The sequence below is a fragment of the Clarias gariepinus genome, chromosome 11 (assembly GCF_024256425.1).
Source record: "Clarias gariepinus isolate MV-2021 ecotype Netherlands chromosome 11, CGAR_prim_01v2, whole genome shotgun sequence".
Classification (NCBI taxonomy): Eukaryota; Metazoa; Chordata; class Actinopteri; order Siluriformes; family Clariidae; genus Clarias; species Clarias gariepinus.
In genome coordinates this window covers 1,095,946-1,237,670 of record NC_071110.1, presented here as the reverse complement: position 1 = coordinate 1,237,670, position 141,725 = coordinate 1,095,946, and the positions used below count along the sequence as shown (strand labels likewise).

At 41.2% G+C, this 141,725-nt stretch overlaps 10 protein-coding genes and 2 pseudogenes across 17 annotated transcripts in view; 6 read left to right on the top strand and 6 right to left on the bottom strand.

The window, feature by feature from the left end:
- ndc1 (NDC1 transmembrane nucleoporin) overlaps window positions 1–2,238 on the bottom strand; it is a 12,296-nt gene extending 10,058 nt beyond the window's left edge. For both annotated transcript variants that reach the window (XM_053506765.1, XM_053506766.1), the window contains exons 1-4: window positions 2,104–2,238; window positions 1,448–1,568; window positions 1,192–1,293; window positions 922–1,096 (exon numbers count right to left, since the gene is read on the bottom strand). In XM_053506765.1, the coding sequence (XP_053362740.1) occupies window positions 922–1,096; window positions 1,192–1,293; window positions 1,448–1,568; window positions 2,104–2,142 (437 nt within the window). In that variant the 5' untranslated portion in view covers window positions 2,143–2,238. The remainder of the gene's footprint in view (window positions 1–921; window positions 1,097–1,191; window positions 1,294–1,447; window positions 1,569–2,103) is intronic.
- A 903-nt stretch (window positions 2,239–3,141) lies between these two features.
- zgc:113691 (uncharacterized protein LOC503529 homolog) lies at window positions 3,142–4,114 on the bottom strand. Its single transcript, XM_053507952.1, has one exon. The coding sequence runs from the start codon at window positions 4,011–4,013 to the stop codon at window positions 3,318–3,320; it is 696 nt and encodes a 231-aa protein (XP_053363927.1). The 5' UTR covers window positions 4,014–4,114; the 3' UTR covers window positions 3,142–3,317.
- A 1,140-nt stretch (window positions 4,115–5,254) lies between these two features.
- Window positions 5,255–10,152, bottom strand: yipf1 (Yip1 domain family, member 1). 3 transcript variants are annotated; one of them, XM_053508026.1, is made up of 10 exons: window positions 10,007–10,152; window positions 9,856–9,898; window positions 8,638–8,786; window positions 8,474–8,554; window positions 8,196–8,283; window positions 7,913–8,029; window positions 7,594–7,760; window positions 7,205–7,387; window positions 6,537–6,643; window positions 5,255–5,848 (listed from the first exon to the last, which is right to left on the bottom strand). In XM_053508026.1, the coding sequence occupies exons 2-9, from the start codon at window positions 9,887–9,889 to the stop codon at window positions 6,557–6,559; spliced, it is 906 nt and encodes a 301-aa protein (XP_053364001.1). In that variant the 5' UTR covers window positions 9,890–9,898; window positions 10,007–10,152; the 3' UTR covers window positions 5,255–5,848; window positions 6,537–6,556. The 3 variants fall into 3 exon arrangements, with proteins under 3 accessions (XP_053364001.1, XP_053363999.1, XP_053364000.1); XM_053508024.1 differs by having other exon boundaries at window positions 6,540–6,643; XM_053508025.1 differs by having other exon boundaries at window positions 6,540–6,643; window positions 10,026–10,148.
- Window positions 10,153–10,377: 225 nt separating this feature from the next.
- Window positions 10,378–16,300, top strand: lrrc42 (leucine rich repeat containing 42). Its single transcript, XM_053507490.1, has 7 exons — window positions 10,378–11,264; window positions 11,375–11,506; window positions 11,610–11,728; window positions 12,285–12,370; window positions 12,882–12,995; window positions 14,169–14,247; window positions 15,939–16,300. Exons 1-7 carry the CDS (start codon window positions 10,801–10,803, stop codon window positions 16,214–16,216), a joined length of 1,272 nt encoding a protein of 423 aa, XP_053363465.1. The 5' UTR covers window positions 10,378–10,800; the 3' UTR covers window positions 16,217–16,300.
- Window positions 16,301–37,007: 20,707 nt separating this feature from the next.
- Window positions 37,008–46,183, bottom strand: LOC128532976 (zinc finger protein 883-like). Of its 3 annotated transcripts, none has more exons than XM_053507140.1 (9): window positions 46,011–46,183; window positions 44,175–44,255; window positions 40,374–40,500; window positions 40,166–40,270; window positions 39,969–40,070; window positions 39,122–39,393; window positions 38,748–38,815; window positions 38,408–38,601; window positions 37,008–38,303 (listed from the first exon to the last, which is right to left on the bottom strand). In XM_053507140.1, exons 2-9 carry the CDS (start codon window positions 44,244–44,246, stop codon window positions 37,048–37,050), a joined length of 2,196 nt encoding a protein of 731 aa, XP_053363115.1. In that variant the 5' UTR covers window positions 44,247–44,255; window positions 46,011–46,183; the 3' UTR covers window positions 37,008–37,047. The 3 variants fall into 3 exon arrangements, with proteins under 3 accessions (XP_053363115.1, XP_053363116.1, XP_053363117.1); XM_053507141.1 differs by lacking the exon at window positions 46,011–46,183 and adding an exon at window positions 44,803–45,688; XM_053507142.1 differs by lacking the exons at window positions 40,166–40,270; window positions 40,374–40,500; window positions 44,175–44,255; window positions 46,011–46,183 and having other exon boundaries at window positions 39,911–39,978.
- A 17,184-nt stretch (window positions 46,184–63,367) lies between these two features.
- Window positions 63,368–76,417, bottom strand: LOC128532975 (zinc finger protein ZFP2-like). 3 transcript variants are annotated; one of them, XM_053507138.1, is made up of 9 exons: window positions 76,253–76,417; window positions 72,695–72,776; window positions 71,890–72,001; window positions 71,671–71,781; window positions 71,488–71,589; window positions 71,040–71,311; window positions 70,452–70,519; window positions 70,119–70,306; window positions 63,368–65,911 (listed from the first exon to the last, which is right to left on the bottom strand). In XM_053507138.1, exons 2-9 carry the CDS (start codon window positions 72,764–72,766, stop codon window positions 64,656–64,658), a joined length of 2,181 nt encoding a protein of 726 aa, XP_053363113.1. In that variant the 5' UTR covers window positions 72,767–72,776; window positions 76,253–76,417; the 3' UTR covers window positions 63,368–64,655. The 3 variants fall into 3 exon arrangements, with proteins under 3 accessions (XP_053363113.1, XP_053363112.1, XP_053363114.1); XM_053507139.1 differs by lacking the exon at window positions 76,253–76,417 and adding an exon at window positions 69,783–69,845 and having other exon boundaries at window positions 65,836–65,911; window positions 72,695–73,014; XM_053507137.1 differs by lacking the exon at window positions 76,253–76,417 and having other exon boundaries at window positions 72,695–73,014.
- A 239-nt stretch (window positions 76,418–76,656) lies between these two features.
- On the bottom strand, window positions 76,657–83,778 carry slc19a3a (solute carrier family 19 member 3a). The gene is made up of 6 exons (XM_053507661.1): window positions 83,629–83,778; window positions 81,520–82,168; window positions 81,235–81,444; window positions 80,921–81,113; window positions 80,142–80,283; window positions 76,657–77,890 (listed from the first exon to the last, which is right to left on the bottom strand). Exons 1-6 carry the CDS (start codon window positions 83,773–83,775, stop codon window positions 77,735–77,737), a joined length of 1,497 nt encoding a protein of 498 aa, XP_053363636.1. The 5' UTR covers window positions 83,776–83,778; the 3' UTR covers window positions 76,657–77,734.
- Window positions 83,779–85,471: 1,693 nt separating this feature from the next.
- On the top strand, window positions 85,472–87,282 carry LOC128533000 (zona pellucida sperm-binding protein 4-like; annotated as a pseudogene).
- A 10,014-nt stretch (window positions 87,283–97,296) lies between these two features.
- On the top strand, window positions 97,297–99,113 carry LOC128533005 (zona pellucida sperm-binding protein 4-like; annotated as a pseudogene).
- Window positions 99,114–112,721: 13,608 nt separating this feature from the next.
- On the top strand, window positions 112,722–114,542 carry LOC128533007 (zona pellucida sperm-binding protein 4-like). Its single transcript, XM_053507181.1, has 8 exons — window positions 112,722–113,013; window positions 113,091–113,278; window positions 113,354–113,451; window positions 113,519–113,676; window positions 113,757–113,949; window positions 114,028–114,172; window positions 114,247–114,322; window positions 114,407–114,542. The coding sequence occupies exons 1-8, from the start codon at window positions 112,740–112,742 to the stop codon at window positions 114,502–114,504; spliced, it is 1,230 nt and encodes a 409-aa protein (XP_053363156.1). The 5' UTR covers window positions 112,722–112,739; the 3' UTR covers window positions 114,505–114,542.
- Window positions 114,543–122,388: 7,846 nt separating this feature from the next.
- Window positions 122,389–124,201, top strand: LOC128533001 (zona pellucida sperm-binding protein 4-like). Its single transcript, XM_053507176.1, has 8 exons — window positions 122,389–122,684; window positions 122,762–122,949; window positions 123,022–123,119; window positions 123,186–123,343; window positions 123,424–123,616; window positions 123,695–123,839; window positions 123,914–123,989; window positions 124,066–124,201. Exons 1-8 carry the CDS (start codon window positions 122,411–122,413, stop codon window positions 124,161–124,163), a joined length of 1,230 nt encoding a protein of 409 aa, XP_053363151.1. The 5' UTR covers window positions 122,389–122,410; the 3' UTR covers window positions 124,164–124,201.
- A 13,922-nt stretch (window positions 124,202–138,123) lies between these two features.
- LOC128533003 (zona pellucida sperm-binding protein 4-like) lies at window positions 138,124–139,930 on the top strand. Its single transcript, XM_053507178.1, has 8 exons — window positions 138,124–138,415; window positions 138,488–138,675; window positions 138,750–138,847; window positions 138,915–139,072; window positions 139,153–139,345; window positions 139,424–139,568; window positions 139,643–139,718; window positions 139,795–139,930. The coding sequence occupies exons 1-8, from the start codon at window positions 138,142–138,144 to the stop codon at window positions 139,890–139,892; spliced, it is 1,230 nt and encodes a 409-aa protein (XP_053363153.1). The 5' UTR covers window positions 138,124–138,141; the 3' UTR covers window positions 139,893–139,930.
- Window positions 139,931–141,725: the final 1,795 nt, after the last annotated feature.

Here is a 141,725-nt window from a genome sequence, read left to right as displayed (position 1 = left end):
AAAAAGTTTTGACCCCCTCATTCCTTCATATTTTGAATCCCGAATGGACAGACTTTCTTGTATCTTTAATGAGGACTTGAACAGTTCTCGCTTTCTGAAGGACTTTTTCAGTTTCAGAGGAACTTTTTGTTTCATTCTAGCATAAAAAAATCATTTAGGTTAAAGCATGAACCATGAAACCAACAGATGATGAGACCGGTGGTTAGTATACGGCTTACGCTGAAAGGTTGGTACTGAAATGAGGTCGCTGCTGTTACATGATAGTTACATAAACTATTAGTTTTTAAATGGTATCTTTAGGCACTTTGCAGCCTGTTCGCAGTAACACATTTGTTCCTGTTGTTTTTTACTGAATCTAAATCATTTAATTTATTTAAACTGAAGGAAGGTGAGAGGGTCGAGACGTTTGCACAGGACTATTTGTGTATGAAAAACTTTACAGACTAAAACATCTGTACATGGTCTGATTAATAATAATAAGAAGAAGCAGAAAAGGATAAAAAATATATCTCTTCATTAATTTCATAATTAATTTTCCGTAAATGCATAAAAAAACATCTATAAATTCTGTACATGCTTCTCTTTTTGGTATAAAAAATAATAAATTGTATAAAACTTAAAATAATTATTAGTTTAGCAATTTACTTGATATTTTTTACATATGATGCTCATTTAATAAAAAAAATAAAATAAAAAATCAAGTATCACCACACTGACTCCAAATTATTATTATTATTACAAGTTTGCATTTAAGGTTGTAAAATGTTGCAGTTCCTCTATGGTCCTAAACTAAACACACTGGCAGACAGCACAGCGGATTTTTTGCCAAGTTTGACACAAACTGAGATTTAAAACAGTTAAGAAACAGTAATAAATCGAAGGTGTGTGTGTGTGTGTGTGGCTGTGAGAGAGAGAGATCACCTCTCGCTGTGTACACAGGGAGAGTGGAGCATCTGATAGCGTCCGCCGGCCATGACGCACACACACCACATGAGCAGCATGCCGGCTGAGCAGTGCACCAGAGAGTGAAGACAGCGGCGAGGGTGGAGCACTTCAGCCAGGAGCGCGACCCGAGAGCACGGGATGGAGGGAACGACTGGGGAACAAGAAACAAACACGATCAACCTGGGCACTTCCTATGTGTGATGATAATATTTATGATGATGATGATGATGATGATGGAGTTCTGACCCGTGTAATACTGCAGGTTGAAGAAGGCGAGAAAAATAACAGCTGCACAGAGGAGGAAGACAGAGAAAACCATACTCGCCTCTGTGAGCAAACCCAGACATCCTGAGAGAGAGAGAGAGAGAGAGAGAGAGAGATGAATAAAACATGAGAAACAAATAGAAAAATCTCAGATAAAAAAAGTCTAATATTGTATCAGGAGGTGACTGGTGATCCTCAGTCCTAGTGTGTGCGTGTGTGTGCGTGTGTGTGTGTGTACCTGAGAGCCAGTGTGTGGGATGAAACACACTGAATCTGATGAATAAGATGAGCAGACAGATGATGGGAGGCAGCAGCAGCACTGACCAAACTATACTCGCTACAGCTCTCCATTTCAACACCTGAAACACAAACACACACAGACACACACACACACACACACCTTTTATGGTGTTATCTGTACATTTAAAACATTTTTACGGTTTATACTACTACTACTAATAATTATTATTATTATTATAATTATAACACTTGAAGTCTTTTTCTGCTTTCTAAGGCATGTTCTCATAATGACAGCAGAATACAAAATTCTTTTTCACTCAGTCTCACACACACACACACACACACACACACACACTTTAACCTAACATCACTAAACACTTTTTAAAACACAGAACTTCTAGCAATAATCATTACAATAGTAGATATTAATCTGTTTACTTCAGTACATATTCCAGCTTTAAGAACCTGACATACTTTAAACGATGAGATTTTTGTAATTATGTGATATTTACTAAGTTAATGTTTTATTATTAATATTATTATGATTATTATTATGATTAATGATGATGGTTATTCTTCTATTTCCATAATTTTCCTCTTATTTACAACATGAATTGACCTGAATCTCAGCTAAACCTCTGGAAAAATCCTTACCTTCCGTATAAACCAGCAGCTCTGACGAAAGGAAAACATTTTAAGCGATAATTATATAAAAAATAAACTTTGTGCCTTAAAGAACTTCACATTTCCACACTGAGTTTTCAGAATCGCGAGCGTGATTGTGCGACATTCCGCGCCACTCATTCGAAGGCCCCCGTGAGGACCCCGGGGAGGGGGGGGGGGAGGGAGGGGTGGCTACAGAGAGCGCCTGAGCAAAAAAAAAAAAAAAAAAAAAAAAATCCTTAAATTACATTTTATTTAATTCAATTTAAAAGGGCTCTTTTGCACCTTTTATTGACCCGAATTTATTGTAATGCTGATGACTATTTTTTATATTTTATTTATATATATATTACATTTATAAATTATTAGTATAAAAACAAAACAAGCAAAAACAATTAATCAAAAAAAGAAAACAAACTAACAAAAAAATCAACCAACCAATTAATAAAACAAACAAATAATAAGTCAATCAACCAATAAATCAACCAATCAAGTAATGTATCAATTAAACAACCAATCATCAAACAAATATCCAATTAACCAATCAATAAATCAAACAAATCAATCCATCAACCCACTAATCAATTAAAAAAAACAATCAATAAAGCAATCAATCAGTCAGTCAATTAACCAACCAATCAATCAATCAATCAATCAATCAATCAACCAATGTATCAATCAAACAAACAACCAAACAATTAATCAACCAATCAATAAAGCAATCAAATAATTAATCAAACAGTCAATCAAACAACCAATCATCAAACAAATATCCAATTAACCAATCAATAAATCAAACAAATCAATCCATCAACCCATTAATCAATAAAAAAAATCAACCAATCAATAATGCAAACGATCAGTCAATCAATCAATCAAACTAATAATCAATTAACTGACCAATAAATCAAACAATTAAACAGATAGTTAATCAATCAAACAATCAATTAAACAAACAAAAAAACTGTTCATGTCATACATACTGTACACATTCATCTGCGTGTTTTTTATGAGTAAAAATTACAAAGTAAAATGTTGCTAATGTTAATAAATGACGGTAAACTTCCACTTCCATATTCAAGTAAAATAAATGTAGACATATCCACATATATAGAAGGTCAGAGACAGTAAGTGGAGGTATATTTCCTTTGCATTTGGGACAAGTCAAAGTATTTGGAAGTAAAATGTGTCTCTTTATTGCGGTCTTATTTCAAATAGCCGCCGCCGGTGGGTAGTGTGATGTTTCTTCTGTCTAAGTTCCTGTTTTTCTCAGGTTCCCATCTCTGTCTGGTTTCAAAGGCGTTTGCGGGGAGGATCTGCGTGGAGCTGATGGACATGTCTGTCTGGACAACTTTATGATCCCGCGGTTTCTGCGCGGTTCTCTGATTGATGGCGGGCAACACGAAGGGCTCGCGCTGAGCTTTTTTATCCTCCCAGAGCTTCAGCAGGCGTCGCTGGTTGTTGGTCATGTCCTTGAGGTTGAGCTGAAGCGACTGAACTTTTTCCTCCAGCAGAGTTTTAGAGGTGACGGCGTTGGCCAGCTCGGATGACAGTTCATCAATGGTCAGGTTCAACTTTCCAGCCTTTTCCACCAGCGCGTTGCACTCTCGCTCCTTCTCCTGCAGGTCGTTGATGATATCCTTAGTGGTTTTGCCTTGAAAGTTTGGGCTTGACTCCAGGCCGAGCTCGGTCCTCAGCGTTTTTAGGTGCCTCTTCAGCTCTTTGTTCTCTGACATCAGGGTTTTGAGTTTCTGTTTGACAGTCTCGGTCGACTTCGTCCTCAATTCGTATTGTCTCAGTTTCTCCTTCAGGGCATTCTCGCGCTGAAGGGCCTCGTCTCGTTCCGAGCGGTATTGCTCCACAAGCTTTTGTGCGTCATGTCCAGATACCTTTCTAGCCATCGTCACCACCTTCCTGTTTAAAAACACAAGAGCAAATTCATGACCTCTGCTCCTGACCTTGCCGTCCAAATTACGTATCAAGTCATTTCTTTTAATTTCAGCTCAAGAATCTGCAACCTTGATAATCCAGTCCCAAAAGATGAAGTGTTTCACAAGTCCACGGTAAAACTGCGAGAAGCTGAAGCTCAGAGTTCCAGAGCAGCTGGAGTGTAACTTTAGGCCCAGTTTAGAATATCCATTAATTAGGACACGCCTCGAGCAGACACTGTTTCAAGTGACACTATTTTTCTGCTTTGTGGTAATTAGGAAACTTTTTGTGGTCCGGCGTCTTCATTACTCGTGTTCTCCTGCCAGTGAAGAGGAACAGGAAGGAATGTGATGAGCCATAAATACATAATTTATCATTTAACACTTAAAAAAACAACTTTACAGTGACGGTGACGCCAACAATACACATGGTTTTTACTCATTAAGGTTTAGTTTGAAATCAAGCACTTTGTTTTTTTTTGGTTAAAGTTTAGTTTGATTTTTTTTTTTTTAGTTTAATGTCAGTTTCATTTCAGTTTACATCCAGTCCAAGTTAAATTTCAAGTTCTTTTGAACCATTTAAGTGTAAAGATTCCAGACTTTAGGCAGTTGTTGACTGTAAAGGGTTTTCTTTTAAGTATTAAACGCAGTAATTACGGTAGTAATTATGTTAGTTTGTTCCATTATTTATGAACTACTAAAATGTGTGTGTGTATGAATATGGCTGTAGTTCCTGAATGGTTAAAGCCAAACTTTTTTTTAAGCCCTTAAATTAAAGTTTAAATATTTACATTATACACAAATATTGTGTTGGTATTTTATTTATTGATTGAGGTGTGAAGACTTAAACATGCGCCGCTGTGGCTTAGTGGTTAGCACTGTCGCCTTGCACCTCCAGGGTCTGGGTTTGATTCCTGTCTCTGTGTGCATGGAGTTTGCATGTTTGCCCCATGATTGGTGGGTTTCCTCCTGGTTCTCTGGACCAGTCCAAGGGCATGCAGATGACATGCTAACTGGTGTTCCCCCCAAAAATTTCCTGTGGTGTGTGTGTGTGTGTGTGTGTGTGTGTGTGTGCTCCCTGAGATGGACTGGCAGCCTGTCCAGAGTGTCCCCTGCCTTGTGCCCTAAGTCTCCTGGGATGGGCTCCAGACCCCCCGCGACCCTAAATACAGTATAAAGTGGTATAGACAGTGAGGGAGGGAGTGAGTAAAGACTTAAACCAAGCAATGAATCATTTTATTTTCATATACAAAGTGTTCATTAGAAAGCAGACGACAGGTCTGTACAACATTCCAGTGTTTACAGGGAGAAAGTCATATTTAAGGCACAGATTATCAATCGCTAATGTTTCTAACTGGTGGAAAGTAAGTGTGATGAAAAAGAGTTATTAAACATTAAATATGTAGTAAGAAGTTTGGCCTTCAGACACAGCAACATGCCATATACAGTATACTTAATAATAATAATAATAATATCCTCGTTATCCCCAGTTAGCCCCAAAATAGCTAAAATATAGCAGTAATCTGCTTTGAGAAACACAATTTCATTCTAATATATACATTTTTAACATAAACATTCAAACATTGATCTTTAGATCAGCTCTGTAATGATCTATAAACACCCCAGGAGCATTGAACATTTAATGTAAAAGATTAAAACAAATCCCTCAGACATTCTTTAGGAACATTTAAGTCAGAAACCACACACCCCCTACACACACACTCCTGATCTCGTGTCTTTCTGATGATCTGCGACCTCGTCTGTGTGAAACTCGATTCTGGACAACGAGGCAACAAGAGAACCTGCAACTGAAGAAGAATAAAGAACACGAGCTTCAGCAAGGAGAGAAGGTGTACAACAATTCTAAAACCAAGAGCGGACATGATCGGCGCTCCCGAGAGCATGTGTGTGTGTGTGTGTGTGTGTGTGTAACATGTTTATCAGATGAAGAACAACGAGCTTAGTATCAGTTAATTTATTTAAATATAATAATATAATTTATTTAAATATAATTAATTAAGTATAAATATAATCTCTTCAGCTGAAAACAAACAGCTCATCATTCACATCCTGAATCTCGCAATTTATCAGCGTTATGGATGTGACGTTAAACAGACGGACCTTTATGATGAAGCTCTACAGGTTAACTACAATCTCTGGCAGTTTTAAAGACAACTCAGTGAGCATTAAACTTGTGCCAAAAAGTGTGTTTAGTCAATTTAGGAGAACCGTCCAAAGCTGAAAAAGCTGAGGGCCAGTCTGACATTTGGAAATCACATGTGGCTGAGAAACCTTCAATCACAAATCTGATCAACACACAAGACACTTAGAGAGTACTTCTCTATAACATATTTACTTTTTTAACATAAATGGATAAAGCCTATGTTCATGTTTTTATAGCAGCGCAGGATACCAATCCATCCACATACACGTGATGCGTAAAGCAACAACAACAAAAAAAAGAAGTAAGGTCAAGGTTCCTGGGCTGGAACTCACAACCTGCACGCTTAACGACATCAGTGTGCCTTTGTGGTGATTAAACCGTCCCTGTTCTGCAGCAGGTCCTCAACATTCACACTTTCGTACGTGCTGAAGAAATACGCCTGGAGGAGAAAAGAGAGAGAGAGAGAGAGAGAGAGAGAGAGAGAGGTTTATGTCACATTATAAAGAGTATTTATCCTTACAGCTGTGCGTAGGAGATAATGAGAGAACCCTAACAAGTAAATAAATAATAATACTTATACTAATAATAATAATTAAATACTCTAATAAGAGTAAAAAACAAGTTAATGAACAAAACAAGACAGAGCTCATCAAAACTTAATAAGACGAGAAAACAAGCTAATGAACAATTACTGTATGAGATACTGAGAGAAAAACAAGACAACAAGCGCAAGACAGTGAAATAGTGAGAAGAGATAACGAGAAGTGTGTGAGGTAATGACAAATCAAGGTTTAAAATGAGATAATGAAATGATAGCAAGAAGGTCAAATTAACAAAATAGATAGATTGAGACAATGAAATAATGAGACATGAAAACAAAATGAGATAATAAGAAAAGAAAAGGGCTTTTCTGCCTACACGGTAGAGTACAGACCCTGCCACTGTTTCCACTTTGTGTGTGTGTGTGTGTGTGTGCTAAATGTGAGGCGTGAGATTGGACCTTGCAGCCAACGGCGAGTAAGACGTGCAGTATGACGACGGAGGAGAGGACGGCGAGGACGACACGCGGCCGATCGTCTCTCATCACCGGCCAGAACGTCAGCACCAGAACCGAGCCGGACAGACACAGAGCCACCATGATGGAGCTCCACCGGAGAACCTCACTCGGTATCACCCACAGCACCTACACACACACACACACACACACACAGCGGTTAAGACACTAATACATAAAACAACAACAGCTAAATTATTCTCTCATTTTAGAATATTATAAACACATTATATACAGTTACAATAATGGGAAGAAGCAGCAGAAGAAAAAAAAACTGAAAAAGAAAAGGAGAAGAAAAGGAACAGTAGAAGAAGAAGAAGCAGAGGTGTTCTGACCACAGCAGGAATGTAGACGGAGAGCGAGTAGCCGTAGACGCAGACGATCTCCAGGAAGGAGTAGGACAGCATGCTGGAGATCTTCCTGCTCCTCCAGGATAAAAAGCCCCACAGGGCCAGAGGAACCAGCCAGGCGTAGCTGTAGATCGCTGTAGCGGCCATCGTTACTGACAACACACAAGACACACACACACACACACACACACACACAGACCAATCACATAAGATCTTATTATTGTATATTATTATAGCTCTAATAGCAGGAATTAATTTGTGTTTCCATCATCCTCATCCTCATGGGCGTGGTCCTGACTCTCACCTTTCCTGAACTCGGGGACGTACTTGTAGCGCGGCTGGCCGCGGTGCACGAGGAAGCTCGACATGTTGCCACTCACTCCGATGGCGAACACCAACGTGGCGCAGATCCAAAACGGTCCTGTGGAGGAATCGGTTCAAGTCAGAACTCTAGCACAGTCAGAATACACACCATGCCAAAAGTATGTGCACCTCCGTGGGCCTGGGACAGAGAGAAAGCTAGAAAGACAGAGGGAGACAGAAAGAGACAGAAAGAGACAGAGAGACACAGAGACAGAGAGACAGACCGTAGAGGTCGGGGTTGTTCCTGATGTGAAGGCGAACAAAGTTTTTTCCGCGCCACGGCAGCACAGAGCTGATGATTCTGTCAATCACCTGCAAATAAATACACAAATGTGTAAATTAGAAAATATATATAAAGTGTAAATTTGTTTAATGGACATTATCTGAGATTTGCAGACACACATCCTCTCTGTCCACCTCAGATGGTAAAAACACAGCGACTACATTTTATTTTGTAAACACTGAAGACGTTTCTGTAGTGTCCGTCTGTCTGTGCTCGTACCTGATACGTGTCCACGTCAAACAATGTCTGATAAAACTCCAGAGTCCAGAAAGCAGCATTTTTCCTCTCACTGCTGAGAAGCTGAAAACAAACATCAGAGTGTGAGGGACAGACGTCTACAGAGACACCCCGGCCGGAGTCCTGCTGCACTACCACCTTCTGACCTCAGTCTGGTCGTCAGCGTCCAGCAGCTCGTCCTCGGAGCCCTGTGCACGCCGCTGCATGTGAGATTTCCCCGAGCGCTCATCATCCATATGCACCACGGTGGCGCCGTCGCTCCTGTCTGCTCCGCCCACGTCTTCGTCACCGAAGTCTGCAAGCAGGAAGACTCTGCACTAATCACACACACACTTACACACAGTCTGTTACTATGCACTCGCTCACTCATGACATCATCACTCATTCAGCCTGCAGGTAATGTTATTAAAACCAGGGTTGCCAAGTTTCAGCAAACGTCCTGAAACTATAATTTAAGAAAATGTAGACATTTCTTTTTTTTTTCTGCTCAGTGTCTGAGTGGGACACAAACCTCTCACATGCATTTCTGGGGTACAAATCTCATCCACATTATAATCCCCCATAATCCCCTCTTTATAATACAAGGTGGTATCAAAAAGTTTCAAATTTGCTACTGATGAGATGACAGACTTTGACGTGAAGTTCCTTCTGCTTCTGGGTCAGCAGCGACACGGTGCATGTTCACATCACACGTGAGGATCGCCTGGACTGTTCCGTATGACACACCGACCACGGCAGCAATGTTGTGGGTTTTTCTCCGACGATCATCATGCACAAGCTGCTGAATGGTTTCGACATTTTTGGTACGGTGAAGGTCTTTCTGATCTCTCATCGTCACCCAGTTATGTTCCTCCGCTCTTGAAGCGCGCGTGCTGTTTACAAAACCTCAATCGACTCATTGCAGCATCGCCGTAAACTCCTCTGTGACAGATTTTCCCAGTTTCATGCAAATTTTCATGTTCTTTGTTCTAACTTGCCGTCCATGATGAAATGGCAGAATATCTCCAGTGGCTCAGCTCCCGATGTACACAGGACACAGATGTCTTTTGGCACACTGACTGACGACGATCCGTGCTCCCTCTCACTGTTTGCGTGCAGCCTTATATACCTTATTCTACAAATTATTCTGTACATCAACACACACTCTTGTCTGCACTTACACTTTACAATTTTTGTGCAAAAATGATTACTTTACTATTAATTCAGAGCTTTTGCATCAAAACAAGTCTTGGAGTCTTAGTTTTATTTAAACATTCCTTATCTGGCAACCCGATCATTAACAGTGCACTCGTAGGTAATTAATATTTTAAAACGTTTAAAAACGGATGAAGCTGTAAATCATGACTAATGGAGAATTAACTAACCTTGGAACTGCAAATTGAAGTCTGTATTGGACATCTTCAGTGTCTAAAAGTGATTAAAACAAATACAAAACTCAGGTGATGACGTCATTGCAACGTTTCATCACTATTATTGTTTATTTTGTGGATCAAATTAAATGTACATATTATTTACCTATTCTGTCAAGACTTACTCTTGTTTAATCTCCAGATTTTATGTTTAAATCCTTTGTAGAACTCTTGCTTTAGGAAAATAAAAACACTGTTTTCAACGGAACATCCGGAACTTACTTCCGCATTCAGGTGACGTATGACGGATCCCGGAAGTGCACATTTTTAAACGAGAACAAAGTATTTATTAAATGGGTTAGGACGCTGATTTATAATTATAAACCTCAGCATAATTAGTAATGTATTATATACTGTTTTTGCTATGTGTATCTGTTTAAAAAACTGCAGCAATATTCTAAAATCAATGTTTTACGTTTGTCGCGTTGTAAAGGAAAACTACATTTCCCATAAGCCACCTGTTGAAAACGTGGTAAATGTGCGCCTGTTCACGTGGAATAGCCGTGGTGTACTTTTATTCTGAAAATATATTCAAGCGTAGCTGTTTTGTGATTAAATGTTTATGTTCCGGATATGATAAGTGTTCCGTTAGAGTGTAAGGATAGAAAGACTTTCCGCTATGGATTAAATTATTTACATTTAACGTCAAAACTTTGGACTGAAGCCCAAATCTTCCGGATGTTTGGAGTGTTCCAGTAACATTTGTTCCCTGGAAACGACTAAAGGAAACTATTTGGTTCCGTCTGATTTTGATAAACGATTAAATTATATTGTTAAAAGCTTAATTTTGCTAACTTTACAGGTCTTTATTTAGATTCTCATACATTCTCATGCTTTTTACAAGAGTTTAATTTAATTGTTTAATAATGTCATAATAATTAGAGGCATTGCGAATAAATCATGATGTATTCAAGCGGGTCAAATGAGCACAACTTCGAAAGCGTGTACGTTCGTGAAAAAGGAGAACTCCACTTCGTAAACACCTCAGGAAACGTGCCTCTCTACTCCAGGCCAAAATCTTATAAATTGTTCGATAGAGATTTTTCAGTCAGGCTCTGCATTGACGGTTTCCCACCTGCCGAAGGTAAAAGGAGAAATGATCACTTCGTCTTCACCTACAACAGCGAAGGAAGTCTGCGCTACACGGCCAAGTCGCTGCTCGATATATCGTTACTGTTTATCGCCGATAATATCGAGCATGTCGATTCGCTGATCGGTTTTCCAGAGCAAATGGCAGATAAGCTGTTCACAGCAGCGGAGGCTAAGCAGAAGTTTGCAGAGCCGTCTACCTCTGTGAGGGGGTTACGGGTCTTTAGTGAGGCCTATGGAGAACTTGTGTTAAAGTCGCTGTGTTTAAGAGACAGGTCTGAATAACAACTAACAAAATGAAAAGAAAAACTAAACATGACCAGAAGTTCAGCTCATTTTCACATTGTTAACTCAGTATTGTTATTGTTTTTGTTTGTTTTTTCAGGTGTCTCTTGCTTTCAGAAAGAATGGAAGAGATTCAAGTTTTTCATTGTTTGCAAACCCTTGACCTCCACGGATGCAGGTTAGGTGACAGCCATGACGTTTTCAGTCACCTCACATCGCAGGCCTGTGCCAGGTCAGTGTGGCTATGAACACTGAATATTTCATACATCTATAAATCTAAAAGAATGTATGAATGATTATCCGTCTTGTATATTGTTGTTTTTTTCTGACCGAAGGCTGGTAAAGCTGTTCTTGGGAGCAAACTGTCTGTCAGATAAAGGTGTGCAGAGACTGACGGCGCCGATCAGAGTGATGAAACGAGGCCTGGAGAACCTGCGACACCTCGACCTGTCGAGTACGCTCAGCTCTCACACGGATACGCTTTTCTTAAAATGCAAACAAACAATGTGGTAACAGAGAGCTGGCGGAGTCATAATGTCTCCGTTTTTTGTGCAAACGTAAAAAAAAAAAAAAAAAAGAGGATATGTTCAAATTGGCTGGAGATGTTTGTGGAGAAATCTGTAAAAAAAAAAAAGGAAATAACAAAATATTTTAGTAGAGAACAGTGATGAATGAAACATCACGCATCCACGCTTGAACGTAAGAACTCTAGATATAGATAAATAGAATACTTTATTAATCTCAAAGGGAAACGATGATTTATACAACAATGTTTAAATTCAATTCAGTTTAATTTATATACAGTAGTGCTCTTAACAGTGGTTGTCGTTGCAAAGCAGCTGTGTAGAATTAAAAAAAAAAAAAACAGGGAACCCATCCTCATCTGGGTGATAACAGATAGCAGGGATTGATCTGCACTCATACTGTGTGTTAAGAGGCTGGAAGTTCAGTATAAGAGGAGAGGAAGCGTTTAAAAGCACTCGCACTGATCTCTTTTTCTCCTTCAACAGGTAACCCACTGACGGAGAGGGGACTCGGATATTTAACATGTTTTCAAAAACTGTGTAAGCTAAACATCTCCGAGACCGACGTCACGGTGAGCGCTCTCTCTCTTTATCTCTCTCTCTCAGACTGCAGAAAGTCACGCTAGTCTCATTCCATGCTAACTTTTAAAGACTGGAACGCAGGACTGTGTAACCTGTAGTCAGCTTCAGTGCAAAAAACATTCTTATTATAAGATAATTATAAATCTCAGACGCTTTTACACATTTTCTCATTTAGAAGTATTTGCGAAGACTTTGCCTATTAAAAAAATTCCAGTCCTTTTTTTTACATGTTTAAAAACCAATTGTTGTAAAATTCCCAATTGTTTTAACAAATAAATGATTTCATCATTGTTTAAACATTTAGTCATTAAATAGGCATCTTCAATTAAAAACAAACACATAAAACATAAAAGTCTTTAAACGCTGTATAAGGGAATAATATTAACTGATATTAGTTTGTGTCCTCAGTATTTAAACCTGTTGAAGTTTATAACTATATATTTATTTGAAACATACTGTGATTTTGCCTGGAATATAACATTAATAATATTCCTCTTTCAGGTGGACACACGGCTAAAGAGTTTCTTTAGGAATAAGATGTCGATGGTCTTATCAATGTCACCGCTGCAGACTTTCACACACTCGGGGTGTAAAACCGAGGGCTGGGCCGAAGAGGTAACGCAGCAATCAATCCAGGACGTCTTTAAACACTGGGGAGGAGAACTGGGGTGAAGAACCTTTGATTAGAATGAATTCCAGCGAGTAACTCGGGTTGATGAATGAAAGCACACAGAACTGCGCAGTTACAGAGACAGGAGACAAGTAACACTGAACTAACACACCACACCTTCTGCTTTAAAACAAGATCTAGGTCGAAACACAAAATTTACCCTCAGACATGTTTTTATCCACCTGTGACCTTGTTCTAAAACTAGATCAGATTTGCTGAAAAACTGCAGCTCTGGCAACGCTGGTTAATCAGGACATCTGTGATGTTTGTACTTGACCAATCGATGGTATGCGTTATGCTTAAGCCCTGCCCAAATATCTGGGTTTAGTTTGGGAAGAAGCAAGTACTGAAATAGCAACAATGTAGAACAGTGTTTCCCATGTGTTTTTTGTGTGCCCTCTGGGAAGTCATGAAGGTACTTCAGGCAAATGTTTAAAAATGATTACTACTTGGTGTACCTGTGACTTCGTTCACATGGAATTTAAACATACTCATACACTCACTCACTTACTCACTCACTCATCACCTATACCGCTTTATCCTGTATTCTAATTTAAAAAATGTACAGCTCATCTGTTGAATTTTGTGGTGAAGTAATGAGTTTTTTAAACGTTGATTTTTTTTTTTTGATATAAGGGCGTTTTACATTTAAATTTGAAAGTACCATATCTTTTTTTTTCCATGAGCCAATTGCGATGAAACAAAGCCTAAATGTCACCACAAGATAAGCCAAATACACATGTGAAAACCTGATTAAAACTTTCATTAGTTTTTAATTGATGCATGCACAAACAAATAGACAGACAAACATTCCCCCCAAAAAACACCTTGATATGTTCTATTACTCATCTCATGTCCCCAAAAAAAAATTTTCCGCAAAATATCTTCATGTACAGACAGACAAACTTTACAGTTTTATTATATGTATAGAAGATTAATTAAAATTTTGTAATTAGTTTAAAATTACTATAAAATATTTAGAATATAATATTAACATTTACCACCTGAAATAAATGCTAGAATGTATATTAAAAGAGTGACCGTCTTATTCTGCTTCTTAAAATCAAACGGTGACTTTTTGTCTCCTTCTAACCAGTTTTTATTGATTTGTTGCGCAGGTGATAAACCAGTGGGAAACAAAAGCTGCAGAATTACCCTTGAAAAGTTCAAAGCCAAGGACAAATGCTCTGCAGTTCTGTGAGTCGAACCTGTTTAATTTATATATACTTTGTATGTACAGTATATGTATGTACAGTGTGTGTGTATATACAGTATATACTCTATATATCTTTCTCTTAATCTATCTCTCTTTTTTATTTTTTTTATACTACATTATAGTCCCATCATGCTAAAAAAAAAAAAATCACATTTACTTTTTAAACAAGATAATGACGCACATGCTAATGTCTATTAATCTCATACTAAATGTCTAAAATTCATTTTGGAGATGCTAACGTAGCTAACAAAATGAACAGAAATCTGACACAAAAATATTTTTTTTAAGATGACATAATGAGGCAGAATGTAGTTGAAGTTTATTTAAAACCTAAAGGTCCTGTAACGGTTATGTGGTTAATTTAGCTGCTGTAATGTAACGGATATAGACTTGTGTAAAAAGGCATCATACAACAGTTAGTTCTGACCAAGTAACCTGATTGGACAAGAGGCGTTATACGAGTGCTAATAACAGACAGTAACAGCACTGTGAGGTGTAACTCTATGTATGAGTGGGCGTGTCCCAGGTGTTGTCCAGTGATTAATGACACTAACTGTGTGTCTCAGCGTGGGTGAGAGTAGGTCTGTACGGTCCGCAGTACTGAGGAGAGAGCAGCTGTCTGACTAAACCCACATTCACACCCAGTCACAGAAGCACTTTCAGTGAGAACACACATCTGATAACGTTATGTCGTCTTAAACAACACGCCGTCTCTCCACTAATCACTTCTAAGTCGTTCTGAATCGCCCCTGAACCGTTCGTGTCGTTCTGTTCACGGCTAACGCTTAACTACAAAGCTAACTAGCGTCTAACACATGGCTGAATCCCAAATCCCTCCCTAACTCCTGATTAAGGGCACTACATGGTATGTGGAACAAGGGAGTGTACACTGTACATATCCATTTAACGCTATTTGGGATTCAACCTCGGAACCTGGAAGTTAACAGAGCTGATATTCTAAAGTGGAATAAGTAAAAATATAAAGTAAATCGGATAAGTTTTTCAGGACTGTCCACCACCTCCATGGGTTATTCTCCTCATCTTTTGGCTACAGAGTACTGCTAAGAATTTAACAGGAGGTGATAGTAGTGTTAATTACACTAACTGTCGCTTGTAACTGCTCCACCAGTCACAGTTACAGTGGAACCTTGGATTAAGAGCATAATTCATTTTGGAAGTGGGCTCGTATTCCAAAACACTCGTAAACCAAATTTAATTTTCCCATAAGAAATAATAGAAACTTAAATTATTCGTTCCACAGCCCCCAAAAAAAAAAATAAAAAATAAACCGTGCAAACCGTGTTACTTGCAATCCAAGGTTTCACTGTAGATACAAGATAGTTAATTACAAAATAGCTGGTTAAAAGAAAAAAAACAAAGTGTTTTATCAACCGATCATCAACAGATACACGTAAAGCCGTGCTGTTGTACTGTGTGTTGTACTAAATTGCTGTGGTGCAAGACGAATAAAAGCGATGAAAAACAGCCATGCTTTTACTGAAGTAATAGAAACCTGTTCCCTAGCTTCATCACACAGTGTGTTTAACTATTTATTTTATTTCTGCTCTCACACACTCTGTATAGAATGCACATACACATTTATGCTTTATGTACAGTACATATTTGATGCATAAGGATGGATCTGATCGTTTTAATTTTGCTCTCACACTAGACGGAAGGGAGAAGTTTGTGCGAGAGAACTTGTACTCCGCGCAGAAGGATTTGCAACCTGATGAAAAGACTTGCATCATTCACTTTCACAAGCTGGACCTTTACACACTGTCTCAACACAATGCAGATACACACACAAACACAAACACATCGTCTGGAAAGAAGAGGAAGTTTTCAACAGAAAAGGAGGAACGTGTGAACACACCCCCGGCAGCCAAACGCTCCGCATCTCTGCCTCCTTTATCAGCTGAGGACCTGGAGCTTCTCAATAGTTACTGAACTCTGTGTGTGTGTGCTTCATGTGAAATGGACTTTTTATAAGATTTATAACAATCATAAATAAATGTTATAACTATAACAAACGTTTTGATGTTCGCAGTATATCCTGTTAGTGAGGTCACATTGTTCCATTTTCTTCACTTTATTCAATTCAATTTTTAAATTCATTTTTTTTTTTTTTTTTTTTTTTTTAACAATTGTCATTGTTGCAAAGCAGCTTTACACAATCAAAATAATTATTTAAGTTTCTACGGAATGTGAGTATGCATGAATCAAAATGGTCAGTTTGTCCCTGGTGAGCAAGCCAAGGGCGACAGAGGCAAGGAAAAACTCCCTGAGATGGTAATAGATAGAAACCTTGAGAGGAATTAGACTCAACAGGGAACCCATCCTCATTCGGGTAAAACAGAAAGCAGGAATTGATCTGCATTCATACTGTGTTTTAGGCGGTTAGCCAGTTCAGTTATAACAGTTGATGTTAGTTGATTTTAATATGGAGTCCAGGAAGTTATTGGAGACCTGGGTAGACTTGTAGGAAATTCCAGTCCTCAACTATCGAGTAACTGCAGCCAAGTCAAGTCCTCAGAGAAACAGCTGTCAACACCAGTCGAGGCCAGAACTGTCTTCATGGTAGAGTGAAACCATCCCCATACACATTCCAAGAGATGACGAGATCCCCAATCAAAAGCGGGGCATCAGGATGGGTCAGACAGGTCTGGAGGGCAGAGGAAGTCTGGATCACTGGCAGCTCAGGAACGACATGTGTAGCTCGACAAAGAGAGGGAAGAGAGAGAGGGGGACAGAACAGGAGAGGGGAGAGCAGAAGAGGAGAGATAACAGGTATGGTAGCAGTCACATAATGTATAATGTGAATGTATATTTAGTGTAGAGTGCAAGCAGAGACTCTGGCAGGACGAACTATAACAGCATAACTAAAAGGGAGAGCCAGAAGGAAACACAGACATGAGGGCTCCCTGAGATGTAAAGCAACCAATCACCTCACCGTCAACAAGCCTGAGGGATCAATGAGAGTGGGGAGGACAGCATCTAAACATTCCAGTTCACCATAATACTCTATGTCCATGAGTCCCCCAGATCTGCTCCTTTACCCAAGACAAATCTATTTATAAAAATGCTAGATTAAATAAATAGGTTTTTAGCCTAGACTGATACACTGAGACTGTGTCTGAGTACCGAACAGTATTTGGAAGGCTATTCAATAACTTTGGGGCTATCGAAGTAGGCGTGGTGGATCGTAAAACGCAGTTTACTCAGATACTGCGGCGTGAGACCATTTAATGCTTTATATGTCAAGAGTAGTATTTTAAAATCAATGCGAAATTTCACAGGGAGACAATGAAGTGAAGATAAGGTAGGTGTGATGCGCTCGCATCTTCTGGTTTTAGTGAGGACTCTCGCTGCTGCATTCTGGACTAGCTGAAGCTTGTTAATGCATCTAGTTGAACAACCAGACAGGAAGGCGTTACAATAGTCCAACCTAGAGGTGATAAAAGCATGAACTAGTTTTATTGCATTGTTTAGCAACAATTTATTTCTTATCTTAGCAATATTTTTGAGGTGAAAGAATGCTATCCTGGTAATATTATCTACATGAGCTTCAAATGAAAGACTGGAATCTATAATCACACCGAGGTCTTTTACTGTTGCACTTGATGGAACAGAAAGGCCATTTAAAGTTACAGTGTGATCTAAAATTCTTACTTCTAGTTGTATGCAGACCTATGACTAGAACTATCTAATCAGGACTAAGGCAGAAGGAAGTTAATTAGAATCCAATCTCTTATGTCCTGCACACATTGCTCAACTTTAGTAAGCTGTTTTTTCTTATTTGGTTTTGCTGAGACATATAAATGTGTGTTGTCAGCATAACAGTGAAAACTAATACCAGAGGAACATGCCCAGAGGAAGCATATAAAGGGAAAAAGGCACTGGGCCTAAAACTAAACCCTGTGGAACACCAAACTTCACTAGAGAGCATGCAGAATAATCATATCGATTGGTCAAGTAGTATCTGAGCCAGGAGAGGGCTGTACCCTTAATTCCTACTACATTTTTTAATCTGTGAAGAAGAATACTATGATCAATGGTGTCAAAAGCTGCACTAAGGTCGAGTTACACAAGCATGGTTACACAACCCTGATCAGAGGCCAATAGGAGGTCATTTACTACTTTAACGAGTGCTGTCTCTATGCTGTGATGAGGCCTAAATCCTGACTGATACAGTTCATGTGTGCTATTTCTATGTTGATATGAGAACAGCTGCTTTGCTACTATATTTTCCAGAATCTTAGAGATGAAGGGGAGGTTTGATATTGGCCTGTAATTGGACAGCTGACAGGGGTCAAGGTCAGGTTTCTTAATTATCGGTTTAATAACTGCTAATTTAAAATATTCTGGGTCTTCTGTTATTGCTGGTACTATCTGTTTAAGAAAATGTGTTGGTGTAGAATCTAATATACACGTTGATGAATTTGCAGAAGAGATGAGTGAAATTACTTCATTCTCTTCAAGGGCAGTAAAGTATTCTAGGTTCCGATCTGACATGGCTAATTTAACATCTGCATCAATTACATTGTCCGGCTTCAAACCCTAAATTTTATGCCTGATATTTACAATTTTATTATTAAAAAAGTTCATAAAGTCTGCACTTGTGGAGATTACTGCAGTGGTCTTATTTCTAGTTAATTTTGCTTCGGTGATAGCAAAATCAAGGATTATTTTTGTTATTTTCTATAAGAGTGGAGAGATACATTGATCTAGCTACACTAAGAGCTGTTCTGTAATTCAGGATGCTCTCTTTCCATGCTATTTGAAATACTAATAATTTAGTTTGACGCCATTTACGTTCTAATTTTTGAGTAATCTGTTTTAAAGTGCGTGTGTGGTCGTTATACCAGGGAGCAAGTTTCTTATCTCAAATAATTTTTCTTTTAACTGGAGCTACATTATCTAAGGTATAACGGAACTGATCGAGTTTTGTGGGGTCAGACGATGATCCAATGAAAGTTGGTAACTCTGGGAGATTACTGATAAAACACTGTGTGGTAGTTGATATGAATGTACGTTTAATGCGGTAGCGCGGCGCTGTGCGTACAATATCACTATGACACACTTTAACTGAGACAAGATAGTGATCCGAGATAACTTCAGATAGTGGAATTGTAAATACATTTCTTATGCCTAATCCAAAAAATATTATTAAATCTAAAGTGTGACCTGCTTTATGAGTGGGTCCTACTACACACTGATTTACTCCTACCGAGTCCAGTATGGACATTAATGGTGTTCTCAGAGGGTCTTCTGGATTTACAAAATGAATATTAAAATCTCCAGCAATTAACACTTTGTCTACAGAAACGACAAGGTTTAAGAGGAAATCTGCAAATTCACAAAGAAATTCAGAATGCGGCCCTGGAGGTCTGTAAATGACAATTAGCATGATCGACTGAGCTGACTTCATATTTGTAGCTACATTTGTTATGTTACTATAGAGAACTTCAAATGAATTAAATTTGTGTCTGTGTTTTTGCACAGATTATCATTGTAAATAACTGCGACGCCTCCTCCTCTACCAGTTAACCGAGGCTGGTGTATGTAGCTGTATCCAGGAGGACTAGCTTCATTTAGAGCTACATACTTGTTTGGTTTGTGTCTGTTAAACAGAGTATATCAAATTCCTGATCCGTGTTAATTTCATTAACAATAACAGTTTTTGATCTAATTTTTAACAGTCCTAGCTTCAGATCAGAGGTGCCGGCTGCGCATTCAGTGTGATCCGAGTTTGTGGTATCTATTGGCGCTTTTCCACTGCATAGTACGGCACGGCACGGTTCGGTTCAGCTCACTTTTGGGGGGTTTTCCACTGGGAACAGTACCTGGTACCTGGTCCTTTTTTTAGTACCACCTCAGCCGAGGTTCCAAGCGCGCCGAACCGTTACCAAAACGTGACGTGTAAACTCTGCTGGTCACTGATTGGCCGGAAAAAATCGTCATTACTGCGTCACTGAACTTGCGACACGAGACACAACAGACCCGCTAGTATTATTAGCACAGCCAGCGAAGGATTGGACGCATCTTTTTGTACTGTATTAACGAAAAAAATGGTCTCATGGTCTATTGAGGAAGTACAGACGTTCCTCTCGTTGGTAGCTGAGGAGCGGATCCAGCGAGAGCTTGATGGGGCGACGCGGAATGAAAAAGTTTTTCAGGAGGTCGCTAAGCTCTTGGCCGCACACATCTACCATCGGACTTACAAACAGTGTAGGGACAAGTTAAAAAAGTAAAAAAAAATAAAGAACGACTACAGAAGTATAAAGGACCACAACAGCCGGAGTGGTTCAAACAGGCGGTCGAGGAAGTGGTTCGCCCAAATGGACGCAATCTACGGAGGCAGACCAACGAGCAAAGGAAGGGAGGGTGCCCTGGACTCGGCCACGCCATTGTTGTTGGAGAACACGATCGAGGATGGTACGTTGTGTTTTTATAACGCTTGAAATCCTTTTTTTTTTGGTTTTATTGACCATCGATGCTTATTTTATATCGCAATTTGACTGTAAAATCATGGCCTAATGAAGCACGAAGCCCTAGTAGCTAACATGTATCAGTGGTAGTGCTATTGTTCATGATGTTCATGTTTTTTTTTGGTGTGTTGCAGTAATTTGTGCATTCCCAACTGATTAGACAAACTTTGCGTTTCAGACTCATTGTCCACGATCAATTCACTTGCACTTTCTACATGCAACGACGACGACTCCTCTTCCCAAGCGGTGCTAGCAGCGTCTCCACCACGCCCGCCAACACCATCACCCCGACAACACCGCAGCGTGTGTTAACGGGTACAATACACATTTGATACTTCATATATCATAATATGTACAAATAGGATATCACAATATAGGATATATATCCTTATATACCGTGTCTCATGAATTACTGTTGCTTACCATAAATAGTTTAATACCATAAATAATACTATACAATACCATAGATACTGTAAATGTAATTGAGTAACATCAAATGAATTTCAAAAATAATTTCTCTCATTTTCACTCCAATTTTCTACGCTTTGGTCCAGGCAAGAGAAAACGGAGCCTGCACCATCAGGAACATCTTGCTGCATTAAGAGAGATGCAGGTGGCAGACATTGAGCAGCAGGAGCTGAACCGTGCCTAGAGGGAGCGCCACTTGCAGATGGCACTGGAAGAGGCCAAACAAGCGAGGGAGCAGGAACACAGAGCAGAGGAACACTCTCAGATGGCTGCTTTCAATCAAGCATTCCTCAATGTTAAGGGGATGCTTGTCCAGGCAATGAGTGGCTGACGGGAATAGAACTCTCTTGCTGACTAATGCCATAGGTGTTTGTTTTTTGATAATGTTTGCACTACATGTCTGCACACTTAACAGTTTCTTCTGTTAACGTTAAAATTTATTTTGTTCTACTTGTCTGTTGTATGTCCGTTGTGCACTACGTGCATGTGCACACTGTTTAAAGTTTACAGTTTATATTTTCACTACTTATATTTTTACTTTTTGCACCTTGTAGATTTTTAGTGTTTTCTGGTCATATTTTTACCTGTAAAATTGTGTTGTGCTTCAACAAAAACAATCTGATCAAATACATGTAGCCCAAGACTATATTAAAGATTTATTATTGTATGAGCAGGTAAAGTACCTCCTGATAAAGATAAATGGTTAATGCCGCCACAATACAAACCAAAAAAAAAACAAGGAATACATTGTAAAGTTTGAAATGGTGTTTAAAAATTTATTGATAATACACTTTACAGAACATGCTACGTGAATAGTTAGCTACTCAAGTAACGCATCAGACCTGCACGGACATCACTGCCACCACAGTCTCTGCTGCTGGGGGTTGATCCCAAGAATTCTCATAGGCCTCACCATGACTCTAACAAAGGTTATGTAGAGCACAACATGTCAGCACCATGGACTTCACAAGGTTGACAGCACAGTCATTTTTCATAATGCATCGCCATCTTCCTTTTAATCGACCGAAGGCATTTTTAACAACTACGCGTGCTGGTTAACGAATTAGCTCTGGGACCAACAGGGTTTCTGCTGCTGCACAGAACTCCTGAACACACCGACACAGTTGTTATGCTTACAGCTTTCTTTAAAGGTACACACACACAGAGGTTTGTGTCCCGTCGCTCCATCGCTGGACGCAGTTTGTTGCATAAGTGGATGAATGTTTCTTCAGACATTCTAAAGTTCTCCAGCCACTGAGTGTTTGTGAAACCGGGAACAATCACATCCCACCACTCTGAAGCACGATCTGTAATATACAGAATCTGCATTTTAATGTAACACTGGCAGTTAAGTTTATTATATGCTTAGCAACAGTGATAAAAGTTAGCTAGTGATGAGCTTTTTTTTAGATGCTTACCCTTGTGCGTCGTCGAGATAACAAGTTGTCGGTGTCTTCGTGTTGTTGTAAAAGTTCCCAAACTCTCTTGTCTTTTTTAGCTGTGTTTTCTTTGGCTGCCATCAGCCTCTTTTGAAACAAACTCCGTCTTGCTGTTAAAAACATCCACATGCCGAGAATGAAGAACACCATTCCGTCGATATGCTCCATTGTTGTGTGTTTGTTGTGGCGCGTTTAGATGATGTCACGGCAGTAGAGGCGGCGCAACTATGACGACACGTGAATAATCACGGCCACTCTAAAGCGGTACTAAACTGCAGTGGAAACGCAAACTGAGTCAAACTGAGCCGTGCGGTGTCGTGCCGAGCCGTGCCGAGCCGAGTCGAGTCGTACCACGTAGTGGAAAAGCGCCATATGTTAATTAAATTACTAAAACAGACTTCCTGATTCTTTCTACATTTTTGCTTAACTTGGGGAACAGACACAGTCTCAACATGATGAACCCTGAGTGACGACTCTATGCAACTAGCAGCTGGTTGGTTTAGCCTCTCTGTCTGCTCCCTGGCCTGGGCTCTGGATTGTCACTGATTAACTAGACCTCTTCTGAGACTATAAGCTATACTACAAGAAATGAGAGCAGCACCTTCCCGAGTGGGATGGACACTGTCCCGCCCTAACAGGCCAGTTGTACCCTTAAAGGTCTTCCAATTGTCTATGAAGGCCACATTATTTTCGGAGCACCACCTGGACATCCAGCGGTTCAGCGACCATAACCTGCTGTAAGCTATGTCGCCACGTTGCATTAGGATGGGACCAGAGCATATTACTTCCTTGGACATCACCTTCACTAGTTTAAACACCTCTGTAAAATTACCCTTGCTAACCTCTGACAAAGGCGTATATCATTAGCTCCAGCATGTACCACTATCTTAGAGAACCTGTGCTGTTCTAGAGCCCTAAGATTACCTGTTATGTCCAGTGCTCTGGCTCCCGGGATACACCTAACCACTGCCGCCCCTAAAGGCCTAGCTTATTTCACGTGTCTTAGTATAGAGTCTCCTATAACCAGAGCTCTTTCAGGTTCCTCAGTAGGTGCATCACTAATGAGAGAAAATCTGTTGGACACATGAAAGTGTTGGACACTTTAGAAAGTTTTTCTTTAGATATGGTTTAATTAAAGAGGCCTTAGATTTTCCTTTAATCATGTAACAGCAGCACAATGCGAAACATGCTGCAGGTACTGCTCGAGAGGTTCAGGTCTTTTGCTCATGTAGCACTTTCACCTCAAGGTTGCATGCTTTGAACCTTTGATTTTTGTGTTGAGTCATGGAGATCACACTTTTTTCTTCCATTCTTCAAGATAAAAACATCTCAGACCTAAAAACAGCTTCTAAGGTAAAAATTATGGAGAGTAGAGAGGGGGACATTTAAGAGGCTTAAGAGTTTCTATAGCAGATAACAAAATGCCGGAAAGGAGAAATTCAGTGTGGCAAAAAAAAGTATTTAGTCAGCCACCAAGTTCTCCCACTTAAAAAGATGAGAGAGGCCTGTAATTTTCATCATAGGTATAACTCACCTAGGATACTCCGGTTTCCTCCCACAGTCCAAAGATCTACGGGTTAGGCTAATTGGCGTTTCCAAAGTGCCCATAGTGTGTGAATGAGTGTGTGTGTGTGTGTGTGTGTATTTGTGTGTGCCCTGCGATGGATTGGCACCCTGTCCAGATTGTACCCCGCATCGTGCCCTAAGCCTCCTGGGATAGGTTCCAGGCCCCCGCAACCCTGAATACAGGATCAAGCGGTATAGAAGATGAGTAAGTGAGTGAGTGAGTAAGTGAGTATACCTCAACTATGAAAGACAAAATAATAATCAAAAATACAATCCAAAAAATCACATTGTAGAATTTTTAATCTTTTCCTCTGTAAAATAAGTATTTGGTCACATACAAATGTGCAAGATTTCTGGCTCTCACAGACCTGTAACTTCTTCTTTAAATAAAAAACTCCTCTGTCCTCCACTCATTACCTGTATTAATAGTAAAAGTCACCTGTCCACAACCTCAAACAGTCACACTCCAAACTCCACAATGGCCAAGACCAAAGAGCTGTCAAAAGACAATTATAGACCTGCACCAGGCTGGGAAGACTGAATCTGCAATAGGTAAGCAGCTTGGTGTGAAGAACTGTGAAGAACAACTGTGGGAGCAATTATTAGAAAATGGAAGACATACAAGACCACTGATAATCTCCCTCAATCTGCGGCTTCACGCAAGATCTCACCCCGTAGGGTCAAAATGATCATAAGAACTGTGAGCAAAAATCCCAGACCCACACGGGGGGACCTTAGTGAATGACCTGCAGAGAGCTGGGACCAAAGTAACAAAGGCTACCATCAGTAACACACTGCCAGAGACTAAAATCCTGCAGCGAGAAAGAATGCTGAGTTGCATCCAAAGAACACCATACCTACTGTGAAACATGAGGGTGGAAACATCATGCTTTGGGGCTGTTTTTCTGCAAAGGGACCAGGACGACTGATCCGTGTAAAGGAAAGAATGAATAAGGCCATGTATCGTGAGATTTTGAGTTAAAACCTCCTTTCATCAGCAAGGGCATTGAAAATAAAACGTGGCTGGGTCTTTCAGCATGACAATGATCCTAAACACACCACCCGGGCAAAGAAGGAGTGGCTTCATAAGAAGCATTTCAAGGTCTAGGTGCTCTCACACCTTAAACAACTTCAACACTGCAATCGCATTTTTACATGAAACTCACATTCGCAGTTCTGATAATTCTCATCTTATGTCGCGTTGGGGACACTACCACTCTACCTTTCAGGCCAAAGCTAGGGGTGTCTCAATTCTCATTAATCCAAACATCTCTTTTGAGTACCATAATGTTATTGCGGATATACATTGTATTAAGGGGGGGATTAAGGGCCTTGCTCAAGGTCCCAACAGTGGCAACTTGGTGGTTGTGGGGTTTAAACCTGAGATCTTCCTAACCATAGTCCAATGCCTTAAATACTGAGCTACCCCTAGCCCTATACCTCTGAGTAAATCCGCCACGCTACTACAGTCCTATCTCTGCAGCTTTGGTATCTCTGACATATGGCTAAATCCAATCTTTTTTGGATTTCTTATCCAAAAAAGAGAGAATACTCCTTTTTCATACATGTTCATCATACTTTCTTCACAATTTATTATTTCTTCATAGATAATCAACTGCTCCCAATGGTTAATTCTTGTGCTTATCAGAGCATTGTGATATCGGATCATGCTCCTGTTGTTATGTCTATACAGATCCCCAATCTCCCTGAAATTAATAAACATTGACGCTTTAATTCATCATTACTGATAGAGGACGATTTTGTTAAATTTATGGGAAAAAGTGTAGAATTGCAAACTAAGTTTGAACTCATCTCAACACATGGAATCAAGATGGCACCGATGATGTTTTTTAAGTTAGTTTTCAGCGTTTTAAAATTGGCAAAATCACCACCATTGAGTACATTAGGTATAATAGAGACACTCTTGTTTCTATTGGTATACAATGTACTCACAATTCACCGTTTTTAACTCTGGATCCGAGCTGGCCGAGTGAGATCTTGAGGGAGAACAAAGGACGCGACGCAAAGCGGCGGCCCCAAGGGAAACGAGCCGGCATCAGGAACAGGGTGAGAGCCCGTGCAGACCGCACACCTCTGCCTAGCATCCTGCTCGCCAACGTCCAGTCACTAGAGAACAAGCTTGATGACCTCAGGGCCAGAATAAAGTTTCAGAGAGACATTCGGGACTGCAATCTCTTCTGCTTCACCGAGACATGGCTGAACACAGCGGTGCCGGACTATACCATCCAGCAGGCCGAGTTCTTCTCAGTTCACCGCATGGACAGGACACGGGACTAATGGTGAACAGCAGTTGATGCAACAGCGCGAGTGTTGTTCCTCTTACACGCTCCTGCACACCAAATCTGGAACTACTGTCCATCATGTGTCATCCTTTTTATCTACCTTGAGAGTGTACATCGGTCATAATCAGCACCGTTTATATTCCACCTCAAGCAGACACGGACACTGCCTTATGCATATCACCTGCCCCACCAGGGGCAAAAGGACACTGGACCACTGCTACACTAAGGTTAAGGACGGCTACAAGGCACATTCTAGTCCACCGTTTGGTAAATCCGACCATGCCGCCATCTTCCTCATGCCAAAATACAAACAAAGGCTAAAACAGGAAGGTCCGCTTCAGAGGGAGGTCGCGCACTGGACGGACCAATCGGTGGCCGCGTTACAGGATGCACTTGATGACGCAGACAGCTCCGATGACATCAGCGTGTTTACGGAAGTGGTTGTGGGATTCATCGGGAAACTCAAAGTTGCAATAAAGTGCTTTGAGCACCTGGTCAGAGACTTTATCATTTCTTCACTACCGGACACACTTGACCCACTACAGTTTGCATACCGCCCTAACCGTTCCACAGACGATGCAATCTCTCATCTCCTCCACACATCGCTCACTCACCGGGACACTAGGAAAGGGAATTATGTTAAAATGCTTTTCATCGACTACAGCTCTGCATTTAATACCATAATTCCCTCCACACTCACCACCAAGCTGGAGCACCTGGGACTCAGCTCAAGTCAAGTCAAGTCAAGTCGCTTTTATTGTCACATCACGTTACTGGTACACTGGTACCGTACACGTGAGTGAAATTCTTATGTGCAAGCTACACAAGCAATAGTGGTGTACAATTATAAGAATAAATATACATATGGATAATACAGTAGTAAAATATTGTGCAAGTGTTATTAAAAAAATAATAATAAAAAGTGAGCATAAGTATACACATATACACATACAGAATATACACACATATACACGTCTATATATATATATATATATATATATATATATATACATACAAATATATATATATATATACATATATCTACATATGCACATACACACATATGCATACATGTATATACCCATACACACACGATTGTGGGAGTGTGTCTACTTGTGTATAATGTATGAGGACTGTCCGCAATGAATGTTGTGCTCATCAATGTGTCAGTTGATCTCCAATTTTCTGACTGGCAGACCACAGGCAGTAAGGATTGGCGGACATGCCTCAGCCTCACTCACTTTTAGCACTTGAGCCCCAAGGTTGTGTTCTGAGCCCCCTGCTGTACTCTTTGTACACCCACAACTGCGTGGCCACTACCAACTCCACCGCCATCATCAAGTTTGCTGACGACACTGTCGTGGTGGGCCTGATCACCAACAATGATGAGTTGGCCTACCTAGAGGAGATTGGAAATCTGGAGAACTGGTGCCAGAGGAACAATCTCCTCCTGAACGTCAGCAAGACAAAGGACATGATAGTGGACTTTAGTACAAAGCAGGAAAGGAACTACCAGACCCCTGTCATCAACATGAACCCAGTGGAGAGAGTGGACAGCTTCCGATACCTCGGTGTTCACATCACGCAGGACCTGTCATGGTCCTGTCACATCTCTACCGCCTCAGACCCTTGAGAGACTTCAGACTGCCCTCTAAGGTGCTAAGGAATTTCTACTCCTGTACCATAAAGAGCATCCTGATGGGAAACATCACGACCTAGTTTGGAAACAGCACGATCAGCTGAGCACATCATCCGCACTGAGCCCCCTGACCTGCACTTGATCTACAGCAGGACCAAAGCCAGGAAGATCGTGAAGGACCTTAGCCATCTCAACAATAGACTGTTCTCTCTGTTGAGGTCTGGGAAGCGATTTCGCTCCGTTAAGGCCAACACAGAGAGACTGAGGAGAAGCTTCTTCCCGCAGGCGATAAGGTCTCTCAATCACACCACCACACAGGACTAATAACATCTTTTTAAACTCCCAACATTGACTGGACAATCATGGACAATCATGGACACATTCATACACATTTGCACTACATATTTATGTCTTAATTTATGGACCATTGCACAAGACGCTTTAATAAGTCACTTTTTATGCATATTTGCACAACCATTGTCACTTTCAAATTTTATATAAATACTTTTTTTATTTTATATTTTTATATTTTGTAATATTTTTATTATGCCCTTATTTGTACAGTTTATTTTACTAGTTAACTTTATTTTCTTTAGTATTTATTTTTATTCATAATTCTTACGTATAAGTTAAAAAAAAATTTATTTTCATTTTTTTAAGGTCACTGATGGTCGTATAAGCATTTCCCTGCATATCGTACTGTGTATGACTGTGTATCTGACAAATAAAATTTTAATTTAAATGTAATTGAACGTCAATTATTAAAGAGTAGGAGCCAATTTTACATTCATGGTGACAAATCTGGGAAACTTTTAGCTAATCAGTTAAAAGGATTTAGAGCACAGCAACATATTACAAAAATTTGGATGGAGGATGGTACCATCACTACTGACCATTCTAATATTATTAATGCATTCAGGAATTTTTTTTCCCGATTATATACCGATGATATACTTCTGAGTTCCCAAAGGACCAGAGTTCAGTTGAGAATTTCTTGACTCAACTAGATATCCCAACACTGTCCCCTGATTCCATATCAAGATTAGAAGGGCCCATATCACAAGTGGAAATAATTTCAGCTATCTCATCATTGCAATCTGGTAAGTCCCCGGGTCCTGACGGGTTCCCTGCAGAGTTTTTTTAATCATTCTCCTTATACCTTGCACCACAACTAGCTTTGGTTCTATCTGAGTCATTTAAGCAAGGTAAGCTGCCCGCGTCATTTAATGAGACCCGCATCACCCTAATAGCAAAGAGGGATAGGGACCCAACAGAGTGCTCTACATATAGATCCATCTCTCTTCTCAATGTGAATGTTAAAAGCCTTGCTAAAGTCTTGGCTCGTAGATTAGAAAATGTTCTACTCTTGTCAAGAACTAACCTGAGATGACCAGAAGACGTAGCTTTAGCGGTTAGCCCTGTGTAGCGTCTGGTAAACCCAAACGCGGAGTGACACGAATAGGCAGGATAATCACGCTGTTTAGTCTAAGGACTCTCACGATTGGGGAGTAAGGGAAAGACACAATCTTACCCGCGTCCTATAAATACACACTCAGTAAGAAAGCAAAGCCAAGAAAGGGAGTACTCACAGTTTGATGACCGTAACCGAGACGACATCGGGCAACTCAATGACTGAGCATTGTACTGTGGTTTGTTTACTCCCATTATACTTCCTGGTTCGCGACCGCATTACTTCCGGGTCCTAGTGCCGGTCGCGTCTTGAGTGTGCATGACAGTACCCCCCTGTCCAGGACCAGCTCCTGACGGTCCTGGGGTGGAGGATACCCGGCGACGGTAGTCTCGAATGAGTTCGGGATCGAGGATGAACCGGGCCGGAATCCAAGACCGTTCCTCGGGGCCGTAGCCCTCCCAATTAACCAGGTACTGTGTGCCTCTGCCCTGAGGGCGTGAATCGAGGATCCAACGCACGGTGTAGGCGGGACCACCGTCGATGATGCGGGGAGGAGAAGCAGGGGGGGTGGGTGTAACCATTGGAGAGGTGATGAAGGGTTTGAGTTGGGATGTGTGGAATATGGGATGAATCCGTAGCGCCGCAGGCAGCTAGAGCCGGAAGGTGACAGGGTTTATCCTTAGGGTGATGCGGTATGGTCCTATGAAGCGGGGTGAAAGTTTCTTGGATTCCATGTGTAGATGTAGGTTCTTTGTGGATAACCATGGGTGTCGAAGGGTGTCGACGGTGTTGAGTGATGTATTGATGATTGGCCTTCTGGATCGCCGGTTCCAGAGCCGTCGACACCTACGCACCAACTGTTGGGCCGATGGTACGTCAACCTCCGGTTCTTGATGGGCAAACATCGGGGGTTGGAAACCATAGCATACCTCAAATGGGCTTGGACGTGCAGGTTGTGAGAAAGTTCTGCCCATATGAGGTAGCGGGTCCAGGAGCGCTGGCGATCAGCCACAAAACACCTTAGGTAGCGCTCCAGTTGTTGGTTGGTCCGTTCCGTCTGACCATTAGTCTGGGGATGGAATCCAGATGACAGACTAGTGGTGGAATTGATCAGACGGCAGAAGGCCTTCCAGAACCGTACGGTGAACTGGGGCCCCCTGTCCGAGACGATGTCTTTGGGGAACCCATGCAGGCGGACTACGTGTTCCAGTGTTAGTTCAGCAGTGGTTTTGGCTGATGGGAGTCCAGTGAGGGCCACCAGGTGCACTGCCTTGGAAAACCGGTCAATAATGGTGAGTATGGTGTTTTTCCCTTCGGAAACCGGCAGGCCCGTGATGAAATCCAGGGCGATGTGCGTTGGGCACGCCTGAACGAACTCAGTGACGTCCCTTCTCATGGAGGGCCACCAGAACGCCCATCTGATGAATGAGAGGGTCCTCCGTGTCCCTTGGTGTCCGACCTATGAGGAGTGGCCCCATTGGAGGACGTCTGATCTTACATTCTGGGATACGTAGAGTTGTCCAGGCGGCACGCCTGCCGTCCCGGTCTCTGCAGCCTGTGCCTGGCGGACCCTTGTCTCCAAGTTCCATTGAAGGGGTGCAATGATCCGGGAAGAGGGGATGACAGGCACGGGATCCGCCCGGGGAAGGTCTCCGTCGTACTGTCTTGATAGTGCGTCAGCCTTGGTGTTTTTGGACCCCGGGCGATACGACAGATGGAAGTCGTACTGTTCAAAAAAGAGAGCCCACCGTACCTGTCGTGGATTGAGCTGCCTTAGGTTCCTGATGGTGATGAGGTTCTGGTGATCGGTCCAGACGATGAACGGCTCCCCTACCCCGTATCGCTGCTGAGTGGGGTTGAATTTCTTAGAGAAGAAACCATACGGGAGTAGTTTCTGGTCTGGACCTTGTTGGGAGGGAACGACGCCGGCGCCCACATCCGACGCGTCCACCTTCACAACGAACGGTTGGTTGGCGTCTGGGTGGAGAAGGATGGGAGCGGTGGTGAAACGATGATACAGTTCTTGAAAAGAGGTGATGGCGGCGGGTGTGAGACGAAACGGGTAAAGCAAGGGCCTGGTCAAAGCAGTAAATGGTGCTACAACTGTACTGTAGCCCCAGATAAAGCTTCGAGCTTCTGTGGATCCATGCCACACACTGGGGCGAGATTGACAAAACCCATAGATGAGGATGTCGTCTAGGTAGACAAACACCCATCTGCATTGCAGAGTCCGAAGGGTATGACCAGGCTCTCATAGTGTCCGGTGGGCGTGATGAATGCCGTCTTCCACTCATCGCCCTCTCTGATATGCACCAAGTTGTAGGCGCTCCGGAGGTTGTATTGTGGGTTTGTTTACTCCTTTTTATACTTCCTGGTTCGCGACCGCATTACTTCCGGGTCCTTCGCGTCTTGAGTGTGCATGACAACTCTTAATTATATCTGAGGACCAGACCGGTTTTGTTAAAAATCGCTATTCTTACTTTAACATTCGACGCCTTATAGATATTCTGTACACACCATCAGGGGGTCCCTAAGTGTGTCCTTCCTTTGGATGCTGAAAAGCTTTAGAAAAATTTTATTTTGGTCTAAGTTTTATTACTTGGATTAAATTATTATATTTAAGCCCTATTGCTTTATGCAGATGACCTTTTACTCTTTATATCAAATCCAAGCCCCCCCCTGCCACCTGTGCTATTTTTCAGGGTATAAATTGAATCTGCACAAAAGTGAAGTTTTCTGCTAAATAATTAGCAGAAACCACTAACAACTGGTATGCACAATTTTCCTTTCAACATAGTGAAAAATGTGTTTACTTATCTTGGTATTACAATTACAAGGAAATATAAACACCTTTTTAAAGAAAGGTTGTTGAACCAAATAAAAAAGGACTTGGGACAGTGGTCCACTGTCCATGTCCATGGTAGGCCGCATTAATGCCATTAAAATTAGTGTTCTTTCTAAATTTTTATATCTTTTCCAGTCTATACCTGTTTTTATTGCTTTAGACTCAATTATATCTTCTTACCTATGGAAAGGTAAACATCCACGATTGAATAAGTCCTTACTTCAAAGATCTAAAAGAGACGGTGGCATGACTTGACCTAATTTTTGTTTTTACTACTGGGCAGCAAGCATTCGATGTGTCATCTTTTGGTCATATTTTCATAACCAACCTAATCGGCCTGCCTGGGTGGAAATGGAGATAAAGTCTGTCAAAAATCTCTCTGTCTCTGCACTCCTTGGATCTGCACTCCCCATCCGCTTGATTAGGCATTGTTAGGCATACCTTGAGAGTATGGGTTCAGTTCAGAAAGCACAGCGGTCTTCTGGGTTTTTCTCTTTCCAGTCCTATCGTCTCTAACCATCTCTTCCAACCTTCTTTACATGATTCAGTGTTTCAGGAATGGTACAATAAGAGCATTAAGCGCTGCAAGGACCTGTTTGTTGATCATAGGTTTGCTTCGTTTGAACAGCTTTTTGAAAGGTTTAACCTACCCAATTCTCATTTTTTCAGATACCTGCGAGTAAGACACTTCATTGGCTCTTTAATACCAAATTTTCCTGAGGGTCCTGCTGCAAAAATTTTAGATAATCTCCTCTGTTTGTTCCTGCAACGTAAAGGCCTAATATACACTGCTTATGGTGGATTGATGGGTTCGAGTTACACCCCTTTGTGTAAAATTAAAACTGCTTGGGAGAAAGATTTAAATTTGTCATTGTCAGATGATACTTGAAATTCAATTCTTAAACTTGTCAACTCTACCTCCTTATGTGCCGCTATTCCTTATTACAGTTTAAGGAAGTACACAGGTGTGGGGGCCTTCCTTTGCTTTTTTTTACATACATTTATAATTTAATTCCCTTCTTATTTAATTGTTTGTTTGTTTTCCTTTTCCTTTCTTTCTTTTTTTTTAATGCCTGGCGTCTAGCCTTTCATATGCATATAAAACTGTCTTGGAGTCAGGGAGGAGCGGGGTGGGTGCTGTAGGGTTTATAAGGGGGTTATAAAATCTGTACTGAAATATTACATGTTTATCTTGTTGTATCCCTGTTTAAAATCAATAAAAATATTTTTGGAAAGAAGCATTTCAAGGTCCTGGAGTGGTCTAGCCAGTCTCCAGATTTCAACTCCATAGAAAATGAAAAGAGAGCTGAAAGTCCGTGTTGCCTCACAACAGCCCCAAAACATCACTGCACCAGAGGAGATATGTATGGAGGAATGGGCCAAAATACCAGCAACAGTGTGTGAAAACCTTGTGAAGACTTACAGAAAACGTTTGACCTCTGTCATTACCAACAATTGCATATACGAATTTGTTGTTTTAAATGGGGCGATGGCACTAACAGTGTTAACAGCGACACGTCTGTCTGTCAGGATTTGGATATTGTGTGTTTTACTATGTGGAATTTTTGGAAATGTCTCAGGACTACTTGTATATAATCACCAGTCACTTCTTAGCATCAAAGCATCTTATGAACTAATTCTGAAACAAGTTGCTAAAGGACAAGCATATAGCTTCCCTCCTCCACCATTTGAATCAGCTGTTCCGGCTTACTTGTGCCGCATCCATTATGTCATACCTTGGAAAAAACGGCAGAGAAAATGCGGAAAGTGAGCCGGTGTGCGTGTCAAAGCCAGGGCTATCCTGCCTATTGTCCCAGGAGGCCTCGATCAGTTTCCTCCTCCTTCGGATGGCTTTATTCAATGCTAGATTGCTGGCAAACAAGACTTTTATACTGAATGATTTCTTCAGATGGCTTCAATGTGGTGAGTCTGTAGCCTTTTCTGAACTTCTTCCTCCAGACTGCACATTCTTTAGTTCTCCCCGGACCTCAGGTAGAGGTGGAGGCTTGGCCACAGTCTTTAATTCTTGCTTTCGCTGTAAACAATCATTCCAACCCTATTCAGTCTCCAGATTTGAACTTTAGCTATTTGAGCTGTACCTGAACACTCCTGTCCTGTGTGCGCTTGTTTATCTTTGAATTTAAACCCTTGGTCAAGGATTTTTTAAATATCATCGACTTAATTTGGTGCAGTGCGTCGCTGCCCCCACCCATGAAAAGGGACATACAGAATACTGGACTTGGTGTTGTCACAGGGCTTAGATGTGTGTATAATGGAAATATCTAACGTCTGCATTTCTCGTCTCACTTTCCTGTGCTGTTTAATTTAACGCTACACACTCCGGTGGATAGTGCTCTTTCAGTGTGCACAGCTGTCTTGCAGCAGTTTGAGCCTGTTTCTGTGAGGAAATTATCTAAATTAATTCATCACTTAAGACCCTTTTATTGCCCACTGGACTGTCTTCCACCCAGCTTGTTTAAAAACACTTTTAACACTATCGGGCCCTATCTTTTAAAATTAATTAATGCTTCCATTGCTACAGGTTTTGTTCCATCCTGCTATACACAGGCCACAGTGCAAGCACTTATTAAAAAACACAATCTAGACCCGACCGTCATGTCAAATTATAGACCTGCCTTTTCTCTCCAAAATTTTTAGAGAAAGTTGTCTATACGCAGATACAGGCTTATCTTGATTTTAATTACATGTCTGAAAAATTTCAATCTGGTTTTAAATCACGGCATAGCACTGAGACTGCATTTTAAGAGTTTTTAATGATCTCCTTTTAACTACAGATTCTGGCAATTCTGCTGCCCTCTTATTGTTAGACCTAACAGCAGCTTTTAATACAGTTGACCACAAAATACTTTTATCTCGCTTAGAACTGTGTGTTGGCCTTAAGGGTACTGCTCTTCAGTGGTTTCATTCATACCTTTCCCAAAGATCATTTTTTGTTAATATGGGCCCTTATAATTTTAAAGTTGCCCATCTTAATTGTGGTGTGCCACAAGGTTCTATCCTTGGCCCAACTCTTTTTGGCCTTTATTTGTTGCCCTTGGGATCAATCTTCTCCAAGTACAATATTACTTTTCATTGCTTTGCTGATGACATACAAATTTACTTGCCGTTAAGATCAGGCACAGGATCTTTTAGCAACCTAATGGACTGCCTTACTGAAATTAAACAGTGGATGTCTATTAATTTAATTTAAAGGTAAATGAAAAGAAAACTGAAATAGTAATTTTTGGTGATACTGCGGTTACAAATGGAGTGGATAGTGCTTTGGGCACATTATCTTTGTATTGCAAACCACTTGTAAAAAACCTGGGAGTGTTCTTTGACAAGTCTCTTAAATTTCATAAGCAAGTTAGTGCAGTTGTCCAGTCAAGTTTCTTTCAACTTAGACAGTTAGCCAAGGTAAAGCAATACCTTCCAGCTCACTTTTTTGAACAGGTTATTCACCTTTTTGTTAACTACCGACTGGACTACTGCAACTCTGTTTATTACAGCCTTGACCAGTTGTCATTACAGCGTCTCCAACTTGTTCAAAATGCAGCTGCTCGGTTGCTGACTGGTACCAAGCGGCGAGAGCATATAACTCCGGTGCTTGCCTCTTTTCACTGGCTTCCTGTTGCATACAGGATCCAATTTAAAGTCCTGCTCCTGGTTTTTAAATCTTTGAATGGTCTAGCTCCTTCTTTCTGAGCTGTTGTCTATGTATACTCCAGCTAGAACTAGCACTCAGCTTATTTTAAGCACTCCACTTTTAAGAACAAGGGAGATGTGCAGAGCTGTGGCAACTACAGAAAAATGAAGCTGATGAGCATTGAAACTTTGAAAATGAAACTTTGTGATACCAGGTTTAGAGGAGAGATTTTAAATATATTGGTAGAAGGATGCTGAGGTTGTAACTGCCAGGCAGGAGGTCTAGAAGAAGACCAAAGAAAAGATTTATGGAGAGGACATAAAATTGTTTGGGGTGAGAGATGCAATGGATAGGGTTAGATGAAGGCAGATGATTACTGTGGCAATTTTTTTTTTTGTCAATATAGTGTAGCTTCATATGGTGTACAGTGTGAAAAGGAAAAAATTAAAATTGGCTGTATGACAGCCATATTTATTGCAAATACTAATACAACACAGTGAGACTTTTTTGGGGGGTCTTGGCATGCACATGCACTTTTTTTTCATTTCAGAAACATTGTTACAAAACGAACAAGGTTGTACAATGCAAAAAACTTAAAGTTAATGTTAACTAGATCTGTGCCTGAATGACAACAAGGACATTGCATTAATAGATGAGGCCAGCAAGATTGGATGTCCTATTTCTGAAAAGGTATTTATAATCCAAAATGTCTGTTACATTAAAAAGGTGCAGGTTGTTTATAAGTACCTACAGCACAAAAAGGAGCTACAAAGACCTACCAGCTAGGCTTCACACTTTTTTAGTGTTTGGGACTTAATTCCTATTGAAAGGTGAAAGGCGCGAAAAGGTGATTGAAAAAAATCTTAGAGTGTGGGACTTTTTTTTTTTAAAGGCATTGTTTTTGAAGAAACAAATACATACAGCAATGAATAAAAATGTTTACAGCTTAAGATTTTTTGTAAGTCTTCCTACACTACGAGCTGTAGTGTGCTTTTTCTTTTGTATGAATTTGCTGGTGTTTCTGGAGAGTACTCAGCTGAGTAAAACTTTTTCCGCACTGTATGCAATGATAGGGTTTCTCTCCTGTGTGGATAAGCTGGTGTCTCTGGAGAGTACTCAAGTGAGTAAAACTCTTCCCACACTGTGAGCACTGATACGGTTTCTCTCCTGTGTGAATGCGCTGGTGTCTCTGGAGAGTACTCAAGTGAGTAAAAGACCTCTGACACTCTGAGCAATGAAATGGTTTTTCTCCCGTGTGAACACGCTGGTGAAATCGGAGATTAACCTGTTGTGTAAAACACTTTCCACACACTGAGCAGTGATACAGCTTCTCCCCCGTGTGAACGCGCTGGTGTCTTTGGAGAGTACTCAAACGAGTAAAACTCTTCCCGCACTGTGTGCAGTGACACGGCTTCTCTCCTGTGTGAAGACGCTGGTGAAGTTGAAGATTGATCTGTTGTGTAAAACTTTTCCCACACTCTGAGCACTGATATGGTTTCTCTCCTGTGTGAACGAGCTGATGTCTTTGGAGAGTACTCAGCCGAGTAAAGCTCTTCTCGCACTGCGAGCAGTAAAACGGCTTTTCTCCTGTGTGAATGCGCTGGTGAAGTTGGAAACTCGTCTGTTGTGTAAAACTCTTTCCACAGTGTATACAGTAATATGGCTTCTCCCCTGTGTGAATGCGCATGTGTAGCTGGAGATTACCCGGGCGAGTAAAACTCTTGCCGCACTCAGAGCACTGATACGGCTTCTCCCCTGTGTGCATGTGCTGGTGTAACTGGAAATGAGTTAATCGGGTGAAATCTTTTCCACACTGCGAGCAGTGATACAGTTTCTCTCCTGTGTGAATGCGCTGATGGATTTGGAGATTAACAGGTCTTGTAAAACTCTTCCCACACTCTGAACAGTGATATGGCCTCTCTCTAGTATGAATACGCTGATGTTGGAGGAGATAACTCGGCTGAGTAAAACTCTTCCCACAGTCTGAGCAGTGAAAGGGTTTTTTCTGTATTTGTCCAGTTTTAGGGCAGAGGTTACCAGAGGACATTTGCTGACTGCTGGAGCCATTTGTGGACATCTGATTATTATATTTAATCATGCCACATTTTAGGAGTCTCACATATTCTTCATAATGGCATCTTTTGATGTGTTTGTGAAGGTAAATTTGAGATGTGTAGGAAAATGAACACAATGAACAGGGGAAAACTTGTAATGGAATGCTCTTCATTTCTAGAGAAGGAAATAAAAAGAGGTTTTAGAATGTAAAGTGAAACTGAACAAAAAAAATATTAATGATGTAAGTTGAAAATTTAATTGACACAAGTCAAACTCACTACTACTATTTGTAGACTTTTTGTTCCATAAGTAATCAAAGGTAATGCCAAGATGTTTGGCATACTCCTCTTCGTACCACACCAAGAGCTCCTGCCCTGGTTCAATAGATTGACAACAGCGGTAGAAAATCTCTCCTTGATACTGAAATGCAATGAGATTCTTCTCCTCACTGTTACGAGCACAATTCACATATCTAAAAACACAAAAAATTACCGGAAAAACATATGATTAACAAAGTCAGAAAGAAAAAGGTATCAGAAGACAGGTTTTCTACAAATGAGAACAAATAACTAGACACAAGACTCAACAGCTGGCAGAAATCAACTGAGAATTCTTCACCTCATCCAGTTAGCATGCGTCTCTCTTTTGGCATCTATGTATTTCTCATCCTGCATGCTCCTGTATATCTGGGGAAAAATGATGGTCCTTATTTATTTGCATAAAAAAAGGGCTGAAATGTTTAATAAATGTTATATTTAACTGTCTTTTCAGATAAGTCATATGTGACTGTTATATGATGGATCTACTGTGGTTTTGTTGGCTGTAATGTTGCTCTGTGTGAAAGACAGAATGTTACATCTGAAAAGATAAATGGTTTACCTGGGCTAAACGCTTTACAGGCCAAAAAAATAAAACAGTTATTTTATAATATATATTTTTATAATAAAGTTATAGTTATAACAAAGCAAGTTCATTATATTGATAAAACTCACCACCCAAGAGTAGACACTGTTCATAGCTTCTTTTCGGTCTACCCAATCTCCCTGGTACGGCCCAAAGTGCGCACCAAGTGCCACAGTCTCTCCCTTATTAAACACACCCAGGTCAGTGTCAGAAATGCTAGACTTCAGAATCTCCAGACTGAGTGGAAGGGTTTGTTTGGCTCGGTCGATGACCCCCATAGGAACTGGGGTATCTTGGATAAAGAGAGCTGGGCCATGAACTTCACACTCACTGATAAAGAAGGATCTGCAATCTTCACAGTCTGAAAGTACAATATTTAAACATAAGAAACTATGAAGATATTACTCAAATTCTAAAATGCAAAAATTGTTGAATAGTTCTGAGAAACGGGTGTTATCAAGACTTCTAAATCATCATCATCAGCCCAAAAAGATCCAACACACCATCTAACCTTATCTGCAAAAGAGGGTGAGGATGAAAGTTTTAATTCCAGTCAAACAGGAGCCACGCCTGATTTCATCTCTTCAATTAGTTGATTTTGGCTTTCAGTAGACTATCAGGGATAGCTTCTACTTGGTTGGAAAAACTGGCCAGAAAAAAAAATTCTTTCATTTTTTTTTTTGTGAAGCTGCTTTGAGACAATGACCATTGTTAAAAGCGCTATATAAATAAAATTGAATTGAATTGAATTGAATATAACTGGACACCTCTGACTTTGCTCCAGTATGATTGTAGAGTCATCCATGTTGTTTTTATATAAAATGTGTTAAATGTGATCACGATGTTGGGTAAACCCTGTGTGATGACCAAATACTAACACATGAGAAAGCACCCTTAAAGTCGCATGGTGATACTAATGCATTCTTGCTCTCTTACGGAGATAATCATCATCTTCCGGTCCCTCCTCTTTTACATTATGAACTGCTTCATCATCTTCGTCCCCAATGATGACCTGCCTCACATATGGTGTTCCTTCACCTAAGATGATATAATTGAAAAAATTCATAGAACTTGTTAAGTACATAACAGAATAATGAGACCTCATCTTAAAGTGACTGATCCACCAAACTTACAGAGGTAGTCATCTTCTCCAGCTTCTTCTTCTTTTACAGTCCTCATGGATTCATCTGATTGCTCAATAGGACTGACATTTGTCTCAGATCTTTCTCCATTTCCATCTGAAATTTTGTTTTAAACATTGTCATGTTAACACAGTATAAAGAATGATCTGAAAAAAATGTGGAGTACACCCTTAATCCCACAGTGGACCCCCAGTCTTACACAGATAGCCATCATCTTCAGGTTCTTCCTTCTTTACAACCTTCTGTTGATCCACAATGATGGTGACACATCCAGAGCCTAAAGCCTCTTCACCAGAATATGCACACTTCTGCACATCTTCAGAAAGCTGAGGACCAAAAACAATTACAGTTATTTACCAAAAAGTTTTCTTTTAATTAGTGTTTTTTAGTGTACTAATTACAGTGGAACCTCGGATTACGAGCTTAATTCGTTCCGGGAAGTGGGCTCGTATTCCAAAACACTCTTTAACCAAATTTAATTTTCCCATAGGAAATAATAGAAACTTAAATTATTCGTTCTACAGCCCAAAAAAATAAATACATAAATATAATTAATACAAAATATAAAGTAAAAATAAAACAAATTAACCTGTACTTTACCTTAAAAAAATGTAAAATTAAACCCTGACAGATAAGGGTTTTCGTTTGTGCATGCAGAGTGTATGTGTGTAAAATGTGCGCGCGCACACACACACACACATTAACGGATAGACCGTTTTTAAAACCATTTAAAAATTAGCAAGGAACATTCCTAGTCACACTCACGTGAGCGCATACTAACAGGATCACTGCTGTAAGTAAAACAACAACAAAAAACAAATTAAACAGCTCCTCACCTTTGAAAACAATCGCGACAGAGAGGAGTTTGTGTGTTTATTTGGCAACCTGAGAGGAGGGGGGGATGAAGGGGGGCTCGCTCGCGTTTACAGCCCCCTTCTCTCAGGTTGCCAAACAAACACACAAACTCCCTGCCTTACACGGACACAAACACGCGCACGCAAAAACACTGCAGGCACTAAGACCCAGCAGGGGAGACGATAGGTCTCGGCTTTACAGCTCCCTTTCTCTCAGGTTGCCAAATAAACACACAAACTCTTCTCTGTCGCGACTGTTTTCAAAGGTGAGGAGCTGTTTAATTTTTGTTTTTGTTGTTTTACTTTACAGTAGTAATCCCGTTAGTATGCACTCACGCGAGTGTGACTAGCGATTTTCCTTGCTAATTTTTAAACGGTTTTAAAAACGGTCTCTCCGTTAATGTGTGTGTGTGTGTGTGTGTGTGCGCGCGCACACGCACATCTCACACACACACACACACACACACACACACAGCGCGTATTGTGTGTATTCACCCAGCAGGAGAGATGATTACCTACAATTCTGCTGCAAGAGAGAGAAAAACCGTTGGCTCACTTGTGATGACGTAACGCTCGTTGTTAAAACAAGAAGCGCATGCGTGAAACATGATACTCGGTGCTCGTTAACTAAGACAATGCTCGTTTTTCAAGTAAAAAATTATTAAAAATTGTTGCTCGTCTTGCAAAACACTCGTTAACCACGTTACTCGTAATCCGAGGTTCCACTGTACAGTGCATCCGGAAAGTATTTACAGCGCATCACTTTTTCCACATTTTGTTATGTCACAGCCTCATTCTAAAATGGATTGAATATTTTGAATGAATATATTGAAATTAGAATTCTACACAACACCCCATAATTACAACATGAAAAAAGTTTACTTAAGATTTTTGCAAATTTATTAAACATAAGTACATGTACATAAGTACATGTACATGTACATAAGTATTCTCAAAGCCTTTTCAAAATATGGTAGAGTGGCCAGAAGGAAGCTACTCCTCAGAACATGACACATGACAGCCATCTGGAGTTTGCCATAAGGCACTTGAAAGACCATGAGAAAAAAAAATGTTGAAGCACCTTTGGCACCAATTACAGCATCAAGTCTTTTTGAGTATGATGCTACAAGATGGTTGTTCCTCTGGAAAATTCTCCTCTCTCCACAAAGAAACTCTGGAGCTCTTTCAGACTAACAATTGCGTTCTTAGTCACCTCCCTGACTAAGGCCCTTCCTCCCTGAACACTCACTTTGGCCGGGCATCCCACTTTAGGTGGTTCCTAACTTCTTCCATTTATGGATGATGGAGGCCACTGTCCTTGGATGTCATCTGGACCTTTAATGCTGCAGAATTTGTTTTTACCCTTCCCTAGATCTGCGGCTCGATACAGTCCTGTCTTAGGGGTCTACAGACAATTCCTTGGACTTCATGGCTTGGTTTGGGCTCCGACCTGCACTGTTAACTGTGGAACCATATATAGACAGGTGTGTGCCTTTCGAAATCATGTCCAATCAACTAAACTTACCACAGTTGGACTTTAATCAAGTTGTAGAAACATCTCAAAGATGATCAGTGGAAACAGGATGCATCTGAGCTTAATTTTGAGTATCATGGCAAAGGGTGTGAATTCGTATGTACATTTTGAAAAAAAAAATTATATTTGACAAATTTGCAAAAAATTCAAACAAACTTCTTTCAAATTGTCATTATGTGGTATTGTTTGTAGAATTTTGAGGAAAATAATGGATTTAATCCATTTTGGAATAAGGCTGTAACATAGTTATACATTGAAAAAGTGAAGTGCTGTGAATACTTTCCGGATGCACTGAAAATGAACAACCTTTTCAGAATTTTTAAGGCCTACTATTGTTTCATCTCATGTATAATAAGATGAGGTTAAATGGTTATTGAGCCCTTTAGTGTCTCTTGTCACAGGGGCTGAGGTAACAGAGGTGGTTAGACAACTTCTTAGTGGTGGGGCTCTTGGAATGGATAAGATTCTTCCTGAGCTCTTGAAGGCTATTTATGCTGTTGAGTTGGCTTGGCTGACACGCTTCTGCGTCATTGCATCATAAGTGGGACGGGAAAAAAGCCTCAGGACTCGCAGACTGGGATGGTGATCCTTATCTTTACGAAAGGAGCCCGAAAAATGTGTTACAATTTTAAGGAATCACATTTCCTAGGAATGCTGGGAAACCCTACAGGGTACTGGAAAGGAGGGTCTGGACATTAGTCACACCTCTGCTTCAGGAAAAGCAATGTGGATTCTACTCTGACCGTGGAACTCCAGCTCTTTACCTCTGAAAGGATCATGGTGGGATCATGGGAGTTTGCCCAACTAGTCAAGAGTCTTGGAAAAGGTATATGACTGTGTTCCTAGGGGGATACATTGTAGGGGCGTTAGAGAGTATGGGGTGAAAGGCCTGTTATTAAATTTCATTAGATCTCTGTCATCTCTGTATGCCTAGAGTAAGAGTTTGGTCCATATCACCAACATCAGGGCACACTTGTTCCCAGTGTCCACTGGACTCTGCCATTTGCGATTTATCACAGATTCTGTTTCCAAACCCTTTATGGGCAGAATTTTTAGATGCAGCCAAGGGACAGGGATGTCCTCAGGACTACAGGATTCTTCCTCACAGTGGCTGAGCTCAGAGAGATAAACCTGATAAGAGGGATAAGGTGAGGAGCTCAGACATCTGGGAAGGGGCTCAAGGTAGAGGCACTGCTCCTCCACATTGAAAAGAGCCAGTTGAGGTACTGATAAGGATGCCTCCTGAACGCCTACTAAGAGGTGTTTCAGGCCTGTTTGACAGGGATAAGCCAGACCCAGGACTAGATGGAGAGAGACCTCTCGTCTGGCCTGAGCATACCTGGGTATCCCCATGTGGGCTGGAGGAGGTGGCTAGAGAGAAGGAATTCTGGGCATCTCTGCTCAGACTGCTGCCCCCACTACCCAGACAAGCCGTAGAAAATGGATAGATGAATGTGGTCCTTTATTTATTATACTCTACTATTTCAATAGAAAAAATAAAAAGAAAGCAACATTGGCCTGAGCCATTTAAATATTTCGCTCAGTATATACTAATCATCTGTTCAAATATATTTACTTCAGCTTTAGCAATGTGGAAAATATTTTTGTTTACCTGTGAGCCAGCAGGAGGCGGAGCTTGTGGCATTTTTCGGAAACAGCTCTTTTTAACATCTTCTGATTCCATTATGGAGATCTAAAACAGAATCTTCTGTGAACTAACACACTTCATGTAAAGCATGAGAATATACAATATATATTATGCAAAATAATTTTAGCCACATTTAAATAAATATCTGTCTTCACAGTGGTTTACTTCAATATTCTCAGGAACTCTTTCGCAGATTTATTAGAATATGTGCTATTTTATTTGCCTGAACATCATAGAGAACCTGCCACAGATCTCATAAAGTATCTGACGCCCTCCTTTCCCAAACCTCAAGACTAATCTTAATTTTCTGACATTATCTGACAAAAACAGATTATTTTTTACTGTTTTTACTTTTAGAGTTTACTGTTAAGAAGTTAAACTGTTAAAATGTATTACCAAATAATATTTGTTTTGCAAAATATTTCTCATGTTCTATTAACTTGTACACCACTAGAGGTGCATTTGCAATTTAGACAATGAAGTAGGTGTTGATCGGTCTATGTAAAAAAAATAATTTTTTTTTTTTGTTTGTTTATGATAATCAAGTTTACATTTAGGCATTTGGCAGACGCTCTTATCCAGAGCGACTTACATTTTTATCTCATTACACATCTAAGCAGTTGAGGGTTAAGGGCCTTGCTCAAGGGCCCAACAGTGGCAACTTGGTGGTTGTGGGGTTTGAACCTGGGATCTTCCGAACTGTAGTCCAATGCCTTAACCACTGAGCTACCCCTGGCCCTGTCCCCTGTTAGAAACACACACACACACTCCATCTGCAGGTAATCAGGATGTGCACACGGATGGAGCCACAGGTAACCTCACAGCAAAAACGGGTTCGGCAGGCCAATCTCATACTGTAGCTACCAAAACCCTGGATCAGACTGCAGAGCGTCTACGGCAAATATGACAGGGTGGGTGGGTCAGGTGTTGTGTACGTGGGCGGAGCCATGGGTAACTTCTAGTACTCTATAACAGCATCTCTGACACTAGCGCAGGCGTATATTAACGTGCTCGTTCTGACCAATGCACTGCAATATTGATTTATATACTGTGTTTATTGTTTAATGTTCATTTACATAAAAGTATGTAAATGATTAAATTATGATTTAAGGGGAAAACTTTCTACGGTTAAAGTCTGAACAGTTTGAGATTCACACGAGAGATTGTCTTGGATCTGTCACAAACCTAACCATTACAGTCTCACTCACACACCTGAATCAGTTATATTGAAATGCATGTTGGGTTTATTATTACTAATGTTTATTTTAAAAGAAAATTACTTTCTATCAGCAACTTTTATCTGGACTTGGTAATTGAGTTAGAAATGCATTTTTAAAGTGAGCATCTCTGACTGACATTATATTAGTGTTGAGTTCTGAATAAATCTGAAATAAAATTATTTATGTTTGTAACAATAATAACCCTCAGCAAGGCTAGCTAACTAAACTCAGCTGCCTTATCATTAGTGCTCGCTGGAAATTCACTCTAACTGCAGAGGGAGAAATATTTATATATATATATATATATATATATATATATATATATATATATATAGTACATTATAAAAAAAACCAGATTTGATGGAATTTAGCATTAACCATTAATATACTGTACAGGGCGTTTCATCAAGGCTAAATCACAAACGGCTTCGCATTGGCTTCACGGTGCACTTAAAATGGCGTCCGTGTCGTCATTTCGTACACTATGTAGGGCACTTTCGAAGGAAGTAGAAATGCGTTTAGGATTCAGCCACCGATGGTTAGCCGAGAGGCTCAGCTAGCGCGGTTCGCTTAAACTCACCTGGATTTTTAAAGCAGAACTCAAACATTAACTGGTTCCTAGTTAACCCGATCACAACTTATTGTTTTTCTGTGACATGCTTTTTGAAATATTTTCATGCAGAAATAAATATTATTAGCTATGAAAAAGCAGCTGGCTAATAAACAGAAAAAGGCAGCGCTTCTTCTTTGTGTTGGTTGTCAGGTTTACGGCTCATTATCGCCACCTACTGTACTAGAGGGCGTGATAGGGGAAAACAAGCAGAGTTTATTAAACTATTAGGGGGCCAGGGGTAGATCAGTGGTTAAGGCATTGGACTACGGTTCGAAAGATCCCAGGTTCAAACCCCACAACCACCAAGTTGCCACTGTTGGGCCCTTAACCCTCAACTGCTCAGATGTGTAATGAGATAAAAATGTAAGTCGCTCTAGATAAGAGCGTCTGCCAAATGCCTAAATGTATTATTTGGACAAGTTCAGGTGAACAGGTTGGGACAGGTTGATGTTCCTATGGTAACACTGTACACACACACACACACACAATTATAATAATTCTACATCTACGCTATAAATTACTTGACTATATAGTGAAATTAACATTTATTGTGGTTATTTCTGACGTGTTTTTTTCACACAGGAACAAAGTAAAGTAGAAATCAGAAAATAATTTGTGATCATAACTTTTAATATCATGCTCAAAAGTTTGTACCACCGTTAGTACCATCGTAATCATCATAGCGGGTCTCAGACTAACAACACATATGCTGGTAGGTCCACCACACAGCATTTCATTTGGGTTGAAGTCAATCCCAAATCATTATCCCTCCACGTCCATGTAGAAATGTTATTTGGTTTTCACTAATCATTGCCCTAGGCAATTAGCCTAACAACTCTCCTTGTGTTTTTTTCAGATCCAGTTTTGGAAACCTTAGTCACGCCTCCATGTTCATTTTAGACAGAAAAGGTTTTACTTGACAACCCTTTCAAACAACCTGTACTTGTTCAATCTTCTTCTAATTGTGTCCAGTGGGGCCTGTAGAGTCTGAGATAAAGCTCTTGGGTTTTTTGGTATTTTTCTCAGAATAGCACAGTCTGACCTTGGGGTAAAGCTGGGATGCCCATTCCTGGGAAGACTGGCAAGTGTCACATGCCAATCTAGTGAGTATTTTTAAAATGTTAAACTGCAAATTGGTTTGAAAATGGTTTTATAACCCCTTCCAGATTCATGTACAGCAAAAATTGCTTCTCTAAGACTATTCCTAAGTCTTTCCTTCCTAGAATTGTCTTAACACATTTGAATGCCCTAAACTGGCAAACTGGCAAAACATCTGCTTTTATAGAGGTCTGCAGACCTGCTGATAATCAATTAATCAAGGGCCGATAATAAGCACCATCTGACTGCAACTTACCGTCTTAAATCCTGTGGAAGCAGTAAAGGGTACTTAGTATTGTACTGTATTGTAGTGTATCTAGTATTGTTTTAGCTTAGTTTTTGTTAAATAAGTAATAGTACATTGAAAAAAGTTATATGTTGTTCATCTGAGGTTGTATTTACCTAGTACTAAGACCCACTACTCACACAGCACTGCACACACTTCAAGATGTCTGCCATGATAAAAGGGTGCAGATTCTTTATTAGTACCTATAATACAGAAACCTACAGCATTATAAACCTACTGATTATTATTATTAATATTATTATTGGTCATAGAGACAAACGAAACAACAGTTAAACACTTGATCATATGTATCTGTGCTAGTTTGTGCTTATGTGACACATAATTATATATATATTTTTCAGTATAAATGTTTAAAAATGTGTTGGGTTTTAAGAACTCCATCAAAAGAGCAAAGACAAACTTAGGAGGAGTGGAAGGTGAGAAATCTCACCTGTGTTAAAGCCAACTGAGAAATGCAGGAGCGCAAAAACACACACACCTCTCCATCCACAAATGCTTACATGTGGCACTTTAACTATTGTCTTGTAAATCATTAAATAAACCTATCAACACAGCTGTTCAGGAGCAGTCCTAAACACAAGCGCATGGTCTGTTTTTGTTCCTAATTTAAAAGTTTAAAAAATTTTTATAATTTACACAATGATAACATTGTTTATTTTGCTGCATAATGTAATAAGCAATATTTAAAACAACAAACCAGGAAGTAAGTGTTCCATGCATTACAGAACTGTGTATAACCGTGTGTCCTAACAAACATAGCGACAGTGTACAGTAGAAAACAAGGAGTATGTGCGCTGGTGGTAATTGGAAGATGAATGAGGATACCTCATTTACAAGACAATCAGACGGTCAGAGGTGTGAATGCGCATCTTCGCTTTGCTCTTCGGTGTGTGTGCATTTGTGTTTTAGGTTCCTAGTGGTGCATACTTAAATTCAGTCTGTCTGAATCTTTATAAACGCCAAGTTGGGAAAATTATGTTTTAGAAAACAACAACACCACCTAATCATTTGTCTGTGCTATTTTGTGCTTAAGTGACCCATATTTATTTTTTGCTCAGTTTAGTTTAAAAATGCTTTGGGTTTTAAGAACTTCATTAAGAAGCTAAACTTAAAAGGAGTGGAATGTGAGAAAGGTAAGGTGAGAAATCTCAATGCAGAATTGTCAAGAACTAACCTGAGATGACCAGAAGACGTGGCTTTAGAGGTTAGCCCTGTGTAGCGTGACTGGTAAACCCAAACGCGGAGGGACACGAATAGGCAGGATAATCACGCAGTTAGTCTAAGGACTCTCACGATTGGGGAGCAAGGGAAAGACACAATCTAACCCGCGTCCTATAAATACACACTCAGCAAGAAAGCGAAACCAAAAAGGTGAGTACTCACAGTTAGATGGCCGCAAACGAGGCAACATCGGGCAACTCAATGACTGAGCGTTGTACTGAGGTTTGTTTACTCCTTTTATACTTCCTGGTTTGCGACCGCCTTACTTCCGGGTCCTAGTGCCGGTCGTGGCTTGAGTGTGCATGACAGTACCCCCCTGTCCAGGACCGGCTCCTGACGGTCCTGGGGTGGAGGATACCCGACGACGGTAGTCTCGAATGAGTTCGGGGTCGAGGATGAACCGGGCCGGAATCCACGATCGTTCCTCGGGACCGTAGCCTTCCCAATCGACCAGGTACTGGGTGCCTCTGCCCCGAGGGCGTGAATCGAGGATCCGACGCACGGTGTAGGCGGGACCACAGTCAATGATGCGGGGAGGAGGAGCAGGGGGGGTGGGTGGAATCATTGGAGAGGTGATGAAGGGTTTGAGTTGAGATGTGTGGAAAACCGGGTGGATCCGGAGCGCCGCAGGCAGCTGGAGCCGGTAGGTGACAGGGTTTATCCTTAGGGTGATGCGGTATGGTCCTATGAAGCGAGGTGAGAGTTTCCTGGATTCGGTATGAAGGTGGAGGTTCTTTGTGGATAGCCATACCTTGTCACCTACTCTGTACAAACGTCCCGGAGGGTGTCGACGGCGGTGTTGAGTGGTATACTGTTGATTGGCCTTCTGGATAGCGAGGTTGGCTTGGTTCCAGAGCCGTCGACACCTACGGACCAACTGTTGGGCCGATGGTACGTCGACCTCCGGTTCTTGATGGGCAAACATCGGAGGTTGGAAACCATAGCATACCTCAAATGGGCTTAGATTGGTGGCTGAGGAGACGTGTAGGTTGTGGGAAAGTTCTGCCCATGTGAGGTAGCGGGCCCAGGAGCGCTGGCGGTCGGCCACAAAACATCTTAGGTAGCGCTCCAGTTGTTGGTTGGTTCGTTCCGTCTGACCATTAGTCTGAGGATGGTATCCGGATGACAGACTACTGGTGGAATTGATCAGACGGCAGAAGGCCTTCCAGAACCGGGCGGTGAACTGGGGCCCCCTGTCCGAGACGATGTCTTTGGGAAACCCATGCAGGCGGACTACGTGTTCCAGTATTAGCTCAGCGGTGGTTTTGGCTGATGGGAGTCCGGTGAGGGCCACCAGGTGCACAGCCTTGGAGAACCGGTCAACAATGGTGAGGATGGTGTTCTTCCCTTCGGAAACCGGCAGGCCCGTGATGAAGTCCAGGGCGATGTGCGTCCAGGGCCGTCGAGGAACAGGAAGTGGTTGAAGCTCTCCCGGGGGTGGCTGATTGGTGTCCTTGGCCCTGGCGCACACCGGGCACGCCTGGACGAACTCGATGATGTCCCTTCTCATGGACGGCCACCAGAACGCCCGTTGGATGAATGAGAGGGTCCTTCTCGTCGCTTGGTGTCCGGCGATCGCGGAGGAGTGGCCCCATTGGAGGACGTCTGATCTCATGTTCTGGGGTACGTAGAGTCGTCCAGGCGGCACGCCTGCCGGCCCGGCCTCTGCGGCCTGTGCCTGGCGGACCCTCATCTCCAAGTTCCACTGAAGAGGTGCGATGATCCGGGAAGCGGGGATGACAGGCACGGGATCCGCCCGGGGAAGGTCTTCGTCATGTTGTCTCGAAAGTGCGTCGGCCTTGGTGTTTTTGGACCCCGGGCGGTACGATAGGTGGAAATCGTACTGTTCGAAAAATAGAGCCTGTCGTGGATTCAGTTGTCTTAAGTTCCTGATGGTGATTAGGTTCTGATGGTCGGTCCAGACGATGAACGGCTCACTGGCGCCCTGGAGCCAGTGACGCCATTCCTCCAAGGCCCACTTTATGCCCAGCAGTTCGCGGTCCCCTACCCCGTATCGCTGCTGAGTGGGGTTGAATTTTTTGGAGAAGAAACCACACCGGTGCAGTTTCTGGTCTGGACCTCGTTGAGAGAGAACAGCGCCGGCGCCCACATCCGACGCGTCCACCTCCACAACGAAAGGTTGGTTGGCGTCTGGGTGGAGAAGGATGGGAGCGGTGGTGAAACGATGACACAGATCTTGGAAGGCGGAGATGGCAGCAGGTGTAAGGCGAAACGGGTGAAGCGAGGGCCTGGTCAAAGCAGTTAATGGTGCTGCAACTGTACTGTAGCCCCGGATGAAGCGACGATAGAAGTTCGCAAACCCCAGAAAACGTTGAAGCTGTTTGAGGGTCCTGGGTAGGGGCCAGTGACGCACAGCTTCGAGCTTCTGAGGATCCATGGCCACACCCTGGGGCGAGATGACAAAACCCAGGAACGTGGTGGAGTGCTCGTGGAAAGCACATTTTTCCAGCTTGCAGTACAGTTGGTGAGCGAGCAATCTCTTAAGAACTGCCCGAACATGTTGGATGTGCTCCTGGAGGTTATGGGAATAAATGAGAATATCGTCCAGGTAGACGAACACCCATCGGCCCAGCATGTCTCTGAGGACGTCATTAATAAATTGCTGGAAGGCCGAGGGTGCGTTGCAGAGTCCAAAGGGTATGACCAGGCTCTCGTAGTGTCCAGTGGGTGTGATGAACGCCGTCTTCCACTCATCGCCCTCTCTGATACGCACCAAGTTGTAGGCGCTCCGGAGGTCCAACTTCATGAAAATGGTGGCACCAGAGAGGGCGTCCAGGGCAGAGTTGGTGAGTGGCAGCGGATGTCGGTTCTTTATTGTGATCTTGTTTAGCCCCCGATAGTCGACACATGGGCGAAGTTCGCCCCCTTTCTTCTTCACGAAGAAAAACCCCGCGGCGGCTGGTGAGGAGGAGGGTCGGATGGTACCGTGGCGCAGGGCGTTGGCGACGTACTCCTCCATAGCCTGTGTCTCGCTGGTCGATAGAGAGTAAAGATGGCCGCGGGGGGGGGCGGAGCCTGGCTGAAGTTCAATCGCCAGGTCGTATGGGCGATGAGGTGGTAGGTGAGTGGCTCTTTTTTTGCAGAATACTTCAGCCAGGTCTCGATACTCAGGTGGAATGGCGTCGGTGTCGACGTCGGGGACCTCGGACTCCTTGGGACACGTCCCAGCCGGTGCCCGGAGGCAGAGCTCGGTGCAGGTCGGCCCCCACTGAAGGATCCGGTTCTGTGCCCATGAGATGAGAGGGTCGTGCTGCAGTAACCAGGGATAACCGAGGATGACCGGAGGTGATGAGATAGGTGTGAGGAAAAACTGTAGCTGTTCGTGATGCTGATCGATGATGGAAGAGAGAAGTTGGGTCTGGTGAGTGATGGGGCTAGATGACAGGGGCCGACCGTCGACTGAGGTGATGTGAAGCGGCTGGGATAACGCCTCGATCTTTACCCCCATTTCTTTGGCATACGTGGAGTCAATGAAGTTCCCCGCGGCACCGGAATCGATGAACGCGGTACTTCGGACCCGTTTGTGGCCAAATTGGAGGGTTACCTGAACCGTGAGACGCGAAGTGGTGGTGTGGGTGGTGGTGGAGAGGTGAATGGCGCCCGGTGAGTCTCTCCCCTTGCTCACCGGGGCTGCGCGTTTCCCGGGCGGAGCGGACAGATCGCCCGGTGATGGGCCGCTGACCCACAATAGGCGCACAGCCCTTCTCGGAACCGGCGTTCTCGTTCTGTCACGGTTAGGGAGGCGCGTCCTAATTGCATGGGTTCCCCGGCTCCGGTGTTAACCACGGCAGGAGGTGGAGATCCGACAGGTTCAGTAATGGCGGGAGTGAAGGTGGTGGATGGTCGAGGTGACGTGTAGGCGTGGATTGGAGCAGGCGGCAGGGTCCTCGGGGCTGGCTTTGGACGAGAGAGGAGGCGCTGGTCGATGCGGAGGGCGAGTTGGATTAGCCCCTCCAGTGTGGCGGGGAGTTCTCGTCCGGCCAGTTCATCCTTGATGCGTGAAGCCAGTCCCTCGTAGTAGGATGTCCGGAGCGCGGCGTCTCCCCAGGCTGTCTGTACTGCGAGGGTGCGGAATTCGGCAGTATAGCGACTCACGGACAATCCTCCCTGCCGCAGATGGTAGAGCTTTGTGTCGGTCTCCACCTCGCCCGCAGGATGTTCAAAGGTGAGTCTGAGCTGGCTGGTGAATTCGTTGTAAGAATGAGCGGTATCGGTGTCTGCTCGAAGCACTGCCGTGGCCCACTCCGCTGCCTGCCCGGACAACAACGATACGAGAAGAGCAATGCGAAGCCGATCGGTGGAGTACTTGGTGGCGTTGAACTCAAACACCAGATCTAATGCTGTCAAGAACACATTACATCTTCCGTCCGTGCCGTCCCATTTATCTGGTAGAGCTAGAAAGACATCTGACGGGGGGGGAGGCGGCGCTGCGGCCGCCGCGGCGGGTGGCCGGCTCGTCGCGTCAGCAACAGCCGCGCGGAGATCCGCGTTCTCCCGCCGGAGCTCCGCCACCTCGCGGCGCAAGGCCGCGACGTCTTGGACGCTCTGACGCAGAGTAGCGAGCTCTCCGGTTAGCTGATTGATGAGCGCGGCATGCTGATCCACCACACCGCAGAGACGCGCATGCTCCGCTGGGTTCACCGCGGTAGGCTCAGTCATTCTGTCAAGAACTAACCTGAGATGACCAGAAGACGTGGCTTTAGCGGTTAGCCCTGTGTAGCGTGACTGGTAAACCCAAACGCGGAGGGACACGAATAGGCAGGATAATCACGCAGTTAGTCTAAGGACTCTCACGATTGGGGAGCAAGGGAAAGACACAATCTAACCCGCGTCCTATAAATACACACTCAGCAAGAAAGCGAAACCAAAAAGGTGAGTACTCACAGTTAGATGACCGCAAACGAGGCAACATCGGGCAACTCAATGACTGAGCGTTGTACTGAGGTTTGTTTACTCCTTTTATACTTCCTGGTTTGCGACCGCCTTACTTCCGGGTCCTAGTGCCGGTCGCGGCTTGAGTGTGCATGACAAGAATGTACTGATTCCCCCTACTACTGACTGTTAGAGAGTGACAAGAGGGGTTCTTTCGACCTGCCGGCGCGCAAATGTGTTTCTGTTAAAACCAAAGGCAAACCTGACAAATGCAGGAGCACACACACCTGTGGCACTTTAACCGCTAGTCCATCAATGTGTCTTGTAAATAGCTGATTAAACCTATGAACACAGCTGTTCAAAAGAAATACTAAACAGACACATGGTCTATTTTTTTCCTCAAGTGAAATACATCAATACATTAATAATTTACATCATGATAACATTAGTGCAGAAGGATCTGAAGAGACTTGTCTCTATTACATCATGACTTTGAGACGTCCACAGTGCCTTCTTGTGCCATAAATGCAGAGGGTTGTGGCAGGAAGGGCATCTGACGTAAAACATTTGCCAAATAAAATTAAGGGAATCACTAAGAGGACTTCCATACAGGATCGGTCGTGGCCTAGGTTAACAACGACCGCCACCGGTGCTGTTGACCTACAGGGTGCTGGTGGAAATTGGGCTACTATTGGTTGAAAAAGGAGAGGAGGGAGGCGTGTTCTTAGGCAGAAAGAGAAGAGGAAAGGCAAGAGTTTAGGAGTGACAGTAGGGACTTTGAATGTTGGGACTATGACAGGGAAGGCAAGAGAGTTGGTTGACATGATGCAGAGAAGGAAGGTGGATATACTGTATGTCCAGGAGACCAGGTGAAAAGGTAGCAAGGCTAGAAGCTTAGGAGCAGGATTCAAGTTGTTTTACCATGGTGTGGATAGGAAAAGAAATGGAGTAGGAGTTATCCTGAAAGAGAAGTTTGTAAGAGAAGAATGTTCAGTATTAAATACTTTCTTCCAGAAGAGTTAGGAACATGCGTATACAGTAAGTCACCAGAGTGAAGGCAGAAGCACTCAGGTGGACTACATCTTGTGTCGATGTTGTAATCTGAAGGAGATCAGTGACTGCAAAGTATTGGTAGGGGAAATTGTAGACAACACAGGATGGTGGTGTGTAAAATGATCTCGGTGGTGTGGAAGGTGAAGAGGACAAATGCAGAGCAAAGGACAAAGTGGTGGAAGTTGAAAAAGGAAGAATGTTGTGCAGTTTTTAGGGCATAGTTAACACAGGCTCTGGGTTATCAGAAGGTGCTTCCAGTTGACTAGACAACTACAGCTAAGGTAATCAGGGAGACAGGTAGTAGGGTACTTGGTGTATCATCAGGAAAGAGAAAAGTGGACAAGGAGACTTGGTGGTGGAACTAGGAAGTCCAGGAGTGTACAGTATAAAGGGAAAGAGACTAGCTAAGGAGAAGTGGGACACTGAGAGGACTGAAGAGAGTAGACAGGAGTACAGGGAGATGCAGTGTAAGGTAAAGGTAGAGGTGGCAAAGGCCAAACAAAGAGCATATGAGGACTTGTATGCTAGGTTGGACAGTAAGGAGGGGGAGGTGGATCTGTACAGGTTGGCGAGGCAGAGAGATAGAGATGAGAAGGATGTGCAGCATGTTAGAGTAATTAAAGATAGGGATGGAAATGTACTGACAGGTGCTATGAGGGTCATGAGAAGATGGAAGGAGTACGTTGAGGAGTTGATGAATAAGGAAAATGAAAAAAAAAGATTAGAAGATGTGACTGTTGTAGAGCAGGATGTAGCAAAAATCAGTAAGAGTGAGGTGAGGAGGGTGTTAAAGACGATAAAAAGTGGAAAGGCAGTTGGTCCTGATGACATACATATGGAGGTATGGAAGTGCTTAGGAGAGGTTGCAGTAGACTAGTCTGACTAGTCTGTTTAACAAGGTTTTGGACAGTTAGAGAATCCAAGAGAAACTGAGAAGTGTATTGGTGCCGATCTTTAAGAACAAGGAGGATATGCAAAGCTATGAAACTACAGAGGAATAAAGTTGATAAGCCATATAATGAAGCTTTGGGAAATAGTAGTGAAGGCTAGGTTAAGGGCAGAAGAAAGCATTTGTGAGCAGCAATATGGTTTCATGCCTAGAAAGAGTACTACAGGTGCAGTATTTGCTTTGAGGATGCTAATGGAGAAGTACAGAGTAAATAACAGGAAGAATTAATTTAATTCGAGATTCAAAGAACTTTATTAATCCCAGATGGAAATTGCTTTGTCTTGGTTACAGTTGCTTTGATTAATTTACCGGGAAGAAAGAAAAAAATTAGATTAGACAGGAAAAAATTAAATTAAAGAAATAAAAATATAAGGAAAAATAACAATGAATAGAAGTAAAAATATTATTTTGAGTTGTGGGAACAGTAGTGTCATAAAGTATTATTGAACAGGAACTACTGACAGTCCCTATCCTGTAGTGAAAACGTTACAGAGAAGAGTTATATAATTTTATGGCCATTGGGAGAAAAGATCTCCCATGGCGCTTTGTAGAACACCTGATCATAATCAGTCTTAGGCTAAAGTTGCTCCTCTGGTCGGAGAGAACTCTGTATAGCGAGTGAGAAGGATTGTTTAAGATTGTATGTACTTTGGACAGAATGCTCCTCCTTGCCACGACACCAACAGAGTCCAGGTCCAAGCCCGGGACAGATCCGGCCCTTTTAATGACCTTGTCCAGTCTGTTTCTGTCTGCCGCTTTCATGTTACAGCCCCAACAGACCACAGCATAGAAAACAACACTCACCACAACAGATTTGTAAAACATCCGACGAATGGTATTACAGATGTTAAAAGACCTAAGCCTTCTCAGAAAGTACAACCTGCTCTGTCCTTTCTCGTAGAGTGCTATTGTGTTAACTGCCCAGTCTAGTTTGTTATCCAGATGCACTCCTAGGTACTTGTACTCAGAGACCATGTCCACTGTCTCTTCCTGGACAGATATAGGAGTCACAGGGGTTCCACTTTTCCTGAAGTCAACCACCAGCTCCTTCATTTACTTGATGTTGAGTTGTAGGTGGTTACGCTCACACCAGAAAACAAAGTCATCCACTTGACTGGTACTCAGAGATGTCACCGTCCTTAATACATCCCACCACCTCAGAGTCGTCAGAGAACGTCTATAGATGGCATAATTCTGAATTATATTTGAAGTCAGATGTATAAAGGGTGAAAAGAAATGGAGACAGCACAGTTTTGTAAACGGACATACTGGGGACAGAAGGTCAGGTAGTTCATGATCCAGAAGACCAAGGGAGTGTCAATTTGCATGATCCTTAGTTTCTTCCCCAGTACTGCAGGTCATATGGTGTTGAAGGCACTGGAGAAGTCAAAGAACATAATCCTAACACTGGTCCCAGGTTTGTTAAGGTGGGAGTAGGTTTGGTGGAGCAGGTGTATAATGGCATCATCTACTCCCAGGAATGGCTGATAGGGGACTTCACCTGGAGACGAAGTGTATCGAGGATAAGTCTCTCAAACAACTTTATAATATGTGATGTTAGAGCGACGGGCCTGTAATTTTTCTGGGCAGAGGGTCGTGATATCTTGGGGACAGACTCAGACTAAAGAGGTAGGACCCCACATAGTTAAGGAGCACAGGATTTCAGGTCTTTTGGGTTGATTTTGTACAGAACTGCAGCTTTTGTAGGACAGAGCCTGCCCAGACCTCGTTTTACCTGGTCATCTGAGATGTTGATTGATGGGAGTGCAGAAGAAGTAGTGGCCATTTTCTGTGTGGGGGTGGTTGGGGAGCAGGGGAGCCTGTAGTAGGCTGAAGTTAAAGGTTGTGAGAGACAGATGGACATTAAATCTGTTAAAGAAGGTGTTGAGATCGTTAGCACGTTCCACATTGCCCTCAATAGCTTGGCCACTCATCTTGTAGCCAGTAGTGCTCCTCATGCCTCTCCACACCTCTCTCATGTTGTTCTTCTTCAGCCTTTGTTTCAGTTTTTTGCAATAAAACTCTTTCCCCTCCCTGATTTTGACAGCCAACATTCTTTGAGCCTTCTTCGCTGCTTCCTTATCACCTAAAAGCCCTTTTTCCCATTTAAGGAAGCTTTCCTGTCCTTGGTGACCCAGGGTTTATTTTTGGGGAAACAGCGAATATTTCTCATAGGTAGACAGGTGTCCACACAGAAGTTTATGTACTCTGCAATGCAGTCTGTCAAACCATCAATGTCCTCTTTATGTGGTTCACAGAGAACTTCCCAGTCTGTAGCCTCAAAACAATCCTGCAGGGTATTGGTGGCTCCTTCTGACAACCTTCTCACATTTCTTACTGTAGCAGGCTGCCTCTGGACCAGGGGTTTGTATATTGGCTGGAGATGAACTAGGTTGTGATCTGACTTCCCCAGAGAAGGCAGGGATGCAGCACTGTAAGCACTTTTAACATTAGCATACAGCAAGTCCTGTGTCCTATCCCCTGGTGTGGCAATCCACATACTGAGTGAAAGTGGGGAGAGTCATCGTCAGGGTTGCGTGGTTGAAATCGCTGTGTAACTATCAGTTAACTTTTTATTAACTGAAGCTACAAAAGTGAGAAATCTTTTATCTTTTGTGTCGCTGTTGCATGAAAAAAACAGGTCAAACACATAAACAATTAATTAAAGCAAATGTGTATTATACAAATCGAAATAAGATAAACAAAAAAGGTGCACCACAACCAAACCAAGAAATATTTTTTTTTTTACAAAATATATACATGAAACGGTATGTGTATGTATGCGTGAACATGAGGGAGTGGAAAAATGTTTGGAGACCGTGTTTATTTAGGAGTATGGTTTGGTCTCACCGAGGTGAATGAAGTCCAGGAGGCCGATGATGGAGGGTGAGAAGTCCGGGAAATATGTCCAGTCGAAGATAATCCTGTTAACTGAAAAATCTTTGAAAGAAAGTAATCCACGGCAATCTTTCCTACCTCTCGTCCAAACAAATAACCCCAGCGCTGGTCCACCATTACTACTCCTCCCCTCTCTCTTTCCCGGCTGTCCTTTTGAAGCTAGGTCAGGTGACCGTTTGTGTCACCTCAGACGTCTTGCGATAGGGAAGTGTAGTCTTGCGAGAGGGGGGAAGTGAGGCACCGAAACATAGTCCTTGGGACAGGTAACCGAAAGGGTCCTTTTTATAAAGGCAGGAACCTCTGTTTTACATTACTCAGCTTACTTATTAATGCCCTTACTTTATATAAAAAACCCTTATGTGGCTGCGCTACAGCCTGAGATCAGTATAAGTCCAACAGCCAACAGTTCAATATCCAGACTACAAACACAATCACATGACCGGGGTTACACAACACGTTGTTGATGTAAACAGCCACCCCACCGACTTTACTCTTACCACTTTCACTCTTCGTCCTGTGTTCCGTATCGCGCTGAAGCCTTCCAGTGTACTACTTGTGTCAGAAACATCACCATGTAACCACGTCTCTGTAAGACACATCAGGCTGCTCTCGCGGAAGATGTTTACTGTCCTTATTAAGGCGATCAGCTCGTCCATCTTGTTATCCGGAGATCTTACATTGCCCATGATAAGAGATAGGAGATATGGCTTGTACTTTCTTAACCTTTCCTTCCGCTCCTTTTGTCCCTCCTCATATTTGCATCTTCTGCGCCTATTTCCTCCACCTATGCATCCTCTCAGTGTCCTCCTTCGTATCTCATCAGGGATGTTTAGAGATCGAAACACAACTGGGTCTCTGATGGATCAGTGGTCCCTAGGCTAAACAAACGAACCGGCTCCCTGCTGCTGCGCGCTGATCGGCGAAAACATAAATATTGCTGCATAACTAATAAAAATAACACTTTTAAAACGCATGGTTTGAAAGGACAGACCGTACTGACTTAGAAAAAAAAAGTTATAAATAGAAAAAAGCAGAGAGGTATTAAAAACAAGTAAAACACATAAAAACCCAGGGATCAACTGGACCAAGCTACTTGCCGCATTGTTTTGCATTGTGTCTTTGTAGATTTTGACAAAGCGTACGACAGGGTGCCAAGAGAGGAGCTGTGGTATTGTATGAGGAAGAGTGGTGCAGGACATGTATGACAGCTGTAAGACAGTGGTGAGATGTGCTGTAGTTGTGACAGAAAGGTTCAAGGTGCAGGTGGGTCTGCATCAAGGATCGGCTCTGAGCTCCTTCTTGTTTGCTATGGTGATGGACAGGATGACAGATGAGGTAAGACAAGAATCTCCATGGACAATGGATAAAATTGTGCTTTGTAGCGATAGCAGGAAACAGGCAGAAGAAAATCTAGAAAGATGGAGGTATGCTCTGGAAAACAGAGGAATCGAAGGCTAGCCGTAGCAAGACAGAATACATGTGTGTAAATGAGTAGGACCTAAGTGGAACGGTAAGGCTACAGGGAGACACCAGCACAGTCACAAAGGAGAGAAGCCATATCCGTGCTCACAGTGCGGTAAGAGTTTTACTCACTTGAGTACTCTCCAGAGACACCAGCTCATCCACACAGGAGAGAAACTCTATCATTGCATACAGTGTGGAAAAAGTTTTACTCAGCTGCGTACTCTCCAGAAACATCAGAAAATTCATACAAAAGAAAAAGCACACTTTTAGCTCGTAGTGTAGGAAGACTAGGAAGTAGGGACAGGGAGCAGAGGTAAAGCGAGTGCAAGACTTTATGTACTTAGGGTCAACGGTCCAGAGCAACGGAAAGTGTGGAAAGGAGGTGAAGAGGTGGGTACAGGCAGGTTGGAATGGGTGGAGAAAAGTGTCAGGTGTGTTATGTGACAAAAGAGTATCAGCGAGAGTGAAAGTAGAGGTGTTCAAGACCAGCGATACTCTACGGTTTAGAGACAGTGGCACTGAAGAAAAGACAAGAGGCAGAGTTGGAGGTAGCAAAGATGAAGATGTTGAGGTTCTCTTTGGCAGTGACAAAGATCACTCAAAAAAATTAACCTGGCTACCTGTTACATGTACTAAAATGTAATATGTGTTTTGTCGATAATAATTTCATGTTTCCATGATGAACATGAAGAAATTATGTTGTATTTGCATGAAATTTAACAATTTAACATGTATTAAATTCAATCATGTTGAGATAAACAAAAGAGATCTTGTCACTATGAAAACTGAAAATATCAGAGCAAACATCACGAGAAGATATCGCAAGACGAGAACAGTTTGTTGAGAAGACAAACGTTTGGCGGGCGTGTGGAAAAGGTAAGCAGGAATTAATTCCCATATTTCTTAATAGAAATGAAATACTGAACATAAATGTCACCTGCTGTTTAGCGATGTTTAGTCATGTTATTTTGGTTTAAGCTATTACTTGTATTTTTAATCACACTTAAAATACCAACGATTATATGTGCGTGCTTAATCTGCGGTTCGGTTCTGGTTTCGGTCTGTTCTCATGAGTTGTGAAGTGAGAGGAACAAAGGTTAAATATTGTGCGTAGCGGGTATTGGCAAGTAGAGCTCGCCCCGGAAGCACGACCTAAAACCGCGTTCTCGATCGGGCAAGGGCTATGGCAATTTCGGCACATGCCATTCGGCCTATGTAATGCTCCAGCTACGTTCGAACGGTTGATAAAGAAAGTATTGGCAGATATTATGTCTCACTGGTTGGGCCCCTGCACGGTACTTGCCCAGCTCTCCGATGTAGTCCACCGGGTGCGGTTGACGGGGCGGTCGCGAGTGGTCGTGCTCCCCGGGACTGTCTCGCTCCCTATCAGCCCAACGCCAGCGAAACATCGAACTCTGTGGAGGCTGGTCCGCCTCAGGAGGAGGGCTGCACCCCTCCTTCCCCCGCAAAAAGACTCCGGCGTTCACAATGCCAGCGCCGACCACCGGCACGCCTCCTAGACTGAGTTCGCCATGGTGACCGGGGACGATCACAGCTCGGGTGGGGGCAGTGTGGCGTGGGCGGGGTTTTGATTAGCAACCATCATGCTTTGCGGGAGGGGTTGTTATGTGTTCACCCTGTTGGGAAAAGGTGTTTGGGTTAGTGGCTTCGGCCAGGTTGTGTGTGTGTGTTAGATGTGTGTTTTATGGAGGTTGGATGTGGTGTTATTGTGATTACGTGCAGGTACAAAATAAATTACTCCCAGCCATTTGCATTGGGCAGCAAAGAAGCTCACTCGTCTCTCCAAGTGCCTGCTTAGCGGTGAAAAACGCTACAATATTGTTCGTTTGCTAAATTAAGTATCATGAATTTCAATTGAATATCTATCTCTGTATTTTTTTGAGTTTGTATTTTCTGAGTTTTGTGACTAAAAAGTGTCCTGTCTGCATCTGACTTCAGGAGTTTCATGACCAACCGTGTCTGACGGTCATATTTAAAAGTCATAATGTACAGTTATAAAGTACAAAACACGTTTTGTTGGTTTCTGTTGGTGTTAAAAAAAATTTCTATGATTAATACTTATTTATGGTGTTTTATGTTTTGTACATCTTTTTAAATTGAGGCCTTATTTGTAAGTTGCTGCTGTACATCTTTTGATGGTAAAATAAAAATCTCCGTTTTATCCGTTTGTCTTATGCTTCCTTCCTTCTCAGAATTCTATTGACCAGGGATTAAAATTTAAATTTACTTGAGTTGGATCAACTTAATTTACAACTGAAAAATTTGTTGTACCAACGCTATTAATTTATGTTAACAGTATTAAATTATGTTGGACGCAGCTGTAGTAAATAAGTTAAATGAACCTAATAAAATGAATTTGACCTAACCTAAGAACATTAAGTTGGGGCAACAAAATTGCTTAATGCTGAAAGAAAGCCATTTAATCAGGTGGAAACATAATTTAATTATGTTAATTTAACGAGTTATTTTTTTGAGTGTAGATAGGATCAAGAATGAGTTTATCAGAGAGACAACCCATGTTAGATGTTTTGAAGATATCAGATGAGAACAGATTGAGGTAGATTCGACATGTTTAGAGGAGAGATTGTGAGCATATTGGTAGAAGGATGCTGAGGTTGGAACTGCCAGACAGGAGGTCTAAAGGACGACCAAAGAGGAGATTTATGGATACAGTAAGAGCGGACATGAAGTTAATTGGGATGAGAGGAGAGGAAGCAGAGGATAGGGTTAGGTGGAGGCAGATGATTCGCTGTGGCGACCCCTGAAAGGGATTAGCCGGAAGACAAAGAAGACAGTAAATTTGTCATAGACAGTTTTTATTTTGCTGAACATTACAAAACAGCCATGTCCAATAAAACAGTGCATCTTTAATAAGCCATATTGGTTTTGAGTTAGAAGTAAAATTAACGAAAGACTGAGAAGCCCCGTAAACTTGACCCTGAACAGCCACGGGCTGGCTTTAACAATAATTGGTGATTGCTTTTATATTTATGTAAATATAAAAAAATATGCCATTAGCATACTTGAGTTTGTTGTAATGTCTCCACAGTTCACTAAAACAAGTTTTGGGGAGTTAGTGTTTTACAATGTTACAAGAAATGGTTAACTGTACAAGTTCTCTCAGGTTTCAGTACAAAATGTGACTATTCCCACAAAAAAGATGTTAGCATAAAATGTTAAACAGTTGATTTCAATGACATAGAAATTGTCAGTTACAAACTATTTTACAAATTGCTTTACAGATCTTAAAACTGCTGTAAATGTTATATACACTATTTTACAGTGTTTAATATTTTGATACAAGTGAAACATGAAATAAAAGCATGTTTAACAACAAAATGCATTATGTATTCATTCCATTATAAAATGTTTTTTATATTATTAAGTAATTTTTCCTTAATACATATGAGTACCTTTGGTTTTATCTGCTTAAACTATAAAAGATTATTCCACTAATAATGTTAAAATCATCATGTGTCTGGCTAAATAGTTTAGGACGTTTTACATGATTTATTCAAGTAGATTGCGCTAGGGGAAAAAATTTAGCTGTAAATACTTAAAAATAATATGCATCTGGCTAAATAATTTAGGCTTTTTTACATGATTTATTCAAGTAAATTCTACTTAAAAATCAAGCTTTAAAAACTGCTTAAAAATAATACGTGCAATAGTGTTACCATATTTTTTTAAAGTAGATAGCACATAAGATTTTTTACAGTGTGGTTCGCAATGGGACCCGCCCTGGTCACGGCGGCCGTTTAACATAGCTTATACTGTACAAAGCTCTGCCTACTAGTCTTCAGTTTTCTAGTGTTTGGGACCTCTTTTTCAGAATTTTCAGATTTTCTCCCCTAATTTAGTTGTGTCCAATTCCTTCCAGTCACTGAAGGCTCCCACATTAAGCTTCTACTGCCACTCAGTTGGGAGGGCCGCAGACCGACCCACGTGTTTCCTCGTTTCCTCCGATTCACGTGACGTCACCGACCATCTTTTCGAACTGCCAGCTCACGCACCGTTGGGAGTGGCGTAACACACTCGGAGGAACAGCGCTATTCGCTCCCTCCGCCTGCGTGAGCTCACAGTCCCCCCCTGATTGGATAGTAGAGCCGTCATTAATGTGGGAGCACTAAGTACCTCTCTGAGAGAGTTTGGGCCAATCAGCTCTCTCTAGGCGGGACTTAATTGAAGCTAGGCATAAATAACTCTTCTCTTAGGGAAAGGTGCAGCTCTATGTATTCATGGACAAAAGGGTATTGTAAACTGTAATGTTTTGATGCCTTTGTAACTCAAACACATGATCACACTAAACACATGCTTTAATAACCTCTAGTTTGGATTTGAACTCTTAGACCTATAAACAAGCTCAGAATGCAGCAGGCATATGAGAGTATGAAATAGAATGTTTGACTATATCACCCTTACGGTTACTGATGCAAATAGATGATTACTTAGATTTCTTGACATTTAAATAGGACAATGTTGTCCTCTGTAGGATGTGTCAATGTTGTATTCTTAGTTTTATTATTTAAGGAAAGGGTTGACACTGCACTTGACAAATGTACATTTTTATTAGTAATCCATGATCTGTTGTTGGTCTTGAAATTCACATATTTAATTGAAAAAAATATACATGTGAAGAGACAAATAAGAAAGCACATTAATAATTAAAAATGTTTACAGCTTAAGATTTTGTTTAAGTCTTCATACACTACGAGCTGTAGTGTGCTTTTTCTTTTGTATGAATTTTCTGATGTTTCTGGAGAGTACTCAGCTGAGTAAAACTTTTTCCACACTGTATGCAATGATAGGGTTTCTCTCCTGTGTGGATAAGCTGGTGTCTCTGGAGAGTACTCAAGTGAGTAAAACTCTTCCCACACTGTGAGCACTGATACGGTTTCTCTCCTGTGTGAATGCGCTGGTGTCTCTGGAGAGTAATCAAGTGAGTAAAAGACTTCTGACACTCTGAGCAATGAAATGGTTTTTCTCCCGTGTGAACACGCTGGTGAAATCGGAGATTAACCTGTTGTGTAAAACACTTTCCACACACTGAGCAGTGATATAGCTTCTCTTCCGTGTGAACCTGCTGGTGTTTTTGAAGAGTACTCAAACGAGTAAAACTCTTCCCGCACTGTGTGCAGTGACACGGCTTCTCTCCTGTGTGAAGACGCTGATGAAGTTGAAGATTCTTCTCTTGGGTAAAACTTTTCCCACACTCTGAGCACTGATATGGTTTCTCTCCTGTGTGACTGAGCTGATGTCTTTGAAGAGTACTCAGCCGAGTAAAGCTCTTCTTGCACTGCGAGCAGTAAAAGGGCTTTTCTCCTGTGTGAATGCGCTGATGACGCTGGAAACTTGTCTGTTGTGTAAAACTCTTTCCACAGTGTATGCAGTAATATGGCTTCTCCCCTGTGTGAATGCGCATGTGTAGCTGGAGATTACCCGGGCGAGTAAAACTCTTGCCGCACTCAGAGCACTGATACGGCTTCTCTCCTGTGTGCATGTGCTGGTGTAACTGGAAATTAGTTAGGCGAGTAAAATCTTTTCCACACTGTGAGCAATGATACAGTTTCTCTCCTGTGTGAATGCGCTGATGGATTTGGAGATTAACAGGTCTTGTAAAACTCTTCCCACACTCTGAACAGTGATATGGCCTCTCTCTAGTATGAATACGCTGATGTTGGAGGAGATAACTCGGCTGAGTAAAACTCTTCCCACAGTCTGAGCAGTGAAAGGGTTCTTTCTGTATTTGCCCAGTTATAGGGCAGAGGTTACCAGAGGACATTTGCTGACTGCTGGAGCCATTTGTGGACATCTGATTATTATATTTAAACATGCCACATTTTAGGAGTCTCTCATATTCTTCATAATGGCATCTTTTGATGTGTTTGTGAAGGTAAATTTGAGTCTTGTAGGAAAATGAACACAATGAACAGGAAAAAACTTGTAATGGAATGCTCTTCATTTCTAGAGAAGGAAATTAAAAGAAATTTTAGAATGTGGAGTAAAACAGAACAAAAAATTAACCTGTGATGATCAGCAATCATGCAAGCCTGAACCAATGTAAACCAGGGCTTACAAAAGGAAGACCACTGTTCACCTTCTCATAGGAAGAACAAATTGTAATCTTTAAAAGTATATTGAAAATTTTCACTTTAGCAAGGATACATAGAATTCTATTACAAATGACAAACCAGTGTCTACTACTGTTGCCACGAGACCAAACTTCTTAACTATAATACATCATGTGTCCACACTGTAGTCAGAAACTGCAATACATTAAAATAGTCGGAGAAGGATTTGATTTTATTCTTAGTAGAATCTTACAGTTCATGCAAGTTTTATATGTTGCCTTATACTCCTATCACACCTACGCAATTTCGTAGGTGAGATAATTTGCCCAAATTTTTATTGTGTCAAACCGCATAGGTGAGATAGGGGTACTTCCGACCGAGAGATAAGATTCCATAGGTTTTAATTTTGTTCTTTTATTGTGGTTTCTTACAAAATAGATCAGAGAATCTCAAAAGTACAGTAAATGTCCCTATTTAAAAACAAACTCTTCAAATCTTTAAAATTTGTTGCTCGATTTATTCAGAAAGCATGTGTCACAGCCACCCAAAAAAATGTCCTCTTTCATGGAGGGCCACTAAAAGCATTGTTAAATGACCACAATGGTGCGGGATCCACCAGGGTGGCAGGATAGCCTAAAGCTCTGCCCCATTCTAGAACATGGGAACACACCAGGAGTGGAGTCTCGTGGAAAGTCAGATAGACTGGACTCTTGCTCCAACACTTGTTTGACCTGGGTCTCAATGTCCAGAACGCTGCTTTAAAGAGGCTTTGTGAAGGCAAGATGGTTGATCCAGGGGCATGGTCTTGTGTCCCCCACAAGTGCTGCCAAACGGAGTTGGTCGCCTGTTGATTGATGGTGAAAATGAAATTGCAAAACAGCCCAAACTGGGGATACAGCTTGGGATAAAGGAACCACAATTTCCTCTTCCTGCAGCGTGAACAAGGGAAGCTGGACAGGTTGTGAACAACAATCTGTATCTGCACGCAGATAAGACAAAAGAGATGGTTGTTGACTTGAGGAGGACACAGGGCAACCACTCTCTACTGAACATCAACGGCTCCTCTGTGGAGGTCGTCAACAGCATCAAATTCCTGAAGTAGAACCTTAACTGGTCCCTTAACACCAACTCAGTGCACAAGAAAGCCCTACAACATTAGTTCTTTCCACAGCCCTTTTCCGTTTCCACAAGCCATCCGTCAACAAAAAGGGACTGGACTGACAAACACACACACACACACACACACGCAATTACTCAGATAAAGTCAACTACCTCAAAACATTGAGACTGAACTGATGCAACGCAAACACACTTATCAACTAACCAGTTAACAATTGTACACACCAACCTGTAAATGCTCTTTCGCACATACTGTAACTATTTTATCTTTGCTGCCACTTAAAAGGAATGTTTACTGTTTCTCCTAACTGAGGTATTGAAATGTCATGTTGTCACGTTGTCACTTTGTCACATTTGCACGTGCACTTTATGTTGTCTATTTTGTATAGAACTTAGATAGTTTTTCTGCTAACTTTGTCAATGTCTTGTCTCAGCTAGTCAGCTAATTAGGTTTCTTAATTAGCTAGTTAATTTATGTTGTTAATTTATGTTGTATGTAGCACCTTGGTCCTGGAGGAAAGTTGTTTTGTCTCACTGTGTTCTAAACTGTACATGGGTAAATCACAATAAAAGCCTACTTGAACTTGAACTACTTGGTATCCCAGACAGAAGGATGGAAGATGTGGACAAGTAGTTATGGCCATATTTGACTAATAGTAGCTTTTGACTCCTGGAGTGTGAATATTGAGAGGTCAAGAACCAAAATGGTTGTTTCGAGGTTCAGGTTAAATAGACTGGGAGTAGCCCAAAAAGCTTACAGAAAGCTGACCAGAATTAAGAAGAGAATTGGGGGGCCATGATTAGAGACAATGTCCACTGGGATGACTGAAGAGTAGGCTCAGCAGTTTCTTTGGTCGAAAGGAGTCCGGGGAGAGGCACAAATTCGACAGCATTCGAGAAGTTGTAGACAATAGTGAGAACACATGTGTTGCCACCAGAGGCTGGAAGCCCCATGACACTGTCCAGCATGATGGACCCACCAGGGGTTTGTTGCTGGTTTCACAGGCACCCCCAAAAACAGAGGAAATCCTCCCTCATGGAGGGCCACAAAAGCAATGCTGGACAAATGCAAATTTGCATGTCCCACCTTGTTTGACCTGGTTCTCCATGTCCAGTAAGGGTGTTCCAATGTGGCCTTGTGAAGAGCATGGTCTGGTGGCTAAGGAGATTGCATTTGGTTTCTTATTCTTAGCTACAGGCTGGTAAGACAGAGAAAAGTTTAAGTGGGAGAAAAATAATGAGTACTTGACCTGAGTTTAAACATTTGGTGGACTTGAAATGCTCCAAATTTTTGTAGTCTGTTCAAATAAAAGAAACGCTTGATTCTAACAGCTCCCAAACACTTATGTCATAATTTCTCTTGTGAGATTGAACTTTTCTCTTGTGAGAAATTATAACGGTAAAAGCAACAGGAGTGCAGCTTGTTGTCTCTCAATGACTTCTGAGCAAGCACGGCTCCCACTCCAGAATCCAAGGCATCCACTTTCTCTGTGAATTGAAAAAAAGGATCTGGTTGTGTGAGGATAGGAGCCTATTCTTAAGTACAGTGAATAAATACTCTGCCTGATTGGACCAACAGAAGGAAGGCTTGCTTGAGGTTAAGCCATGAGCAGAGTAGCCACTTTTAGAAGTATCATCAGTCAAACACTGTTGGGAGGGGGGGGGGTTTGGTGGGAGGGGAATTTACCCAAATACCCTATAAATAGATAGGTCTTTAGTCATTGCCCCTTGTTGGGGACAGTGACAAATCCAAGGAAGGAGACTGTCACGATTAAACTTGCAGTTCTCTGCCTTAACATAGAGCAGATTCTCCCTCTACCCTCTGGACCTGTCTGACCCATCCTGGTGTCCCGCTTCTGGTTGACGATCTCATCACATGGATGCTCCATGCATCCCTTTGGGATGAGTCCTGTGTCTGGGGATGGTTTTACTCTACCATGAAGACGGTTCTGGCCTTGACTGATGTTGACTGATGTTGGCTGCAGTTGCTCGATAGTTCAGGACTGAAATTTCCTACGAGTCTACCTGAGCCTCCAATAACTACCTGGACTCCATAATAACATCTGAATATACAGTATGTTATACTGAACTGCCTGCCACCTAACACACAGAACACATGGGTTCCCTGTTGAGTCTGGTTCCTCTCAAGGTTTCTTCCTATTGCCATCTCAGGGAGTTTTTCTTTTTTGCCTAACTAGAGAGTCCACTCACACTTCTAAATTCTAAAACAGTTGAGATTGCTGGGACGTTTCTGAGAGATCAGTTGGTCCTTGACAGAATTAGAGAGTCCATACAGAAAGGCATCATACAGGGCTTGAGAATCCCAGTTAGTAATGTGGAATTTGATGGTGTAATCGTACAAAGAAAGGGAACCTTGATAGAACTCTAGTAAATGTCTAGCTTTTTCCCTGCCTGAGTGAGAGCAATCAAATCAAATCCCTCCTCAACTCCTCCATGAAAAATGTAAAGATTGCGCAGCAAGAATTGTTGACATACGGCGGTTCCCCATTCACAAGCCCTGGCAGTAAGGGCTTAGTTATATATATATATATAACTCAGTTATATATGCCATCCTTGAGGATCCTTTAGGAAATATGAAGGCTTGAAGTTCCAGTAACAGAAAGCATTGTGAAAGAAAGGATTACCTTATAGGCTTCAGGTGAGTCAGAGCATGACGTGGGAAGTGGCTCAGAGAACAACAAGAAAGCCTGGAGTGAATTAAGACGAAGTTATGACCTAGAAGTGACACCCTAACCACACTGGATCATAACAGAAAATTTAAATCTCCTTCAAAGCCCAATAATTTGACCCTTCTGAGATGATGAATCCTTTGTTAGGCATGCAGTGTATCTTGATATTTCACTTCTGGCTGCCATTTTACTGAGACCAATGCTTGAAGTCTAGTCTCAGTGCATATTCTGCTTCTTATTTATATGTCTGGTTAATCTATACCAATTGACGTAACTCAAACTAACTATTACCATTTTGCGACTTTTTGTTCCATAGACAGTCAAAGTTAACACCAAGATGTTGAGCATACTCTTCTTCATACCACACCAAGAGCTCCTGCCCTGGTTTGATGGGTTGACAACAGCGGTAAAAAATCCTTCCTTGATACTGAAATGCCATGAGATTCTTCTCCTCAATGTTACGAGCACAATTCACATACCTAAAAACACAAAGGATTACTGGAACAAACATATGATTGACAAAGTCAAAAAAGAAAAAAGGGGTTAAATCTTCCAAAGATTTTAACCAAAGAGAACAGATAACTAAACTCAACAGCTGGCAGAAATCAACGGTGAATTCTTCACCTCATCCAGTTAGCATGTGTCTCTCTTTTGGCATCTATGTATTCCCCATTCTGCATGGTCCTGTATATCTGGAAAAATAGTAGACAGTATTTATTTATTTACATAAAAACAAATGGGACACATGAAATGCTGAAATGTTTGGTAAATGTCTCTTGCATTTTCAGATGTGGTACCGGTAAGTGGTACTGAATATAATAGATTTTCAGTGAAGCTTTGTGAAACTTTTTTTTCTTGGATCTCTAACAACAAAAATGGACTTTATATTAACTTAAACACCTATCTAGTTACATTTAATTTTACCTTAACACAGATATAGCAGGGACTAATTTATACTATCTGATATCACCAAAATGAGGATGAATTCTTTGTTGAGTATCATTCCTCTTAAGGTTTTTCCTTTCCGATGTCGTCCCTCGCTTGCTTATCAGGGACAAACTCGTAGTTAGAGTCTATATTTTATTCATACATGATGTAATTTATTCCTATTTATTTCCATTAACTTTTGATTCTGTACAGCTGCTTTGCAACAATTATTACTGTTAAAAGCGGTATACAAAAACAACTGAATGGAATTGAATTTTAACTTACCACCCAAGAGTACACACTGTTCATGGCTTCCTCTTGATCTACCCAATCTCCCTGGTATGGTCCAAAGTGTGCACCAAGTGGAACAGTATCTCCCTTATTAAACACTCCCAGGTCAGTGTCAGAAATGCTAGACGTCAAAATCTCCATACAGAGTGGAAGGGTTTGTTTTGCTCGGTCGATGACCCCCATAGGAACTGGGGTATCTTGGACAAAGAGAGCTGGGCCATGAACTTCACACTTGCTGATGAAAAAGGATCTGCAATCTTCACAATCTGGAAGCATGATATACGAAGATGAGAAACTATAAAAATATCACTCAAATGTAAAAATGCAAGAGAATCTATGGGCCATATCTGAGTATTTTCTAGGCTTCTAAAACTGTAATTACTAAAGGCATCCCTTAAAGTTTAATGGCATACTAATGCTTAATGCATCCCTGATCTCTTACAAAGATAGTCATCGTCTTCCGGGTCTTCCTCTTTTATGTTATGAGATGCTTCACTGTCTTCATCTTCAATAATAACCCGCCTCACAGACAGTGCTCCTTCACCTAAAATGTTATCATTGAAACAATGGAATCCTGTCACTTCAGTGAAAATCACTACACATGAAACAGAAAAGTGATACTTACAGTGGTAGCCATCTTCTCCCGGTTCTTCTTCTTTTTTTACAGTCTTTATCAGTTCTTTATCCGAGTACTCAACAGGACTGACATTTGTCTCAGATCTTTCTTCATTTCCATCTGAGAATGTCATGTAAACATAGAATTTATAGAAAAGGCATTTCTGAACAGGGTCCAGATAAAATGTGCAGTAAGCAGAGAACCACCCAGTGGACTCTAATGTCTTACAGAGATAGCCTTCATCTTCTTCCTTCTTTACAGGTTTATGTTGATCCACGATGATGGTGACACTTTCAAAGTCTAACGTCTCTTCACCAGAAGTTTGCACATCTTCAGAAAGCTAATGACCCCAAACAAGAACATTTATTCATCAAAAATCAAAGTATGTTCTTTAGTTTTTCTTTTGTGATCAGTTGTGCTTAGTTGTGATCACATGACGCTTGACAGACAAAGCGCATGCATACTACAGTACTCGTATATAAAGACCTCGCTCATTTATCAAGATAAAATTTATTTGAAAAATTAGCTTGTCTTGTCTTGCAAAACACTTGCAGACCAAGTTACTTGCAAAAAATATTTAGTGAGGTACTTTTTATTTTCATGAGCTACAATTTAAAAATCATCAAAATTAAAACAAAAAAAATGTAAGGAATCTAGAATCTAGAGTTTCACTAACTGAATTAAATAAAAAAACGTTTCCACTATATAAATTATATATATCCGTATCTGCTTTGAATGTAGTTTATGGGTCTTCAACTTCTGAAAACTCTAAACATTAGCATTAATGATTAGCACAATGAAATGCAAGCTAGCAGCAGGGCCTAGTACTGTTTATCATGTTTACTGGGATTAAGTGGATAATGTGTAGGTTATTAATTATCAATACATTAAATGCTTATAAATGCCATATAATTAAAGTAGTAGTTTTCTACTACTATGTAAAGAACAAATTTTAAAAAATGTTGCTTTGTATACATTAATCTGTCCAAATAGTTATTTCAGCTTTACCAATGTGTAAAATATTTTTGTTTACCTGAGTGCCAGCAGGGGTCGGAGTGTGTGGTGTTTTTGAGAAACAGTAGTTTTTAACATCTTGAGAATCCATTATGAGCGGTCTAAAATTGTTTATATCAGTGAGATTGACAAAAAGAAGTGGAAAATAATCAATAATCATTACAGAAGCTTCTCTAAACTGATATACTTCATGCAAACAATGAGATTACGCAAAAACCTTAGAAACATTTAAATAAATGCAATAAACCTAAGCTCCTTTAAAAACTAATGAAATATAATGATTTTTACATTGTTTAAAAATCTACATGCAGCACCAAACTATAAAATATCAACTATATAATCTTTCCGAACATCTTAGAGAACCTGCCACAGTTCCTCTGTTTTAACTAAAACAGCTGTTTATAAACTGAAGAGGACAGCAGGGAGAACACTAAAATATGCAGGACCAGACAGGGAGTCCTCCAGAATCAGGATTGACTCTGGTTTTAAGTAGCCTGTTACTGACAGCCTTCTTCAATTTCTTTTTTTAGTCTTCTTCTAATTATTTTGTTTAAACTATTTGGGCATCATTATTTTGTCTTGTATAAGCCTTTTCTGTGGGATGGTTAGAACTATACTGTTTCAATTTAAACTGGGTTAATTGATTGTTAATTGATGTGTCGGATGTGTACCGCTATTCAACAATTTCAGGAATAGGATCAGTCTTTTCTAGATCCCAAACAATTCACTGGATTTCCCCCTTTCTGAACTTAGTTAGTCTGTACCAGGGGTTGGCAACCTTAAACACTCAAAGAGCCATTTGCACCGGTTTCCCAAAGAAAAGAAAATAACAGGAGCCACAAAACCCTTTTACAGATAACATAAACAATGAATAGATTGGATAACGCTGCATATATAATTTTTTTACCTTTATGATATGTATAAAAAAATACTATAGTGTGTTACATTTATAAAAATCAATGAACTGCTACAGAGAAAACAATTTTATTTTTGCATGCAACAAAAACATTTTGAGCTCTGAAAAAAAAAAAGACGCTGGGGTGAAGGTTTCTTTCAAATAAAATACTCAATGTCTATTTGAGTCTCCCTCGTATTTATGAGATAAAAGTCGAACTTAAATCATCCACCTGCATCAAAACAAAAATGCGGTCTGAGTCATGTGCTGTTTTATCGTGTGTACTGGAGCGTGCAGTTAGCGATCAACCTGAATAAAACTGGGGCTCGAAAATCTCGTGCCCAGCCACTGAATGCAGTGCCGGTCACAAGCCCGCATAAAATGGTAGGGTTGCTTCAGGAAGGGCATTCGGCGTAAAACTTGTGCCAAGACCAACAACATCAACTCATTATTTATTTCCCAAAGCCACTGGAAGCTGTAGCAGAGGGAGCAGCGGGTTGCCGGTCCCTGGTATACACTGTATTAACCGAAAAACATTTTGTGTGGGTCTTCGCCTATTGGTCAGAATTTTTTACAGCTTACATTACTGTATTATATTATACCTACAGTACATATTATTGTGGCTTCGATTGACATTGAGTAAGAATTGTTTAAATAAACCTTCTCATCATTTGAAAAAAAAAAAGGAACGTTTCCAATTCCGGAAAACGTTTTCCTGCACATTTTCTTAATTGAACCACACAGTGTGTTTAATGCCATGAGATGTACAGAACACTTGTTAATCACTACTTATGCACAGTCCTGGTGAATCCTGTACTCTGATTGGTCAGAAGGTGCTCAGACAGTAGCGCAGGTGTACAAGGTGCTCGTTGTGATGCGGTATTGTTTCCATAGTAACAGCTCATTTAGGCCTTGTTCACACGGACGTTAAGTTTTTGGATAAACGAACGTGCTCTGAACGTCCTAGACGTTTATGTTGCATTTTGTGGTGGCGCTTGATTGACTTCTACACCGGCGTTCGTTTGTCTCTGTCTATCGTCAGCCTGCAGCCCAAATTGTAGTTTGTGTGTTAACCTGTGGGGGCAGTGCCGTGACTGGATATGAAAGCCCACCGCTACCGGGTTCACTCTCTGACTGCACAACGTCGGATTAAAGGAAGTTTTTTTTTCTGGTATATGAAGAAATGCAAAAATTTCCGTGCAAGTTTTTCAACAACTATTTTTATTTTTATTTTGCCCTTTTCCGCATTTCCCTATGTATAGCATGTAGGATCATGGGATATATTCGGTCCTCCGAAGAGTAAAATGAACGCACAGAAAGCGAACTAGAAGCGGTTTCCTTGCGTTCGTTGGGTTTTGAACGCCAAGAAAAAGCTGCATGCAACGTTTTTTTTTAATTGCGTATAAACGCGCAGCCGGACAAACGCATGTCACCAAAGCCCGTGTGAACACTCTCATTGACTCCTATGTGTAGAAAACACTCTCCACTTGATCTGCGCTCACCGGACGCTACGAACGCAAAAAAATACGCTCGATTTTAACGCCCGTGTGAACAAGGCCTTAAGAAGATAAATAGAAGAAAGGGGAGTCACTGATCAGAGAAGAAAGCCATTTAATGTTGTTTTTAAATGCTTTAAAGTGGCTTTGTTTTTTTTTTTTAAGGAAAGCTGGTCTGGAAAATTGGCTTTAAGGCCGGCAGGATGAGGGAGAATGAGACCTACAGTTGGCAGTAATGTAACCTACTGGATTCAGACTGCTGTTAAACAAGGAAGAAAAAAAGATGCTGTCTATGGATGTGGTGAATGAAGTGCATTAAAGGAGTCTCCAGTGTCAGCGTTTTGAATCAGTCAGAGATAAAGCTGTAATTTTAAGTTTTCCAAATAATAGAGGTTTATGCTTGGATCCTAGATTTTATATAGACAGAAGTATGTGAGCTGATTCAAAGAGAAGACTCTTTACAGGTAAAGTCTGAAAAGTTTAAGATTCACACAAGAGATTGTCTTGTCTGTCTGAAACCTAACCGTTACAGTCTCACTCACACACCTGAGCAGGAATGTATACTGAAATGCATGGGTTTGGGTTTATAACTACTAAAATATCAGCACCTTTCATCTGGACTAGGTGATGGAGTTAGAAATGCATTTTTAAGATAAGATAAACCTTTATTAGTCCCACAAGTGTGAAATTTGTTATCTCTATTTTGCATCTCTAACTGACTTTATTATTGAATGCTGAGATTATTTTTTAGTATTTTTTCATTTTATAATACTGAGTGTTGAGTGCTGAATAAATCTATAAATTTTAAATAATATACAATAAATATACAATAATAACCCTCAGCAATGCTGGCTAACTAAACTTAGAAACCCAATCATTGATATTAACTGAAAATCCACTCTAACTGCAGAAGAAGAACATTTCGGCTATATTTATTTTATGTTATAAGTAACAGATTCGCTATAATTCAGCATTAATTATTAATTAATATACTGAACAGGGCGTTTCATCAAGGCTGAATCCCAAACGGCTTCCCATTGGCTTTACAGTGCACTTAAAATGGCGTCCGTGTGTCGTCATTCCGTACACTATGTAGTGCACTTCCGGAGGGAGAGGAAATGCGTTTAGGATTTAGCCACCGATTGTTAGCCGAGCAGCTCAGCCAGCGCGGTTCGCTTTAACTCACCTGGATTCTTAAAGCAGAACTCAAACATTAACTGTTTTTTAGTTTTAAGTTATTGTTTTTCGGTGACATGCTTTAAAAAATATTTTCATGCAGAAATAAATAGCATTAACTGCGGCAAAACGGCAGGCCAATGAACACTTAAAAAAAAGGCAGCGCTTCTTCTTTGTATTGGTTGGCAGGTTAACGGCTCGTTACCGCCACCTACTGTGCTGGAGGTTTAAATTAAGCAATTACCAATAAATAATTAATTAATCAATAAATATACCACTGCGAATCCACCCACTTATTCTAATAATCTGTAGATCTGGCGGTGTGGCGTGTTTGTGCCTGGTACTATGCATAATTAAGAACCAACCCAAGGTTTCCATTGGAAATATTTTGATATTTATGACCATGAGCAGATAAGTGCTTTATACTGTACATGGTGTATAAATACCTACATGCCCTATTATTTTAATAAAATCATTAATAGGTAAGAAATAATAATGCAACACCTGTCACTTAACACTAGGGGAAGGCAGCAACACTATACAAGAAAATACAATACAATACGATAAAATACATTACGTCCCCTACAGACGAACATTTGAATTGTAAAGTTTTAAAGAAATATGCATGTTCAATCACAAAAGTTAGATCACACATCTGCCTCTGCAAGGGCAGTACAAGCCCAGGATGTACAAAAGCAGGCGATTAAGCTGATACTCCTAAGAAGCACCAAGCAATAACGATGGAGACAAAAGTGAAAATAATTAAGAGAATGGAGCGAGGGGAAAAGATGGTAGACATTGCTTATTCTTTTCATTTTTTCTTGTTCTTTTTTTAAATAATATTCTGTGTATAGACAATTGGTATAGCGTCCTAGTACCTAAACAATGTTTGTTGGACTTACAAACAAATTGGACTTGCTCTCTGAACGTACAGTATGAAGGGGACATACAGTACTGTATGATACAATACAATACAATACAAGCAAGCGGATTGTTGCTCTCTATGGTGACCTTTACTATACAGCTGAAATTCCAGCCTCCTGACACACACTACAGTATGACCGCAGATAAATCCCTGCTATCTGTTATCACCCAAATGAGGATGCAAAGCTGCTTTGCGACAATGATCATTGTTAAACGCGCTATACAAATAAGGACTAATTGAATAAAAAAATGTAACTATAATGTTACTGAAAATAAGTGCTTCATTTAGAAGACTTTCCAATAAAAGTTTATCTTCGCTCTTTAAAATAAAGGTAATTAAGCCTAATTAAACCTTGCTGCAAGTACAGCAAGTGAAACCAGAGCTGCAAAAGTCTCGCTCTACCTCTGTGTGATCGCAAATCAAATCAGGAAATGTATATAGATTCATAACGGTCTTTAGGTGGTTTTCAAGAAATGGCTAAATATCCTTCAACAATAATTATTTTAATGAGAAAATGCATTCACACTGCTTATCCCTCAGATCCGCATCACTGAGGAACTGCAGCGTTTAGAGTTTGACTGAATGTGTGTATGCATGTTCTCCATCACTGTGTGTGTCTGGATCTGTTGCTCTCTGCTTTGTCCTCTGCAGGTACAGTGTGTACACTCCTCTGGTGAAGAAGATCAGAGCAATAAGGCAGAAATAGGAGCCGTAAATTATAAACTGTAAAACAGAAACAACACAGTGAGATAGTTATTAGATTAATACAGTTATCTCAGCTTCACTGCAACATGAGAACAGCTCTGAGGAAGCGTCTTCTCTATGATTTCTGATTTAAAGTAATCGCTCCAACCAGCGTGTATGCTTAACTGCTGAACAGTAAGGACTCGGAGCTCAGGTAGGAGAAAATAGAACAGTTTCCTTATTAAACGCCATCTTAAAATATGGACTTTGTTGGAGTCTTTAAGCAGTGACATTACAGACTGATTTAATTTCATTTTATTTTATGCTTTTAATTATGGACATTGTTAAAAAGCAGATTTACAGAAATAAAGGGAAGAAATACATGAATTTAAAATAAAAATGAAATGAAAAGATCAATTGCTATCAGTTCATCCCTAATAAGTTAAATGATGGTGTTCTATGATGATGATTTCGCTTTATCTTTCTCTCTCTGTCCCTTCCTTGAACTAACACTTCCTAGTTCATCTTCAGTCTTCAGTGTTCATCTTTAATGTTTTTTTATTTAAATGTTTATGTACATGATTCTATGTTTTTGCCCAAAAATATAAAAACTTTGTCTTTTGCTGTTAATAAACAGAGAACATTCTGACACCCAGCATGTGTGTGTGCTTATTGAAACACAGCGGACAGACAGAGCGATTTGTTTATTCATCTTGGTATTTTAAAACAGGCAACACTAAATGGCGGTGCGGATCTGGGCCAAGTGACAAATCGATCAGGACCCTGATGTTTTCCTGATGAATAAGAATAACTAATATACCATTGATATAGCACTTTTTTACCTTGAGGTGAGGGCATATACAAAACCTGAATAGAGAGCTCAGTGTGACGGAGCAACCAGAGTAAATATTACCAGATACAAACATTGATGTTCGTATTCCACGCAGATACAAGAAAATATACACAGCTGTCAAAGTTCAAACTGGCAATAAAGATTATTTAAATGCTGTGGGAATTTTAAATTGGACCTCAGCTCAAAGAAACCTTTATTTACCGGATCGTCTTACATTTTAATCCAGTAGCCCTGCTTTAAAACTTTACAGAGGTTCACTGAAGGACATTTGGGTACTAAACTGTTCATGGCAATTTCAGTTCTAAAACTATGGGAGTGATTGCAGTCATATGGTATCAGATCATCATAGCCATATTAGCAGTATATACCCTACATATATACTGTAACATCTAAGGTGTTTCAAAATGTGGTTGGATTGGGTCACACAGTCATACAGGTAGTACTGCATGTGAGTAGCTTCAAAGGGGTCTGATAAGACCTATGGAACAAAGCCTTTCTCTTTGTGGGAAAATTTTACCCCTCAAATTGAATCTTTCTGGTTTCTGTGTACGTTAATCGCCTCCATTTTTGGAATCTAAGGTCTGCTGGTAGTTATGAGAAGATGCACTGCTTGTCTGGTTTTATTAACTGTTAAGTACCTCAAGAAATCCTTTCCCATGGTTCCCACTGCTCTTTGCTGGCCCGATATCTGTCCACATCTTGGAATCTTCTAGTGCCATAATCAGTTAAAGGTTGTTGGTTTGATGAAGAGTTTAGTTTGCAGCATTAAACTGAAATGAAGTTCTCAGGATGGATCCTCTGAAGTACACCTCATTCTGATTTACCACAGAGGCCGAAGTTCAGCTTCGTGACAGTGAGCACAGTATGAGATTACTTCTGTTAACTCGTCATAAGTTCCTCACAGCTGCATATCAGTCCCTCTGGGTCATATGTGAAAAACAGCTATTATGGGATATTGAAGAAGACTGATGATGAAGAACAGCTTGCTGTACTGTATATAGTGCAGGAATATGACTTTGTATTTGGAAGATTTACTGTTTATTTCTAATCAGATGCTAGAAATCTTATTTTTTTTATTCTCTACTTTATGGATTTTTGCACTGTAAGGGGTTGTACAGGTACAGGTGATAAGGTGAGGGAAGGTAGGAGTGGTCACCTGGACTCATAAACGTTTGTGGATTTGATAAAATATAAACTTCAGCACATTCACGTGTTTGTTAGTGCCTTCTGGCTCTGGCTCTGAATTTCCACCATACCAGTTATTCATGGTCCTAGATACTGATGTTTCCTAAACCACTCAGAGAAACCTACCGCATGTTCTGCAAAGTTCTCCACTTACTGATTCTATCCATTCCTTACTTACCTCAGCTATCTAAATAGTTCATACTTTGCATTAATTTTATTTTGGTTTGTATTTAACCTTTTCAATAAACGCACCTGTGTTATGATGTCCAGTCCGAGTCCCCTGCTGTCCACGACAATGGATGTGAGGATCGTCTGGAGAACAAGTGCAACGAAGGTATTGACTCCAAAAACGAGTGCATAGCGCTCTACGGATAAACCGGCAGCAATCCGAAACCTGACACACACAAACACACACAAAACGTATACAAACATTACCGTTCTGTGAAAAATATTTGCCCCTTCCATGATTTTTTTTTTTTTTGCATTTGTAACAAGTAAATAAGTGATTTGTCCTGCTGCATAACCCAAGTGTGCTTGAGCTTGAGGTCATAAACTAATGCCAGGACATTCTCCTTCAGAACTTTCTGGTAAAGTGCAGAATTCATGCTTCCATCAATTATGACAAGTCATTCAGGTCCTGAAGCTGCAAAACAGCCCCAGACCATCACACTACCACCACCATGTGTGATTGTTGGTATGATGTTCTTTTTATGAAATGTTGTGTTAGTTTTTACGCCAGGTGTAACAGGACACACACACAGAGACACAAAGTAAAAAATTTTGCCTCATCATCACACAATATTTCCCCAAAAGTCTAATCAGGATGTTTTTAAGAAAATGTGAGACATGCCTTTGTGGTCTTTTTCAGTCAGCAGTGACTTTTGCAGGTCTTTTATGAGCTCCTGGATGAGTTGTCGTTGTGCTTTTGTGCTTTTGCACACACACACACACATACACACACACTAGAAACAAGATTCGAACCCTCAACCCTGTGGGTGTGAGTTGAAAATATTAACCACTAAGTCTCTTACATGGCAATGGTAATGAGCAGCATATAGAGACTCTTAAAGATGATGTAGCCACCATAACAGATCCAGATGTTGGAAATGAAAACCATTATGTAGAGCGCAGCACTGCTGAGGGCGGAGAGAGAGCCGAGAGCCAGTTCACCCCAGTGAGACCAGTTAACACGGCTAAACCCAACACCGTATGCTGAAGCTGCACCTGAACAAAACATAAGATATTTAGCATGACTTGAAAGTTAGTTAACTGACAGAGCTTCATGTCCACGTTCCTACTCCTGGGAGTCATACAGTACGTGTGAGAACAGAACCCTGATGCTCACCGAACAGGTTGGAAACAGCCTCTACTCCTCCGTTGAAGAGGGTGTCATTCTTGCTCGGCTCCACGGTTTCCCACAGCGCTTGAACGTAGTTTACAGTCTGGTTGTAGCCGCAGGTTGCCATCGCCCACCACACGGACCAGATCAGCATCTCCTTAGAGGAGAAACAACGAAGAAAATCCATCCAGAGTTGCCGAATGGTTTCACAACAACCTACAAGAGATGTAGGAGATCAGTGTGTGAACACCATTATGCTTAACAAGTTCCTCAACCCTCTTCTTGTCTCACCTGCTTTCTCTGCGTCTGCTCCAGATCCTACCAGGATCTCTTCCTGAGCTATCTCCAAGTCCTGCTGCTTATCTTCCATAAACTCTTCACTATGATCATTACAGTCTGTTTTGCCTTTTTCTGTTTCTACAGTCTTTTCTTTCTCGTTGCAGTCTTTCACTTGATTCATATCTCCTCCTTTGTCATTCCTTTTATTCTGGTGGAAGAACATGCTGGTTCTGGGCATTGGAAGAAGGATTGAGATAATGAAAGAAATGGAGATGAGGACTAGCGTGAACACCAGTATGTAGTAGTATGACATTAATTTAAAGGATAGCAGGATTTGTCCGGCAACAGAACCGAAAGTGTAGCCGATGAGCTGAGCGGCGCGACAGAACGACGTGGCTTTTAGGTAGTACTGTAGATCCACTACACTGTAAATGTAGGAGAAGTACGCCACCTCACACGCTGTGACCACACTGTAGGTGAACTGCATCGCTTGCATCCCCCCTACGCTCTCTAACCATAGCAGCATCACGTTGGTTGAGAAAAGGGCGAGGCACTGGACCATGATCACAGGTTTGTAGCGCAGCCAGTCTGTGAGCAGGAACACAGGAAGTAGCATAGCCAGGTACGAGTATGTCCACACTGGGAAAATCTGATTGGCCACCTGATTGAGAGGAATTAAAGAGGTTTAGGATTAATACCAATTAACTAAATAGCACTCTCAACCCACACTGCAATTACCTTCAGCAATTCATCATAAACATTTTTACATTCTACATTTCTGATCCAAGCTCGTATTTTCTCTCGTTCTTCGTTGAACCTTGGGTTTGGTTATGTAATGTTAAACTTTATCCCTGATCCTACCAGTTCTATCAATCCCTGTATGCGTCTCTTGGTCCTGGTGTTGGTCCACAACCCTGATCCCTGTACCCTATACATATTTCTAATTGTCTTTTCCTCTCCATATTAACCCTTCTCAGCACCTTAATGCTTATCAGCTCTTTCAGTCTGTGGCATTGACCCCTGTCCCCTACAGTGGTCTCTGATCCTCACCCTTCTCTCCCATATTAGCTTTGGGCTAGTTCATACATTTTCCTCATGTGTCACGATTGGTCAAAATCATGTCCGTAACCTCATACTGGTCCTGAGCCTTCAATCATCCTGTGGTTCCTAATTCCCTTATTCACTCTATAACACAATTTCTCCGGAATATTTTCTTATGCACAAAAGCTAAATATTATTTCTAATACTAAGTATTATTTTAAAATAATCTTAACTATTCTGCATATTCTCAGCACCTTTACACAATGAAAAACACTTTATATTAAACATGCTTTTTCTTTTGACAGTAATACAACTTTCTCTTTTTAATCGTAAGTATTTCTGGCAGATTTACAAAAGTATCAAAAGTACAAAAGTATCAAGAACACTTATTTTCTTAAACTCCTGATTTGCGTTCGGCGACATAGAATTTTGAGTTGCCATAAAGTCTGCCAGTCTATACCAATGGGGAAAAAAAATCACTGTTTAGGTACAGGAACTAGACTAAAAATGGGAGTCAAAAAATTGCCAAAATAGAATAAGAGCCAAAAAGGTTTTTTAGGAAGCCTGAAGAGCTATTCCTTAAAACTACATTAAATATACAAAAAAGTCTGGAAGTCTTTGGAAGCAATATATAAAAAAGTGAGGGGGGTCAAGACTTTTGCAGAGAAACATATTTAACAACGTAACATCCACAATTCACAAAAACACAAAGAGTGAATTCCATGTAAATGAATGAAAGAGAAATTGGTTTGACATGAAAATCCATCTATATCTCCTAATCGCAGTTGCTCATGGACAACAAGAATATCACGTAGGAAAACTGTGATTTTGAAGTGTCTCACAGATCTTTGGAAAGAAATGTCACACAGCCAGTGTGCTCTGTCTGATGCTGGGAAGCATTATAAACACCATAGCACTGCATTAAAACATTGCCAGGGCAAACAGACTCAACTCACACACCACCTGTGCCATGCATGTACAGTATCTACATATGTGTACGCTGTCTTGCGTTCCTTTACATTTTCTCTGCATAACTGATACACACAAGCGACATGAACCTGATCTCAAGTTGTGATGTACCTGCTCGATGGTAAGGTTTTTATCAGGACCGGTCATGTAGCTGATGAGAAATGGTTCGAGAGGTTTGACTGAACTGAAAAATCCATACAAACACAACAGCGTCGTGGGAAAACACCAACCCGTCCTCCATCTCCTAAATAAATCCATACTGCACACACTTCCTTAGGGCTCCTTAGTTCTAACAGCAGTGGGCTTCTATCCTCATCATTGTATGTGCGGGTGTATGTGTGTGTGTGTGTGTCTTTGGACATGCATACTTTAACAATCTGTCAATGAGCAACTGGGTCAAAGGTCTGTACACACACACACACACACACACACACACACACGTCCTTAATTCCTTCTAAGATAAGCGAAGGCACAATTTATAAATTGATGTCATCAATGTTTTATTACAAATCAGAAGTACGTCAAGAGTTTGGGAGAAGTACCCATAATGAAGAAAGCTTCATGAAAAGAATTTCCTAGATTCATTATATTTTTACATGATTGCTTGTTAAAAGATTTATGATTTATTAATTTTAAGATGAATTTAATGTGACGTTGTTTACTCGATGACTTGTGACGGTGGTTCCTTGGGTAGTGATGTTCAGTCCTTGCTCATGTTTTTCCCCTATCTCAACCTTGGGCATTATCTACAGTATACGGATCTCTCACAAGTACACACATCAATATAAATTCCTGCTGTGTCAAGTTTTCGTCTCCACTATAGAACAACAATCTTACGCTCATACATAAATGCAATAACCCATAATTATATGATTTTGGATAAAACTGCAGTTATTTTGTGATGTGCAACAAGGCACTGGGTGAAAGTACCCTTATCTTGGTTAGAAGAACACATAGTTTGACTCAGGCATAATAAAACTGTTCTCGTTAATGACCTTGAGCTTTACAAAAGAAACCCTGATTATGGTTTGAAGGGTCCATTGCAAGCATGAGGGAACTTCCCACTAAGTAAATACACCCTCATCTTGCTTAGAAGTTTAAAGGCTGAAAGGTCCCTCAGTTCAGGTGAATAAAAGTAAAGGGGAAAAGACACCACAGCTTGGGGAGAAATAAACCAACTATGACATTACACCCTTACAGTTGCAAATGCTTTACACTTCTGTTAGATGAAGGCATGTGCACATATTTACTTATAGTCACATACTGGAGGAAAAATATTATTTTTAATATTAGTACATTAAAACATAGATAACATGGCAATATATTATGGGTGGTTTAATTGCCTGCCTTGTAGTTTGCTGTTAAGGACTTTTTTTTCATTTCCTATTTGTGATTGTAGTGACACTGATACACTACAAGGAAACTGAGCTTTTACTTCAAAATAAAAGCAACAAGCAGCACTCATATATTTATATAAAACAACAGTAATATAAGTGTTGAACAAACACTTCATTATTTGGTATCTGGATATTGATTAATAATAAATAAATAAATTAGTCTGCAGTAACTATTTAAAATCCAAATCACTTTTTAATAAAATGTGAAGTGGTTATCACAAAATATTGCTTCAGTTTATGCAATTTTTTTTTACAATGCTTTCAATGATTTGACTATTTTAGACAAGTTTATATACATACATTAGTTTTATTCAAATGGCTCAAACTTGCACCTATTACCATTCCACTCCTCTCTCAGACAATTAATGCAACAAATAAGTAAAACAAATAACTCGTCTATTTTAAATGCCTTTTAAAATTACCAACAAATCTTGACTGCAGTGATTAACACAGTTGATGATGACACACAGCTGGAACCCTGTTACTGACTAATTAAATAGGCGGAGACAATTAGGGACAAAAGACACAATAAAAGGCCACTGTTGCTAGCTGTTTGAATGTGGGTGTGAACTTCGGGAATCATGGTGATCTCAGGAGTAAGGCTGGTCCTTGTGGGAGTTTTTCTTGCTTTAAACTATGTGTGCAGTGTACCTGCTTCTGTACAAGATGTGAAAATGGCATTTCAAGATTCTAAGTTTCCAGTGAAGCTCAATGTGCAGCCATCTGCCCAGTTTAATGTATGCCAAGTACAGGGGTTTGAAAGGGTTCCTTGTGGACTCCCTGGCATTCAGGCTGCTCAATGTACTGCCATTAACTGCTGTTTTGATGGCAGCCAGTGCTATTATGGGAGAAAAGGTAGGTTTTATATCTTACCTGACTTGGCTTTGGTTAAAATGCCAAACTGACTCCTGTTTCTTCCTTAACCAGTGACTGTCCAGTGTACTCTTGATGGCCAGTTTATCTTGGTGGTGGCAAGAGATACAACCCTTCCCAGGATAAGCCTGAATTCTATCAACTTGCTGGGAGGAAATGCTGCACCCTGTGGTCCTGTTGACTCAAATGTGGCCTTTGCTATATACCAGTTTCCTGTAACGGCTTGTGGAACAACATTGAGGGTTTGTTAATATCCCCCTTCCCGCCAAATTCATGAGGTCTGTCTTGATGTTTATGGTCCTACCTACTCTGTCCAGGTCCAAGGTGGTTATGTGGTCTATGAAAACAAGATGATCTCTGGCTATGAAGTTGGAGTTGGACCCCGAGGAGCAATCACAAGGGACACTCACTTTGAGTAAGTTTACTAACTTATGGTAGGGGATCGTTTTGGGGCTTTCACTGATCTGTGGCTTCCTTTGCAGGCTTTACTTCCAGTGTAGATATGCTGGTGTCAACTTTGCAGCTGTGTCGTTTGAGCCTTCTGCTGCTGCCAATCCTATGCCCCTTGTTGCTTCTGGACCACTCCAAGTAGCAATAAGGCTAGGAAATGGCCGCTGTGCCACAAAGGGATGTAATGAAGGTGAGAAGCTTCTGTTTAAATCTTGATGTGCAATCTGAATTTAAACTGTCAACAGGAATTGATGCCCTACCTCCCAACAGAAAAAGTGGCCTACAACTCGTACTACATGGCTACTGACTACCCTGTGACTAAGATTCTGAGGGAACCAGTGTTCGTTGAGGTTTACATCGTGGGAAGAAACGATCCGAATATTGTGCTGGTTTTGGGAGACTGCTGGGCGACTGCTTCCCCTAACCCCTACAGTGGACCACAATGGGACCTTCTTTTGAATGGGTAAGTTGTTCACATGTCCTTTCTTGGTGTGGGCCAGTGACTGACCAGGGAGTGACTACCTGTCTGTGTATTCCAAAGGTGTCCATACACAGATGACCACTACTTGACCAAGCTGATCCCAGTTAATGGAACATCTGGACTTGCATACCCTACCCATTACAGACGCTTTGTCCTGAAGATGTTTGCCTTTGTGAATCCTGACATGACTCCAGTGCAAGAGACGGTGAGGACTTGCTTTCTGCTTGTGCTGTTGTACATGAAATGAGTTCTATTGCTAAGGTTTGTCTTCCTTCTCAGGTCTTCATCCACTGCAGTACATCTGTATGTCTTCCATCTGCACGAGACTCCTGTCAGCCTGTGTGTGCCAGAAGAAGTAGGTAGACTCTTGTACAACTGTCTGCTGCTTCACTTGACTGGCTTATTGACTTTGTTCATCTTCTTTTTAGGAAGAGATGTTTCCGCAGAAGAGCGTGCTAACAAATCGGCAGTAGTGTCTAGTGGAGAAGTGATCTTTACCCAGAGTTCCACACCTAGCTCTGATTAAAATTGTGATAAATAAAAGGTTTTTGCTTTCAAACTCTTTAGCTGTTTCAGTTGTGTTGTGAAGTGTCTCCTGGGTATGACCAGGTTATAATCATGGGTGTTTTCCATTAAACTGCATATAACTAGTATGTTTAAACATGACTTTCTTACTATTCTCTAATGGGATTTGGAGGCTGGGTACAGTATTTGTTCTTGTTAGCACCATTTTTGCTAGTTAATGGTAACGGACAACCGTTAAGTCTTTTGACAAGGCCCAAAGGTATGTGGCTTAAGCTATAGGCCAACACCCTGGTTATGCAATTCTGATAATCAAGAGTAGTCATCCCATGCTGAAATGGCAGAGGAACCCTCTCCTGTGGTTGACCTGTGTTGTGGAAACTATAATGGTGCATTTATGTACAGTAATCTTGTAAACCTCCTTGGGTATATGCAGAAAGTGACAAATACAGGTGCTGTTTATCATTAGCATCATAGTGGCTCTAGGTCTGTTAGCGTGGTAACCAAGTGTCAACTTCTCACACAGTAGCAGCCAATTCTAATGCACAAATGAGGCTGAAGTTCTGTCCTATTACCCATGGTGGGCTTATTCTTCCTAATTAATTTTACTCGAGAGATACCAAGCTAGCAGCACTAACAGGTTTTTTTTTTTTTTTTTTTTAGTTTCAAATGTTCTATGCGTTTAAGACACTAACTTATTTTGATGCCCATTTATATAACTTAAAAAATAATAATTGGTCATACCAGGGAGCAAATTTCTTTTAACTGCTACAATTATTTAAGGTGTAACAATGACCCTAAATATTCAGTCACATGATTAAGTTCTGTAGGTTCAGACGTGACCCATAGTTGATAACTGGGTGATTATGGATTAAGCTAAGCATGGTATGTTTACTGTGGTAGTATATTTTAATTAAGAGGATTGTAATTATATTTAATTTAAAGTATATTAAATCTAAAGTGACCTGCTTTGAGTGGGTCCTACTACACTGATTTACTGAGTCCAGTATGGCCGTGAATGCTGTTCTCAGGTCTTCCGGATTTTTAAAATGAATATTAAAGCCTTCAGCAATTAATACTTTGTCTACAGAAATGACCAGGTTTGAGGAGAAATTTAGAATACGGCCCTGGTCAATCTGTAAATGACGGTGGGAATGACTAAGTATACTTAATATTTGTAGCTACACTTCTTTACTACAGAGAACTTCAAATGCATTAGTCAGATTATCGTTGTAAATAACTGCGACGCCTCCTCCTCTAGCAGTTAGGTGAGGCTGGTGAATGTAGCCGTATCCAGGAGGACTAGCTTTATTTAAAACTGCATACTTGTTCTTTTTAACCAGTTTTTTGTTAAACACAGTATATCAAACCCCTGATCAGTGATAGTTTCATTACTTTAAATGTAAGAGATCTAATATTTCCCAGTCCTAGGTTCAGATCAGAGGTGCTGGCTGTGTCTTCAGTGTCTACAGAATTTGTGGTCCCTATATTAATTAAATTACTAAAACACACTTTTTTGGGTCTTTGTAAATTTTTGTTTAAAACTTCTAGCTAAGCACTTGCTGTTGCAGGAAAAAACACAAGCTTTCGGCCTCACATTCAACACAAAACAATAAAAATTAAAAGCCAAGCTCGCACAACTCTCAAACTTTCTCAGTTGAACTTCAGGCCCTCAGATATACAGTACAAAAATCTGTCCAAAAGCCACGCCCCCTTCATTTGCAGGATAAAGGCTTCCACTCTGTTACTAAACATATGAGAGAAATAAAAATCATAACTTATATCCAAGAATTAGTGTACTTGTGGAAATGAAGGGATACACATCAGGAACAATACTCCAGTCGTCTGTGGTCATGATTTAACCCATAATAGACTGGTATTAACTCTGGAATTTGGAATTTCTCATAGTCTACCTGAGCCTCCAGGAACAAACTGGACTTTAATCTTACACATCTCCTCTTATACTGAACTTCCAGTCTCGCATATTATTATGCAGATCAATCCCTGCTATCTGTTATCACCCAGATGAGCATGGGTTCCCTGTTGAGTCTGGTTCCTCTCAAGGTTTCTTCCTATTACCATCTCAGGGAGTTTTTCCTTGCCACTGTCGTCGTCGTCCTAGGCTTGCTCATCAGGGACAATCATATAATTTTGATTCATACACATTTACATTTCATACAAACTTAATTCTTTTGATTGTGTAAAGCTGCTTTGTGATGATGTAAATCGTTAAAAGCGCTATACAAATAAAATTGAATTGAATTGAATATTAACAGCCCAAAATGTGTCACTGAAAATCCCAATAAAATACATTTGTTTGTGGTTGTAGTGTGATAAAATGTGAAATGTTTTAAGGGGTGTGAATACTTTTGCAAGGCACTGTATATATTTATTATAGCACCATTCTTATTTTTTTTTTAACAGACATTTTTTTAGATTGTTTGTGTGTGTGTGTGAAAATCCCGGCAGGAGACCAGCAGGTCCTGAAGTACTCACACCATCCCGAGGTAAAACCACAGAGATCAGACTTTATCCTCATTCTGGTGACTGATGTGAACATTAACCCTTAGGAGTCTGACTTGCCGCCGGCGGAAAAAAAGCATTTTTTTCTGATAACCGTGAAAAGAGTTTAAAATGCTCCGTCATGATTAATCATACACATTAGTGTAGTACATCATTTGAATCTGTAAAGGGTCTACTTTTTTTCATGTATACTTACAATAACCACAAAACAATGTGCTTTTGTAAAATAAAGAAAATAAACAGGGTGCGCTTTCAGCCGTCTCTGTCTCCGCGAAAATCTTTTTGAAACACGTCACTAAAATGAACTGAAACTCCGCGAATACTGCACAGACAGACATGAGAAATATATCTATAGAAAGCTTAAAGGGTCTACTTTCAAATGATGCAATTCACATTGAAAACAAATATTCTCAGTTTATATAATCCGTATAAAACCAAGGAGAGGCACAGAATTTCTGTTGCACTTCATTATCTGCTAATGACCCGCGGCAGGACACGCCCACACGCCATTCACACGGAAAACAGTCCCGGGGTAATCTACATACGAGGCCACGCCCCCCGGGCAACGGCACGAAAACACACACAGACCGGCTAAAAAACACTCGGATTCAGTGAGTTTTCTGCACGTTTGGAAGATGGCACGCGCTGTACAGCAGAGGAAACTCTTCAGATGATTTTGGGCAGTGAGGAGGAGTTTACATTTACCTCAGGAGAAGACCGTGTGATGGAGAACGAGAGCATTTTGAGGAAAGAACAGATCCAGCAGAGGACATTGAAGCAAGCTGCTGTGACACTGGGTAAGTTATTAAGTCTTATATAACTCTTGTTCTGATAATATTAAACTAATATTAGTAAATATGTTCCTCACTTCAGCTAGCTCTTGTCAGCTTGTGTGACACATTGGCTCCTAATGCCATTTATATAGTTTAGTGTAGCATGTAGATAACACTGCTAACAGGCTGCCTTATGTAGCAAACATGTTATTTCCCGGTGGCTAAGCTAATGTCTTATGGAGTTTACAGATGTTTATAAATGTTCTAATGTATTTCACCTCGTTTTAAATAGCTTTAGATTATGGTTGCTAATATGTATTTGGATCCGTTTTGGTTAGCTTATAACACTGCTATCAATAATTTTATTTAGCACAAACAAGCTAGCTCCAGTTAGCTAAATACTGCCTTATGTAGCTAAGAGACATAATGAATTTATGAATGTTTATGAATATTTCTGTGGTGTAAATGTTCATAATGCCTTTTGTTAAGCTTGTATTTACAAATACCTGTTTAGAATGTGTTAAATATGTGTGTAAAGCATGTCAGGTGGATGGTGTTTGCTAATGCCTCAGGTGTAAATGTTTAAGATGCACTAGACTTGTCTAGTCTATTGTCCATCAACAGACACAGAGGGGCACAAAATGTATACACTTCATACCTATTAAGCGTCCATACCTATTAATTGCACATCCATTTACTATGAACAGTATAGGCTAACTTTTTTATTTATTTATTTGTTTTTAGGAATGTGTCTGCATCACCCTTGCCTTTACCAGCACCTCACATCAGGACACCACATCAGGTTTGCACCATTTTACCATGAATGTTGTTTGCACTTTTTATTTATTTGGAACTGTTTCTGGAATTTTTGCAAGTGAATCTTAAGTTATTCTAAATAAACCACAAACAAAGTAATATGTTTCTGTCTTCTAATTATTTTCTTGTAACACTTTCCTATGTGTAACACTTTCACATGAAAGGGGTAATTATACAGCTCATTATGCGGTTCTTTGTCTTCTCTGGCGTGAATTACAGCATTATTCATGATCATTCACGCCTCCTCGCATACTGCCTTTCTAAACAAAAAGTGTCTTAGAAAATTTAAATGAATGTATTGTTTTCTGTAAATGAGTAAGGAAAGTGATTGTCACATCATTTTGAAGTAAAACCTCTACATTATAAGATCCAGGTCACAAAAGTCTTGTGCACAAATGTTATGAATGTGTTTTGTGGTCTTATTTCAGTGAGTTGTTTTTTTGTTGTTTTCAAAAATCATGCATAACATTTTTTTTCTCCAATATACAAACTTGTACATACATGCTGCTCATATATTATTGTTGCCCAGTTTGTGCTGAATACAATGATATCAGACTTTAGATATTTATAAGTTTATAAGTAACTGAAAAATACACAAATGTCAGGACATGTCAGAATCTCTTCAGAGCTCCAAAACACCCTCAGACTCCTAAGGGTTAACTGAAGTGTTTAAGCTGTTTGTGCAGCAGTCACATGATCAGATGATTAGATAACTGCATGAATCTGCAGGTGTTCCTAATAAAGTGCATAAAAAGTGGAGATTCAGCATTTATTCTGTGTTGCAGGGTATAGTTGCTGTTTGTCCTCAGTGTCCTGCCCTCTTTAGCACAGTGTCAGTGACATCACGGCGGGGGTGAAGTCCAGGTCAAAAAGGGTCATTTCTGAATTCATTATACTGTAGTTCAATTGTTTTAAAGATGTGTTTATGTCATTATCCAAACCGTATAAATTCATACAGTATTGACAATTATATTCAAGTTCCTAATGTGCCCTTACTATGCATTCTTTATTTGCATTCTTCAATATTACAACTTTTAGCCCTGCCTGATCTGAGATAAAATATAAAAATATAGATTTTCAGTATGTTTCATTCATAATTTCTTTTGGACAGTTTAAGGCTCCTCAGCGTCCCAATGTAACTGTTCTTGGAACCCAAGTCTAGTAAGGGAAGTGCTATTGATTTCACTGTAAAGACTAAATACAGAATCTTTGTGAATGTGACCACAAATAATTATATAGAAAGCGGGTGCACACAAAGACACACACACCTTCCTCATTCCTCAAACACTACTGTAGTGAAAAAAAACGCACATTATGAAAAATTACCCACAATTCCACAGCGAGAGAGAGAGAAAGAGAGAGTAAAAAGACCCATTGGCTCGACAGAAAAAGTGTATATGGACTATAACCGGACTTATATACCGGACATTAAACATTTTATACATTTACATACACACTGAAAATATTGTATATAATTGTAAATATTGGTATCTTGCGCACTGCAGTGTCTACTTTTTTTATAATACACACAAGCTACTTCTGTGACTTGTTTGCATCTATGAATGTTCGTAGAACCGATGCCCGTTCATATGTGTGGACATTCGTAACTCGACTGTTCATAAGTAATCTGAAAAAAAAAAAATACAACTAAATCTCTGTACATCTTTAATTATAATTATTAATCAATTTATTTACAAGTTATACACAATATTTTAATAGTATGTTTTATAATGGTATCAGTTTTTGTTTTAATAAATAATCAATATTTAACGTCTAAAGTGTGAAATTTCCACAGCTGCAACGACAGGTATCCGTCAAATTACTTATAAGCTTTAAACCCTTTTCTCATCCTTTTTAAGGTACTTTTCTTTTACTTTGAAGATAGCAAAAAAAACCTCAACTCTTTATTCCATTTATTAGAAATACAGCGCAAATGTGATCACTCAATTTGTGTGCATCACACGCTTCCTAATAAACAAAAGTGGCTCCTGACACATGACCAAAAATTGGATTTCAACCATTTTTTCATAACCAGTATTACAACATTGTAATCCATTGGGCGATGGATGGGGTTCGAAACGTACTTATGCTAGAATACGGACAGTAGGGGTACAAACAATGAGTTGGCTGGATTGCAACTGTATTCACCTTTAATTGGTAATATCCTCCGGTCTTTGTTGAGGAACAAAAAAGTTCCAAGATGGCGCCGGTGAGGTCGGCTGCCGTCACGACTGCTCCCACCACCTTTTCTCTGTTTTTGTTTTTTAAGTTAGTTGAGTACCATGGAGTACATTAGTAATGATAGAGACACCCTTGTTTCTATTGGTATACAATGTACTCACAATTCGACGTTTTTAACTCCGGATCCGAGTTGGCTGAGTGAGATCCTGAGGGACAACAAAGGACGTGACGCAAAGCGGCGGCCCTGAGGGAAACGAGCCGGCGTCAGGAACAGGCTGAGAGCCCGTGCACACCGCACACCTCTGCCTAGCATCCTGCTCGCCAACGTCCAGTCACTGGAAAACAAGCTCGATGACCTCAGGGCCAGGATAAAGTTCCAGAGAGACATTCGGGACTGCAATCTCCTCTGCTTTACCGAGACATGGCTGAACCCAGCGGTGCCGGACCACGCCATCCAGCCGGCCGAGTTCTTCTTGGTTCACCGCATGAACAGGACACGGGACTCGGGGAAGTCAAGGGGAGGCGACGTGTGTTTAATGGTGAACAGCAGCTGGTGCAACAGCGCGAGCGTTGTTCCTCTCAGACGCTCCTGCACACCAAATCTGGAACTACTGTCCATCATGTGTCGTCCTTTTTATTTACCTCGGGAGTTCACATCGGTCATAATCAGTGCCGTTTATATTCCACCACAAGCGGACACGGACACTGCCTTATGCGAGCTGCATGAGGCACTCACACAGCACCAAACACAACACCGGGACCAAACTTTTATCAGCACATCACCTGCCCCACCAGGGGCGAAAGGACACTGGACCACTGTTACACTACAGTCAAGGACGGCTACAAGGCACAATCTCGCCCATCGTTTGGTAAATCCGACCACGCCGCCATCTTCCTCATGCCAAAATACAAACAAAGGCTGAAACAGGAAGTTCCGGTTCAGAGGGAGGTCGCGCGCTGGACGGACCAATCGGTGGCCGCGTTACAGGACGCACTCAATGACGCAGACTGGGACATGTTCAGAAACAGCTCCGATGATGACGTCAGCGTGTTTACGGAAGCGGTTGTGGGATTCATTGGGAAATTAGCAGACGATACCGTAGAGAAAAAGACTATCATAACGTTTCCCAACCAGAAGCCGCAGGTGGATAAAACCATCCACGATGCTCTGAGATCTCGCACCGCTGCCTACAACACGGGACTCGCGTCGGGGGACATGGAACCATACAAGGCTGCGTTATACAGCGTCCGGAAGGCGGTGAAAGAGGCGAAGCAGCGCCATGGGAGGAAACTAGAGTCACAGCTCCAACAGAGTGACTCTAGGAGCCTGTGGCAGGGATTAAGGACAATTACGGACTATAAAGCACCAACAACCGGTGTGACGAACGCGGACGTGACTCTGGCAGACGAGCTGAACACTTTCTATGCTCACTTCGAGGCTGCAGCTAAAGACGCTAGCGATGCTAATGCTAACGGCTGAAGACAGGAAGTCACTGCCAGCGCCGGAAGCGCGTTCATCATCACCGAGCATGACGTGAGGAGAGCCTTCAAGAGAGTGAACACCAGGAAAGCAGCAGGACCAGACGGCATCTCAGGCCGTATCCTCAGAGCCTGCGCAGACCAGCTAGCACCTGTGTTCACTGAGATATTCAACATCTCTTTATCTCAGTCGGTGATCCCCACATGCTACAAAGAGTCCATTATTGTTCCTGTCCCAAAGAAACCTCAACCTGCTTCTCTTAATGACTATCGCCCTGTAGCTCTCACCTCAGTAGTGATGAAGTGCTTTGAACGCCTGGTCAGAGACTTCATCATTTCTTCACTACCAGACACACTCGACCCACTACAGTTTGCATACCGCCCCAACCGTTCTACTGATGATGCAATCTCTCACCTCCTCCACACATCACTCACTCACCTGGACGCTAGGAAAGGGAATTATGTGAAAATGCTCTTCATCGACTACAGCTCTGCAATTAATACCATAATTCCCTCCACACTCACCACCAAGCTGGAGCACCTGGGACTTAGCTCATCTATGTGCCAGTGGATCTCCAACTTCCTAACTGGCAGACCACAGGCAGTAAGGATGGGCAGACATGTCTCAGCCTCACTCACTCTCAGCACTGGAGCCCCCAGGGTTGTGTTCTGAGCCCCCTGCTGTACTCTTTGTACACCCACGACTGCGTGGCCACTACCAACTCCACCGCCATCATCAAGTTTGCTGACGACACTGTCGTGGTGGGCCTGATCACCAACAATGATGAGTCGGCCTACCTAGAGGAGATTGGAAATCTGGAGAACTGGTGCCAGAGGAACAATCTCCTCCTGAACGTCAGCAAGACAAAGCAGCTGATAGTGGACTTTAGTACAAAGCAGGAGAGGAACTACCAGACCCCCATCATCAATGAGAACCCAGTGGAGAGAGTGGACAGCTTCCGATACCTCGGTGTTCACATCACGCAGGACCTGTCATGGTTCTGTCACATCAACACCGTGGTAAAAAAGGCCCGGCAGCGTCTCTACCACCTCAGATGCTTGAGAGACTTTAGACTGCCCTCTAAGGTGCTCAGGAATTTCTACTCCTGTACCATAGAGAGAATCCTGACAGGAAACATTACGACCTGGTTTGGAAACTGCACCATGCAGGACAGACGAACTCTACAGAGGGTGGTGCGATCAGCTGAGCGCATCATCCGCATCGAGCTCCCTGACCTGCACTTGATCTACAGCAAGCGGTGCTGGACCAAGGCCAGGAAGATTGTGAAGGACCTCAGCCATCCCAACAATGTACTGTTTTCTTTGTTGCGGTCTGGGAAGCGATTCCGCTCCCTGAAGGCCAACACAGAGAGACTGAGGAGGAGCTTCTTCCCGCAGGCGATAAGGTCTCTCAATCACATCACACCACACAGGAGTTAATGTCTTTTAAACATTGACACTGACTGGACAATCATGGACACATTCATGCAATATATATTTACATATCTGAAGCCATTGCACATGTCCCTTTATACAATACATGTTTACCTGCCATTGCGCATGACACTTTGCCACTCTGACACCTGCCATTGCACATGACACTTTGCCACTCTGACACTTTAAGACATTTCAATGCCACTTTTTTGTCAAATTTTATATATATATTTCCCCCCCCATATTCCTATTTTTACATGCCCTTATTTGTACAGTTGTTAATTTTACGAGTTACATTTATTTTCCTTTGTATTTTATGTTATTTCTTTTATTAATATTTATTCCTTATATATAGTTTTTTTTAATTTTCTTTTTAAGGTCACCGGCGGTCGTATAAGCATTTCACTGCATATCGTACTGTGTATGACCGTGTATGTGACAAATAAAATTTGAATTTGAATTTTGAATTTGAACAACTTAAACTTTCAATGACAAGTTGTTCTGTGAGGCTGTCTGGAACACTCAGGCCTCCTGGGTTACAATTCTTTGAATTACTTAACTATTTTACACCATTTATATACATACATTATAATCCTTTGTTTTTTCAGACATTCACCTATTGCCATTCCACTCCTCTATCAGACAAATAATGCAACAAGTAACTACAACTCATAACTCGTCTATTTTAAATGCCTCTTAAAATTACCAACAAATCTTGACTGCAGTGATTAACACAGTTGATGATGACACACAGCTGGAACCCTGTTACTGACTAATTGAATAGGCGGAGACTCCAGATCCAATTAGGGACAAAAGACACAATAAAAGGCCACTGTTGTTAGCTGTTTGAATGTGGGTGTGAACTTTTGGAATCATGGCAATCTCAGGAGTAAGGCTGGTCCTTGTGGGTTTTTTTCTTGCTTTAAACTATGTGTGCAGTGTAACTGCTTCTGTGCAAGATGTGAAAATGGCATTTCAAGATTCCAAGTTTCCAGTGAAGCTCAATGTGCAGCCATCTGCCCAGTTTAATGTATGCCAAGTACAGGGTTTTGAAAGGGTTCCTTGTGGACTCCCTGGCATTCAGCCTGCTCAATGTACTGCCATTAACTGCTGTTTTGATGGCAGCCAGTGCTATTATGGGAGAAAAGGTAGGTTTTAAATCTTACCTGACTTGGCTTTGGTTAAAATGCTGAAATGACTCCTGTTTCTTCCTTGGTGTTGCCAGTGACTGTCCAGTGTACCCTTGATGGCCAGTTTATCTTGGTGGTGGCAAGAGATACAACCCTTCCCAGGATAAGCCTGAATTCCATCAGCTTGCTGGGAGGAAATGCTGCACCCTGTGGTCCTGTTGACTCAAATGTGGCCTTTGCTATATACCAGTTTCCTGTAACGGCTTGTGGAACAACAATGAGGGTTTGTTAATATCCCCCTTCCCTCCAAATTCATGGGGTCTGTCTTGATGTTAACTGTCCTTTCTACACTCTCCAGGTCCAAGGTGGTTATGTGGTCTATGAAAACAAGATGATCTCTGGCTATGAAGTTGGAGTTGGACCCCGAGGAGCAATCACAAGGGACACTCACTTTGAGTAAGTTTACTAACTCATGGTAAGGGATGGTTTTGGGGCTTTCACTGATCTGTGGATTTCTTTGCAGGCTTTACTTCCAGTGTAGATATGCTGGTGTCAACTTTGCAGCTGTGTCGTTTGAGCCTTCTGCTGCTGCCAATCCTATGCCCCTTGTTGCTTCTGGACCACTCCAAGTAGCAATTAGGCTAGGAAATGGCCGCTGTGCCACAAAGGGATGTAATGAAGGTGAGAAGCTTCTGTTAAAATCTTGATGTGCGATCTGAATTTAAACTGTCAACAGGAATTGATGCCCTACCTCCCAACAGAAAAAGTGGCCTACAATTCGTACTACATGGCTACTGACTACCCTGTGACTAAGATTCTGAGGGAACCAGTGTTCGTTGAGGTTTACATCGTGGGAAGAAATGATCCGAATATTGTGCTGGTTTTGGGAGACTGCTGGGCGACTGCTTCCCCTAACCCCTACAGTGGACCACAGTGGGACCTTCTTTTGAATGGGTAAGTTGTTCACATGTCCTTTCTTGGTGTGGGCCAGTGACTGACCAGGGAGTGACTACCTGTCTGTGTATTCCAAAGGTGTCCATACACAGATGACCACTACTTGACCAAGCTGATCCCAGTTAATGGAACGTCTGGACTTGCATACCCTACCCATTACAGACGCTTTGTCCTGAAGATGTTTGCCTTTGTAAACCCTGACATGACTCCAGTGCAAGAGACGGTAAAGACTTGCTTTCTGCTTATGCTGTTGTACATGAAATGAGTTCTATTGCTAAGGTTTGTCTTCCTTCTCAGGTCTTCATCCACTGTAGTACATCTGTATGTCTTCCATCTGCACAAGACTCCTGTCAACCTGTGTGTGCCAGAAGAAGTAGGTAGACTCTTGTACAACTGTCTGCTGCTTCACTTGACTGGCTTATTGACTTTGTTCATCTTGCTCTTTTTAGGAAGAGATGTTTCTGCAGAAGAGCGTGCTAACAAATCGGCAGTAGTGTCTAGTGGAGAAGTGATCTTTACCCAGAGTTCCACACCTAGCTCTAATTAAAATTGTGCCAAATAAAAGGTTTTTGCTTTCAAACTCTTTAGCTGTTTCAGTTGTGTTGTGAAGTGTCTCGGGTATGACCAGGTTATAATCATGGGGTGTGTTTCCAGTAAACTGCATATAACTAGTATGTTTGAACATGATGACTTGCTATTCTCTAATTGGACCAAGATTTGGTGGCTGGTGACTTGTTCTTGGACTGACAAATTGGCACCATTCTGCTAGTTAATAGTACAATCTGCTTAAAATGGACAACCCTTTAGTTGGAGGGTTATGGCCTTCTCTACTTCTTAGAAGGCCCAAAAGAGGTCTGGCTAAAGCTGTAGTCCAATGCCTCAAATTTTTGCTTTGAGAACACTTGGCAGGTTTAGGCATGCATTGGTAATATCTGACTACCAACAGCAATCATGTTCAACATTCCATGCAGCAGAACCCCCTTACATGGAGACTGCCCAGGGCCCAATTGTAAAGTACACATCAGTGTGTGTGGATGACTTCCTAGTCTTTATTATAAAATATTACCTATTTAATTGGTGTTCTATGTTAACTGATTTTGCTATTCAAAAGAAGAGGTATCAGTCTAAATATCTTTTGTTTTCTGAGCTTGAAGTGTATCTGCATTTAGCCTGATGACCCATGTCTTCAATAACATAAACTACCAACCATTTCAGTTTAAACATTTGAAAACACTCTTTGAAGCTTAGTACTTAAGCTAACTAATTAGGGTCATTTGCTTTGTCAACTTGCAGTAATGTAGCAGTGTGAGTATAAGCTATCACTGCACAATTTGTGTAAAAGGGTAGAGCAGAGAGAAAAGGACAACGTATGTGAGGGGGGGAGAGCAAAACTGGGGGAGCTTGTGTGTGTCAAGTCCCTGGTTCAGGTTTAGAGAAAGGCAGGATACCGTTCTGGTTGTTTTTGCATGGCTGTGGCCGACAACAGTCAAGTTAATAAAACTCTATTCTCTGTTTTTTATAACAGTGAGCGCTACAGTAGGATGCCTCAGTTTAATGAGTCAAGTTTTATATCAAGGTTCTATAAAAGATCTATGGGTTAACGTCACTGTGACACAAGCTCTGAAGTTGGTCTTGAGCAGAAGGGGGCGTTTCAGCTCCCTCAGAGTCACGTGACTAATGACAAAGCCTTGCGGTTGCCGGAATCACGTGACCGACTTGTTAGGCACTTAAGTAAAGGCTTGTGCACTCTTCTGTTAACTTTTAAAGATTCAGACATGTTATGTGCATAAACATTTCCTTAAACAGTGCAGCTGCATCTAATTAATTGTGATGCTACGATCTAGTTGTAAATAAACTTTGTCCGTACAATAAGCCTTGTATGAAGCTTCATGAATTATACTTTTGGTGACACTATTGGCTGGAAAGCGTCGACACCTAAATGAGGCATCATGGGCATCACTACTTATTAAAACTATTTTATACCTCATGTCAGTTAGTCTTAAACAATAAAAACAACGACTCAATTTCACTCTACAAAGAAAAACTGTTCACACTGTGGGAGAAAATTCCAGTTGCCTTTAATTTAAAATATCAAACATTTAACAAATTACTTTCAAACAGAATTAAAGAAGATTTCAGACGCCACGCAGAGCTGGATGAAGTAAACAGGATTTATTGCAGCAATAAAACCCAAGTGAGCCGAACTTGCAATGCTTAGGTCATAAATCAAAGCATTATTAAGTGCAGACTGAATTCACAATAAAAGCACGCACCTTTTATACAGTTCAGGGGGAAATTCCCATTCTCCTCCCCTGTACATTCATACGTTGACCACAGCAAAATTTTAATCCATTATAATCCAGTTTGTATCAATTAATTTTATCATTAAAATTACATCTCTTATTTTGTACCATGGTCATACACCTCGCTATCTGACTCCTCTCTATTCTCATAAGTTTTTCCAGTTATAATTACACCTCATTATTTGACTTCTCCCTGCGCTTATCTGACTCTTACTATGTTCGAAACTTCTTTCCATTATAATTCTTCATCTTTAATAATTATTTTCTATTATCTTTACATTTTCATATCTTTTTATAAAAATATAGCTTGTTTTCAAAGCTTTTTCCTTGTTTTTCTTTGGTATGTTCTTCATTTCTCAAGAGACCAGCCATGGGTAAGCATCTCCTTTACACTATTTTACTTATTTGCCTTATTTTACCCCATTCAATGTTTTTATACATTATACTCTATTTTATAGCTAACTGCGACTTTTCCATTGATGACTTTATCCCTTTGGATGATTCGGACAGCCAGGGCAGTTCAGATCGTGTTCCTTTCTGAGGAATTTTATTATTGTTGATGCTTTTATCCTGGCCTCTTGTGTTTTGTATTTCACATTGGGCTTTTATACTTTGTATTTTATATTATCACCATGTAGATATGCCTTTTTATTTTGTGTCTACTTTTATTAAAATATTTTATTCACAAGCCTAGCTCTGTGTCTCTGATTTTTTCCATTCCTTATCTGCCCATCCAGTCTGTCCACATGGCCATCTACGCACACACATACTGTCTCGCAGGGAGATTCCCCTGATTCTTTTCAAGTTTAGTTTCAGTGTACAATTTATTATAGTTCCCCGTACACCTCTTAGCCCCTCTCCCCCCATTGCTTGGTCATCTTGGTTCATGTTTCTTTTTATCTGGTTTCTAGTGCCTGGTGCTTATCTGGTGTCTGTCACCTTATTATTTCTTCTGTCCTTGGTTTTTTGTTTGTTGTTCCAGGATTTTTCTATCCTCCCTGCTTTGTCCTTGGTTTTTCTATCTGTTGGTTGTTCCTGGTTTATTCTACAGTTCTTAAGAGACAGACTATGAATAAGCATCTCTTTATTTGGTAGATGCACACACTAGTTTATTTTTGTGTTTACTTTTATTAAACTCAGTATTCTTAAACTGATTGTGTCTTTTGGATATTTGTCTATACTCTTACTTAGACATGTGTACTTGTATCCAACACTTGTTTCAATCCTTCATTAAGTTTGATCGAGTCTCTGCCAAGTCCGACACCTGGCACCTTATCTTGTCTTATCTGGGTCACTCCAACCATCCCCTTACTGCTATGTTTTACGACCTGTCATACTCCCTGTCTGCTTTTCTCACCTAACCTCTACTGTATATTATTTCACTAAGATTAATATTATGTTGATTAATATTATCATATTGTTACATTGCTGCATACACAAATATATTTCATTAAAATATGCTTACAATACAAATGCAGTAAACATTTAGAAATATCACACCGTCTAGTGCCGAGTTTTATTTTTGACAGAATTGACATCATCTTTGTACACTGCAGCTGGCTTCATGCAGGTCATATGATTGGTCACGTGATCCCAGTTGCAGTCTTAATCAAAGTAATTGTAAAGACGTATTTTTGCTTCCTTTTAATGTTAGCTGTTGATTATTTTATTGTGGTCGGTTTTCAGTAGAAGAGAAGGTTTAATGTTTTAAAAATTTACTGAGATAATTGTTTAACTGTAAACTGTTATTACAGTAAGCGCGAAGATCTAATGAAATGTAAAGGCGGTTAGATTAAAGGGTTTAAGTCTGAAAGTGTGCACACTGCACTTACACCGCAGAGTAATAAAATAATTATTTGTGTTTCAACTTCATGCATTTTGTCGTTGGCCCAGTTGTGATCACGTGATCAAAACAAGAAGCTCATGCATGATACATGATACTCAGCACTCGTAAACCAAGAGTTGCTCGTTTTTCAAGTCAAAATTTATTAAAAATCTTTGCTCGTCTTGCAGAACACTTGCAAACTGTGTTACTCGCAATCCGAGGTTTCCCACTATTAATTCTACACAACATCCTCATGGTTCTTTATTTTTAAGATAGATACAACACACAGCTGCTTTGTGCTCAGAGTCTGGAGACGTTCAGTCTAAAAGAGCAGTAAAGTCATTGCATATACACACATACACTCACCTAAAGGATTATTAGGAACACCATACTAATACGGTGTTTGACCCCCTTTCCCCTTCAGAACTGCCTTAATTCTATGTGGCATTGATTTAACAAGGTGCTGAAAGCATTCTTTAGAAATGTCGGCCCATATTGATAGGATAGCATCTCGCAGTTGATGGAGATTTGTGGGATGCACATCCAGGGCACGAAGCTTCCGTTCCACCACATCCCAAAGATGCTCTATTGGGTTGAGATCTGGTGACTGTGGGGGGGATTTTAGTACAGTTAACTCATTGTCATGTTCAAGGATCCAATTTGAAATGATTCGAGCTTTGTGACATGGTGCATTATCCTGCTGGAAGTAGCCATCAGTGGATGGGTACATGGTGGTCATAAAAAGATGGGCATGGTCAGAAACAATGCTCAGGTAGCCCGTGGCATTTAAACGATGCCCAATTGGCACTAAGAGGCCTAAAGTGTGCCAAGAAAACATCCCCACCAGCAGCAGCCTGCACAGTGGTAACAAGGCATGATGGATCCATGTTCTCATTCTGTTTACGCCAAATTCGGACTCTACCATTTGAATGCCTCAACAGAAATCGAGACTCATCAGACCATGCAACATTTTTCCAGTCTTCAACTGTCCAATTTTGGTGAGCTCGTGCAAATTGTATCCTCTTTTTCCTATTTGTAGTGGAGATGAGAGGTACCTGGTGGGGTCTTCTGCTGTTGTAGCCCATCCGCCTCAAGGTTGTGCGTGTTGTGGCTTCACAAATGCTTTGCTGCATACCTCGGTTGTAACGAGTGGTTATTTAAGTCAAAGTTGCTCTTCTATCAGCTTGAATTAGTCGGCCCATTCTCCTCTGACCTCTAGCATCAACAAGGCATTTTCGCCCACAGGACTGCCGCATACTGGATGTTTTTCCCTTTTCACACCATTCTTTGTAAACCCTAGAAATGGTTGTGCATGAAAATCCCAGTAACTGAGCAGATTGTAAAATACTCAGACCGGCTTGTCTAGCACCAACAGCCATGCCACGCTAAAAATTGCTTAAATCACCTTTCTTTCCTATTCTGACATTCAGTTTGGAGTTCAGGAGATTGAATGCATTGAAGCATGCCTAAATGCATTGAAGCAACTGCCATGTGATTGGTTGATTAGATAATTGCATTAATGAGTAGTTTCAGTAATGAGAAATTGAAAAGGGGTTCCTAATAATCCTTTAGGTGAGTGTATACTGCATACCACAATTATTGGCACCCTTTATGGCAATGAGTGCACATACATATTTAACAGATCTTACATATACTGCATAATGATGCTTTGGCTGTTCTCAGTCTGGCTCAATGTCACTCACTAAACTGAATCCTGGTGTAACACGAAGAACTAGTTCTGTGCTCTGGCACCATTGAGTTTGAATCACACATACAGTTTTTTTTATGTATGATTTATTTATAACAAATACACAACACAAAAAAACAAAACAATCGAAACATACAAAAAACACAATCACACAAGACATTAGAAAGATACACTACAATAAAAAGTTATGGAGAAAATTACAGGAACAATAATATTGGAATGAATAGCATTATAAGGACAAGTGAAACAGAGTACAAAGGGGGGAAAAAGAAGACAAGAATGTGAAAGTGAATGTTTAATCTTCTCTAACTTCATAAAAGTAAGGGCATCTTTTATCCAGAGAGATCGAGTAGGGGGGTTAGAGCCCTTCCAGTGCATTAAAATAACACGTCTTGCCAGGAGAGTAAGAAATGCAACAAGTTCAACGAAGTAAGAGGGCATGGAGTATCCACTGGGTAGAACCCCAAACAGGCCAATCAAAGGCTCCGGGAGGATCTCAACTGAGGTAATGGCTGACAGAGAGTCAAAGACAGATGTCCAAAATGAGAATATAACCGGGCATGACCAAAACATATGGATGAGATCAGCAGGATCACAATGACATTTATCACAGTTAGAGATAGTGCCAGGATATATACGAGCCAGTTTACTTTTGGACCAGTGGACTCTGTGCACCACTTTGCACTGCAGAACTCCATGACGAGCACAGATAGAAGAGGTATGTATTCTTTTCAAGACCAGCTGCCAGACCGAAGGACTAATATCAATACCAAGGTCTACGGACCAAACATATCGCAGACCGTCTGAAGCGGAAGAATGAATTGAGAGGGCAATAGAATATAATTTTGAGATTGCACCTTTAATGTTAGGATCCAACTTAAGAACAGAATCAAGTGGGTTGGAAGAAGGAATAGCAGGGAATGTGGAAAAGTTAGTTCGAGTAAAATCCCGGGCCTGTAAGTATCTGAAAAAGTGAGTGTTCGGTAGATGATAAGCATCTTTTAATTGGTCAAAAGAAGCAAAGATACCATTAATGTACAGATGCTCTACTGAAACAATTCCGTAATCTTTCCAAATCCCAAAGGTTTTATCTGTAAGAGAGGGAGGGAATAAAGGATTTAAATGTAGGGAAGATGACAAAGGTATGGCCTGGAGTCCGAAGTGTCGCCTAAATTGGGTCCAGATCTTAAGACTGGCTTTAACTATAGTATTTGTGGAATATGATGGAGCATGTAGTGACAACGGAAGGCACAACAGAGAAGTAAGAGATGAGGGAACGCAAGAGGCAGCCTCAATTTGCAGCCATGGTGGTGGTTTATTGCTAAAACACCACCAGTACAAAATGGAACGAACGTTTGCAGCCCAGTAGTAAAATAAAAAGTTAGGTAATGCTAAACCGCCCATCTCTTTAGTTTTTTGAAGGATATCTTTCCGGATTCGGGGGACCTTTTTATTCCATATAAAGTGAGAGATGCAAGAGTCGAGTGAATGGAAAAAATGTTTAGGTATATAAACAGGCAGGCATTGAAAAAAGTATAGAAATTTAGGTAGCACATTCATTTTGATACAGTTTATGCGGCCAGCTAAAGATAAAGGTAAAAGAGACCAACGTTGGGTGTCGTGAGTCAGTTTGGCCTGAAGTGGGGAGAAGTTAGCTTTAAACAGATCTGAATATTTTCTAGTGACCCAGACACCTAGATATTTGAATGTTTCCAGGGAGACCTTAAATGGTAATAAAGAGAAAGTATAAGACAAAGCTGCGTCATTAAGAGGCATAAGTTCACTTTTGTGTAGATTCAATTTGTAACCAGAAAATTGGCCAAAGTTCTTCAGCAAGTCCAGAAGTGAGGGAATGGATCGATCCGGGTCTGAGATAAACAGTAAAAGATCATCTGCATATAAAGACAATTTATGCTCAGTACCTCCCTTGAAAACACCCTGAATCTGACTGGTTCTAATGGCAACTGCTAAAGGCTCAATGGCGATGGCAAACAGCAAGGGAGAAAGCGGGCACCCCTGCCTGGTTCCACGCTTCAGAAGGAAATAGTCAGAGAAATTATTATTTGTACGAACCCGGGCTAGGGGGGATGAATACAAGAGCTTTATCCAAGAAATAAATACATCACCGAAGCCAAACTTTTTAAGAGTAAAAAACAGATATGACCACTCCACACGATCAAATGCCTTCTCTGCATCCATTGAAATAATAAATTCGGGTATGTCTAAAGATGAAGGCGAATAAAGAATATTTAGTAACCGTCTGACGTTGTGAAAAGAGTGCCTGTTTTTAACAAAACCGGTTTGATCCGGGGAGATGATTGACGGCAAAATAGCCTCCAATCGTCTTGCCAGTATCTTTGCTAATAACTTTACATCAGCACAAAGCAAAGAGATAGGACGAAAGCTACTACAAAGAAGGGGGTCTTTATCTTTTTTAAGTAAGACGGAGATGGTGGCCTGACGCAGTGTGGTGGGCAAAATGCCAACCTGTAGCGATTCATTAAACATCCTTAACAATAAAGGGGAAAGTTTGTCCGCGAATGTCTTATAAAATTCTGCAGGAAAGCCATCAGGTCCAGGACACTTTCCATTTTGCATTGCCATTAGAGCGCCTTTAAGCTCCTCGACGGTTAATGGTTCGTCCAGTCTAGCTGACATTACAGGATCAATAACAGGAATGTCCAAAGGTCTAAAGAAATTGTTCAGCTGACTCTCATCAAATAGGCACTCGGAGGTATAAAGTAAAGTGTAGAAGTCCCTAAATTGGTTATTAATGGCTTGAGGATTTAATGTAATACCAGTATTAGTTTTAATTTGCGTAATATTTTGTGATGAAGCTGATTGACGAATTTGATGAGCAAGCAGCTTACTGGGCTTGTCTCCAAATTCATAAAAATTATGATGTGTTTTTTGAATCAATTCTACAGCCTCCCCAGAGGACATGACATCAAACTCCGCCCTTTTAATGAGTAGGTCTTTAAGTACATCAGGGTCCGGTGAGTGTGCATACCTAGTTTGTAGCTCTGATATTGTCTTAGTGAGAGAAGCATGTTTTTCTGCTGTGAGCTTAGTTTGAAAAGCAGAATATGATATTATCCTCCCACGTAGAAAGGCTTTACATGATTCCCAAATTGTCGATGCAGATGTATTAGAGTTAACATTTGTGTCAATGAAGAGATCTACACTATCATTGATAGCTTTGATAAAGTCAGGTTCAGTGAGAAGTAAGGGATAAAAGTGCCAAGGGGAGCGTGACAAAGGTTTGCCTGGGAGTGAAATGTCCATTACGACTGTAGCATGGTCAGAAATTACAATGGGATTATAAAAGCATGAACTGACTGCGGAGAGTAATTTATCATCAATGAGAAAGTAATCTATTCTAGAAAAGGTGTGATGAACTTGAGAGAAAAAAGAGTACTGCCTGGCATTAGGGTTAAAATAACGCCAGACATCAAAAACTACATACTGCTCCATGAACGTTCGAATAATTTTAGCAGATTTTGATGCAACATTTTTACTAGATGTGCGGTCAAGAGTAGGATCAAGGCAACAGTTAAAGTCTCCCCCAAGAATAAGTTGACTGGAGTTTAGATTGGAAAGAGCAAAAAAAAAATTTTTGAAAAAGCATTCATTGTCCCAGTTAGGGCCATATACGTTTGCCAAAGTCAAAGAGAAGCCATCTATTTTACCTACAACAATTATAAACCGTCCATTTGGGTCGGATATAACCTTGGAAACAGAGAGTGAAACTGATTTATGGACGAGTATTGCCACACCTCGAGCCTTACTTGTGAAAGAAGAATGATACAGCTGACCCACCCATCCAGTGTGAAGTTTAAGATGGTCTGAAACCTTAAGGTGGGTTTCCTGTAGAAAAGCAAGTTTAGCGTTCAGGTGTCTCAGGTGAGATATGATTTTATGACGTTTCACTGGAGAATTGAGCCCTTTAACATTCCAGCTAACACATCTCAAAGCACCACCCGGAGCCATATTGGTATGGGGGCAAAGATAGTATAATGCTGCTCAGACAGAAAATATGACCACCTGACTCGATCTCTCCGAGAGATACCCTAGATCTAAAGAATGGTGTTGCAAGAAACACAAAGGAAGGATACATGGCTAGGTTAGACATAATTAAATCCAAATAAAGCACACAAACAACAGTTGACAAACATAACACAAAGTACCTAAACAACCAACAAAAATAATCTACCCCCCACCCCAAACCCTTCCCCAACCCCAAGTTTCCAAACCACTGACAAAACAGTATCCAACAACAGGAACGAAAAAGATATCCACTGACACAGCCGTCAGCAAAACTTACTACTTCCTAACTTTAAATGCTCTATACCCACATTTCAATAAATTTAGATAATTAAGTTAAACCTTAGTGAACATTAGTGAACATCAAAGTTAAAACTGAAACCTCAAAAATAATAAAAAATGAGAAGGGAAAAAAAAGAGGGCCTCAACATCAGCACTCCTGGAAAAAGCATAGAAACCATTTAACTTGTTAACTTAAAATTGTAACATGTTATGAATCAAGTGAGGCAAAAGCAGTAAACACACTTAGAAAAAAAAGGGGAAAAGCCCCAAGGAGAAGAACAGAAAAAGCAATGTTAATGTGAAGGCTCTCACATGTTCTTAACAAATGTAGCAGCTTCCAAAGGGGAGAGGAGCCACTTCCTCTCTCCATTGGGCAGTGTGATACGAAGTCTAGCTGGGAAAAGTAATGCTGGTTTATACCCGCCCTTGTACAGCTCGTTAATGGAGATTTTATACTCGGCCCGCTGTTTGACCACCTCAGGACTGTAGTCGTCGTAAATGCGAAGTTTATGTCCGTTGTAGGTCAGATCGCGTCGTCTGCGAGCTTCGCGAATAACCAGGTCTTTGGCTTGGAATCGATGGAATCGCAGGATGACAGGTCGAGGCCTCTCTCCCGGAGCAGGTTTCGGGGCAAGGCTCCGATGAGCTCGATCCAGTTCGGGGGGCGAAGCAAGAACGTCCTTGCCGAAAATGTCAAAAATAAGCTGGGAGAAAAATATGGTTGGGCGCGGACCTTCAATCTGCTCAGGTAATCCAATTATTCTAATATTCTGGCGCCTGCTGCGACTTTCCAGATCCGCTAATTTAGCTTTAAGAAGGTCGTTTTCTGCTTTTAAACTACAGCTTGCGCTTTCAAGTTTTTGAAGACGCTGATCAGTTTCAGTTGCGTTATCCTCCAGCGAAGTAATTTTTTGACCAAGATCAGCAATTGAGGATTTTATACTGACCAGTGTAGATGACAACGAGTCAAAAGATGACTTGAAATCGGTTGCAAGGGCCGTTCGATGCTCGTCTAGCAACAGGCTAATCTCGGCCATGGTAATGCTACTGGATGGAGGAGAATCCCCGTCCTTTTCTGCAGTTTTCGCCCTCGTCTTCGACATATTCTAAAAAAAAGTGAACTAGAAGAGCCTGATACTAGTTATTGGGAACTTATTACGTAAAGTGTTGAGGTTTTAATAGGTTAATTGAAAACTTATTTGTGGGAGCGAGCAAAACGCGTCTACACCGCACGCCTCATACCGGAAGTCGAATCACACATACAGTTACGTGTTTAAAACATGTTACTGACTGAACCAGCGACCCCTAAATTGTGTTCAAATCCCAGTATTGTCACAGAACCAACAACCATAAAGTCTCCTAAAAAAATAAAGACCTAATAACCATGAGGCTTTAAGTGCAAATCACAACACTGATTTCTTGCTGGTGACACTGAGGTTGTGGGTTTGGATTATACTGTACTGTTTGACTGTAACAGTCAGCACTGGATAAAGTCAAACTGCCCAGTGTGCATATTTCAACCACAGAACCGTAGTTTTTCACACTTTTCTCTCGTTTTAAAGGTATGTAAAGTGTAGAGAGATTCAGAAATCCTACTGTAGAGCCAGCTGTGGCCCAGCTGCATGTATCAAGGACTCGTGTAATTATGTATTTTCGTAAACTTGGAGTGTCCCTTTAAATATTTTCAATTCAATTCAATTTTATTTGTATAGCGCTTTTAACAACTTACATTGTCACAAAGCAGCGTTACACAATCAAAAGGATCAAGTTTGTATGAAATGTGAATGTGTATGAATCAAAATGATATGATTGTCCCTGATGAGCAAGCCGAGAACGATGGCGACAGTGGCAAGGAAAAACTCCCTGAGATGGTAATAGGAAGAAACCTTAAAAAAACCCAGACTCAACAGGGAACCCATCCTCATCTGGGTGAAAACAGATAGCAGGGATTGATCTGCATAATATTATGCGAGACTGGAAGTTCAGTATAAAAGGAGATGTGTAAAAAAAAGGAGATTAAAGTTCAGTTTATCTATTGAACGACTGAAGTCACAGGCCCTCAGAGAACAACTGTCTGCATCAGTCGAGGACAGGACCACCTACATGGAAAAGTGGAGCCATCCCCAGTCACCACACGCATCCCAGGCAGACCACACGGGGCATTCATTTGATGAGATCTCCAACCATAAGCAGGACTCCAGGACGAGGTCCAGAGGGCAGAGGAGGTCAAGATCACTGGCAGCTCAGGAGCGACATGTATAGCTTGACAGAGAGATAGGTAGAGGAAAAAGGAGAGAGGGAGAGAGGAGAGAGCAGAAGAGGAGAGAGCAAAAGAGATGGAGAGATGGCAAATCTATTTATAAAAATTCTTGATTAAATAAATAGGTTTTTAGCCTGGACTTAAACACTGAGACTGTGTCTGAGTCCCGAACACTATTTGGAAGACTATTCCATAATTTTGGGGCTTTATAAGAAAAAGCTCCGCCCCCTGCTGTAGGTTTAGTAATACGTGGTACTGACAAGCAGCCTGCATCCTTTGATCTAAGTAGGCGTGGCGGATTGTAACTGAAGTGTTTAAGCTGTTTGTGCAGCAGTCACATGATCAGATGATTAGATAACTGCATGAATCTGCATGCATCTGTAAAGAGCATAAAAAGTGGAGATTCAGCATTTATTCTGTGTTGCAGTGTATAGTTGCTGTTTGTCCTCAGTGTCCTGCCCTCTTTAGCACAGTGTCAGTGACATCACGGCGGGGGTGAAGTCTAGGTCAAAAAGTGTCATTTCTGAGTTCATTATACTGTAGTTTTAAATTGTTTTAAAGGTGTGTTTGTCATTATCCAAACCGTATAAATTCATACAGTACTGACAATTATATTCAAGTTACTAATGTGCCCTTACTATGCATTCTTTATTTGCATTCTTTAATATTACAACTTTTAGCTCCGCCTGATCTGAGATAAAATATAAAAATATAGATTTTTAGAAATTTCTTTTGGACAGTTTGCTCCTCAGCGTCCCAATGTAACTGTCCTTGGAACCCAAGTCTAGTAAGGGAAGTGCTATTGATTTCCCTGTAAAGACTAAATACAGAATCTTTGTAAATGGTGAATGTGGCCACAGATTATTAAATGGAAAGCGAGTGCACACGAAGACACAAAACTTCTTTGAAAAAACGTGGATGTTGACTTCACGCGTGAGGCACGCGCACTGAGACAGAGCATGGCAGACGATTACCCACAATTCCACAGCGAGAGAGAGAGAAAGAGAGAGTGAAAAGACCCATTTGCTCGACAGAAAAAGTGTATATGGACTATAACCGGACTTATATACCGGACATTAAACATTTTATACATTTACATACACACTAAAAATGTTGTATATAATTGTAAATATTGGTATCTTGCGAACTGCAGTGTCTATTTTTTGTATAATACACACAAGCTACTTCCGTGACTTGTTTGCATCTATGAATGTTTATAGAACCGCTGTCCATAACATTGTAATCCATCGGGCGATGGATGGGGTTCAAAACGTACTTATGCTAGGATACGGACAGTATGGGTACAAACAATGAGTTAGCTGGATTGCAACTGTATTCACTTCTAATTGGTAATATCCTCCGGTCTTTGTTGGGGAACAACTTAAACTTTCAATGACAATGTGTTCTGTTAGGCTGTCTGGAACACTCAGGCCTCCTGGGTTACAATTCTTTAAATTATTTAACTATTTTACACCATTTATATACATACATTAAAATACTTTTTTTTTTCAGACATGCACCTATTGCCATTCTATCCATTTATCCTCTATCAGACAAATAATGCAACAAGTAACTACAACTCATAACTCGTCTATTTTAAATGCCTCTTAAAATGACCAACAAATCTTGACTGCAGTGATTAATACAGTTGATGATGACACACAGCTGGAACCCTTTTACTGACTAATTGAATAGGCGGAGACTCCAGATCCAATTAGGGACGAAAGACACAATAAAAGGCCACTGTTGCTAGCTGTTTGAATGTGGGTGTGTGAACTTTGGGAATCATGGCGATCTCTGGAGTAAGGCTGGGCCTTGTGGGGTTTTTTATTGCTTTAAACTATGTGTGCAGTGTACCTGCTTCTGTACAAGATGTGAAAATGGCATTTCTAGATTCTAAGTTTCCAGTGAAGCTCAATGTGCAGCCATCTGCCCAGTTTAATGTATGCCAAGTACAGGGTTTTGAAAGGGTTCCTTGTGGACTCCCTGGCATTCAGGCTGCTCAATGTACTGCCATTAACTGCTGTTTTGATGGCAGCCAGTGCTATTATGGGAGAAAAGGTAGGTTTTAAATCTTACCTGACTTGGCTTTGGTTAAAATGCCAAGCTGACTCCTGTTTCTTCCTTGGTGTTGCCAGTGACTGTCCAGTGTACTCTTGATGGCCAGTTTATCTTGGTGGTGGCAAGAGATACAACTCTTCCCAGGATAAGCCTGAATTCTATCAACTTGTTGGGAGGAAATGCTGCACCCTGTGGTCCTGTTGACTCAAATGTGGCCTTTGCTATATACCAGTTTCCTGTAACGGCTTGTGGAACAACAATGAGGGTTTGTTAATATCCCCCTTCCCGCCAAATTCATGAGGTCTGTCTTGATGTTAATGGTTCTACCTACTTTGTCCAGGTCCAAGGTGCTTATGTGGTCTATGAAAACAAGATGATCTCTGGCTATGAAGTTGGAGTTGGACCCCGAGGAGCAATCACAAGGGACACTCACTTTGAGTAAGTTAACTAACTCATGGTAGGGGATGGTTTTGGGGCTTTCACTGATCTGTGGCTTCCTTTGCAGGCTTTACTTCCAGTGTAGATATGCTGGTGTCAACTTTGCAGCTGTGTCGTTTGAGCCTTCTGCTGCTGCCAATCCTATGCCCCTTGTTGCTTCTGGACCACTCCAAGTAGCAATAAGGCTAGGAAATGGCCGCTGTGCCACAAAGGGATGTAATGAAGGTGAGAAGCTTCTGTTTAAATCTTGATGTGCAATCTGAATTTAAACTGTCAACAGGAATTGATGCCCTACCTCCCAACAGAAAAAGTGGCCTACAACTCGTACTACATGGCTACTGACTACCCTGTGACTAAGATTCTGAGGGAACCAGTGTTCGTTGAGGTTTACATCGTGGGAAGAAACGATCCGAATATTGTGCTGGTTTTGGGAGACTGCTGGGCGACTGCTTCCCCTAACCCCTACAGTGGACCACAGTGGGACCTTCTTTTGAATGGGTAAGTTGTTCACATGTCCTTTCTTGGTGTGGGCCAGTGACTGACCAGGGAGTGACTACCTGTCTGTGTATTCCAAAGGTGTCCATACACAGATGACCACTACTTGACCAAGCTGATCCCAGTTAATGGAACGTCTGGACTTGCATACCCTACCCATTACAGACGCTTTGTCCTGAAGATGTTTGCCTTTGTAAACCCTGACATGACTCCAGTGCAAGAGACGGTGAGGACTTGCTTTCTGCTTGTGCTGTTGTACATGAAATGAGTTCTATTGCTAAGGTTTGTCTTCCTTCTCAGGTCTTCATCCACTGCAGTACATCTGTATGTCTTCCATCTGCACGAGACTCCTGTCAGCCTGTGTGTGCCAGAAGAAGTAGGTAGACTCTTGTACAACTGTTTGCTGCTTCACACAGTTCCACAACTGGCTTATTGACTTTGTTCATCTTGCTCTTTTTAGGAAGAGATGTTTCTGCAGAAGAGCGTGCTAACAAATCGGCAGTAGTGTCTAGTGGAGAAGTGATCTTTACCCAGAGTTCCACACCTAGCTCTGATTAAAATTGTGCCAAATAAAAGGTTTTTGCTTTCAAACTCTTTAGCTGTTTCAGTTGTGTTGTGCAGTTGGCTGCTGTCAAGTGTCTCCTGGGTATGACCAGGTTATAATCATGGGGGGGGGGGGTGGTTCCCAGTAAACTGCATATAACTAGTATGTTTAAACATGATGTTGACTTGCTATTCTCTAATGCGAATTTTAGCTTTGAGAACACTTGGCAGGTTTAGGCATGCATTGGTAATATCTGACTACTAACAGCAATCATGTTCAACATTCCATGCAGCATAACCCCCTTACTTGGAGACTGCCCAGGGCATTAGTAGTCTTAATTGTATAGTACACATCAGTGTGGATGACTTCCTAGTCTTTCCTGAAATATTACCTATTAGTTAAAACTGATTTTGCTAGTCAAAAGAGAAGAGGTATCAGTCTAAATATCTTGTTTCCTGAGCTTAAAGTGTATCTGCATTTAGCCTGAAGACTTGCGTCTTCAGTAACATGAAAAACTACCAACCCTTTCAGTTTAAACATTGAAAACAGTCCTTGAAGCTTAGTACGTAAGCTAACTAATTAGTGTAATTTGCTTAGTTGTCAACTTACAGTAATGTAGCTGTGTGTATATATATAGCATGGAAGGAGAGCGTCCTGAACTATAAAAAAAAAAAAAAGCTTGTGTAGCTAGATCAACTTATTTCTCCACACTTTTTTTTTTTTTTTTTATACCGAACAAAAAAAACCCACAAAAAAAACAGAAGTAATGAACATGACAATGCTTAGATAAAGAAGCAATTTCAACATGTATACTGATATCTAATATTACAAGTGGATTCATGTAACAGTGTATGTATTTATGTGTCTGTGAACGTTATGATATGTATGCAAATGTCTGTGCATGTGAGCCAGGTATTGCATCTTGGGGTGTGAGAGCACATAATTGAAATATCTACCAGATTATTAACAAATATAATAGTAATAAAATAAAAAAAAAGCCTTTGAAGATGTATATTAGCAATAATAACCATAATACCTATAATGTCAATAAGTTGGGGATGTAGAGAGATTTGGAAAGGGTGGAGAACAATGAGGAAGGCTAGTAAAATTAACAATTGTATTGAATTGTAACTAAAAAAATACTACTACTAATATAATTTTTCGACTTGCCTCTGATCCCTCTATGGCCACCACACGCCACTTCTCATTAGTCCCGGAGAAGAATGCAACAGGGCCCAAAGGCCCCCCACCCATCCCTCAAATCCCTAGCCATCCCTAGTCAGCATCTACCTGCCTCACCTTCATATGTTTGAAATTTATATATTAGATAATTTTTTTTCTCTCTTCCTTCCCCTTCCTTCCCCTCCTCCTCCTTTTCCCACTTTTTTTCTTCACTGTGTAGATGTTTCAACTAGTTTGTGATGCATTAAAAAGGTGAGACATTAAGGCAGCCCAGGCCAAGGACCTGACCCACCCACACAGCCCACCTACCCTATGTATGTGTATATATTTACACATTTTTCTTTTTCTCTTTATAGTCCTACTTTTATATAGATACAAAAATTCTAAGTTGAGCATTTTAATAGGTGTGTATGTATTTCAGCTAATATGTGATGTATTAAAATAGTGAGGGATGCAGGCCAGAACCAGGCAGGGAAAGAGGTCCCTGAGGCGCAAGCTCAGGTTGAAAAAGTGGAGGGATACATGACCCCAGCCCCAACCCATGCACCCACACCCATATTTTAACTTCACCACATTAGTTGTGGACCTGTATCCCGTAGCCCTCCAGAGGCCAATAATTTTTTTTTTATATATATATATATTCCACCTAGTTGAAATAGCTTCAGCTAGTCTAGAATGCAGCAGCGAGAGTCCTCACTAAAACCAGAAGATACGAGCACATCACACCTATCTTATTTTCACTTCATTGGCTCCCTGTGAAATTTCTCATTGATTTTAAAATACTACTTTTGATATATAAACCATTAAATGGTCTCGCACCGCAGTATCTGAGTGAACTGCTAGTGTCTTACGATCCGCCACGCCTACTTAGATCAAAGGATGCAGGCTGCTTATCAGTACCGCGTATTATTAAAACTACAGCTGGGGGCAGAGCTTTTTCTTATAAAGCCCCAAAATTATGGAATAGTCTTCCAAATAGTGTTCGGTACTCAGACACAGTCTCAGTGTTTAAGCCCAGGCTAAAAACCTATTTATTTAATCAAGCATTTTTATAAATAGATTTGCCTTAGGTAAAGGAGCAGATCTGGGGAATTCATGGTCGAGTATTATGGTGAACTGGTATTCAATTAAATTCAATTAAATTTTATTTGTATAGCGCTTTTAGCTATTTTTATTGCCACAAAGCAGCTTTACACAATCAAAAGAATTATTTAAGTTTGTATGAAATGTGAATTTGTATGAATCAAAATGGTCAGTTTGTCCCTGGTGAGCAAGCCGAGGGCGACAGTGGCAAGGAAAAACTCCCTGAGATGGTAATAGAAGGAAACCTTGAGAGGAACCAGACTCAACAGGGAACCCATCCTCATTTGGGTGAAACAGAAAGCAGTAAATCATCTGCATTTATACAGTGTGTTAGGTGGCAGGCAGTTCAGCTATAATAGCTGATGTTAATTGATGTTAATATGGAGTCCAGGTAGTTATTGAAGACCCAGGTAGACTTGTAGAAAGTTCCAGTCCTAAACTATCGAACTGTCAAGTCCCCAGAGAAACAGTTGCCAACACCAGTCAAGGCCAGAACCATCTTCTAGGTAGAGAGAATCATCACCAGACACCAGAGAGACACACAGGCCATCCATGTGACAAGCTCTTCAACCAGAAGCGGGGCACCAGGTTGGGTCAGACAGGTCTGGAGGGCAGAGGGAGTCTGGATCACTGGCAGCTCGGGAACGACATGTGAAGCTCGACAGAGAGAGGGAAAGAGTAAAGGGGGAGACAGGAGGAGAGAGGAAAGAGAAAGATGGGGGGAAAGAGAAGAAGAGGAGAGATGGCAGTTAGGTATGGTCACAGTCACACAATGTATAATGTGAATGTATATTAACTGTAGAGTGCAAGCAGAGACTCCGGCAGGACTAACTATGACAGCATAACTAAAAAGGGAGAGCCAGAAGGAAACACAGACATGAGGGCTTCCAGAGATGTAAAGCAAACAATCACCTCACTATCAGCAAACCTGAGTGATCAATGAGAATGAGGAAGACAGTTCACCATAATACTCGAACCATGAGTCCCCCAGATCTGCTCCTTTACCTAAGGCAAATCTATTTATAAAAATGCTTGGCTAAATAAATAGGTTTTTAGCCTGGACTTAAACACTGAGACTGTGTCTGAGTCCCGAACACTATTTGGAAGACTATTCCATAACTTTGGGGCTTTGTAAGAAAAAGCTCTGCCCCCAGCTGTATTTTTCATATTCACTAAGCGGTACTGACAAGCAGCCTGCATCCTTTGATCGAAGTAGGCGTCGCGGTTAGTAAGACACTAGCAGTTCGCTCAGGCACTGCGGCGCGAGACCATTTAATGCTTTATACTGTATGTCAAGAGTAGTATTTTAAAATCAATGTGAAATTTCACCAATGCAGTGAAGATAAGATAGGGGTGATGTGCTCATATCTTCTGGTTCTACTGAGGACTCTCGCTGCTGCATTCTGGACTAGCTGAAGCTTATTTATGCACCTAGTTGAACAACCAGACAGTAAGGCATTACAATAGTCCAACCTAGAGGTGATAAAAGCATGAACTAGTTTTTCTGCATCGTTTAGCGACAATAAATTTCTTATCCTGGCAATATTTTTGAGGTGAAAGAATGCTATCCTGGTAATATTATCTACATGAGCTTTAAATGAAAGGCTGGAATCAATAATCACACCGAGGTCTTTAACTGTTGCACTTGATGGAACAGAAAGGCCATCTTAAGTTACGGTCTGATCTAAAATTTTACTCCTAGCTGTATGTGGTCCTATGACTAGAACTTCTGTCTTATCCGGATTAAGCAGAAGGAAGTTAATTAGCATCCAATTTCTTATGTCCTGCACACATTGCTCAATTTTAGCAAGCTGTTTTTTCTCATCAGGTTTTGCTGAGACATATAACTGTGTATCATTTACATTTACATTTAGGCATTTGGCAGACGCTCTTATTCAGAGCGACTTACATTTTTATCTCACTACACATCTGAGCAGTTGAGGGTTAAGGGCCTTGCTGCCTTAACCACTGAGCTACCCCTGTCCCTATCGTCAGCATAACAATGAAAACTAATACCATGCTTACGGATTATGTTGCCCAGAGGAAGCATAAAAAGCAGTGGACCTAAAACTGAACCCTGTGGAACGCCAAACTCCACTAGAGAACATGCAGAATAATCACCATATACATTTACATTATACATTATGTGACTGTGACCAGACCTAACTGTTATCTTTTCTCTTCTGCTCTCTCTCCTGCTCTTTCTCTTCCCTCTCTCCCCCTCTCTCTTCTTCCCTCTCTCTGTCGAGCTACACATGTCGTTCCTAAGCTGCCAGTAATCCAGATTCCCTCTGCCCTCCGGACCTGTCTGACCCCTGTCTGCTTCTGGTTGGAGATCTTGTCACATGGATGCCCCATGTGTCTCTTTGGAATGCGTCTCGTGTCTGGGGATGGTACTCTCTACCTAGAAGACGGTTCTGGCCTCGACTGGTGTTAGCAGCTGTTTCTCTGAGGACTTGACCATTCGATAGTTCAGGACTGGAACCTCAAACAAGTCTACCTGAGTTTTCAATAACTAACTGGAATCCATATTAACATCAATAAACATCAACTGTTATGCTGAACTGCCTGCCAACTAACACACAGTATGAAGGCAGATCAATTCCTGCTCTCTGTTTCACCCAAATGAGGATGGGTTCCCTGTTGAGTCTGTTTTCTCTCAAGGTTCGAACCAGCGATCACCGGATGATAGGGCGAGCACTTTACCACTGCGCCACTTGGAGGCTATAAGGTTTAATGTTTTTAAAAATTTTATGAGATAATTGTTTAACTGTTAACTGTTATTACAGTAAGCGCGAAGATCTAATGAAATGTAAAGGCGGTTAGATCAAAGGGTTTAGGTCTGAAAGTGTGCACACTGCTCTTACACCGCAGCATAATAAAATAATTATTTGTGTTTCAACTTCATGCATTTTGTCGTTGGTCCAGTTGTGATCATGTGATCAAAACAAGAAGCGCATGCATGATACATGATACTCGGTACTCGTAAACCAAGACTTGCTTGTTTTTCAAGTCAAAATTTATTAAAAATCTTTGCTTGTCTTGCAGAACACTTGCAAACCGCGTTACTCGCAATCCAAGGTTTCCCACTATTAATTCTACACAACATCCTCACGGTTCTTTATTTTTAAGAGAAATACAGCACACACAGCTGCTTTGTGCTCAGAGTCTGGAGACGTTCAGTCTAAAAGAGCAGTAAAGTCATTGTATATACACACATACACTCAGCTAAAGGATTATTAGGAACACCATACTAATACAGTGTTTGACCCCCTTTCGCCTTCAGAACTGCCTAATTCTACGTGGCATTGATTCAACAAGGTGCTGAAAGCATTATTTAGAAATGTTGGCCCATATTGATAGGACAGCATCTTGCAGTTGATGGAGATTTGTGGGATGCACATCCAGGGCACGAAGCTCCCGTTTCACCACATCCCAAAGATGCTCTATTGGGTTGAGATCTGGTGACTGTGAGGGCCATTTTAGTACAGTGAACTCATTGTCATGTTCAAGAAACCAATTTGAAATTATTCAAGCTTTGTGACATGGTGCATTATCCTGCTGAAAGTAGCCATCAGAGGATGGGTACACGGTGGTCATAAAGGGATGGACATGGTCAGAAACAATGCTCAGGTAGCCTGTGGCATTTAAACAATGCCCAATTGGCACTAAGGGGCCTAAAGTGTCCGAAGAAAACATCCCCCACACCATTACACCACCACCAGCCTGCACAGTGGTAACAAGGCATAATGAATCCATGTTAGATCAGACTTTATCCTCATTCTGGTGATTGATGTGAACATTAACTGAAGTGTTTAAGCTGTTTGTGCAGCAGTCACATAAACATATGATTAGATAACTGCATAAATCTGCAGGTGTTCCTAATAAACTGCATAAAAAGTGGAGATTCAGCATTTATTCTGTGTTGCAGGGTATAGTTGCTGTTTGTCCTCAGTGTCCTGCCCTCTTTAGCACAGTGTCAGTGACATCACGGCGGAGGTAGGGTCTAGGTCTAAAAGTGTCATTTCTGAGTTCATTATACTGTAGTTTTAAATTGTTTTAAGGGTGTGTTTATGTCATTATCCAAACCGTATAAATTCATACAGTATTGACAATTATTTTCAAGTTACTAATGTGCCCTTACTATGCATTCTTTATTTGCATTCTTCAATATTACAACTTTTAGCCCCGCCTGATCTGAGATAAAATATAAAAATATAGATTTTCAGTATGTTTCATTCATAATTTCTTTTGGACAGTTTAAGGCTCCTCAGCGTCCCAATGTAACTGTTCTTGGAACCCAAGTCTAGTAAGGGAAGTGCTATTGTAAGTCTAGTAAGGGAAGTGCACTGAGACAGAGCATGGCAGACGATTACCCACAATTTTGCAGCGAGAGAGAAAAAGAGAGAGTGAAAAGACCCATTGGCTCAAATTGGCTATAAAAATAATGTATATAGTTGTAAATATTGGTATCTCGCGCACTGCAGTGTCTACTTTTTGTATAATACACACAAGCTACTTTCGTGACTTGTTTGCATCTATGAATGTTCGTAGAACCGATGTCCGTTCATATGTGTGGACATTCGTAACTCGACTGTTTATAAGTAAGCTGTAAAAAAATATATATAAATAAATCTCTGTACATCTTTAATAATAATTAATTATTTTTAATCAATTTATGTACAAGTTATACACAATATTTCAATAGTATGTTTTATAATGTTATCAGTTTTTGTTTTAATAAATAATCAATATTTAACGTCCTAAGTGTGAAATTACCACAGCAGCAGCGACAGGTATCCGTGGTGCTTATGTTACCATGGTAACACACCTAGGAAGTGACGTCTGCTCTGGTGACTTTGCAGGTTGTTCTGCGAATTACTTATAAGCTTTAAACCCTTTTCTCATCCTTTTAAAGGTACTTTTCTTTTACTTTGAAGATAGCAAAAAAAAAAAGTCCCTCAACTCTTTATTTCATTTATTAGAAATACAGCACAAATGTGATCACTCAATTTGTGTGCATCACACGCTTCCTGATAAACAAAAGTGACTCCTGACACATGACTAAAAATTGGACTTATTCCATTTTCTCTCATAACCAGTATTACAACATTGTAATCCATTGGGCGATGGATGGGGTTCAAAACGTACTTATGCTAGGATACGGACAGTATGGGTACAAACAATGAGTTGGCTGGATTGCAACTGTATTCACTTCTAATTGGTAATATCCTCCGGTCTTTGTTGAGGAACAACTTGAACTTTCAATGTCAATGTGTTCTGTGAGGCTGTCTGGAACACTCAGGCCTCCTGGGTTACAATTCTTTGAATTATTTAACTATTTTACACCATTTATATACATACATTATAATCCTTTGTTTTTTCAGACAGTCACCTATTGCCATTCCACTCCTCTATCAGACAAATAATGCAACAAGTAACTAAAACAAATAACTCATCTATTTTAAATGCCTCTTAAAATTACCAACATATCTTGATGGCAGTGATTAACACAGTCGATGATGACACACAGCTGGAACCCTGTTACTGACTAATTGAATAGGCGGAGACTCCAGATACAATTAGGGACAAAAGACACAATAAAAGGCCACTGTTGCTAGCTGTTTGAATGTGGGTGTGTGAACTTTGGGAATCATGGTGATCTCAGGAGTAAGGCTGGTCCTTGTGGGGGTTTTTCTTGCTTTAAACTATGTGTGTAGTGTACCTGCTTCTGTGCAAGATGTGAAAATGGCATTTCAAGATTCTATGTTTCCAGTGAAGCTCAATGTGCAGCCATCTGCCCAGTTTAATGTATGCCAAGTACAGGGTTTTGAAAGGGTTCCTTGTGGACTCCCTGGCATTCAGGCTGCTCAATGTACTGCCATTAACTGCTGTTTTGATGGCAACCAGTGCTATTATGGGAGAAAAGGTAGGTTTTAAATCTTACCTGACTTTGCTTTGGTTAAAATGCTAAACTGACTCCTGTTTCTTCCTTGGTGTTGCCAGTGACTGTCCAGTGTACCCTTGATGGCCAGTTTATCTTGGTGGTGGCAAGAGATGCAACCCTTCCCAGGATAAGCCTGAATTCTATCAACTTGCTGGGAGGAAATGCTGCACCCTGTGGTCCTGTTGACTCAAATGTGGCCTTTGCTATATACCAGTTTCCTGTAACGGCTTGTGGAACAACAATGAGGGTTTGTTAATATTCCCCTTCCCTCCAAATTCATGGGGTCTGTGTTGATAATGGTCCTCCCTACTTTGTCCAGGTTCAAGGTGGTTATGTGGTCTATGAAAACAAGATGATCTCTGGCTATGAAGTTGGAGTTGGATCCCGAGGAGGAATCACAAGGGACACTCACTTTGAGTAAGTTTACTAACTCATGGTAGGGGATGGTTTGGGACTTTCACTGATCTGTGGATTTCTTTGCAGGCTTTACTTCCAGTGTAGATATGCTGGTGTCAACTTTGCAGCTGTGTCGTTTGAGCCTTCTGCTGCTGCCAATCCTATGCCCCTTGTTGCTTCTGGACCACTCCAAGTAGCAATAAGGCTAGGAAATGGCCGCTGTGCCACAAAGGGATGTAATGAAGGTGAGAAGCTTCTGTTAAAATCTCGATGTGCAATCTGAATTTAAACTGTCAACAGGAATTGATGCCCTACCTCCCAACAGAAAAAGTGGCCTACAATTCGTACTACATGGCTACTGACTACCCTGTGACTAAGATTCTGAGGGAACCAGTGTTCGTTGAGGTTTACATCGTGGGAAGAAACGATCCGAATATTGTGCTGGTTTTGGGAGACTGCTGGGCGACTGCTTCCCCTAACCCCTACAGTGGACCACAGTGGGACCTTCTTTTGAATGGGTAAGTTCTTCACATGTCCTTTCTTGGTGTGGGCCAGTGACTGACCAGGGAGTGACTACCTGTCTGTGTATTCCAAAGGTGTCCATACACAGATGACCACTACTTGACCAAGCTGATCCCAGTTAATGGAACGTCTGGACTTGCATACCCTACCCATTACAGACGCTTTGTCCTGAAAATGTTTGCCTTTGTGAATCCTGACATGACTCCAGTGCAAGAGACGGTGAGGACTTGCTTTCTGCTTGTGCTGTTGTACATGAAATGAGTTCTATTGCTAAGGTTTGTCTTCCTTCTCAGGTCTTCATCCACTGCAGTACATCTGTATGTCTTCCATCTGCACAAGACTCCTGTCAGCCTGTGTGTGCCAGAAGAAGTAGGTAGACTCTTGTACAACTGTTTGCTGCTTCACTTGACTGGCTTATTGACTTTGTTCATCTTGCTCTTTTTAGGAAGAGATGTTTCTGCAGAAGAGCGTGCTAACAAATCGGCAGTAGTGTCTAGTGGAGAAGTGATCTTTACCCAGAGTTCCACACCTAACTCTGATTAAAATTGTGCCAAATAAAAGGTTTTTGCTTTCAAACTCTTTAGCTGTTTCAGTTGTGTTGTGCAGTTGGCTGCTGTCAAGTGTCTCCTGGGTATGACCAGGTTATAATCATGGGTGTTTTCCAGTAAACTGCATATAACTAGCGTGTTTAAACATGATGACTTGCTATTCTCTAATGGGACCAAGATTTGGTGGCTGGGGATTTGTTCTTGGAATGACTTGTTAGCACCATCTTAATACATTTTATAAGCACCCCTCATAACACTTAAGGACACTGTAAAAAAATCAATACAAATGTGAAATACAAGCATGTTAAAAAAAAAGTGAATTCAAGTAGAATATTTTTGAGCAAATAGATTCTCTCTTTACAACCAGACTCAAAACCTAAGTTATGGATGTCAGGTGGGAGGGAGTTCCACAGCATGGGAGCAGAGAGACTGAATGCTCTACTCCCCATAGTGCTGAGACGGGCAGAGGGTGCAACTAGGTGAATGGAAGCAGATAATTTAAAAGAACGAGAGAAAGTGACAATTTAAAATAGATAAGGAGGGGCAAGAATATGAATTACCTTAAAAGTAAGCAAAATTATTTTAAATAAAATTTTATGGGAAGCCAGTGAAGTTGCAGAATGGGGATGAGGTGATGGAAAGGGGGGGTTTTGGTAATAGTGCAAGCTGCTGAGTTTTGGACAAGTTGTAGCTTATGGAGGGATTTCTGGGGAAGACCAAAGAGGAGAATTGCAGTAGTCAATACGAGAGGACACCAAACTGTGAACAGGTAGAATGGATAGAGAGAAAGGGATGAAGACTAATTATGCAGATGGAAGTAGGCAGAGCGAGTAATATTGTTAATGTGAGATTGGAAGGATAATGTGCTATTGAGGATAATACCCAAACTCTTAACTTGATGGAATGGAAAAACTGAAACTGCCAATTGTGAGGGTAAATTATTTCAGATGGTTGTGTATCGAGCGATTAAAAACAATAAATGCATGTTATAAGGAAACTTTCTATCTCTACCATTCCAGTGATTAAAAAACGGTAAAAATGTCAATTTTGGAATCCACAGACGCTTAGTGGTCCGAGCACAACGTAATCTTTGTATGATAAAATGACTCGTGGCATGAATTTACACGGAGCTTTTTTGCTGTTTGTCCACCATTTGATAATTTAATTATCAATAATTAAAGCTGCTCACATCGCGCGCGCTTTTACTTTTTAAAAAAATGCAGTGTTCAATCAAGTATATGTCGCCTCTCTTTATGAAACGAAGCTGGTCGTGTCGGCTCATATCGGAAGCATTTTGATCAAAGGGGAGATTAGAAGGGAAAAAAGTGTGTACAAACAACATAGCACAACGCATGTGTGTGAATGGCCGAAATGTGGTTGTAATTAAACCTTTTAGTGAATGTAAAATGTTTACACATTTATATGTGTTAAATAAGCGCTGTCTTTGTGGCGTTGTGCAAAACGCACGGCGATGTGAGCCGCCTTCCTATCTCAGTCATAATATACAAATATGTTTTTGCTGTGTAGTGGACCGCGCGCGCACAACCTTTCGCGGGCGAGCCTCTGAATACGCCGTTTTAACGGGGCCAAACAAGCACTAACAACAGCTTAAGAGCTTGTAAAAAAAAAAAATATATATATATATATATATATTATTTAGACTAGCTAATTAAGTTCACTAGCTAACAATTTTATTTGTACAAAGAATGAACTGTTATATAGCTTCTGTTTGTATCGGTTTATTGTTATTATTTAAAAAAAATTACATTTAAAGACATTAAAATTTAAATATAAAAAAACTGGGAAAATAGACCTACAGAATAAAACATTCAAATAACTTAAATATATACTTTTATCATTTGTATAATATGGTTATAGTATAGTATATCGCGGCTGGAATTTTGTTGTACTAAATAATATTTATCCAGTATAATCAGGACCTCCTATTTCTATTTACTTTAGGTTGTTGTTCTTGCAGTGTGTGCTTTGCAATGACAGACACATTCAAATGCAAATAATACACCCTCCCCAGGTGTAAATCGGCTGTTCTCACCTTTATACTCGGAGAAACTAAAATGCACCTCTTCTCACTGTGTATGGTTTCAGCAAAGTGGAGGATCTTGGATCTTGCTTCAGGTCTCTTCTTAAATTTGTGTAAATTTAAACTTTTCTGGATTCTACATTCTAAAATTGACATTGTTACCATTTTTAATCCCTGGAATGAGATTTTTCTTATCATAACATGCATGTTATTAATCACTCTACACAGTTTTTAATTACTCTACAATGTTTTAATTTTAGATTTTATAAAAAAAAATAAATAAACCAGATAAATATATTCCATTAGTATTTTCCCTTTGTAAAAAAGCATTAAAAATGATGGGTTGTGTATCGAGCGATTAAAAACAATACAAGGCATGTTATGATAAGTAAACTTTCTATCTCTACCATTCCAGTGATTAAAAAACGGAATCCAAACAATTTTGGAATCCACAGACGCTAAGTGGTCCGAGCACAACGTAATAATCCAGCAGCTCGGCCTGACAATGTTTTAATTTTGATGGTAATTAATTTTTTGTTTATTTCAGTTAATAAATCTACTACAAATTTAAAGAACACAAAATATAAGATGACGAAAAACATACATGCGTAGCTTTTCTAATTACACATAATAAAGTCTAAAGGCTCACTGTGTTAACGTTTACTTTGCTTAAATTCGATCCTAATAAGATTTAATTTAATTGAAATTCTACATTTGTACTGTAATTTTAATACGGTGATTATGAATTCGTTTAACTACAACGTTTCACTTGATTTTATCAGCTACTACTGTATGTGCAGCTCTAATGGCGCACGGCTCATTAATTCTGGAAAGAATAAGCTGATGCCCAGTCTATATATAGTTATCACTCAGCGGTAGAAGCCAGCAAACGCACAAACCCAAATGTCGCCACCGTGAGGCGTGACGGTAAAACCAGAATACCGCATGAGTAACATCTGTACTCAGCTGGCCTATCCTCGCACCTTGCCTGAGGCCTTGGAATATGCACTGGAGAGAGAGATGGTTATGGAAGCAGCACAAAACAGTGCAGGGAAGGACACTCACACAGTAGTTAGAGAGATGGGGGGACATGGGGTTGAGACTAAGAGGCCAGCATGGGTAGAGGAGGCGACAGAGATGATCAGGAGGCTGGCTGGTTCTGTCTGCACAAGGTATGGCAGCGGAGTGTCAGTGATCTTAATGAGCAGCAGCAGGGGCAATTTTGGCAGCTACAGATCTTGCCTTTAAAAACGCACGTTTCGAGAAAAGGGATCCCGCGACTTGCTGCGGCGAGCTGTGAAAATGCCCTTCATTACCTGTAGGGGGCAGTCGTGTTTCAGTCTGAAGTATTGTGTGTCTACTGAAGCCGAAAATGTGTTCTCTCTCTTAGGCGCCCATTGACAGCAAGCGACGGAGCTCATAAACGTGTCGAGCTCAAACTGTAAATACTGATATGTATTTATACTTCATTTTCTTTTCTCCTTCTATGATTATACTACATTAACTGCGCTTTCTCCATTCAGTATTATCTTTATTATTATTATTAGTAGTAGTAGTAGTAGTAGTGGTACTAGTAGTTCTCCGAATTTATTATTATTGTTATTATTCCTATTATTATTGTAACGCACCTGCGCGTGTGTGCAAAAAGCCTAAAACAATATTGTTTTATTGTGTTTATGTGCTTTAAATGTACACTAAACAATAAACACTGCCTTTCGCAAAGTGAAAGTGAGTTGCGCGTGCGGCTTTTTGATCAAAAGGCTGATAAACGTGTGCGCAGATATGAGCAGATTTATCGATAAAACTGCAGACATGAAATGCAACAAACACAAAAAAATATGCTACTTTGCTGAATACAATGCGCCAGCATGCAGAATCCCCGGGCTTTGACTGCGATTCCTTTATTCATTAGTAGTAGTAAAAATGCTGGGTTTCTGTAAACACGTCGTTGGGTTGTTTATGCTGGGTCAAAATTCTGTGTTATTTGGGGTACTTTAATCACACTGTTGGGTTGCTTTTGCTATGAATACTAAAAGTGCTGCATGATTAAACTAAATACAAAAAACGGTGTTTAGGCAGTAAACCCAAGGGTGACAACGATAATTTAGAAATAAAATTAAACACGAATATATATATATGTGCCATTTTAATTCAAATCCAACATTTTAATGGTTAGTGATTGGTGCATGGGCGTCAACTCGCACGTTCTGTAATATTCCATTGTCATTTATATTGACGTTGTTTTAGAGCTCTTTACTAAAGCATTCTCTAGTTAGGAAGTAAGTAAGTAAGCAAATAAAAGAGAAATAAATAAATAGCTTTAAATGGTAGCGTAGTAAAAGTACCCTAGCATGAGTTTATGTATAATGAAAATATTATGTATAAAGAAAATCTAATTTATATATTTGTGATTACAGTATTTGCCAACAGCGCACGCAGTTTAATAAATTAACACCTATCGTGAATGAAAGGTGAGAAGAGATTCCCAGAATCTTCTGACACAGTGCTTGCTCTGAAGGACTATACTCGACAAGAATATAGAGAATAAGAATCATATTTATAATAAGATAATTAATTAAATAATAAAATTATATCAAATAAGAACTTTATCTAAAAGCCAGACCGACCAAATTTCTCATTCACTACTGAAGTAGTTAAATATGCTTATACTGTAGATACGTAGGTTACATTTTAAAAGTACAATCGCAAGTAAATTACAAACTGCATGTAATGCTGTAAAATATAAATAAAACAGTATTAGACAAATATATGATATGGTGGTATTTAAAATGAAAAAGCTCAATGAGTGCTCAAATGTAAAGCAAACGCAATTATTAATTTATTGTGTATATTTAACTTCATTTAGCCATTTAAGTTATATGAAAAATAACCTGCCTACCAGCCCACTATTATTTTCTGTTCAATTAAAAAATGCCTGCGTGTATGTACAAAAAGACGATTTCAAAGAATACAAAAATGAATAATCTTTAATAAAGTTAGCCTAATACAATATTGTTTCCAATGCTGAAGCAAACATGATTTTGTTTAAATCTATTCTTTGAATAGAACACGACAGCGTGCTCCGAAACGTTGTATGTATATGGAAAACAGTGAAACCTAAGCACAAACAGAAAGGACGAATAAAGAAATGTCGAAACATTAATACCTTTACCGTGTTCAAATGAATAAAGAGTTACTGCATTATGTTTCAAGACATCCTTATTTACATTTTTCTTCTAATTATATTGTTGATCTGCACTAAGAGATGTTTTACTGATTATAATAGCCCTGACGTAGGGCTTTAGAGGGCGTCAGTGAAATAGGAGTTGTGAGTGCTTAGGACAGACATGGGAAGACATTTCCGTTTGGAGATAGAGTGGAATTATTAATTAATAAACTTAAAATGAAACCAAAAGAAAACTGAAAACACAAAATAACCAGAGCTCCACCGTCTACACGAGAACGGACGGGATTCTGGAAACTAAATCACAAAACTAAAGAAGCTTTTGGGGCTTATGCCCTTACCGAGGATTTATAGTAGGAAGAGAGAGAGTAGAGTTTGTGCTTTGTGCACTTTAACCCGAGAGCGCGCGCTAAATTGATGCGTGTTGCTCTCTCTCTCTCTTCCTCTCGTCAGTGTCCTAGGCAGACAGAGGCTTGGGCTTTGCCTGTGTCTTCTTCAGTCTTTGGCCCCAACTACCCTTTGTCTTAGACACTGATGCGAGTGGGGACGGGGTAGGTGACCTGAGCAAGGCTGAGCAAGGCTGAGAGGTGGTATTGTGTGACACACAGAGAACTACTGGCTGCAGTCTTCGCCATTAGACATTTTAAGTACTATTTGTGTGGCCGACCTTTCACCATACGCATGGACCATGCCTCTCTGCAGTGGCTGATGAGTTCCAGGAACCTGTGGGACAGTTAGCCCGTTGGAAGGGAGGAATTACAGTGCTACGAATTCACCATCACTCATCGTGCAGGGGAGCAACATGGTAATGCAGAAGCACTCTCTCGACCGCCTTGTAGCATAGAGAGGTGCCGATATTGTGACAGGAGGGAGGCCCGAGGACACGAGCTGGAGCTCAGGGCAGACTCTGAAGGCTGGGCGGAATGTGGAGCAGCCTCACAGGGATGTAGAGAGCTGTGGGTAATAAACACTACAGACTGGGCTGCAGAACAGGCACAGTGCCCAAGCAGAGACAAGAGGAAGTCCCCAAAGCCATGCATGGTTTTGCTGGTTCTGGTCTCTTTGGGGTTACAAAAACACTCCAGCGCTTGAGGCAAACCTTCTACTGGGGGCGCATGAGAAAAGATGTGGAGGACTTTTGTAGGTGCTGTGACCTTTGTACGGCATGTAAAGGGCCTCTGGGACAATCGAGAGCCCCGCTTCAGCAGGTTTTAGTGGGGGAACCCATGCAGCGAGTCGGCGTGTTAGGTCAATTCTCACGTACAGCTCGTGGTAATCGCTTTACAGTGGTGTGAAAAACTATTTGCCCCTTCCTAATTTCTTATTCTTTTGCATGTTTGTCACACAAAATGTTTCTGATCATCCAACACATTTAACTATTAGTCAAAGATAACACAAGTAAACACAAAATGCAGTTTTTAAATGATGGTTTTTATTATTTAGGGAGAAAAAAAATCCAAACCTACATGGCCCTGTGTGAAAAAGTAAGTGCCCCCTGAACCTAATGACTGGTTGGGCCACCCTTAGCAGCAATAACTGCAATCAAGCGTTTTACAGCGCTCTAAAGGAATTTTGGCCCACTCATCTTTGCAGAATTGTTGTAATTCAGCTTTATTTGAGGGTTTTCTAGCATGAACCGCCTTTTTAAGGTCATGCCACAATGTCTCAATAGGATTCAGGTCAGGACTTTGACTAGGCCACTCCAAAGTCTTCATTTAGTTTTTCTTCAGCCATTCAGAGGTGGATTTGCTGGTGTGTTTTGGGTCATTGTCCTGCTGCAGCACCCAAGATCGCTTCAGCTTGAGTTGACAAACAGATGGCCGGACATTTTCCTTCGGGATTTTTTGGTAGACAGTAGAATTCATGGTTCCATCTATCACAGCAAGCCTTTCAGGTCCTAAAGCAGCAAAACAACCCCAGACCATCACACTACCACCACCATATTTTACTGTTGGTATGATGTTTTTTTTCTGAAATGCTGTGTTACTTTTACGCCAGATGTAACAGGACACGCACCTTCCAAAAAGTTCAACTTTTGTCTCGTCGGTCCACAAGGTATTTTCCCAAAAGTCTTGGCAATCATTGAGATGTTTTTTAGCAAAATTGAGATGAGCCTTAATATTCTTTTTGCTTAAACGTGGTTTGCGCCTTGGACATCTGCCATGCAGGCCGTTTTTGCCCAGTCTCTTTCTTATGGTGGAGTCGTGAACACTGACCTTAATTGAGGCAAGTGAGGCCTGCAGTTCTGTAGATGTTGTCCTGGGGTCTTTTGTGGCCTCTCGGGTGAATTGTCTCTTGCACTCTTGGGGTAATTTTGGTCAGCCGGCCACTCCTGGGAAGGTTCACCACTGTTCCATGTTTTTGCCATTTGTGGATAATGGCTCTCACTGTGGTTCGCTGGAGTCCCAAAGCTTTAGGAATGGCTTTAAAACCTTTACCAGGCTGTTAGATCTCAATTACTTTTGTTCTCATTTGTTCCTGAATTTCTTTGGATCTTGGCATGATGTCTAGCTTTTGAGGTGCTTTTGGTTTACTTATCTGTGTCAGGTAGCTCCTATTTAAGTGATTTCTTGATTGAAACAGGTGTGGCAGTAATCAGGCCTGGGGGTGACTACAGAAATTGAACTCAGGTGTGATAAACCACAGTTAAGTTATTTTTTAACAAGGGGGGCAATCACTTTTTCACACAGGGCCATGTTGATTTGAATTTTTTTTCTCTCTTAATAACATAAACCTTCATTTAAAAACTGCATTTTGTGTTCAATTATGTTATCTTTGACTAAAAGTTAACAGTTTTTGATGAGCAGAAACATTTAAGTGTGACAAACATGCAAAAGAATAAGAAATCAGGAAGGGGGCAAATAGTTTTTCACACCACTGTATATTCACTGCCATGGACTATTTCACTTAATGGCCTGAGGCCTATGCATTCTTCTTTACAGATTAAAAAATGTGGTGGGAATTAAGGGTACAGCCCTCTCCTGGCTCAGATCCTATTTGACCGATCGTTATTAGTATGTAGATTTAAATGGTGATTATGTTCTCTAGTGGAGTTTGGTGTTCCACAGGGTTCAGTCTTAGGCCCACTGCTTTTTTTCCCTTTACATGCTTCCTCTGGGCAACATAATCCGTAAGCATCTCGTCACATGGATGCTCTGTGTGTCTCTTTGGGATGCGTCTGGTGTCTGAGGATGGTTTCACTCTACCTAGAAGATGGTTCTGGCCTTGACTGGTGTTGACAGCTGTTTCTCTGAGGACTTGACAGTTCGATAGTTCAGGACTGGAATTTATTACAAGTCTATCTGAGTCTCCAATAACTACCTGGACTTCATATTAATATCTATTAACATCAACTGTTATATATATATATATATATATGTTTGTGGTGGTGACGTAACTTCCTGTTTTCGTATCGTTGCCGCGAAAGTTTCGCGTCTGTATCAGTGTTTAAATTATATAACTTTTCCGTTTATACAATAATATTGTGGCGCGGGCGGGGCGGCGGCTGACGACCAGCATGCTTTGCGGGAATGTCGGTGTGTTCACCATGATGGGGAAAGGTGTTTGGGTTAGTGACTTCGGCCCTGTTGTGTGTGTGTTGAGGTGTGTGACGTGTGAAATGTGCTCCAGTTCAAGCTAGTGCTGAATTGGATGTAGGCTCCTGAGTGAAGGTGCTGCTCATGCCTTACATGCTGTGTGCTTAATAAAGTACTCCCAGCCATTGCATTGGGTAGCAAATAAGCTCACTCGTCTCTCCAGCATTCTTCCCGGCGTAAAAACGCTACATTGGTGTCAGAAGTGGGATGGAGAGTAACGGGTTCGAGCGGACAACGGAAGACCTACTGAAAATCCAAGCGGGCCGCCGAGTAGCGGAGCGACTACTCGCGAAAAAGAAGCGCTTTCCCGACGGCGCTAAAGCGAGCACACCACGGCAACCAACGCGGAGCGGCGAGGTGAAAATCCCGGCGCTGGATCTCGGGGCGGAGGCTGGCGCAGCGCAAGCGCCGGAGGAAGAGACAGCTCCGCGCGCCGTTAGCCGGCAAAGCGACCTGCCGCTGCGCGAGGCCGAGCGCGCTGAGCCCATATCGGCGGTACATCACGGCGGAAGAGCCGAGCGACCACCTGCAGCTCAGTGGCGCTCCGTTCGTGAACCTAGCCGGGGACAGGGCTACCCGTCACGGCTAGGCAACGAGCAACTCCCCGACGTTTCGCGGCGAGGCCGAGGCACGGGACAGCGTACACCAGCAGCCGCTAGACTAGCGCCGGGAGGACGCGTGGTAAGCCGCGCTGGGCTCTACATCGACTGTGTGCTGGATGGCGTCTTACTGCGGGCGCTCGTGGACACCGGCTCCACTGTTTCGCTGCTGCGCTCTGGATTACTGGGGCAAAGCAAGCGTGTTTGCGGACGGCCTGATCCTGCCTTCAGCATCTGCACCGTTGCTGGGGGCTACGTGAAGGTAAGGGCGTGTCGCACAGTGCGAGTCCAGGTGGGTGGACGAACTTATTCCCACGGGTTCGTTGTGGGGGACGCATAGGAGGACTGCGTTTTGGGGTTGGATATTTTGGAGAGATGGGGTGCGCTGCTGAATTTGTCCAGCGGAACTCTGCGTGGTAACTTCGGGGTAGCCAGGTTGCTCGGACCCAAACCACAGCCGGACAGGTTAGCAGCACACACCCGGGGGGCGGAACTTCCGGTAGCAGACCGAGCGGGAAATCTGCGCGCTAACACCGGCGCTTTACCTCGCCGGCCGGGCAGCAAAGCGCGTGGCCGGTACTGCGAGCAAGTGGAGCGCCGTCGCGACGTAGAACCCTCGACGCAGGACGTTCCCCCCGTGATCAGCCGTCCGAGCCAGCATGCAGCCGTCTTACTGCGTCTCCCCGAGCGTCACCCGCAGTCGCTCCGCCGGTCTCGCCGGTCTCACAGCTGAACTTTGAACCGCTCATCGCCAGGCAGAAGGGCCCCACCCAGCGCTCGCGGGCACCGCTGCAGGACTTTCAGGTGGGGGCACCTATGGGGCGAATGGGCGTGGACACTCACAGCCAGGGGCGAGATTTTGCTGCTGGCGAGCAGGTGTGGGTGTGTTCCTCCGGAAGGAGAAGGAGGGGGCTCTCGGCCGGGCGTGTGTCTCACTGGGTGGGCCCCTGTGCGGTAATAGCTCGGCTGTCCGATGTCATCTACCGGGTGCGGTTGGCGGGGCGGGTACGAGTTTTGCTCCACCGGGACCGTCTTGCGCCTTACCAGCCGCACGCCGATGAAACATCGAACTCTGTGGAGGCCGGACCGCCTCAGGACTATGTTCGTGTTCATCCCTCACCTGCCAAAGGACGCCGGCGTTCCCACCGCCAGCACCGACTGCCTCCACGCCTCCAAAACAAACTTCGTCATGGTGACCAGGGACGGTCACAGCTCGGGTGGGGGCAGTGTGGCGTGGGCGGGGCGGCGGCTGACGACCAGCATGCTTTGCGGGAATGTCGGTGTGTTCACCATGATGGGGAAAGGTGTTTGGGTTAGTGACTTCGGCCCTGTTGTGTGTGTGTTGAGGTGTGTGACGTGTGAAATGTGCTCCAGTTCAAGCTAGTGCTGAATTGGATGTAGGCTCCTGAGTGAAGGTGCTGCTCATGCCTTACATGCTGTGTGCTTAATAAAGTACTCCCAGCCATTGCATTGGGTAGCAAATAAGCTCACTCGTCTCTCCAGCATTCTTCCCGGCGTAAAAACGCTACAATATGTTAATTAATAACATTAATAGCAACTAGTTTTTACATCTTTATACTATTTTTTGTTTTTGTTTTTTTGTGCTTTTTGGAGAACGCGCGAGTTTCTTCTTCTAAGGACAACAAACGGAATTCAGCTCAAAACAACTAAACTCCGACTCAGGTACATTATCATGTCTAATATTCAGCTTGTTCAGTGTGTAGAGTGCAGGATGTTTAGACATTCTTCCTCCGTCGTTAGTGGTAATTTTACTTGTGATAGGTGTGTGTTAGTGAGCACTCTGACGGAGAAGATATTAGCGTTAGAGTAGCGCATCCAGACTTTAGAGAGGGTTAGAGAGTGTAAGAGCAGCGTTATTCCCGTAGCAGACAGTCTGTGTGCCGCAGGCGGAGATAACCAGCTCCCGACTCCGGCATTAGAGCCCTCAGCGGCATACTCGATCAGCCAAAGCTAACACTAAGGCTAGCCCACCGGAGCACACCTCTTCTGCGCTTTACATGTCCAACAGGTTTGCTCTCCTCAGTGATGCACCCGCTGTAAACCTGAAAGAGCTCTGGTAATAGGAGACTATATGCTGAGACATATGAAATTAGCCAGGCCTTTAGGGGCGCCAGTGGCAGCGGTTAGGTGTATCCCAGGAGCCAGAGCACCGGACATAGCAGGTAATCTTAGGGCTCTAGGACAGCACAGGTTCTCTAAGATAGTGGTACATGCTGGAGCTAATGATATACGCCTTCGTCAGTCAGTGGTTAGTAAGAATAACTTTATAGAGGTGTTCAAATTAGCGAAGGTGATGTCCGATGACGTAATATGCTCTGGTCCCATCCCAATGAGATGTGGTGACATAACTTACAGCAGGTTATGGTCGCTGAACCGCTGGATGTCCAGGTGGTGCTCCGAAAACAACGTGGGCTTCATAGACAATTGGAAGACCTTTGAGGGCAAAACTGGCCTGTTAGGGCGGGACGGTGTCCATCCCACCCGGGAAGGTGCTGCTCTCATTTCCTGTAGTATAGCTCATAGTTTCAGAAGAGGCCTAGTTAATCGGTGACAATCCAGAGCCCAGACCAGGGAGCAGACAGACAGGCTAAACCAACCGTCTGCTAGCTGCATAGAGTCGTCACTCAGGGTTCATCATATTGAGACTGTGTCTGTTCCCCGAGCAAAAAAAACAAATTTAGAAAGACTCAAAGTCTGTTTTAGTAATTTAATTAACATAAAGACCACAAACTCAGATCATACTGAATGCGCAGCTGGCACCTCTGATCTGAAGCTAGGACTGTTAAATATTAGATCTCTCGCATCTAAAGCAGTTATTATTAACGAAACTATCACAGATCAGGAGTTTGATATATTCTGTTTAACTGAAACCTGGATTAAACAGGACAAGTATGTAGCTCTAAATGAAGCTAGTCCTCCTGGATACAGCTACATACACCAGCCTCGGTTAACTGGTAGAGGAGGAGGCGTCGCAGTTATTCACAATGATAATCTGACTATTGTACAAAAACACGGACACAAATTTAATTAATTTGAAGTTCTTTATAGTAACATAAGTGTAGCTACAAATATTAAGTCAGCTCAGTCGATTCCACTAATTATCATTTACAGACCTCCAGGGCCGTACTCTGAATTTCTTAGTGAATTTGCAGATTTCCTCTCAAACCTAGTCGTTTCTGTAGACAAAGCGTTAATTGCTGGAGATTTTTAAATTCATTTTGAGAATCTAGAAGACCCTGTGTGTAGAGCATTTATGTCCACACTGGACTCAGTGGGAGTAAATCAGTGTGTAGTAGGACCCAGTCATAAAGCAGGTCACACTTTAGATTTAATAATATTCTTCGGATTAAGTATAAGAAATTTATTCACAATTCCACTATCTGAAGTTATCTCAGATCACTATCGTGTCTCAATTCAAGTGTGTCACAGTAATAATGTACGCACAGCACCGCGCTACCGTATGAAACGTACATTCACATTAACTACCAAACAGAGTTTTATCAGTAATCTCCCGGAACTACCAAATTCGGTTAGATCACCGTCTGACCGCACAGAACTCGATCAGGCGACTGAATATTTAGAGTCGACATTTCGTCACACCTTAGATAATGTAGCTCCAGTTAAAAGAAAAATTATTAGAGATAAGAAACTTGCTCCCTGGTATAACGATCATACACGCACTTTAAAACAGACCGCTAGAATACTTCACTCCCCTGGAAGAGAATGAACTAATTTCACTCATCTCAGTTTGTTGTGTAAATTACTTATAAGCTTTAAACCCTTTTCTCATCCTTTTTAAGGTACTTTACTTTTACTCTAAAGATAGCAAAAAAAAAGAAAAAAGTCTTCTCCATCTTAGTCTATTTACTAGAAATACAGCACAAATGTGATCACTCAATTTGTGTGCGTCACACGCTTCCTGACACATGACTATAAATTGGACATAAACCATTTTTTCTCATAACCAGTATTACAACATTGTAATCCATTGGGCGATGGATGGGGTTCGAAACGTACTTATGCTAGAATACGGACAGTATGGGTACAAACAATGAGTTGGCTAGATTGCAACTTTTTAATTAACTTTTATTCACTTCTAATTGGTAATATCCTCCGGTCTTTGTTGAGGAACAACTTAAACTTGAATGACAATGTGTTCTGTGAGGCTGTCTGGAACACTCAGGCCTCCTGGGTTACAATTCTTTGAATTATTTAAATATTTTACACCATTTATATACATACATTATAATCCTTTGTTTTTCAGACATTCACCTATTGCCATTCCACTCCTCTATCAGACAAATAATGCAACAAATAACTAAAACAAATAACTCGTCTATTTTAAATGCCTCTTAAAATTACCAACAAATCTTGACTGCAGTGATTAACACAGTCGATGATGACACACAGCTGGAACCCTGTTACTGACTAATTGAATAGGCGGAGACTCCAGATCCAATTAGGGACAAAAGACACAATAAAAGGCCACTGTTGCTAGCTGTTTGAATGTGGGTGTGTGAACTTTGGGAATCATGGCGAGCTCAGGAGTAAGGCTGGTCCTTGTGGGAGTTTTTCTTGCTTTAAACTATGTGTGCATTGTACCTGCTTCTGTGCAAGATGTGAAAATGGCATTTCAAGATTCTAAGTTTCCAGTGAAGCTCAATGTGCAGCCATCTGCCCAGTTTAATGTTTGCCAAGTACAGGGTTTTGAAAGGGTTCCTTGTGGACTCCCTGGCATTCAGGCTGCTCAATGTACTGCCATTAACTGCTGTTTTGATGGCAGCCAGTGCTATTATGGGAGTAAAGGTAGGTTTTAAATCTTACCTGACTTGGCTTTGGTTAAAATGCCAAACTGACTCCTGTTTCTTCCTTAACCAGTGACTGTCCAGTGTACCCTTGATGGCCAGTTTATCTTGGTGGTGGCAAGAGATACAACCCTTCCCAGGATAAGCCTGAATTCCATCAACTTGCTGGGAGGAAATGCTGCACCCTGTGGTCCTGTTGACTCAAATGTGGCCTTTGCTATATACCAGTTTCCTGTAACGGCTTGTGGAACAACAATGAGGGTTTGTTAATATCCCCCCCTCTCCAAATACATGGGGTCTGTCTTGATGTTAATGGTTCTACCTACTCTGTCCAGGTCCAAGGTGGTTATGTGGTCTATGAAAACAAGATGATCTCTGGCTATGAAGTTGGAGTGGGACCCCGAGGAGCAATCACAAGGGACACTCACTTTGAGTAAGTTAACTAACTCATGGTAGGGGATGGTTTTGGAGCTTTCACTGATCTGTGGCTTCCTTTGCAGGCTTTACTTCCAGTGTAGATATGCTGGTGTTAACTTTGCAGCTGTGTCGTTTGAGCCTTCCGCTGCTGCCAATCCTATGCCCCTTGTTGCTTCTGGACCACTCCAAGTAGCAATAAGGCTAGGAAATGGCCGCTGTGCCACAAAGGGATGTAATGAAGGTGAGAAGCTTCTGTTTAAATCTTGATGTGTGATCTGAATTTATACTGTCAACAGGAATTGATACCCTACCTTCCAACAGAAAAAGTGGCCTACAACTCGTACTACATGGCTAATGACTACCCTGTGACTAAGATTCTGAGGGAACCAGTGTTCGTTGAGGTTTACATCGTGGGAAGAAATGATCCGAATATTGTGCTGGTTTTGGGAGACTGCTGGGCGACTGCTTCCCCTAACCCCTACAGTGGACCACAGTGGGACCTTCTTTTGAATGGGTAAGTTCTTCACATGTCCTTTCCTGTTGTGGGCCAGTGACTGACCAGGGAGTGACTACCTGTCTGTGTATTCCAAAGGTGTCCATACACAGATGACCACTACTTGACCAAGCTGATCCCAGTTAATGGAACATCTGGACTTGCATACCCTACCCATTACAGACGCTTTGTCCTGAAGATGTTTGCCTTTGTGAATCCTGACATGACTCCAGTGCAAGAGACGGTGAGGACTTGCTTTCTGCTTGTGCTGTTGTACATGAAATGAGTTCTATTGCTAAGCTTTGTCTTCCTTCTCAGGTCTTCATCCACTGCAGTACATCTGTATGTCTTCCATCTGCACAAGACTCCTGTCAACCTGTGTGTGCCAGAAGAAGTAGGTAGACTCTTGTACAACTGTCTGCTGCTTCACTTGACTGGCTTATTGACTTTGTTCATCTTGCTCTTTTTAGGAAGAGATGTTTCTGCAGAAGAGCGTGCTAACAAATCGGCAGTAGTGTCTAGTGGAGAAGTGATCTATACCCAAAGATCCACACCTAGCTCTGATTAAAATTGTGCTAAATAAAAGGTTTTTGCTTTCAAACTCTTTAGCTGTTTCAGTTGTGTTGTGAAGTGTCTCCTGGGTATGACCTGGTTATAATCATGGGTGTTTTCCAGTAAACTGCATATAACTAGTGTGTTTAAACATGATGACTTGCTATTCTCTAATGGGACCAAGATTTGGTGGCTGGGGATTTGTTCTTGGACTGAACTTGTTGGCATTATTTTGCTAGTTAATGGTACACTCTGCTTAAAATGGACAGCCCTTTAGTTGGAGGGTTATGGCCTTCTCTACTTCTGAGAAGGCCCAAAGGAATCTGGCTTAAGCTGTAGTCCAATGCCTCAAATTTTAGCTTTGAGAACACTTGGCAGGTTTAGGCATGCATTGGTAATATCTGACTACCAACAGCAATCATGTTCAACATTCCATGCAGCAAAACTGCCTTACATGGAGACTGCCCTGGGCACTAGTAGTCTTAATTGTAAAGTGTGTGGATAACTTCTTAGTCTTTCCTAGAATATTACCCATTATTTAATTGGCATTCTATGTTAAAACTGATTTTGCTATTCAGAAGAGAAAAGGTATCAGTCTAAATATTGTTTCCTTAGCCTGAAGTGTATCTGCGTTTAGCCTGAAGACTCATGTCTTCAATAACATAAACTACCAACCATTTCAGTTTAAACATTAAACACTTTTTGAAGCTTAGTACTTAAGCTAAATAAGGTAATTTGCTTAGTTGTCAACTTAAAATAATGTAGCAGTGTGAGTATAAGCAATTACTGCACAATTTGTGTAAAAGGGTGGAGCAGAGAGAAAAGCACCGTGTGTGGTGTATGTATGGGGCAGAGGTGTCACGTAACGAAGTACAATACTTTGTTACCTTAAGTAGAAATTTTGGGTATCTATACTTTTACTGGAGTAATTTTGAGCGGACTTTTTACTTCTACTCCTTACATTTTCACACAATTCTGTACTTTCTACTAACATTTTAAAAATGGCCTCGTTACTCCTATTTTATTTCAGCTTGTCATTCAAAAAACAAACAAAAAAAACATCCGGATAAATCACGCTATCCAGGTGGCGCGAATTTGATTGTGGTTGGATGAGAAGTATAAACATACCATTCCGACATCCTATTGGTTGGTACACGATCCATTGCACATGATGTCACGTCACACACTCCAGCAAGGACGTTTGAATAAAATAGCATTTTCGGTTGATAAGGTTGTGATAAGTAGACGAAGATGTCCGTGATAGAGACTCAAGATTCCAGCGAAATGTCACAACCAAACAGCACCAGGAAGGGAACTGGAATGAGATATACTCTCTCTGTCTCTCTCTCTCTCTCTCTCTATATATATATATATATATATATATATATATTTATACTTTTTTTTTTATTATTCCTTCACTCTGACAGCACTAATGTTTATTGTAGACAACCACACAAGGGTAATTGTTACTAAGCCTGCCCTGGGTGCACTAATTTTCCTGTATGTTGCCCTCACAGATTCCTGCAGCTAAGCTTGGATGTACATTTACATTCCAATAAAGGTTACCGATGACACGCCTCTGAAGTTTGACTTTTTGCTCCATTAAAATACTTATAGGCAGCTAGTTCTCATATCTTCTTCTCCATAAAACATGTAAATGCTCAGTAGTACACATATATGGTTCTTTAATGGATTTGCATTGTACTAAAATGCATTCTTTTTAATTGCCATATACAGAATCCCAAATCACTATGGCCGTTAAAAAATACAACAAAAACACAACACTTGTTGTTTTTGTTTATGAGGTGTTAGTGCAGTATATAGGCCTGTGGCACAGCCTAAGCTTTTA

What these genes read in the sequence shown, in the direction of transcription:
- LOC128532976 (XM_053507140.1), bottom strand. Translation starts at nt 44,246, where the DNA reads ATGGAATCAGAAGATGTTAAAAAGAGCTGTTTCCGAAAAATGCCACAA. An exon ending in GGAAGATGATGATTATCTCC is followed by an intron (nt 39,394 to 39,968) that starts GTAAGAGAGCAA and finishes TTGTACTTTCAG; the next exon opens with ACTGTGAAGATTGCAGATCC. An exon ending in ACGCATGCTAACTGGATGAG is followed by an intron (nt 38,602 to 38,747) that starts GTGAAGAATTCT and finishes TTGTGTTTTTAG; the next exon opens with ATATGTGAATTGTGCTCGTA.
- LOC128533003 (XM_053507178.1), top strand. Translation starts at nt 138,142, where the DNA reads ATGGCGAGCTCAGGAGTAAGGCTGGTCCTTGTGGGAGTTTTTCTTGCT. An exon ending in CTTGTGGAACAACAATGAGG is followed by an intron (nt 138,676 to 138,749) that starts GTTTGTTAATAT and finishes TACTCTGTCCAG; the next exon opens with GTCCAAGGTGGTTATGTGGT. An exon ending in ACCTGTGTGTGCCAGAAGAA is followed by an intron (nt 139,719 to 139,794) that starts GTAGGTAGACTC and finishes TGCTCTTTTTAG; the next exon opens with GAAGAGATGTTTCTGCAGAA.
- LOC128533007 (XM_053507181.1), top strand. Translation starts at nt 112,740, where the DNA reads ATGGCGATCTCTGGAGTAAGGCTGGGCCTTGTGGGGTTTTTTATTGCT. An exon ending in CTTGTGGAACAACAATGAGG is followed by an intron (nt 113,279 to 113,353) that starts GTTTGTTAATAT and finishes TACTTTGTCCAG; the next exon opens with GTCCAAGGTGCTTATGTGGT. An exon ending in TGGGACCTTCTTTTGAATGG is followed by an intron (nt 113,950 to 114,027) that starts GTAAGTTGTTCA and finishes TGTATTCCAAAG; the next exon opens with GTGTCCATACACAGATGACC.
- slc19a3a (XM_053507661.1), bottom strand. Translation starts at nt 83,775, where the DNA reads ATGGATTTATTTAGGAGATGGAGGACGGGTTGGTGTTTTCCCACGACG. An exon ending in AGCAGACGCAGAGAAAGCAG is followed by an intron (nt 81,445 to 81,519) that starts GTGAGACAAGAA and finishes CATCTCTTGTAG; the next exon opens with GTTGTTGTGAAACCATTCGG. An exon ending in GACTGGACATCATAACACAG is followed by an intron (nt 77,891 to 80,141) that starts GTGCGTTTATTG and finishes TCTGTTTTACAG; the next exon opens with TTTATAATTTACGGCTCCTA.
- yipf1 (XM_053508026.1), bottom strand. Translation starts at nt 9,889, where the DNA reads ATGTCCAATACAGACTTCAATTTGCAGTTCCAAG. An exon ending in ACGCTGACGACCAGACTGAG is followed by an intron (nt 8,555 to 8,637) that starts GTCAGAAGGTGG and finishes GTTTGTTTTCAG; the next exon opens with CTTCTCAGCAGTGAGAGGAA. An exon ending in GAACAACCCCGACCTCTACG is followed by an intron (nt 8,030 to 8,195) that starts GTCTGTCTCTCT and finishes ATTCCTCCACAG; the next exon opens with GACCGTTTTGGATCTGCGCC.
- zgc:113691 (XM_053507952.1), bottom strand. Translation starts at nt 4,013, where the DNA reads ATGGCTAGAAAGGTATCTGGACATGACGCACAAAAGCTTGTGGAGCAA.
- LOC128533001 (XM_053507176.1), top strand. Translation starts at nt 122,411, where the DNA reads ATGGTGATCTCAGGAGTAAGGCTGGTCCTTGTGGGGGTTTTTCTTGCT. An exon ending in TGACTCCAGTGCAAGAGACG is followed by an intron (nt 123,840 to 123,913) that starts GTGAGGACTTGC and finishes CTTCCTTCTCAG; the next exon opens with GTCTTCATCCACTGCAGTAC. An exon ending in GCCTGTGTGTGCCAGAAGAA is followed by an intron (nt 123,990 to 124,065) that starts GTAGGTAGACTC and finishes TGCTCTTTTTAG; the next exon opens with GAAGAGATGTTTCTGCAGAA.
- LOC128532975 (XM_053507137.1), bottom strand. Translation starts at nt 72,835, where the DNA reads ATGATTATTGATTATTTTCCACTTCTTTTTGTCAATCTCACTGATATA. An exon ending in AGAAGATGAAGGCTATCTCT is followed by an intron (nt 71,782 to 71,889) that starts GTAAGACATTAG and finishes TGACATTCTCAG; the next exon opens with ATGGAAATGAAGAAAGATCT. An exon ending in GGGAGAAGATGGCTACCACT is followed by an intron (nt 71,590 to 71,670) that starts GTAAGTATCACT and finishes ATAACATTTTAG; the next exon opens with GTGAAGGAGCACTGTCTGTG.
- lrrc42 (XM_053507490.1), top strand. Translation starts at nt 10,801, where the DNA reads ATGATGTATTCAAGCGGGTCAAATGAGCACAACTTCGAAAGCGTGTAC. An exon ending in ACATCGCAGGCCTGTGCCAG is followed by an intron (nt 11,507 to 11,609) that starts GTCAGTGTGGCT and finishes TTCTGACCGAAG; the next exon opens with GCTGGTAAAGCTGTTCTTGG. An exon ending in TCTCCGAGACCGACGTCACG is followed by an intron (nt 12,371 to 12,881) that starts GTGAGCGCTCTC and finishes TTCCTCTTTCAG; the next exon opens with GTGGACACACGGCTAAAGAG.